At 43.4% G+C, this 110,378-nt stretch overlaps 1 protein-coding gene and 2 long non-coding RNA genes across 5 annotated transcripts; 1 reads left to right on the top strand and 2 right to left on the bottom strand.

Annotated features, from left to right (window-relative positions):
• Positions 1-3,710: 3,710 nt before the first annotated feature.
• Positions 3,711-32,053, bottom strand: LOC103280919 (uncharacterized). The gene is made up of 3 exons (XR_507522.3): positions 31,476-32,053; positions 5,754-5,848; positions 3,711-4,080 (listed from the first exon to the last, which is right to left on the bottom strand). It is a non-coding gene; the product is annotated as an uncharacterized LOC103280919 (long non-coding RNA).
• A 4,510-nt stretch (positions 32,054-36,563) lies between these two features.
• On the bottom strand, positions 36,564-106,615 carry tbc1d2 (TBC1 domain family member 2). 3 transcript variants are annotated; one of them, XM_062971722.1, is made up of 14 exons: positions 106,483-106,615; positions 100,524-100,964; positions 90,855-90,996; positions 88,168-88,309; positions 86,617-86,750; positions 85,317-85,483; positions 72,237-72,623; positions 70,220-70,330; positions 67,163-67,347; positions 65,571-66,047; positions 64,297-64,417; positions 59,568-59,753; positions 38,782-38,903; positions 36,564-37,269 (listed from the first exon to the last, which is right to left on the bottom strand). In XM_062971722.1, the coding sequence occupies exons 2-14, from the start codon at positions 100,926-100,928 to the stop codon at positions 37,062-37,064; spliced, it is 2,787 nt and encodes a 928-aa protein (XP_062827792.1). In that variant the 5' UTR covers positions 100,929-100,964; positions 106,483-106,615; the 3' UTR covers positions 36,564-37,061. The 3 variants fall into 3 exon arrangements, with proteins under 3 accessions (XP_062827792.1, XP_062827793.1, XP_062827795.1); XM_062971723.1 differs by lacking the exons at positions 90,855-90,996; positions 106,483-106,615 and having other exon boundaries at positions 100,524-100,648; XM_062971725.1 differs by lacking the exons at positions 85,317-85,483; positions 86,617-86,750; positions 88,168-88,309; ... (1 more) ...; positions 100,524-100,964; positions 106,483-106,615 and adding an exon at positions 83,177-83,229.
• Positions 99,061-100,181, top strand: LOC134296537 (uncharacterized). The gene is made up of 2 exons (XR_010003318.1): positions 99,061-99,592; positions 99,676-100,181. It is a non-coding gene; the product is annotated as an uncharacterized LOC134296537 (long non-coding RNA).
• Positions 106,616-110,378: the final 3,763 nt, after the last annotated feature.

Genomic DNA, 110,378 nt, shown 5'->3' with positions numbered 1-110,378 from the left:
TTCGAGGCTTGGCTGCAGCCTGCCAACTTGTGTATAAAAAGGGCTGTGAAACTGTATTCTGTATGCTATCTACTTTGTGAATGTATCACTAGCTAGCATCTTATCTGCAGATAATAAAATCTTCCTTGGCTGAAAATCACCTTTTCTCCTTGCTTGCTGGCTAATTTCAATTGGACCTAATCTGAATGCTTGCCATAGCAGGAACTCACTAAAATGGGCAGCTCAGGCGAATCATTTGCCTGGGTTTTTGCCAACAGGCATCTCCCCGGTCTCACTGCCAGAGGTTGCCTCCTAAAATGGGGTCAACATTTATATGTTATTAGCTTGGGTACCCGGCGGGCCCGGGTTGTTTGAAAAGGGCCTTGTTTGTTTTTGCATGTTAGGTAATATCAATTTGGTCATATGTTATGCTATGTCTTAGAAAATAACTCAGTCTTTCCTTTTGTTTTTTATGAATGTTCCCATTAGAAAATGCATAAGGATGTGGGTGAACTACCATTCCAAAAAATCTTAGGTCAATCCTCCCCAAACCCCTCCAGTATTCCCAGTTGGCCATGTTGGGTCTGTGTGCCAAGTTTGGTCAAGATCCGTCATCTTCTGGGTTCAGTGTTCTCTGAATATGGGTGAACTATAACTCTCTGATGCCAAGGTCAATCACCACAAAGTCCACCAGTATGCAAAGTTGGCAGCATTGGATCTGTGGGCCAAGTTTGGTCAAGATCCGTCATTGGTAGGGTTCAGAGTGCTCACGGAATACAGGTGAATTATAACTCCCAGAGATAAAGGTCAATCTCCCCCCAAGTCCACCAGTATTCCCAGTTGGCCATGTTGGGTCTGTGTGCCAAGTTTGGTCCAGATCCGTCATCAGATGGGTTCAGTTTTCTCTGAATATGGGTGAACTATAACTGCTAGATGTCAACGTCAATCACCCCCAAACCTTGCCAGTATACAAAGTTGGCCATGTTGAGTCTGTGTGCCAACTTAGTTCCAGGTCCATCATTGGTGGGGTTCAGAGTGCTCTTAGATTGCAGGTAAACTATACATCCCAGTCCCTACAACTCCTATAAATCATGGTGAATTCTCCCCAAACCTCTCTCGCGAGTATGTTCAGTTGCGGATCAATTCCTGTTTGCTGAGTGCCACAGGAAAAGGTAGGAAAGGGTTAAGGGAGAGGCAGTGGGCAGGGTCATGCAAATAGAGAGGGAAAGGAAGACTGGGATGTGCTCACTATAACCTGCAATGTCCTGGGAGAGAGTGACTTGGTGGCTCCTCAGCATTGCGGACTATAGCCTGTTTGTGGAGGCTGGGGACAGCCTGTGTGAGTGGACACCTGTGCCACGTACACACATACAGATTTTCACTTTTATTATGTGTATAGATATGTATAGATAGATAGGCAGACAAACTTGGGTACATGGTGTTATCCGGCTTATTTGAAAAAGTCAATTTTGAAATTGTACAAAATGCATAAGATTGTGGGTGAACTATGACTCACATCATGCCATCGGTACTTAAAGTGTATTGTGTTGGGTAAGTTTGCTCTAGATGCATCATGGGTGGGGTTCAGTTTGGACCAGGTCCATCATCGATGGAGGTCACCATTTTCCTGTTTGTGAGTGAACTACAACTCCCAGAAAGGAAGGTCAGTCGTCCCCCCAAACCCGTCCAGTAATCGTATTTCGGCATATCAGGTATTCATGCCAAGTTTGGTCCAGATCCATCGGTGTTTGGGTTCACAGTGCTTTCTGGATGTAGGTGTATGTTTTGCTGGTCATGGGGGTTCTGTGTGCCAAGTTTCCATCTTTGGTGGAGTTCAGAGTGTTCATTAATTGCAGGCGAACTATAAATTCCAGTACCTACAATTCCAAAATGTCCAGGCCAATTCCCTTGTAATTTTATTTATCTCACTTTTTGATCTTTTGAAGGAGTATCTTGTATTTGTCCCTGTTGAACTTCATTTTGTTGATTTGATATGTGATGTTTTATACACGTGAGGCATTGAATTTTTGCCCTTGATTATGTTGTGAACCTCTTTGAGTCCCCCCAGGGATGAGAAATGTAGTTTATAAGTGTAATAAATAAAATCCCTTGCAACCACACACTGCCCTGCAGGAACACACCATCAAAGCTAGGCAGATGCCCTCACTACTGACTATGCAATTTTCTCATTTACTCACATGCTAATGGATAGATCCCACTCAAACACTTGCAAATCAGGCTTGCTAATTGCACCCTTTACACTTAATGAGTATAAATTACTGTGGCGCAGGCTGGATAGCAGGGCCGTAGCCAGGAAAAAAATTCGGGAGGGGTTTTGAAAATTGGGGGGGGGGGGTTGAACCCCTAGCACACACCCCTCCCCGCTACAAACCTGTCAATATCTGCTTGAGATAGTGCCTGGAGGGACTCTTAATGTTTTGTGTCTCATAGACTTAGCATGGGGATTTGGTTAACCAGTTAAAATTCATGAGTAAACCAGATTTTTTTTATAACCTGAAAAATTGGGGGGGGGGGGTTGAACCCCTAAAACCACCCCCTCGCTACAGGCCTGCTGGATAGCAAGCCAGCTGCAACAAATCACTCTGACCAAGAGGTCATGAGTTCGAGGCCAGCCCGTGCCTGCGTCTTGTGTCGGTCTCTGTTCTATGTTATGGCATTGAATGTTTGCCTTTATGTGTGCAATGTGATCCGCCCTGAGTCCCCTTCGGGATGAGAGGGGCGGAATATAAATGCTGTAAATAAATAAATAAATACATAAATAAATAAATCTATATATATAAAAGGATAATGAAATTTCGGCCTAGGACAAAACAACAAAACTACACATCCCAGAAACACTAAACTTGGCAGCACAACCCCTCATCCATGCCTCTATGTTCATACAACAAAAAGAAAAGAAAAATAAAGTCCTAATTAGAGGGAGAGGAAGAATTGTTTTTATCTAATTGCTGCCAGTTAGAAGGCTAAGCTTGGTCTCTTAGCAACCCACTCAGCCCAGGGGACAGGCAGAGTTAGGCCTCAGTTAGGCCTCTTCCACACTGCCTATAAGATACAGATTATCTGATTTGAACTGGATTATATGGTAGTGTAGACTCAAGGCCCTTCCACACAGCTATATAACTAATTTATAATGGACTTAATGTCATGAGAAAACCTTTACCCTTTACCTTAACTACCACCAATTCCTCAATACTTTATTTCCCATACCACCAGACTTCGCCACAGCAATGCGTGGCCGGGCACAGCTAGTAAATAAATAAATTGGTTCTTTTTTCCCACCCTGGACATTCCACGGGTATATGTACACCACTTGCTTTACCACCATCAGTTTCTCTGAAGATTGAATGAGATCTTGAATGAGATTTTCCTGCTTCTTGCAGGGGGTTGGACTGGATGGCCCATGAGGTCTCTTCCAACTCTACAATTCTAGAAGCCAGCCACAGATGCAGGTGAAATGTCAGGAGAAAATGCTGCTAGAACACAGCCATACAGCCCGGAAACCACACAACACTCCAAAGCACTTCCTGCTTAAACACCTCCAGAGAAAAAGATTCCACCACCTTTAAAGGCAGTCCTTATTTCACTGCTGAACAGCTCTTACCTCCAGGAAATTCTTCCTAATGTCTAGGGTGGCATCACTTTTCCTGCAGTTTGGATCAGTTGCTCTATTGTATCCTAGTGTCTAGAGAAGCAGAGAAGCTCACATGGCATTCCTTGAGATATTTAATGTGGTCACCATATCATGTCTCAAATTTTATCTAAGCCAAACTTACCCAGCTTCCAATTATCATAGGAATTAGTTTCTGGCAGTGCTGGATCTGGGACAAACGAGGGCCTGTGCTAATTAAGTTATAAGGCCGCTTTCTTACTTAGGCAATCCCTCATAGCCGAGTATGATTGCCTTCCAGGTGTAGGGTATTGGCGGTGGGTCCATAGGTGACTGTAGAGACCTATTCTTGATCTGCATGTTCTTCCGCAGTGAGGACATCAGTTTGCAGATGGAAGGTGATCCCAGTCAGGGTTGGCTTGATGCGGCTTCCTCTTGAGCTAGCAGATATACTTTCATAACCACTTGCCATCCTTTTTGAGAAATATTGAAGAACAGGTGAGATGCCAGGGGAATGGAAACAAACAAACATTGTCCCTATTAAAATATTAAAATTATATATGGTAAAGGTTTTCCCCTGACATTAAATCTAGTTGAGTCCGACTCTGGGTGGTAGTGCTCATCTCCATTTCTAAGTACAAGAGCCGGCATTGTCCGTAGACGTCTCCAAGGTCATGTGGCTGGCATGACTGCATGGAGCGCCGTTACCTTCCCGTTGGAGCGGTACCTATTGATCTACCCACATGTACATGTTTTCAAACTGCTAGGTTGGCAGAAGCTGGGGCTAACAGCGGGAGCTCACCCTGCTCACCGGATTCAAACTGCTGACCTTTTGGTCAGCAAGTTCAGCAGCTCAGTGGTTTAATCCACTGTGCCACCAGAGACTCCATATATATATTTACACACACAAATACACACACACAGCCCGAACTAATGACCATAAAAAATGACAGAACAGGAGTCTGCCTGAGGTACCTTGATGACAATACAGTTATCAGTAGACATAAGAAAGAAGTACTAACAATACAAGTTCTCCTTCTGTTGTTGGAAATACATTAGAGTCTCACTTATCCAACAATCTGGATTATCCAACACATTTTTGTAGTCAATGTTTTCAATAAATTGTGATATTTTGGTGCTAAATTCGTAAATACAGTAATTACTACATAGCATTACTGCGTATTGAACTACTTTTTCTGTCAAATTTGTTGTATAACATGATGTTTTGGTGCTTAATTTGTAAAGCCATAACCTAATTTGATGTGTAATAGGCTTTTCCTTAATCCCTCCTTATTATCCAACATATTCGCTTATCCAACATTCTGCTGGCCCGTTTATGTTGGATAAGTGAAACTCTACTGTACCTTGAATCAGCAACGTGTGTGACCCCAGGTTTTGGCCGATTATGCAGCACTGTGTCTCGATCTCAGTCTGCATCGAGGTTCAACATTGACTGAGTTTTTTATGCCTTACTGAAGCCAAAGCTTATGTGCTGCTCAAAATAATGTCCTAATTTATCATGCCTACTTTGACAAATGTTTTGACATGTCAAATATCTCCCTATAATTTTATTACAGTAGAGTCTCACTTATCCAACATAAACAGGCCAGAAGAACGGTGGATAAGCAAAAATGTTGGATAATAAGGAGGGATTAAGGAAATATCTATTAAACATCAGATTTTACAAATTAAGCACCAAAACATCATGTTTTACACCAAATTCACAGAAAAAGCAGTTCAGTACACAATAACGTTATGTAGTAATTACTGTATTTACAAATTTAGCACCAAAACATTGCAATTTATTGAAAACATTGACTACAAAATACTGACTACTAAAAGGCAGACTATGTTGGATAATACAGAATCTTGAATAAGTGAAGGTTGGATAAGCGAGACTCTACTGTACTTCAAAAACATGCAAATGTGAGTAGGTCAATAGGTACCGCTCCAGCGGGAAGGTAACGGCATTCCATGCAGTAATGCCGGCCACATGACCTTGGAGGTGTCTACGGACAACGCTGGCTCTTCACCTTAGAAATGGAGATGAGCACCAACCCCCAGAGTCGGACACAACTAGACTTAATGTCAGGGGAAAACCTTTACCTAATTTTATAAAATAACAAAGGAAGTAAAGGTCACCCACCTGGACCAAGGCTTCCTCCTGCATGCCCGGTCAGTATTTAATCTTGGAAGAAAATCAACCTGCTCTCTTAAAGGAGAACTTCACTCCTTCATAACCTTTTTAGGGAGCATAGAAAGAAAAAGGAGCAATAAGTATAGAAAATGGAGGCAACTACATACACCATCTGGCTTGACAATATTCCTCCGCAATGTTACCCCCACATTTGGATTTTTGCAAAGCATTTGTCTCCCATAATACTTTGATTAGTAAAGGTAAAGGTTTTCCCCTCCTGACATTAAGTCCAGTTGTGTCCGACTCTGGAGGTTGGTGCTCATCTCCATTTCTAAGCCTAAGAGTCGGCGTTGTCCGTAGACACCTCCAAGGTCATGTGGCTGGCATGACTGTATGGAGCGCCGTTTTACTTTAATTAGCAAACTGACTATCCTGAATGCTCACATATATGTCTAGAAAATTTAGTTTAAAAAGTAAACCCTCAAAAATGGGTCAACTTATCCAGGAGTTAATGTTAATACTTTACCTTTAGTTCTATATAAAAAAGGAAACAATTCCCAACTTCGAGGCTGGTTCTACACAATCCTGCAAGGGATGCTTTAGCTGGGGATTCTGCACTGAGCAGGGGCTTAGAATAGATGGCCTTTTCAAACCAATGATTCTATGAACATCATAGGTTAACAATGGCTGCTAGCAGACCAACATACCTTTCCTCGAGGTTTAGCATTTGATTATATGTGTTTCATTTGCCGTCAGAGCATTCAGTTCCAGCAACCACGTTTAATTATAAGATAGACTTTTTAATGGTCAGGCCCACAAAATAACATGTTTAACTAATGCACCTCATTACTCTTTATGATGGATTTGGATTATTACTTTTACACAGCCTTGTCCAAGTTGGCATTGGTGATTTTATAATTTGAATGAAATAAACTGTGTGGGTGCATCTACAATTCTCAAAATTTGTTCCACATGCCAGATTCCCAACTGTTCCTCCTGAATCCTCAACCTTCTCTTGGAAGCTTGCTTTATACCTCACAGTCTGTCCTGCATCTCCTAACGTTGGCTTTCCACGACCAAGCTGATGCTATTATTTATTGAGCTAGGCAAAGGTTTTTAAAATTAAATGCATGGTTCAAGATGATTTTGTGAAAGGATGGGGAAAACTGTCCTCCTAGAATTTCATAGAATGCAGATTCCAACTAGAGCAAGGAGTTGGCTTTCCAGATTTGCTTATATACCATTAGGAATATCTGTTATCTTGTACTATTTTTGTATATATGCACTTAAAGCAAGCACAGTAGAGTCTCACTTACTGTGTGCTGCCACATAATCTGGTTCAAAGCAAATAACAGTTTGGGCCCTTCTGCACAGCTGTATAAAATCCAAATTATCTGAACTGAATTACAGTAGAGTCTCGCTTATCCAACGTAAACGGGCCGGCAGAATGTTGGATAAGCGAATATTTTGGATAATAAGGAGAGATTAAGGAAAAGCCTATTAAACATCAAATTAGGTTATGATTTTACAAATTAAGCACCAAAACATCATGTTATACAACAAATTTGACAGAAAAAGTAGTTCAATACGCAGTAATGCTATGTAGTAATTACTGTATTTACGAATTTAGCACCAAAATATCACGATGTATTGAAAACATTGACTACAAAAATGCGTTGGATAATCCGGAACGTTGGATAAGCGAGTGTTGGATAAGTGAGACTCTACTGTAATGCACCATGGTCAATCCTGGAGATTTCATTTCTGACACCTCTGTTTAAATGGACTGTACTTGGTACTGTACTAATATTTATTTGTAAAAGACAATGTTTTGCCAACCCTTTCAGCAGTCATTGTCCCATCGATTGCAATTTACCCATTCATTCATGCCAAATTGATTTATGGGACAATCCATAAAATCGATAAAGAATAATTTTTAGGAAAGTTATAGGCTGACAATGGAGGTGTTACCTTAACTCAGATATTTGGCATTGATTGTGAGTTTTTGTCTTTTTCAATTTGCAACACCAGTTTTAAACTACAGTAGAGTCTCACTTATCCAAGCCTTGCTTATCCAAGCCTCTGGATAATCCAAGCCATTTTTGTAGTCAATGTTTTCAATATATCGTGATATTTTGGTGCTAAATTCGTAAATACAGTAATTACAACATAACATTACTGCGTATTGAACTACTTTTTCTGTCAAATTTGTTGTATAACATGATGTTTTGGTGCTTAATTTGTAAAATCATAACCTAATTTGATGTTTAATAGGCTTTTCCTTAATCCCTCCTTATTATCCAAGATATTCGCTTATCCAAGCTTCTGCCGGCCCATTTAGCTTGGATAAGTGAGACTCTACTGTACCTTTACCAGTTAAATAGACATTTTTATGACCAAAAAATTGCTATAATCCAAATTTGGCCTTTCGGCTTCCAAGTGCATTCGAAGTACCTTAATATTAGAGATGTAAATTGAAGCCAGTGGGTTAAACTCTAAGCTGCTGAACTTGCTGATCGAAAGGTCGATGATTTGAATCCGGGGAGCGGAGTGAGTTCCCGCTATTAGCCCCAGCTTCTGCCAACCTAGCAGTTTGAAAACATGCAAATGTGGGTAGATCAATAGGTACCGCTCTGGTGGGAAGATAACGGCACTCCATGCAGTCATACCAGCCACATGACCTTGGAGGTGTCTACAGACAATACCGGCTCTTTGGCTTGGAAACAGAGATGAGCACCAACCCCCCAGAGTCTGACACAACTGGACTTAATGTCAGGGGAATACCTTTACCTTTACCTAATTGAAGCCAACCATAGGTTCATTGGGAGACATACAATCCACAGTAAACTCCAGGGTGAGAAATTAGCCCTTGGACACGCAGATTTTTGTCTATCTGTAGACACCAAAAATGCATACGTTGTTGTAAGGTTTCTGATGAAGAGCTCCAGAATTCACCCTGAAGATGGCAAAATTTCTGGAAAAGCCTCTTGTGAGATTCAAGAGTTGAGGTTTGTATTTCAGATTCACAACACCAGGCTTCCTACTAACATATTTATTGCTGTCTTAGCTTCCCAGAAACAAAGTCCAAGTATATCACATACCTATCAGTGATAAGACTTATATGGGACAATCAGTCAAGGCCATGGCAGCCTTCCACTTTTAGTGCCAGACACAACATAGCATGCTTTCATAAAGCTCTTCTGAACTGATAGAATAGCTGGCAGGTTCTATCCCTGTTTCTATTTAATGTTCAAGCAGATTTAGGGTTCTTGTAGAACTGGTATGGTATCATCCTTAGTCTGGTGCTGTTGAGATTAATTTGAGCTACACAGTTCCCAACATCCTCAGACACAAGGTTACCAGCTATGCTACTTGAGGTTGATGGGATTTGTAATCCAACAAATCCATGGGGTGCCAGGTTGGGAAAGGCTGACACAACACTATGTAATAAAATTTGAAATGAATTATTTTCCTGGTTTGAAAGTGTTATTTCCTGTTAAATTGTGTGGGACTTACTTTGAAAGTAGTTGTTATACTCCAGAAACATAATTTTTGTAGCTGCCACAAACTATGTTGAATTGGTTGAGCCTCTATGAGATATTAATTGAAAAACTATAGCAAAATGTACTGCAGGAAGTCCCGCAAAAACAAAGATTTTGCAGTTTAATAAACATTTTCTATTTTTTATGATAGAAACAATTAGGAAATGACATTTATAACCCAGGAACAAAAATTGTGTTACACAGTGTCATTGTTTAAAATGTGCGAAGGGAATCCACTACTCAGAACTAAAGGTAAGGCATTTTTCTTAGGAAAAGCAGATATAAATATGAAGTATAATTATTGAAGGCTTAAAATCCTCCCACAGATAAGAATTCAAAGGCTGCTGGACAAAAAAAGATGGTGGATCCCTTATTCATTTAATTCATCTGGGAGTACTCAAACTCAAATCCTTATGCCTTTTTGGTTTGAAACACCAGCTCATAATATAGGTAGAGTCTTTATTAACACTAGCGTTGACAACATGTTTTAAATTGACTTTTGATATGTCCATCTTAGTATAGAATTATTTCTGAAGGCCCTTCCTGACAGGACCTATATCCCAGGATCTGATCCCAGGTTTTCGGTTTATCCCAGATTATCTGGCAGTGCAGACTCATATAATCCAGTTTAAAGTAGAAAACCTGGGATCGGATCCTGGGATATAGGGCCTGTCTGGAAGGGCCCTCAGTCACAAAGTTCACCATAAAGGAGGGTGAATGATTAACTTTGCCCCCATTTTAGCAATTCGGGATGTTAAACATTGCAAACTGATAATGTCGGCCACTTCCCTGTAACTGCCTGGAAGTTATGATTGATTTCTCCCTACAAAAGTCTACCAACTACGAAAAGAAAACTGAGGAAAACCTAAGCCACGCTTTGCACAAACGGGAGCCCTACACCTCAGAAGACACCACCCAAAATCCTCATCATGGTGCAGTCTGCCTGTAGATAATGGGGGTTGTAATCCCACACATACTTCAAGTCGCTTCTGGTGTGCAAGAATTGGCCATCTACAGAGACATTGGCTAGGAGATGCCCGGATGTGTTACCATCCTGCTGGGAGGCTTCTCTCAGGTCCCTGCAAGTTAGGGCTGACAGGCGGGAACTCACTCCATCTCGCGGATTCGAACTGCCAACCTTCAGCTCAGCAACCCAACCTTCAGGTCAGCAGTCCAGCCAGCACAAGAGTTTGACCCATTGCGCCACCGCAGCTCACAGATCCTATTGGGGATTGTGGATGATAGATAGAAGCTCTTACGTGTGCCCATGAACCCAGAATCACCCTGCAAAATGATGCACCACCCAGCTTTGCAGAACAAATAACATAGGAACTTTTACCAAGTCCAAGAGATCAACAGAACAATGGTATTTACAATAGTCCCTCTGACTGCTTGCAGAAATCAGCAGTCATAAGCAATCCTTTCTTAGTCCATAAATATGCTTCAGTGAAGATCAGCAGCAAACTAGGCCTCAGAAATAGTCAGGCCTCTCTGAGTACAGAGCCATACTCTTTCCAGCCAGTAGACTCTCTCTCGCGCACACACACATAGAGAGAAACCTGTTCAAACTGGTTCTCCAGCAGCAGGACTGCAACAGTTGCAAACCGATTCCCAGGTCCTTGCAAACTCAGCCAATCGGCTTCATGCATTTTATTTTCCAGTTAACACATACAATAGAGTCTCACTTATCCAAGCCTCTGGATAATCCAAGCCATTTTTGTAGACAACGTTTTCAATATATCGTGATATTTTGGTGCTAAATTTGTAAATAGAGTAATTACTACATAGCATTACTGCGTATTGAACTACTTTTTATGTCAAATTTGTTGTATAACATGATGTTTTGGTGCTTAATTTGTAAAATCATAACCTAATTTGATGTTTAATAGGCTTTTCCTTAATTCCTCCTTATTATCCAAGATATTCGCTTATCCAAGCTTCTGCCGGCCCGTTTAGCTTGGATAAGTGAGATTCTACTGTATATAGTATCTTTGCAAACCATGACAGATCCCACACAGATCCCACACAGCTTGGCATCTAAAGGATGCCAAGCTGTTCCCATTTCTTGCATATTTATTGTTCTGTGGTGTTGATTTTTATTGCTAAGTCTGGGACATTTAATAAATTGCCTAAGAAATCATTTGAGAAAGTAATGTTTTATAATAATAATAATAATAATAATAATAATAATAATAATAATAATAATAATAATAATTTTATTCTTGTATCCCGCCCCATCTCCCTGTAGGGACTCGGGGCGGCTCACATGGGGCCTTGCCCAACATCACAATATAAAAACAAATCAAAACACATAAATTTACAACAATAAATCAACAATATCAGTAAAACCATCATAAAAACAATATTGCAGGAAAAAGCATTAAAAACAGATATAAAACACAAGTCTAGGCCAAAGGGTGAATGTGTCAAATCGGGGGGAGGTAGTTACGTAATTGACATAGTCATTAAAGTAAAAGAAATAACAATAATGACAATAAGAAGGCGAATCAGTGGGTCTATTATTATGTAGTCAGACAACTTGAACCAACAGAATTCACTCATCAAAGGCTTTCTGGAAAAGCCAGGTTTTCAGGTTCTTCCGGAAGGAGAGGAGGGTGGGGGCCAGCCTAATCTCCCTAGGGAGCAAGTTCCAAAGCTGGGGGGCCACGACAGAGAAGGCCCTCTCTCTCGTCCCCACCAACCGTGCCTGCGAGGGTGGTGGAAGCGAGAGAAGGGCCTCCCCCGACGAGCGAAGAGATCGTGCGGGTTCATAGGGGGAAATGCGGTCTCTAAGGTAGGCGGGTCCCAAACCGTTTAGGGCTTTGTAGGTAAGAACCTGCACCTTGAATTGGGCTCGGAAGGTAAATGGCAGCCAGTGGAGCTCCTTAAACAGAGGCATTGAATGTGCCCTGTAATTTGCTCCAGTTAGAAACCTGGCTGCCGAGCGTTGTACTAGTTGCAATTTCCGAGCCGTTTTCAAAGGCAGCCCCACGTAGAGCGCATTGCAATAGTCCAGTCTAGAGGTAACTAAGGCATGGACCACCATGGTCAGATCAGACTTCTCGAGGTATGGTCGCAGCTGGTGCACAAGTTTTAATTGTGCAAAGGCCCTCCCGGCCACGGCCGACACCTGAGCCTCAAGAGTCAGCCCCGAATCCAGGAGGACCCCCAAGCTACGGACCTGCGCCTTCAGGGGGAGTGCGACCTCATCAAGTACAGGTTGCCACCCAATACCCCGATCAGACTTGCGACTGACCTGGAGGACCTCTGTCTTATCAGGATTAAGTCTCAGCTTGTTCGCCCTCATCCAGGCCAACACAGCGGCCAGACACTGATCCAGTATCCGAGGGGCTTCCTTGGATTTTGGTGGAAAAGAGTAATAGAGTTGGGCGTCATCCACGTAGAGATGGCACCGAACTCCAAAACCCCGGATGACCTCACCCAGCGGTTTCATGTAGATATTGAAAAGCATGGGGGACAGAATAGAACCTTGCGGGACCCCACAGGACAATGGCCAGGGGTCCGAGCAGGTGTCCCCCAGCTTCACCATCTGGGAACGCCCCTCCAGGAAGGACTGAAGCCACTGCAAAACAGCACCCCCAAGGCCCATCCCAGAGAGACGTCCCAGAAGGATACCATGGTCGATGGTATCGAAAGCTGCTGAGATGTCCAAGAGAACCAGCAGGGTCACACTCCCCCTGTCCAGCTCCCTGCGGAGGTCATCCACCAAGGCGACCAAAGCCGTCTTGGTACTGAAACCAGGCCTGAAGCCAGACTGTGACTGGTCCAGAAAATCCGTATCATCCAAGAATCCCTGGAGCTGAGAGGCAACCACCCGCTCCAAGACCTTGCCCAAAAATGGAAGGTTGGAGATTGGTCTTGATGACCGTCACCCCGGCTTTTAAATTAATTTAAAAACCCAGCGGAGAGTTCCGCAGATCGCTCACCAAAGGAACGGAACGGGACCGCAGCAGACTATTATTAAGAGATCTTTTTTTATTTCACTTTCCCCTTCCCTGAACTATGTAACAAAATCCCCCAATAAAAGTAGCATTTATTTTAGCAATAACACTCTCTATCTGGTTATTTTGTATCTTTCTCTGACTCCTTCCTTTGCATGCAATCTCTCTCTCTCTCTCTCGTCCCTTTAACTCCGGCTGAGGTTTCTTCGCCATAGATTAATATGGCGGACGATACAAATCGGCTGGGCCAGGATTAATCTGATATTTCCTGTCCTGTCACTTCATTGTTTCAATAGCTCCCGCCTCCTCCTCTCTGATTGGCCCGAGTGGGGACAAAAAGCGCCTCCCCATTGGGCCAGCAGAGCAAGGCGGGAAACGAAAGCCCGCCTCGTTCAACCTCCCAGCCTATCCGCGATCAGATGGGCGGGGGAGCGGGGCGGGAAATTCAAAGGGCTGTCAGACCAAAATATTGTATAAATATGGCTTTATTTGAAACATATGTTACGCTAGTAGACTGAATGATCGGTACTAGTGTCCTTTTCAGCTGAATCGCTAAATAAAGACTCCTTGGCGGATTTTCCTTCATCTTTGGCGGACCTTCTTCATTTCGGCTTCAGGTGGTATCTCGGCTTATATTCTCCTTTTGGCTTCGCCAAGGTCCGTTCCCTCAGGACCGGGTCGGGTCTCTCCTTAAGGGCCCGATCCCCTAAAACGCGGTCGACAACATAATTTGGCTTTACCACGAAGGGACTTGCTTGGAAGTTCCAAAAATCAATTTTTTAGGCTAAAATTCCAAGCGGCGACCTTGGTCCAGATATTCTGGAACAGGTTGGGGAGAGAAACGGCTGCAAGGAGGGCCCTCCGACCAACAATTTGACCTCATTTCACATCCAAATTTCTCTGGCAGTCCCTTTCTCTCTCTAGATCTGATTCAGGGTACTGAACAAAGGAGCCAGATAGGAGGAAGCAGATTTTTAGCTCCTCGAAGGAAAGGCGCCAACGTGAAACAGGGGACGCCATGGAAAAAAATAAAAGGGAACCGGCCCCGTTGTTGAGACCCAGGTGGGCGGAGCTCTGGAGGTATTGCACTTCGGATCAGGGCTCGGTAACAAATTCCTGGTGAAACGCGGGAACATCTGGCACCCGGGGGGCGTGTGAGAACAGTCTGGCTTGTAAGATTACAGGTTCAAGGATCGCGGGGTAGGGGAACAGTTGTGTTCCCGGGGCACCTGCGGATTCCACGAACGCCAGCCATTCAGCCTTGGTGGAAGGAACTCTTGAAAGGACGAGCTGACCTGGCCGGTTGGGTGAGTCGTTACTCCATTAACTGTCGGGTCTGGGCAGGGGCTGAGCCAAGGATGGGTGTTTGTTCAGCACGTCTAGGGTGTCCCACCCCAGCAGACATCCCCAGGGATTCTCCATTGGGTAAGATCCTGGCCAATTGGGGTGGGCTTTGCATCGAAAAACATGGTGCAGGCCAGGTTGGGCTAACTCAGAGCACATAAGTGGCCCCTTGTGGCCCTTGAAGGGGGAACAGCTTGCCCCCCCCTTGCTCGAGTCGCCGAATTCGGAGTGTTGACCTAAGGTGACTCGCCAGGGGGAGGGCAAGTGGTCCCAACTTGCTTATGCTGCGGTGTTCATGGCCTTAAGCCAGAGGGAGAGTGGAAGGGGGGAGGGGGTCCAAGTCTTCCCATGCAGGGACGTGGGCTCCAAACCTACCCTCCTCAGAAGCTCCTCTCTAGACCTACTTCCCCTCCCGCCTCCACCAGAAGAGGAACTTCTGGAGACATTTGCTTGCCCCCCACCTTACCAACCCCGACCCCCATCCCTTGCCCCACCTCATCCCCCGTTTTCTCCCCCTGTTCTGAGTCCTGCACCGACCCAGAACCCCCAAATCGACCCTTCAAGGGAACCTCTGCTTCCCGGGATCCCACTCTCCCAGACTCACTCTCCCAACTCCCTGCCATTTCCCCCGCCCCCCTCCGTTTCCCAGCCCTCTGTTTTCTCTCAGCCCCATCTCCCCTCCGTTTCCCAACCTCCTATTCCCTCTCCACCCCCCCCCAACCGAATCCCTCTAAGCCTTTTTCCCTTCCACCCCAAGACTTCTTCCCCCTTGCGGCCCCCCCCCTCCCTTAATCTCTCCCTCTCTTCCTCTCGCTCGTCCTTTTTGGCCAGAGGAACAGGGGGAAAGGAGGGGCCCGGGGGGGGATGAGGACCATCAGGGGAAGGAGGAATTGACTGTTCAGAGACCATAAAACATCCATTGCCATCCTCTGTTTTATCTGAAGCCTGAATATTGGGTCAATAGTTCTCCAAAGAATTATTTTCCCCTCTCTCCCTCCTTTTCAAAGCAATCTGCTTCTGAATTTTTTTTTGAGTCACAGTTCAATCCCCCTTTTTCCCTCTTTTCTGCTTGCTTTCAAAACTTTACCCAAAAACTCCAGAAACTCCCCAAAGATCCCAGAGGAACATAAATTTTTAGACTGTCAATTTGCATTTTTGTTGGTTACAATTTGTAAGTGGGACCTTTGATCTGGCATTCTTTCCAAATCGTCAGGTCACACCTTGAAATTTGCTCAAACTAAAGGATCCTGTGTCCTCAAAGACTCCTTTCCCTTTTTCCTTTTTCTTCACCCAATCCCTTTGGGCAACCCTGCAAAACCCCTCCCCTTTTTGAATCTCCCTCTCAGCCTCCCCCCCTCTCTCTGGGGGATATTGTGTATCTTTGGAAAACCTTCCATCTTCAGAGACTGGCTGAGTCCTGCCTGGGGCTTCCCTGTTCTCTGAGTAGTATTCTTTGTTTGTTGCCTTGACTTCGGAGCTTTGTCTGTCCTTTAAATGTGGGGAACCAAGTTTTGTTCTTCTTTCTCATGGTTTTCTTCCTTGAGCTATCCTTTCTGTTCCTCTCTCTCTCTCTCTTGTTTGCTATTTCTTGAATGACTGTGCATACCATGGGTTAGGGGTTTTTACTAACGCTCTCTTAGTATAAAAGGGACCGTTGGAAAATGTAGAATGGGAACCCTAGCACCCCACATGGAAGGCACCCCACTCCGACCTGGACTACCAGGACCATCATCCGCTCCTGTGGCTATAAAGGGACTCTGAGAAACCCAGCTCAGATAAGGCAAGAGCAACCAGTGGGGTGCCCTCACGGTGATGAGGCCCCCACCCACAAGCTGGCTCCGATCGTAAGGCTGATCCTGAGCAGAAGAACATCCCCCTTCAACTGCAGGGAGGAGAGGGCGCCCCCACGAGACCAGGAGAAGGCTGGCAGGTAAGGGCGACCCCCCTCACCTGAGAAGAGGCGGCAGAGGCTAAGGGTGCGTCCCCATGGAGCCACGAACAGGACCCTCGCTGTTGGTCGCTGGGTCAGGCGCGAGTGGGGAGCCCTAACATGGCTGCGAGGGTGCCAGAGGAACCTTCAGTATTGAAGATGTCCCAGAAGGTATGAATGATTTATTTCCATTTTTTTTCTCCTTTTATTCCTCCTTATAAAACTAACCCTCCACACTTAGGGTCTTGGGGGAAGGGGAGGGGGGATGGGACACGTGATCTCTTTTCTTTGCTGTCTTGAGGCATTCTCTACCCCTTGGACCCCCTCCCGGGTGGGAGGGCTGGACCTGGCTGTGGACACTAGGAGGCGCCTGGTGAAGATGGCATCACAACCTCCTCGAAGCCCTCCTGACCTCCTACATCGCTTGCAAGGTGCTGGAATCCTTGCCAGGATCCATCAAGAGTGCTCCTGAACCAGAACCAGCCCCCACCAGCGGTGAGGAAGACAAAGACCTGTGGACTGCTGAGCCGGGAGACGACCTGAAGGTGTTGTTCCGGAAAACACCTCCTCAGGGCCTGCCGCCCGCAAACTGTCCTGACCTACACCCTCTCGAGGTCCGGAGAAAGACCAAACGCCAGAGACGGAAGCACAAGACCCCCTCCGAGGATCCCTCCAAATCCCATCCCCCTAGCACCACGGGAACACCCCTATTTGGACTTACAAACATTTGACAGCTCACTTTGACAGCTGTCAAATCGGCCCTCACTTCAACCCCCCCACTCGGAGGAGCCGACACCGCGGTTCCCCGCTGGGAGCTGTCCAGCGTGCTGAATCAGGAGCCGTGAGTTCTAATTTTCACTCTATTTTTCTCTCCCTGTTCTTTCCCTATCCTTCACCGCTGGGAGCTGTCCAGCGTGCTAACCCTAGAAAATGCTAACCCTAATTCTCATTTCTTCTCTAACCCTCCCTGTCAATTCTAGCCCGGTTTTGCAAAGGATTTCTCCTCTTTTCTAGTTGTAGTCCTTTTCCTTCTAATAATAGGCTGCTGCTGGTCGCATTTGCCCGCTCTGTTCCAAATTGGCAGAAAAAGAACCATTCGAACCCCTCTCAGCAGATGGCCATGCTGCCGCTGAGAGGTTATAATGCTTATGCGGTAGGGCAGGGGCGAAATGGGCTCCTCCCACTTCGCCCCGCCCTTACCGAGTGGGGAATATGATGACCGTCACCCCGGCTTTTAAATTAATTTAAAAACCCAGCGGAGAGTTCCGCAGATCGCTCACCAAAGGAACGGAACGGGACCGCAGCAGACTATTATTAAGAGATCTTTTTTTATTTCACTTTCCCCTTCCCTGAACTATGTAACAAAATCCCCCAATAAAAGTAGCATTTATTTTAGCAATAACACTCTCTATCTGGTTATTTTGTATCTTTCTCTGACTCCTTCCTTTGCATGCAATCTCTCTCTCTCTCGTCCCTTTAACTCCGGCTGAGGTTTCTTCGCCATAGATTAATATGGCGGACGATACAAATCGGCTGGGCCAGGATTAATCTGATATTTCCTGTCCTGTCACTTCATTGTTTCAATAGCTCCCGCCTCCTCCTCTCTGATTGGCCCGAGTGGGGACAAAAAGCGGCTCCCCATTGGGCCAGCAGAGCAAGGCGGGAAACGAAAGCCCGCCTCGTTCAACCTCCCAGCCTATCCGCGATCAGATGGGCGGGGGAGCGGGGCAGGAAATTCAAAGGGCTGTCAGACCAAAATATTGTATAAATATGGCTTTATTTGAAACATATGTTACGCTAGTAGACTGAATGATCGGTACTAGTGTCCTTTTCAGCTGAATCGCTAAATAAAGACTCCTTGGCGGATTTTCCTTCATCTTTGGCGGACCTTCTTCATTTCGGCTTCAGGTGGTATCTCGGCTTATATTCTCCTTTTGGCTTCGCCAAGGTCCGTTCCCTCAGGACCGGGTCGGGTCTCTCCTTAAGGGCCCGATCCCCTAAAACGCGGTCGACAACAGTCTGTAGTTATGCAAGTTGGTCGAATCTAGGGAGGCCTTCTTCAAGACAGGTCTCACCACCGCTTGTTTTAGGCAAGATGGAAATCTACCCTGCCCCAAAGAGGCATTAATTATTCTCAAAAACCAATCAACCAACCCACCACTGGCCTGTTTCAAAAGCCAAGATGGGCAAGGGTCAAGGGCACAGGTGGTCGCCCTCACCGCTCCAAGAATCTTGTCCACATCATCAGGCTGCACAAGCTGAAACGAATCCCACAAGTTCGAACAGATAGAAGCCTCGGTTACCTCACCTGGCATTGCAACAAGGCCAGCATCTAAGTCGGAACGAATCTGAGCAACTTTGTCTGCAAAATGGTGAGCAAACTCGCTACACCGAGTTGCCGGGATGTCAGGTGCCCCCCCAGCCTGAGGAGGGTGGAGGAGCTCCCCAACAACCCGAAACAACTCTGAGGATCTATTTGTTGGCGGCGCGATGCGGGCAGTCGAGAAAGCCTTCCTGGCTGCCCGCAACGCCGCGGAATATATTTCTTTTGGGAAGAAATATAAAACAACATGCAAACCACAAGGTCTCTCGCCTGCGAGTTCTCAGATCAGACACGGAGTTTATATCTTATCTGAGTTTAAACTGTGAGCCTATGCCTGGGTTCCCTTGCATTGCAGTTGCCGGGAGGAGCAAAACACCATCTCTGAAGCCAAGTGGATGCACAGCTGGGCAACTCTGCCCCAGTTTCCTCTAAATACAAAGGGCAGAATTAAACCCGCCTAAATCCTCTGATCTCATTATATGCCAGGACCCTTGAAAGTACATTTGAGTGCTCGGATTAGCCTGGGCAACTGGATAATAAAAACCAAGCACAGAAGAATGGGGGGAATCAAAATTGATTAAAAATTGAGTCAGAGAGTACTTGGCATTATTTCCAGAGGTTTGTAAGTGCGTATGCAGATAATTAGTGCTTGATCTTGTTAACGATGAGAGCCAACCTAACACCTCCTTGCCCTGTGAGTAAAATATGAGAGACTTCATAAATCATCACGGTGGTTTTGGAAATCTTTAAACCTTCAAAATACTTTCCATGGGATCATCATAAGGACATCACCCCCAATGTGCTTTAAAGTAGTTTGGAAGACCTCCTAAACTGAGCACATTTTGTACGAGTATAACCAAAATAATGCCTCAAGAAATCCAGATTTAACAACAGGATTGTGTGGATAGTATAATTGGGCCTCAGATCCAGTCAGTTAGATGTAAACAATTGTGGGGCTCCTTCTGTCAGAGGATTGCTGAGAGGTTAATTCATGAGATCCATCGGTCAGATGGTAATTGCATCTGGCTGAGTATTGTCTGCTCTCAGTTATGGTTGTTGCTTGCTTGCTACCCACTTGAAATCTTTCTGACAACAAAGGAAGCCGCCTATACATCTCAAGGCTGGAGCTACATCCCCAGATCATGTTCTGTATCGCATTGTTTAGTTTCTGTCACCATAAAAAATATAGGAACCCACTTTATACCATATCACATTATTGGTCCATCGGGCTCAGTGCTTCTCAAGCTATTTGATACGGGAAATTTGTTTTGTTTTTTCTTTAATGTGCCCTAGATTTGTACCATATTTGTGCCCATAGGCTATATCTATTTCTTTGGCTGGGTTACTGTGAGTTTTCTGGGCTGTATGTCCATGTTTTTTAAAAAGAAAGTTTTTAAAAAACAGACGAAGGTTCCTATTATGGACTACTAGTGATTTTTTAAAAAAGCGTTAAAAATAATTTAATTGTATGTTTTGCCGAAGGCTTTCATGGCCGGAATCACTGGGTTGCTGTGAGTTTTCCAGGCTGTATGGCCATGTTCCATAAGCATTCTCTCCTGATGTTTCTCCTACATCTATGGCAGGCATCCTCAGAGGTTGTGAGGTCTGGATTATATGGCAGTTCAAAGCAGATAATATGGATTGTCTGCTTTGACAATCTGGATTATATGGCAGTCTAGAAGAGGCCTCAGTTGGTCTTCAAGGTACTGCCAACTCTCCTTTTTTTCTCCGCCTCACTTTCTTCTTGCTATGCTGCAAAAGACAGACACAACTACTAATTCAAAAACAATTTCAATATTTCTTTAATTCTTAGATGCACTCTCCCCCATGTAAACATCTGTAAAAATAGGGTGCATCTTTGGGCCCTTCTACACAGCCAGAATATCAAGGCAGAAAATCCCACAATATCTGCTTTGAACTGTGTTATCTGAATCCACACTGCCATATATTCCAGCAAAAAGCAGTTAATCTGGGATTTTATTCAGCTGTGTGGAAGGGGCCTTAGAATCGCGGGTGCTTTTTATATAAATAACACTTTTTTCAGTTGATACAGCAGAGTCTCACTTATCCAACATTCTGGATTATCCAACGCATTTTTGTAGTCAGTTTTCAATGCATTGTGATATTTTGGTGCTAAATTCATAAATACAGTAACTACTACATAGCATTAACGTGTAATGAACTACTTTTTCTGTCAAATTTGTTGTATAACATAATGTTTTGGTGTTTAATTTGTAAAATCATAGCCTATTTTGATGTTTACTAGGCTTTTTCTTAACTCTCCTTATCATCCAACATATTTGCTTATCCAACGTTCTGCTGGCCCGTTTATGTTGGATAAGTGAGACTCTACTGTAGTTCTGAAATTCATGTGTGTCTTACAAGTGATAGCATCTTAGAATAGAAGAAATACGGCAATAATAGAATAAACAAATAAACAGGGAAAACATCATGGGTAAAAAGCCACATCATAATCTCTTCTCCAAACATCTGTCACCACCTTTCATCAAAAAGTTCCCAAAATATTAGATTTTTAATCGTATTTATATCTAGTCTAGTGAGGGAAGAGTAAATTTTCAGAAAAAAAAGTGACAGAATCCAGGAACCATTTATAAAATTATGTTACAGTGTTTAAAAACTGATATTTAACTTGTTTTGTTTCTCAGCTCTCTTGCTTTGGGAGGGATTATCACAGAACTGTAGATAATACTCAGCTGCCTGGGAATTAGTGGCTATTGCCTTTAACAACATTGTGTTGTCAAAGGCTTTCAAGGCCGGAATCACTGGGTTTCTGTGCGTTGATATCATTCTCTACTGCTTCTGAAGAAATTTTGTGTTAAAACGGCTGGGGGAGATCATCTGGAATTTTGAAGTTTGATGCCATCTGTATGCAGATGATGGCCAAGTCTATTACTCTTTTCCACCTGCTGCTAAAGAGGCTGTTCAGGTCCTGAACTGGTGCTTGGCAGCTGTGATGATCTGGATGAGGCGAAACAAATTGAAATTGAATGCAGAGAAGACAGAGGTACTCCTGGTCAGTGGAAAGGTCAAACAGGGTATAGACGGGGTTACACTCCCCCTGAAGACACAGATTTGCAGCTTGGGAGTGATCCTGGATTCATCGCTGAGCCCGGAACCCCAGGTCTCGATGGTGGCCAGGAGAGCTTTCACACAATTAAAACTTCTGCGCCAGTTGCACCCGTACCTTAAGAAGTCAGTCTTGGCCATGGTAGTCCACGACCTTGTTACATCTCAAATAGATTACTGCAATGCGCTCTATGTGGGGCTGCCTTTGAAGACTGTTTGGAAGCACCAAGTAGTCTAACGGGTGGTAGCCAGACTACTTACTGGAGCAATGTACAAGGAGGATACAACCCCCCTGCTACGTCAGCTCCACTGGCTGCCAGTCTGCTACTGAGCACAATACAAAGTACTGGCTTTAGCTTATAAAGCTCTAAACAGTTCTGGCCCAACTTACCTATCTGAATGTATTCCTCCCTATGAACTGGTGAGAGCATTAAGATCTGCCGGAGAGGCCCTGCTCTCAGTCCCAACCCCCTCAGAAGGGTGACTGGTGGGGGAGACAGGGCCTTTTCAGTGGTGGCTCCTCGGCTGTGAAACTCCCTCCTTAGTGACATCAGACTGGCCCCCTCCCTCCTGATCAGAAGAAGAGTAAAGACATGGCTGTGGGATCAAGCATTTGGATAGTGCAATAGGGAACCAGCATAACTGTAACAACTCAAACAACAACTCCTGGACTAAGTATTATATTGTTTTGTTTTTATGATTGCATTTTGGGCATTAAATTTTGCCAATTTTTGTAAGCCGCCCTGAGTCCCCTTGGGTGAGAAGGGCGGGGTATAAATGTTGTAAATAAATAAATAAATTAATAAATTATGGTTTTAATAGTTTTATGGTGTTTTTACATGTTTTATTGTTTATGTATATGGTTTATTGTATTTTTTGTGTTGTATATGAGCCTCCGGTGGCTCAGTGTGTTAAAGCGCTGAGCTGCTGAACTTACAGACTGAAAGGTCCCAGGTTCAAATCCAGGGAGCGGAGTGAGTGCCCGTTGTTAGCTCCAGCTTCTGCCAACCTTACAGTTCAAAACATGCCAATGTGAATAGATCAATAGGTACCGCTCTGGCGGGAAGGTAACGGTGCTCCATGCAGTCATGCCGGCCACATGACCTTGGAGGTGTCTACGGACAACGCCGGCTCTTCGGCTTAGAACTGGAGATGAGCACCAACCCCCAGAGACAGACATGACTGGACGTAACATCAGGGGAACCTTTACCTTTACCTTTTTATGCAGCATTGAATATTGCCATGTTGTAAGCCACTCCGAGTCCCCTTCGAGGTGAGAGGAGCAGGATATAAATCCCTCTCCCTTCCTCCTTACTATTCTTGAAATGCTTTACATTTTCAAAGAAAAAAAATGCACAACAAAGCTGCCATATGACACATATAAGCTACAGCAAGGTAGAAATTGGTCGTGGTAGTTACAGACTTGAAAAACAACTATGGGATAGAGAACCTGTTTTCAACTGTATGTGTCATTTCCCTTGGGCAATGTTTTTGGGGCTGCATGCTAATAAATTACTATTCTCTGAAGCACCCCTAAATTAGTGCATCCCACTCACCTCTTTCTCATACACCCTTATTCATTTATGGTTGGCCTAAATTAGTTGCCTCGGGCACCATGTGCTGGTAACTGAGACTGAGAGCAAGTTTTTGGAGACCCACGTGACAGCCTGGGTTGCTTTGAGTTTTCTGGGCTTTATGGCCATGTTCCAGAAGCATTCTCTCCTGACGTTTTCCCATATCTATGGCAGGCATCCTCAGAGGTGTGGAAAGACTTGTCTGCTTGAGGCAAGTGTGAATGTTGATATTGGCCACCTTGATTATCATTGAATGTCCTTGCAGCTTCAAAGGCTAGCTGCTTCCTGCTTGGGGGAATCCGTTGTTGGGAGGTGTTAGCTGGCCCTGATTGTTTTCTGTCTGGAATTCCCCTGTTTTCTGACTGTTGTTCTTTATTAACTAAATAGCTGCCAGGCTATTCAATGCTAATCAAGCTGGCCTATTGCAACATTCACACTTGCCTCAGACAGACAAGAGTTCTTTCTCACACCCTGGACAATCTACAGATATGCAAACCCGACTTGCCTAGTTTCCAACAGACCTCACAACCTCAGAGGATGCCTGCCATAGATGTGGGCAAAGCGTCAGGAGAGAATGTTTCTGGAACATGGCCATAAATCCCAGAAAACTCACAGCCATGAAAGCCTTCGATGACACAATGTAAAGCCTCACTCCACGTAGTCCGTTGCCTCCATACTCAGTGACTGAGATTAGCCCAACAGCAGTATTGAAACAGAACTAAACTGCTCATTCTGGTCACTTTCTGTACATGAAATGGGAGGAAGTACCATCTTAGGCCAAGCTTGCATTAATAAATCCACCCTCCATTTATTATTTATGTAAAGCTTTTATGCCCTGCTGTTTAGCCAAAAAGGCTCCAAGAGCAAAATGCAAGATAGGTAATATAGCACCTGCTCTCAGGCTCACAGCCTAACATTTAAAACACAAAGCAGAAGGATTAAAGGATAAAGAAGGATAAAGGAGAAAAATATATATGTTCAGTGTCTATATTTTGATTATAATAGAATATAATAATAATAAACTTTATTTATATTCTGCTCTATCTCCCAGGAGGGACTCAGAGTGGATTACAGAACACATATAAGGCAAACATTCACTGCCTTTTACACGACATACAGTACACAGAAGTAAAAGTCTTCCTCTTTTTCATCTCCGGCATCTGTAGGCGATGCTCAACTTCCGGCCATGGGGAGGTGCTCTTGTTCCATTTTTCCATGCATAGATCCTGTTATTCGTATATATCTCCTATCTGTTGCCAGTATGTTTTTGCACATCTGCACGGGGTGCCCTTTTACTTTACTGCCAAGGCAGTACCTATTGGTCTACTCGCATTTCATGCTTTCAGACTCTAAATTTGGCAGAAGCTAGGGCTGACAATTGGAAGCTCACCCCAACTTGCGGCTTTGAACTGCCAACCCTCCAATTGACAGATTTCTTGCAGCTAGCAGTTTAACCTGCTGAACTACTACAGCCCCAAAAATATGTAGTGCATAAACAATGTCAGGATAAGAATCAGAGAGCCTCCAGATATTGCTGGATTGAAACACCCAGCATTGCCTTTGCCATTTTGGGACTTTTAATTCAATATCAGCAGGGCATCATGATTTCCACCCAATAGGGATTGGTTGGTTGAGACCACGTTTTAAGTATCTCCTGCAAGAAGCAGAAGACAAGGATTTTTCTCTGCTCAAGTGTCAAGCAGACCCAACTTTCCTGAGCTAATCATATGAAATAGGATCTGCAGCCTTCAGGGCACAGATTGTTTCATGCCTTCCCATGTTGTTAGCCTAGTAATATCTAGTTTTTGTGCATTTTCCCATAATATAATTTATTTATATTCTGCTCTATCTCCCCAAGGGGACTCAGAGTGGATTACAGGGTACATATATGGCAAACAGTCAATGCCGTTATACAATTGACAACAAAGTACATAAGTACATAAACAGAGGCAAGGCTTTTCTCTTTTTTTCATCTCTGGCACCTGGAGGCTGTGATTGACTCAGCCATGGGGAGGTGCTGTTGTTTCATTTTTCCACACCGAGGAGCCTGTTGTCGCCTGAATGACTGATCACTATCTTCCAAAGCAGTTACTATACTCCCAATTCAAGAACGGGAAACTTAATGTTGCTGGACAGGAAAAGAGATTTAAAGATGGGCTCAAAGCCAACCTTAAAAACTGTGGCATAGACACTGAGAACTGGGAAGCCCTGGCCCTTGAGCGCTCTAATTGGAGGTCAGCTGTGACCAGCAGTGCTGCAGAATTCAAAAAGACACGAACAGAGGGCTTAAGGGAGAAATGTGCCAAGAGGAAGGTGTGTCAAGCCAACCCTGACTGGGACTGCCTTCTATCTGGAAACTGATATCTTCACTGCAGAAGAATAAGTCTCCACAGCTACCTATGCATCCACACCCAAGACACTACACTTGGAAGACCATCATCCTCAAGCTATGAGGGATTGCCTAAGTAAGTAAGTAAGTCCTGATTGAATTGCCAGCATGTTTTCAGGGGCGCCTTTTACCTCCCCGCCAAAGCGGTACCTATTTATCTACCCACATTGTTGTTTTTAAACTGCTAGGTAAGCAGAAGCTAGAGTTGACAGCTGCAGTTCACCCCCAATCCACGGTTTGAACTGCCAACCTTCCGGTCACCAAGATCTTCTGTAGCTGGCGGTTCAACCCAGTGTGTGTGTGTGTGTGTGTGTGTGTATATATAAAAGGGTAATGAAATTTCGGCCTAGGACAAAACAACAAAACTACACATCCCAGAAACACTAAACTTGGCAGCACAACCCCTCATCCATGCCTCTACGTTCATACAACAACAAAAAAAGAAAAATAAAGTCCTAATTAGAAGGAGAGGAATAATTGTTTTTATCCAATTGCTGCCAGTTCAAAGACTAAACTCCGCCCACTTGGTCTCCTAGCAACCCACTCAGCCCAGGGGACAGGCAGAGTTAGGCCTCAGTTAGGCCTCTTCCACACTGCCTATAAAATACAGATTATCTTATTTTAACTGGATTATATGGCAGTGTAGACTCAAGGCCCTTCCACACAGCTATATAACCCATTTATAATCTTATTATCTGCTTTGAACTGAATTATCTTGACTCCACACTGCCATATAATCCACTTCAGTATGCAGTTGGACACAACTGGACTTAATGTCAGGAGAAAACCTTTACCCTATACCTTAATTACCACCAGTTCCTCAATACTTTATTTCCCATACCACCATACTTCGCCACAGCAACGTGTGGCTGGGCACAGCTAGTGTATGTATGTATGTGCGTGCGTGTGTAATTGCTGTTACAATTAATAGTGGACAACACTGACTCTTTGCACTACCTGGACCCAGGTAAGATGAATGTGTGCCTAACTGCTGCTCTTCTGTAGAGCAGGTGGGCCTGGCCAAGATAGAGTCCTACCTGGCTGTGACTCTCTTCTTTCATAGCCACAATTCTGCCTACTCCACTTTCTCTCCAATGGAAGTCCCTTATATGCCAGTATGAGCTCCTATGAGTTAGCAGCCCTTCTCTGTGTTCTTGCTGTGCCAGTGAAAATTGACCCCTTGATGCAAAAAGGTTTTGATAAGAAACTGCCAATGGGTGCTTTTGTTTCTAAGACTGAGTGCTATTTCAGGAGCCAGTGAGAAGGTTGTGGGCTTGGAGCCCAAGATGCTGTGGGTTGGCTTTAGCTTGACTCTTTCAGAGGCTGGGAAAAATGAGAGCTGGAAATGCATTTTAAAAATATTTCTGTTAGCTGTCCTTATACATCTATCGAACAGACCAAACAAATTAATAGAGACAAGGTTCATTGGGTTGCTGCGTGTTTTCCAGGCTGTATTGCTATGTTCCGGAAGCATTCTCTCCTGACCTTTCACCCACATCTATGGCAGGCATCCTCAGAGGTTGTGAGGTCTGTTGGAAACTAGGAAAAGTAGGGTTTATAGATCTGTGGAAAGTTCAGGGTTGGAGGAAGAACTCTTGTCTGTTTCACGCAAGTGTGAATGTTGCAGTTGATCATCTTGATTAGCATTGTATGGCCTTGCAGCTTCAAAACCTGGTTGCTTCCTGCCTGGGGAAATCCTTTGTTGGAAGGTGTTAACTGGCCCTGATTGTTTATTGTCTGGAATTCCTGTTTTCAGAGTGTTGTTCTGTATTTACTGTCCAGATTTTAGAGTTTTTAAATACTGGTAGCCAGATTTTGTTCATTTTCACGGTTTCCTCCTTTCTGTTGAAATTGTCCACATGCTTGTGGATTTCAATGGCTTCTCCGTGTAGTCTGAACACAGTGGTTGTTAGGGTGGTGTTCTCAAATATGCTGGGTTCATCAAATGGTCTGCTATGGCTGACTTGTCTGGTTGAATTAGTCTGCAGTGCCTTTCACGTTTCAAAAGAAGCCAGGCTTTGAAGCTCTAAGGCTATTTAATGCTAATCAAGGTGGTCAATTGCAACATTCATACTTGCCTCAAACAGACAAGAGTTCTTTCTCCAATATTATATGTAAGGAAATTTTGGTATAAAATATTTAAAGAGATAGAGGATATAATGAACATCAAATTGGAAAGAAGCCCTGGTATTGCATTATTATCAATTTATAATAACAATAAGATGGATAAAAAAGAAAAAGAAGCAATAACAAATTTATTGACAATAGCAAGACTGCTTATAGCAAGGAATTGGAGAAAAGTAATAGATGTTCAGATTGAAGAATGGTATAAGGAAGTATGGAAATTGGCAATAAATGATAAGCTAACATGCAAATCAAAAGTTAAAAGAGGGATATGGAAAAAAATAATTTTGAGGATGTATGGGGGAAATTTATTGAGAAAGGACTCCAAAAAAGGGATGGAGGGCTACCGCCTCAGGAAGAAATGAGATTTTGGTTAGACAATACATAAGAAGTGGCTCGGGATGGGAGGGGGGGATACACAGTGGTGAAGAAATATAGATGGACAAATGTTAACGATGTAGTAGATATAAATCAACAGTAGATATAAAAGAATGATGCAAGTATTGTATGATACATTAAATATCTGCTATGTGATAAAAGTAATTATTGTATGAAAATTTTTAAATTCAATAAAAACGATTTAAAAAATTCTTTCTCCCACCCTGGACATTATTCCGCAGATATGTAAACCCCACTTGCCCAGTTTTCAACAGACCTCACAACCTTGGAGGATGCCTGCTATAGAAGTGGGTGAAATGTCAGGAGAGAATGCTTCTGTAACAAGGCCATACAGCCTAGAAAACTCATAGCGAACCAGTGATTCCGGCCATGAAAGCCTTTGACGACACAAGGTTCATCAATGAGTATTATTGATGCTAAATGGAGCCTCTGTATCCAGACACAGCAGAGTTGTAGGAGTGAATTGACAGTGATTGATGATCATATCATGCCTTGTTTGAGGTTTCTGACTGGCCGCTCCCAGAAATCGAAGTGATAAAGTACGTGGACCTTTGGTCTGATCTGGTCACACGTTTCCGAGAATGGACTGTATTTGCGGTGACAATCACTAGAGTGCAGTATTTCCCAAGCAGATGGTTGTGACATTTCTCTATTGTTTATTTTGCCAGGCCAGAGAGCTGTTGTGGATACAGATAGTGGAGACAATACTTGTGATGATTCACAACACTGAAGAATTTTGAAAAAAATAGTTATGCAACCTCACCCACCGCTGAGCAGCCAGCACCAGAAGGGGTTTTTAGAGGGTGCTGCATTGCTTTTATTGAACATTTTATTATTATTTTAGGGTGTATGTTTCAAATTGTTCAAAGAATATGTGAATATCTGAGTTTGGCTGTAGAACAAAGGATGTAGGGCAAAGGGTGGGAATCATGTGGACCTCCATCTATTGTTGGATTGTGCCACCCAAAAATTATAGACAGCAGAGAAGAATAAAAGCCAAACTATATATTTCACTGATGTGTGGGTGTGGGTTCGTGTTGGCGAGAGAGATGGGGGTACTTTTAGTTTGTAAATAGCCCTCATTGGAGTATGAAGTGGTTGGATCCTTATTTAGCAGAATTAAACTTTTTCCTTCTGTACCACAGTCCTGTTGAAAGATCTCCTCCATATGCTATTTCTCAGGATGTGAAAGAAATCAACATCTCTGTGAAATATCAAACTTGGCTTGCAGTGAGTTTACCGGGCTGTATTGCCATGTTCCGGAAGCATTCTCTCCTGACCTTTTGCCCACATCTATGGCAGGCATCTTCAGAGGTTGTGAGGTCTGTAGCAAACTAGGGAAAGTGGGGTTTATAGATCTGTGGAATGTTCAAGGTTGTCCGTTTGAGGCAAGTGTGAATGTTGCAATTGGCTACTTTCATTAGCAATTAATGGTCTTGTAGCTTCAAAGCCTGGCTGCTTCCTGCCTGGGGAAATCTTTCGTTGGGAAGTGTTAGCTAGCCTCGATTGTTTAATATCAGGAATTCCTGTTTTCTGAGTGTTTCCACCTTAATAACCTCCATGTCAGACTACACAGAGGAGCCACTGAAATCCACAAGCATGTGGACAATTTCAACAGAAAGGAGGAAAACATGAAAATGAACAAAATCTGGCTACCAGTATTTAAAAAAACTCTAAAACCAGGACAGTAAATAAAGAACACTTAGAAAAGAAGGGAATTCGAGACAGGAAACAATCAGGGCCAGCTAACATCTCCCAACAACTGATCACCTTGATTAGCCTTACAGCTTCAAAGCCTGCCTGTTCTCTTCCTGGGGGGAATCCTTTGTTGGGAGGTGTTAGCTGGTCTTGATTGTTTCATGTCTGGAATTCCCATCTTCTGAGTGTTGTTCTTTATTTACTGTCTGCATTCTGAAGTTTTTAAATACAGTAGAGTCTCACTTATCCAACACTCGCTTATCCAACGTTCTGGATTATCCAACGCGTTTTTGTAGTCAATGTTTTCAATATATCGTGATATTTTGGTGCTAAATTCATAAATACAGTAATTACTACATAGCATTACTGCGTATTGAACTACTTTTTCTGCCAAATTTGTTGCCTGACATGATGTTTTGGTGCTTCTTTTGTAAAATCATAACCTAATTTGATGTTTAATAGGCTTTTCCTTAATGCTTCCTTATTATCCAACATATTCGCTTATCCAACATTCTGCCGGCCCGTTTATGTTGGATAAGTGAGACTCTACTGTACTGGTAATCAGATTTTGTCCATTTCCATGGTTTCCTCCTTTCTGTTGAAATTGCCCACATGCTTGTGGATATCAATGGCTTCTCTGTGTAGTCAATCGGGGCCAGCTAACATCTCTCAACAAAGGATTCTCCCAGGTAGGAATCAGTCAGGCTTTGAAGCTGCGAGGACATTAAATGCTAATCAAGGTGATTAATTACAACATTCACACTTGCCTCAAACACACAAGAGTTCTTTCTCCCAGCCTGGGTCTTCCACAGATATATAAGCCTGCCTTGACTAATTTTCAGCAGACCTCACAAGCTCCTAGGATGCCTGCCATAAATGTGGGCGAAACGTCAGGAGAGAATGCTTCTGGAACATGGACATACAGCGCGGAAAACTCACAGCATCCCAGTGATTCCGACCATGAAAGCCTTCAACAATAGTTAACAGGATGTCTAAAGGAAAGAGAGTGAAAAAGGAAGACAGACATAGAGAAACAGATTAATTGAATGGCCAGTAAACACATGTTTTATATACAGTAGAGTCTCACTTATCCACATCAACTGAAAAAAGTGTTATTTATATTAAAATCACCCGTAATTCTAAGGCCCCTTCCACACAGCTGAATAAAATCCCAGATTATCTGCTTTGAGCTGGAATATATGGCAGTGTGTATTCTGTCAATCTATATATATAAAAGAGTGATGGAATCGTGGCACCGAGCACAGCAACTAAACTACGGGTCCCCCAACCTCGACATTAGACAACACAACCCATCATCCACGCCTTAAGGTTGAAACAACACAAAATCACTTCACGCACCTCCACATGGACAGAACCCACAACGCACCATCGGTAGCCATGCCGGGAGGGAAACAGAAAGTATAATGGCCGGCCGGCAAGAGGGAAGGCAGGCAATGGGAAAAAGCTGTCCCCTGGGTCCTAGCGCCCGCCCATCATCCGAATCATTTATCTCCACTCCAACCTTCTACAATATCCAACCCATTTTAATACTCTATATTTTAAATATATGCTATAAACCATGACAATCAACACAATCTCTCTCCTAATATTTTAACAGGCTTAAAATCACAACACCAAATAAAAAACAACACTCTTAAAACACGGGAATGCCAGACACTAAACAATCAAGGCCAGCGAACACCTCCCACCATCTGCCATGCAGGACACAATCCAAGCACTCCCAACAGATGGCCACTCAGCCTCTCAATAATAATAATAATAATAATAATAATAACAACAACAACAACAACATCATCATACAATCCTAAGGTTTTCAGAGGCTGACTATTTCTGTGGCCCTGACATGTCACATCTCTTTTTATGTTTGGAACCTTTAGAGTGTTTGCTTACCTTTTTCACATAGAAAGAAGATAGCTGTATACTCAGAGAGGCCTGACTATTTCTGTGGCCCTGACATGTCACATATCTTTTTATGTTTGGAACCTTTGCTTATCTTTTTCACATAGAAAGAAGATACAGTAGAGTCTCACTTATCCAACACTCGCTTATCCAACGTTCTGGATTATCCAACGCATTTTTGTAGTCAATGTTTTCAATACATCATGATATTTTGGTGCTAAATTCGTAAATACAGTAATTACTACATAGCATTACTGTTTATTGAACTACTTTTTCGGTCCAATTTGTTGTATAACATGATGTTTTGGTGCTTAATTTGTAAAATCATAACCTAATTTGATGTTTAATAGGCTTTTCCTTAATGCCTCCTTATTATCCAACATATTCGCTTATCCAACATTCTGCCAGCCTGTTTATGTTGGATAAGTGAGACTCTACTGTAGCTGTATACTCAGAGAGGCCTGACTATTTCTGTGGCCCTGACATGTCACATATCTTTTTATGTTTGGAACCTTTAGAGTGTTTGCTTATCTTTTTCACATAGAAAGAAGATAGCTGTATACTCAGAGAGGCCTGACTCTATTGTACATACTAAACATAAAGATAACCATACAACAGACATTCAATACCACCACTAACTCAAATTTCTCACCAACACCACCAGACAACGCCACAGCAACGTGTGGCTGGGCACAGCTAGTTTGTTGTAAAACATGATGTTTTGGTGCTTAATTTGTAAAATCATAACCTAATTTGATGTTTAATAGGCTTTTCCTTAATTCCTCCTTATTATCCAAGATATTCGCTTATCCAAGGTTCTGCCAGCCCGTTTAGCTTGGATAAGTGAGACTCTACTGTATATAAAAATTATACGTTCAGCGTCCTAAGCATAATTAAGATGATTATGGGAAGCAATGCTGGGCAGGACCTTTTCCTGAGAGCTTGGACAGATGTTGCCAACCTAAGCAGGCAGCATTGGGTATGATGGATCAGTGATCTGCTTCACCACAAAGCATCCTCTTAAGCCGCAGAGGCCTAAAATGTTAATCTGACAACAATAAAAGCAAACCTGACCTTCCAGCAAGCAGCAATCTGAATATTCGCATTTTTATTCAGCCAATTTCCCAGTCTTCTTCAACTGGGAAGGCAAAAAACGATATACATAAAAGACATTCATGAATTCAGAAGCTTTCAGGAAGTTTAAACCCACAAACGCACAGAAAATTGTTATAAAATTCCACCTGAACCAAGATAATACATAAATTGAAAAACCAAAGAATCTTGTAGCATAATAAATAAAATCAGTGCATTGAGAATAAGATAAAGGAAATTTGCAATGTGCATACACCACTGGTTGAGGCTCTGGTAGACAAAGGATTTAATGGGTCAGAATGTAGCAAAGCATGACTGATAGGTGACAGTTTCACAAAAGCTGCCAAGGTTGAGGGGAGTTGGCCACAAAACACAAAGGGCTACAGAATGTGCTGGACAGATCTGGGGGTGAAGTGTGCAGATAGGGAGGCATAAACAAGAAAGGCAAAACAGCACCATGTTGCAGGGAAACTTTCCAATCATCTCTGAATAGTTCAGAGATAAAATGGCATGGGCTTTACTAGGTTTCAGGTCTAGATGCCTTCTACCGGTCCCACCAAGGACATGTCTTTGCTCTAGAGCAGTGGTTCCCAACCTTTTTTTGACCCAGGACCACTCTGACCAGGGACCACTCTCCCAACATTAGTACCAAAAGGGTTACGAATCAGTTTTTGGTCAACTTTTGATTCGATTTGGGGTGCCGATTCAGAAAATTGCATTGGAGAAACCACATCAGCTCTAGTTTCTGATACAGAACATATGCCGTCCAGTAGTTGCCATCTGCTCATCCACAGAAAACTATATCTAGACCAGATTTTCCCTGCATGTCTCACGGACCTTATTTTAGGTCTCACGGCCCACTGGTGGGCTGTGGCCCACAGGTTGGAAACCACTGCTCTAGGGAAAGAAAATACAAAGTGCTTCAGTGTTTTGTTAACTTAGTGTTTATGTCCTTAGACAAAACGTGATATGGGGAGGTGTGTGTAAGAGAGATCTGAAAGCCAGTGCTCCAGTCTGCTATCGGGATTCACAACATCCCTTGAAACTCCAAAACAACAACAGGAAACTTCTTGCTGGTCTTAAGTGCAGTAAGTACTACTTTGTGGACTAGTCAGTGGCAGAAAGTCAGTCCCTAGTATAACTTCACAAGGCCCAAAGGCACCAAGACTATCTGATCTTGGAAGCTAAAGAGGGATGGAAGACTAAATATCAGGTGCTATTGCATATATTTCAGAGGAAGAAACTGGCACAGGATTGCCATAAGTTAAGAGGCTACTTGATGGTTATGTGAACACACACATTCATCCTGAATCTTCACACTGCCAACTGACAGCAGCCAATTTTACATTTCCATGCTATTCCTGAGAAGATGCAAACTTCTTTAACTGCCCTGAGTCCCTCTGGGGGGAGAGGGCAGGTTATAAATATATTATTATTATTATTATTATTATTATTATTATTATTATTATTATTATTGTCATTAAATTTGGTCCCAAAGAAAAAGTAGCTCCATGTTTGAGTCCCTAGCACATGATTTCAAAAACATTAGGCAGGGGAAAAAGAGAGATGGCATCTGCTTAAGTAGATTCTTGTCTCAGCTATCATAAAAGATGGAATCTTGCATACATTTCAGTAAGAGACGTTGTGCTGTGTCTCTGATCAGTGCCACAGTCAAAGGTGTGCCTTTTTGTAGAATGATTAACTTACTTTTTAAAGATCTATATACTGTACACTGAACTCTCCATGTTCCTGCAACACAGGGCAAAGAATTCCACTTCTGGGCAGCTTTTTGTTGCCATGGCTCACCTAAACCTATTTATTGTAAATTATCTCTTTGCTTTCAAGCACATATGGGGGTGGGAGAGCGAAGAGGCACCACACATTTGTAAACTCACAGATAAAGTGCTAAACATACATGAACCATCCCCTCCAAACTGGATTCAAGCCTGTCAATCAAGTCCCCCGCACTTGCCCCTTCATACTGTTCCTCATTAGGAAACCAGATGGTGGAAGGTGCCAGTGTTTCACTATCCTGTAATACAAGCTTTAAATAAAGAACTTATCACACAGAAGTGGAGCCCCCGGTGACGCAGTGGGTTAAACCCTTGTGCCGGCAGGACTGATGACTTGAAGATTGGATTGCTGACCTGAAGGTTGCCGGTTCAAATCCAACCAGGGGAGAGTGCAGATTAGTTCCCTCTGTCGGCTCCAGCTCCCCATGCGGGGACATGAGAGAAGCCTCCCACAAGGATGGTAAAAACATGAAAACATCTGGGCGTCCCTGGGCAACGTCTTTGCAGACGGCCAATTCTCTCACACCAAAAGCTACTTGCAGTTTCTCAAGTTGTTCCTTATGCGAAAAAAGAAACAATCAAACAAAAAAACAAAAACAATATAGAAGTGTCTCATTACTGCTATCCTGCAGCATTCCTACAAGATGGCAGCTATTTCCCATCGTGATGATGGGAGATATTACACAGATACAGGTATAATTCTACCTTCCTGTTGTGCTGCTTTCCCACCTGTGTTTCTTCATTTTATAGGCACTATAAGAGCCACAGTGGTGCAATGGGTAAACCCTTGTGCTGCCGAACTGCTGACTTAAAGGTTGGCGGTTCAAATCCGCAAATGGGGTGAGTTCCCATCTGTCAACCCTACCTTCTCTTTCAAGATGGTCGATAATCTCACATCAGAAGCGACTTGCCTCAATTCGCTTCTGACACGATAAAAAAGAAAGGGCACTTTGCATGTACAGCAAAGGACAGTGCGGAGGATGCCACCAAAAAAGCACGAAGACTCATGCTTGAGGTACAGTAGAGTCTCACTTATCCAACATTCGCTTATCCAACATTCTGGATTATCCAGCATATTTTTGTAGTCAATGTTTTCAAAACATCGTGATATTTTGGTGCTAAATTTGTAAATACAGTAATTACTACGGAGCATTACTGCATATTGAACTACTTTTTTTGTCAAATTTGTTGTATAACATGATGCTTTGGTGCTTAATTTGTAAAATCATAACCTAATTTGATGTGTAATAGGCTTCTCCTTAATCTCTCCTTATTATCCAACATATTCGTTTATCCAACGTTCTGCTGGCCTGTTTATGTTGGATAAGTGAGACTCTACTGTATATACACACACATATGCAGTAGTATATATGCACACCCATCCATACACACACACACACACACACACACACACACACACACACACATATTTACAGGCTTTGGACATCAATAGCCCTTGACATCTTTATCACGGGGAGGTGGCGAACTGGCAATGTGTACTGCATTAAGTCTACTGTGCCAGTTTGGAACCTCCATACAACGAAGTCCTAAGGCCAATAACTGTTCTTTCTTTGCCATCTGCCATAAGAAGGAAGGAGTAAAGGGATAGATTTGTGCACAATACAAGAGGCAAACCAGAAAATAAATCAAAAGTAAAGATTTTACAGTACATTAGGACCAGCTTTGGGCAGGCCATCTTTAGACTGAAAAGTGCCACTAAGGTAGGAAATAGTGAGAAAAGACTGGAGTTGTCTTGCCCTCCTTGCTCATTGTCTGTGGTGCAATGGAAACTGTTGTCCTGACATCCATACTGTAGTAAGATTGAGCGGCAAGGCTTCTTGGCTTCTGCATATGAAATGGGAGAGTATACCCATTGGCCCTTTGCTTCAGGTAGCAAGATGGCTTGGGCTGGCCCTGACTTTGCTATCTAGAAAATGTTTCCTCTAATCCCAAGCTCTACAAAGGACCTGAGAACAAAGCTTCCACAGTATGTGAGCATTTCTGATGCAACTGACAGAATCCAGTACATCTCCCTGTGTTGCTCAAGGATGCTTTGCCTCCCACTGTACAAACAATGGCTGCCTTTTGTTTCAAAGGAAGTGAAATGATCGAAGATGCACAGAGAAGAGGAAAACAGGCATTATATGTCGTCATCATCATCGTCTTCGCTCACAGCTCCATCCAGGTGGCTGGAAGGGTGCTCCGCTTGTGCCATCAAGTACTGGGTTTTTATCTTCTCCAGTTCTCTCATCTCAGCCTCCAGTTTTAGCCTGTACTCCTCACGCCGATTTCGGAGAAGCTTCATGCGAAAGGGGTTCATGTCACTGAAGGCGATGTTCGTCAGCTTCCTGCAAGAAGGAAAGTACATGAGACAGACTGAAACAAACCAACAAAGAGAGTCTGTAACACATGCTTCCATTTTCAAACTGTTTCAAACCTGGGTTGCTGTGAGTTTCAAATAATATGCTCAAATAATATCCTGGACACAGCATATTCTTCGAGAACACAGAAATGCTGGACCACTCTAACAACCACCATGTCAGATTACACAGAGAAGCCATTGAAATCCACAAGTATGTGGACAATTTCAACAGAAAGGAGGAAACCATGAAAATAAACAAAATCTGGCTACCAGTATTAAAAAAAACTTTAAAATCAGGACAGTAAATAAGGAACACCACTCTGAAAACAGCCGAATTCCAGACATGAAACAATCAGGGCCAGCTAACACCTCCTAACAAAGGATTCCCCCAGGCAGGAAGCAGCCAGGCTTTGAAGCTGCAACACCATTCAATGTAATCAAGGTGGCCAATTGCAACATTCACACCTGAGTTCTTTCTCCCAACGTGGAACTTCCACAGATATATAAATCCCAATTGTCTAGCTTCCAATATACCTCACAATCTCTGAGGATGCCTGCCACAGATGTGGGCAAAATGTCAGGAGATAATGCTTCTGGAACATGGCAATACAGCCCAGAAAACTCACACCAACCATATTATTATTATTATTATTATTATTATTATTATTATTATTATTATTATTATTTATGACACAGCAAACAAGATAGATATGCTGGATTTCGTATCACAAAATCACAAGTCGAACACTTCCCAAGTGTCTAGGACTGTGTGATGTATTTTCGGAAGATGCGTGCAGATCCCAGTAGGGTAGCCTTTTGCAGTTGGCATTATTATTATTATTATTATTATTATTATTATTATTATTATTATTATTATTATTATTAGGCTGTTTTAGAATCAATTATGATGAAAGGTAACGTATAAATATCTTAATTAATGAATACTGATTGGACTATACCACTATGGAGCCATTCTGTGTTTGCCCTTTTCATGTTTTCTGAATGGCAGATTTGCCTTTCCCTAGGCAAAGAGTTCTTCCACAATGGCAATTTGTACTGATTTGTCTTTTTTATGCTGCGTTTCCCTTCTCATTGTTTTTCCTGTCCAAATTTCCCTTTTTTTTCTTTTGACAATTAGAGGGGCAGTAGCAACAAAGGAAAGGGTTGATGAAAGAGAAATAAATGGATCTTTTCTATTTCTACTGTGTACGTTGAGTGTATTTCTTCCAGGGTGGGAGAAAGAACCCTTGTCTGTTTCAGGAAATATGAATGTTGTTAATTAGTAAGCTTGAATTACTTTAGGATGGTGCAAAAAAAAAAAAAGTAAGATGATTACCTAAGCATTCTATGCTGCGCAAAGCATCATTTAGATCCTTAAAAGCATAAGGATATCAATCCAAATGCTACCTTCTGGCATATCTGCTAAGTCTGGAAGATCTCAAAGTGTCTCAGTACTATAGCATCATCCCAAGCCTTGGAATTCTGACAGTATGTTTACCTGCCATCACAGATAGTTTTAGTGAAGAACCGAAGATACTGGTATATTTCCAAGCTGTCCTGGATCCTCAGTATTGCCTCTTCATTGTATTTAAAAATGGCTAGAGCATAACGAAATATTACCTAAGACAAAGAGATAGTTGGCTTGAGTTCATATAGTAAAACACAAGAGGAATGTACTCACACTTTTTTAACACGGAGAGAGAAAGATATACCGTAATTTGAGTAGTCATAAAATCATAGAAGTGGAATATGTCTCAAGGGACATTTAGTCCAACCTCATGTCATAAACACTATCGAGGGATGGTCATCCAACTACTGTAACAACCCCCAAACAACCTACCACTTTCTGAGGCAGGGCTAGCACAGCGGGTTAAACCACCTGTTATAGAAGATTCTGGGTCATGGTGAGCTCCCACCGTCAGCCCACCTTCTGCTCACCTAGCAGTTCGAAAACAACAATTTGAGCAGATAAATAAGTACCACTTTGGCAGGGAGGGAAAAGCCGTCCCGAAAAACATGCTGGCAAAAATCCAACCAGGAAAGGCGTCCATGGACAACAGGCTCCTCGGCATGGAAAATGAAAAACAGCACCTCCCCATGGCTGAGCTGAGCACAGTCAGATGCCGGGGATGAAAAGAGGGAAGCCTTGCCTGTTTATTTTTATTCTGATCCCTTTCTCACCCAGAGTTTTTAATTTTTAATCTAGTTTTCAAATGTAGTGTTCATGCGGCCCGCCCTTGTTATATTGCTGTTTTGATCTTATGTTGTACTGTTTATTTTATGTATTGTATTATTTAATTGCATTATGATATGGTTATATTGTATTGTCCTGGGCATGGCCCCATGTAAGCCGCCCCAAGTCCCCATTGGGGAGATGGTGGCGGGGTATAAATAAAGCTTTATTATTATTATTATTATTATTATTATTATTATTATTATTATTTATGTTCTGTCTGTCTTTGTCAATTGTATAATAGCATTGAATGTTTGCCATATATGTACCTGCAATCTGCTCTGAATCCTCTCAGGGAGACAGAGAAGAATGTAAATAAAGTAGATTATTATTATTATTATTATTATTATTATTATTATTATTATTATTATTAATCCACTTCCAACGTGCTCTTACAACCAGCACATCGTTTAGATGGAATTTCTTCTAGTTTAAATGCATTAATTACTGTCCAAGTTTCTGCAGCAGGAGAAAAAAGGCTTGCTCTGTCTTTTACATAACACCCCCCCTTCAGATATTTAAAGACAGCTATTGCCACCCAGACTTCTCTTCATCAAGTGAAATACACCTAGCTTACTAAGCAGCTCCTCATAGAACTTGGTCTCCAGATCTTTTACCATTTTGGTTGCTCTTCTCACATTCCAGCCTGTCAATATTTTTCTTGAATTATGATGTCCAGAGTGGGACATGGTATTCCAAGAGAAGTGGGGGTATTTCTGCTTTCCTCAATCTGGACACTGTACTTGTTGTTAATGCAGCCTAGAACTTCACTAAGTGTTTTTGATCAATGCATCACATTGTTGTTGTTGTTGTTTATTCTTTCAGTTGCTTCCGACTCTTCATGAACTCATGGACCAGCCCAAGCCAGAGCTCCCTGTTGGCCATGGCCACCCCCAGCTCCTTCAAGGTCAAGTCAGTCACTTCAAGGATACCATCCATCCATCTTGCCCTTGGTCGGCCCCTCTTCTTTTTTCCTTCCATTTTCCCCAGCATCATTATCTTCTCTAAGCTTTCCTGTCTTCTCATGATGTGGCCAAAGTACTTCATCTTTGCCTCTAATACCCTTTCCTCCATTTCCTTTATTTTCTGTAGTATGGACTGGTTTGATCTTCTTGCAGCCCAAGGCACTCTCAAAATTTTCCTCCAACACCTTGTGTTATTCAAACTATTTCATGCAGTTAGGTCTAAAGCCAACGCTTAGTCCTAATTAACATGGACTCTGTTGGAAATAGCAACCTTCTACAAGCCTCCTATACTAGTTATTTGTTATGTATATGATTGAGATTGTTTACTATATTGTATGTATTAGGCTTGATCGATCCATGAAAAATTTGATTCTAAACTCGTTTCAAAACTAGAGGGGGCAGTTTTTCGTTTTTGTTGGTAATAACGAATTTGGCCCCCAAAATTTTTCGAAATTAACGAAAATTCGTTATTTTCTAAATTAATTCGTTAATGGCGGACGCGCATGCGCGGTGGCCCAAAAACAGCCCGAAGGGGGGGGGGACTTAGGGGGCTCTCCCGCCCTCATTTTTTGAGTGATCTTCTTCAAACTTGGTACAGTGGTAGAACACATTTAACACTGATAGCTCACCAAAATGTGGAACGTTTCCCTTATCCTCTGATTTTTGGCAAATTTTCATAGCTTTTATAATGAACCATTTTTTAATAATTGCAGAAATCTGTTCCTGGTTTGAAAGTCTTATTTCCTGTTAAATTGGGTTGTCTTTACTGTGAAAGTCATTGCTCTACTTTAGAAACTTTGTTTTTGTGGCTGAAACTTTGTTAAATTGGTGTAGTCCCTGCATATGTGTGTGTGTAAAGGTATCCCTTGACGTTAAGTTCAGTCATGTCTGACTCTGGGGGTTGTGCTCACCTCCATTTCTAAGCCCAAGAGCCAGTGTTGTCCATAGACACCTCCAAGGTCATGTGGTCGGCATGACTACATGGAGTGCCATTACCTTCCCGCCACAGCGGTACCTATTCATCTACTCACATTGGCATGTTTTCAAGCTGCTAGGTTGGCAGAAGCTGGAGCTAACAGCGGGCGCTCACTCTGCTCCCGGGATTTGAACCTGGGACCTTTCAGTCTGCAAGTTCAGCAGCTCAATGGTCTTTGCCTTGGCTGCCTTCCAGATCAGGCTTATAACCAGCCTATTATGGGCCACAAATTAAAGAAAATTCAATCCCATTTAAGCACAACATGAACAGTTTTGATGCCAAAACCATAAACTCTGTTTATTAAACTCTACGATCCAAACTTTAGAACAACTTGCAAACAATTGAAGGTTAGACCACAGTAATAATAACCAATTCTATTCCTTTCCAAAATTTAAACATAAAATAGTATCTTTCTTTCCAATAGCATATAAACTTTTCCTTTGTTTACAAAACAAAATTCTAGACAGTAGCCATTTAGAAGATATTTCTATATTTTCCCTGCAAAGGATAGGGCTGCATCCCTCTGGAGACACACATGATAACCCGGACATGATATAAGGCACTTATATACGTTAAATAAACATGATGTCATTGCATATATAAAAGAAGCATGATATTAGGCAATTATAGTTGCAAATAATATAATTAAACATGTAAAAATTATACATCCATACATAAAAGAAACATGTAAAGTAACTGCATATATAAAACACAATATAAAATATGATATAAGGCAATTACAGATGTCAAAGGAACGTGATATTACATATGTAAAAAACATGATTATATGTATAAAAAAGCATGATACAAGGTGTCAGGATCTAGGCTGCTGGGCACCAATAACCATACACTGAGGCCAGATTCTATCTAATATCTTTATTAAAGGAATATATAAAGTCAATAAAAACAAGTGTAGAATAAAGTTCAGAAGCAGACCTTTCAAATGAGGCCAAATATAGTCCAGCAGATTATTGTCCAATATGAAATATTAGAGTCCAAAGATTATAATCCAATAACCGCAACACACGGTTTGCCAAGCAAAGCGTTGGGAAAACAGAAAAAGTCTTGAATCCAATGAAGCTTGACACAAGGCTGAAAGTTACTTGGAACGTGGCTGGAGCTGTGGCTAAAGGCAAAGCAACTTGAAGCATGGAACAAGATCTGTGGTAAATCCGTGAGACGAGGACAAGGCTTGGAACTAGATTCAGGAGGCAAGGAACAGGATTCGAAGTCCACACACACATGACCTCTCTCCAGGAGCTGACGAATTGACTCCGCAAGGAATCCTTCGCGCAATTTCCCTATATTGGGTCTCGTTTCCCCAAACAACAATCACTTTCCCTAGAGAACAGGGAGCGAAGGAAACCAGCTTGCAGGTGCAAGACTCCCCGTATTTTCTCAGGGGAAATACTTCTAATCAGTGGCATATTTGGCAGCAAGGCGAGCACTACTTCTAAATTTTTCTCTCGATCCTCTATCAGTCGTGTAAGCCTGTTTTCTCCCATAAGGGGGAGAGTTCCCACCAAGGTCAGGTTTAATTGGTTCTTGGACTAGAACTTCAGGCAGCTGCCAAGGCTCTGACTCCGACCGGAAATCTGGGGAAAACTCCATATTTTCCTCCTCATCTGCCACAATACTGTCAGGAATAGGACTGCAGGGCCCATGAGTCATCACACTAGGCAACTGACACATCTAAAAGAAACACAATATAATTAACCTAGGTACAACAAATGTGAAAGAAGGCAACAATATACATAAAAAAACATTTCTGGACTCACAAATGTAGTCTAAGAGAATTGGGCTTCCATTCTCCAAACCTGAAACAAAGTGGGAGGAAATGTAAAGAGTGTTAATGATGCTCGAAATCAAATGTTGTTCTTTTACAAAGTCAAACTAAAACTAAGAATAAATGCTTCGGTCTTCTCCTGATCTTCTTATCTCCTCACCTTGCGTCCAGCCGAGTTACGTCCGCACTTGCGATACAGCGACCTCTTCCCTTGGCTCAGTGGGCAGTATTTTAAAGTATGGGCCTTTTCGCCCGTGGCACCGCAGAGCGGACAGGTGTATTTGCGCAAGATGGGGCACTCCACGGTGCCGTCCATCCCCTTCAGCCGGTGGGACGAATAGACCTGCTTGGATTCCCCGTTGTGTTTGCAGAAATTGCAAATCTCCTTGTTTTGGGAAGCCTGGCCATTGGCACTACCTTTGGAGCTCTTGCTGCTGGAACTGCTTCCATTAACCCATTGTGATGCTGTTTCAAAGTTGTCCTCGTTGAGGACTAGCTGCATGTCGTACTCCATTGTGTCCCAACTCTGAGATGGAAATGGGACCTTCTTGCGTTCCGCGATGATCTCCGTAACCACTTTCGCAAGGCTCAGATAGCCCTTCCATCTGTCAAACTCCCTGAACATGGAAGGGGCATAATGTGGCACGTGCATGGCTGATCTGGAGAGCATGGTGCCAATTCTACCCTGGTGTGGACACACACTGAATGCCACATATTGGAGGCGGAGTCTTTGTTTTATATATAAGGGGAGGGGTTCCAAACCTTTCACATTGGACCCTCCCATCTATTTTTACCCTCCTTTGCCCTAGATTTAACCCCCACATGTCTAGACAATCACAGCTTTTCAAGGAAGAGTTTGGTTTTTCCAATTTTTTAACTTCGGAGGTAATGCCACAGTTTCTCCCTTGAGGCAGTGGTTCTCGACTTGTGGGTCCCCAGATGTTTTGGCCTTCAACTCCCAGAAATCCTAACAGCTGGTAAAATGGCTGGGATTTCTGGGACTTGTAGGTAAAAACACCTGGAGATCCACAGGTTGAGAAACACTGCCTTAAGGGAACGTTAGCAGTTGTGGTTCTGTTTGTCCATCCAAGAATGAGTTGAATTTCTGCCTTGGATGAAATAGCAACATTGCACATCCAACGTTTCCAAAAGTCCTGAAGGACGGATCCAGTAATGATGAAGCCTGCAAGAGTGTTATATTGCTTTTGCATGGCAGAATAGCATTGGACTGGATGGTCTCTTCTACCTTTATGATTCTATGATGTTTGGCGCCATGACTCTATGATTCTATCATTTTAGGATTCTAGGACTTTTGGGATGATTCTGTTACTTGGTTCTTTGAGTCTATGACTTTAGGGACCATGTTTCTATTATTCCATGACTTCTGTGACCATATTTCTATGACTTTTGTGACCATTCATGGGCCATCTGGCTAGTATTCCGGGACGGTAAATGATATATCGGTTACAGCACCAGATATTTCTGGATACAGTAGAGTCTCGCTTATCCAACATTAACGGGCCAGCAGAACGTTGGATAAGCAAATATGTTGGATGATAAGGAGACATTAAGGAAAAGCCTTTTGAACAGCAAATTAGGTTATTTTTCAAATTAAGCCCCAAAAAATCTTGTTTAACAGCAAATTAGACAGAAAAGGTAGTTCAATACGCAGTAATATTACGTAGTAATTACGAATTTAGCAACAAAATATCACAATATATTGAAAACATTGACTACAAAAATAAGTTGGATAATCCAGAACATTGGATAAGCGAGTGTTGGATGAGTGAGACTCTACTGTATATTGTTTTTGCATGGCAGAATGGCGTTGGACTGGATGGTCTCTTCTAGCTTTATGATTATATGATGTTTGGTGCCATGTTTCTATGATTCTATCATTATGTTGTCGAGCAATTTAGAACAGTATAGGATACCGCTAACTGTTTCTTTGAGTGGTGTTCTGTGGAAACACAACCCGCCCATCCTCCCCCGCTGATTTCATGAAAATAAAAGAAAAGAAATAATAAGCCACATCCGGCAAGGCCCACACACTGAAATACTAGGCCGGCCATCGTTGGCCGGCAAGCTTCCCTGAGTGGAAGAAATAGAGGCCGCCGCCCCAAAGAAGGGTTCTGTGCAAGATTGCACCAAGGGGGAAAGAACGACAGCCGCGAGAGAAGACAGAGGCGGTGCATCGTGGGAAACACGTCGACCACGTAGGCCGACAAGGCCCACACGTTGAAATACTAGGCGTGCCACCGTTGGCCGGCACGCTTCCCTGTGAGGAAGAAAGAGGGGCCGCCGCCCCAAAGGAGGCTTCTGTGCAAAATCGCATAAAGGGGTAAAGAACGACAGCCGGCGAGAGAAGAGAGAGGCGGTGCATCGTGGGAAACCCGACCACGTAGGCCGAGAGGCAGCAAAAAGAAAAGAAAAGAAAAGAAAAGAAAGAAAAAAGCCACAGGCGACAAGGCCCATACATTAAGCCGGGCCGGCCACTGTTTGCCGGCACGCATCCCTGAGAGAGAGAGAGAGAGAAAAAAAAAACCAGAGGACACCGCCCCAAAGGAGGCTTCTGTGCAAAATAGCATAAAGGGCTAAAGAACGACAGCCGGCGAGAGAAGAGAGAGGCGGTACATCGGGGAAACTCGGCCACGTAGGCCGAGAGGCAGCAAAGACCAAAGAAAAGACAGAAAAAGCCACCGCCAAAAAGGCCCACACTTTAAAATACTAGGCCGGCCACCGTTGGCCGGCACCCTTCCCAGAGAAAGAGAGAGAAGACCAAAAAAAAGGAAATGTGGGCCCAAGCCCCTCAGACCCGGGGGGCCGGCCACCGTTGGCCGGCCCCACGCCCACACGCCGCAACCCACGGGGAAGGGCAGGCTTTCTTCACGTCTGCTTGCAAAATGTGGGCCCAAGCCCCTCAGACCCGGGGGGCCGGCCACCGTTGGCCGGCCCCACGCCCACACGCCGCAACCCACTGGGAAGGGCAGGCTTTCTTCACGTCTGATTGCAAAATGTGGGCCCAAGCCCCTCAGACCCGGGGGGCCGGCCACCGTTGGCCGGCCCCACGCCCACACGCCGCAACCCACTGGGAAGGGCAGGCTTTCTTCACGTCTGATTGCAAAATGGGGGCCCAAGCCCCTCAGACCCGGGGGGCCGGCCACCGTTGGCCGGCCCCACGCCCACACCGCTGGACTCACAGGGGGAAGGGCATGCTTTCTTCACGTCTGCTTGCAAAATGTGGGCCCAAGCCCCTCAGACCCGGGGGGCCGGCCACCGTTGGCCGGCCCCACGCCCACACCGCTGGACCCACAGGGGGAAGGGCATGCTTTCTTCACGTCTGCTTGCAAAATGTGGGCCCAAGCCCCTCAGACCCGGGGGGCCGGCCACCGTTGGCCGGCCCCACGCCCACACCGCTGGACCCACAGGGGGAAGGGCATGCTTTCTTCACGTCTGCTTGCAAAATGTGGGCCCAAGCCCCTCAGACCCGGGGGGCCGGCCACCGTTGGCCGGCCCCACGCCCACACCGCTGAACCCAGAGGGGGAAGGGCATGCTTTCTTCACGTCTGCTTTCAAAATGTGGGCCCAAGCCCATCAGACCCGGGGGGCCGGCCACCGTTGGCCGGCCCCACGCCCACACACCACAACCCATGACACAAAGATACACTCCATAACAGCAAACCGTCTATCCTCTGGAAAAATCTAGCCATTTCTGTAGTCAATGATTCCATTATATTGTGATATTTTGAAGCTAAATTCATAAAGTAAGCAATAGCAACATATCATTTCAGCATATAGAACGACTTCTTATGTCTCCTTGGTTGTATAACATGCATTTATGGTGCTTTATTTGGATAATAATAACCTGATATGATGTGTTATATGCTTTTCTTCAACAAGTCCAATCCAAGAAATCTGCTTATTTCAGCAGTGGTAGGCCCGTTTGGCTTTGATCAGTGAGACTCTTCTGTGTTCATGTTGGGTCAATAAGACATAAGATATAACTGAAGTCACAGTCAGCATACAGCATTACCAGCTTAAAAAACAGTGGTGTAAAAACACGGCTCGAGTCCGAGGACTGAAGAGGAGGTAGTTTGACAGTTAAAAAACTATACAGTGCGAAATACTATTGGCCTGTCAAGCTATTCTTAAATAGGCTACAAACGACCACACAGACCTATAATGCTTTTTGGAGGGGGAAGGTTTTAAGGCTCTGATGTTAGGCACATGTTTCCATGCAGTTCCACTGCAGGTAAGACTAGTGTGTTCTTCAGGGGTTATTAAAGTTCTCCTGCAGATGACCTGGATAGAGGGAAATGACTTCAGTTGGTTGGTATACATACAGTTTAAGTAAACTTGAGGAAGTACAATTATGAAAGATATAGTGTGTAATGTAGTAGAAAGTAATTCAAAGTAGAAACAAAGCAGAAATGTGGATTCCAAAGGAAACATGAAGGCATTATTAAGTAATTGTTTTTAATAGCATAAGAGATTCTGAGTGGATTGATTCTCTACTTCTTACTCTGCGTAAGATTATCATCACATGCTCTCGACTACACCCGCACAAGGCAATGGTACAGTAAAAGAAGACAATTTTGAGAAGTGGTAAAGGCCAAGGTGTCCCACTTCTTTCAGTGATTCCGCGTGCGCGGCCAGAGGGCGAGGGGAACAGCAAGAAACAGTTTCCACGAGACGGAACTTGCGCCCACTCCTTGAAAGCAGCCGCAAAGGCACACGCCCTGACGGGCAATCGGCAACGTCCGTGTGCGCGGACAGTGGGCAAGGGGAACCAAAGGCGGCCGTTCTGCCGCCACATCGTTGAGTACACTTCCTTTTAAGGTGAATGGGACACTGTCCCACAGTCTGTGATCACTCCACCCTCGTTATTACCAACAGACCAGCAAGAAACAGTTTCCACGAGACGGAACTTGCGCCCACTCCTTGAAAGCAGCCGCAAAGGCACACGCCCTGACGGGCAATCGGCAACGTCCGTGTGCGCGGACAGTGGGCAAGGGGAACCAAAGGCGGCCTTTCCGCAGCAACAGCGTCAATCACAACCTCTCAGGGTGATGGGAGACTGTAACACTGTCTTTGATCATTCCACCCTCTTCTATTGTTTTACCCACAGGCCAGCAAAAAACATTTACCACTCGGCGAAACGTTCTGCCAACACCTTGAAAGCAGCCGCAAAGGCACACGCCCTGACGGGCAATCGGCAACGTCCGTGTGCGCGGACAGTGGGCAAGGGGAACCAAAGGCGGCCGTTCCGCAGCAATAGCGTCAATCACAGCCTCTCAGGGTGATGGGAGACTGTAACACTGTCTTTGATCATTCCACCCTCTTCTATCGTTTTACCCAAAGGCCAGCAAAAGGCAGTTCCCACTCTGGGTAACCTGCGCCCACACATTGCAAGCAGCCGCAAAGGAACACGCCCTGAAGGGGGAATTGGATATACCTCTAGAGTCTGGCGTCACGTAGTCCGAGAGGCAGCAAAAAGAAAAGAAAAGTAAGGGAAAAAAACAAAGGGCAGCAAAGACCCCACCCTGTGCCAGCCGGCCACAGTTGGCCGGCATGCATCCCGGAGAATTCGGCACGGCCCTCCCACAAAGTTTTTTTTTTTCCGACTTAAGCCTCTACCCACAGCAACACTCCACCACCCCAGGGGAAGGCCGTGTACCTCTTCTATCGTCCTGCCAACAAGCCAGCAAAAGGCAGTTCCCACTCTGGGTAACCTGCGCCCACACATTGCAAGCAGCCGCAAAGGAACACGCCCTGAAGGGGGAAGGGCATATACCTCTAGAGTCTGGCGTCACGTAGTCCGAGAGGCAGCAAAAAGAAAAGAAAAGTAAGGGAAAAAAACAAAGGGCAGCAAAGACCCCACCCTGAGCCAGCCGGCCACAGTTGACCGGCATGCATCCCGGAGAATTCGGCACGGCCCTCCCACAAAGTTTTTTGTTTTTGTGACTTAAACCTCTACCCACAGCAACACTCCACCACCCCAGGGGAAGGCCGTGTACCTCTTCTATCGTCCTGCCAACAAGCCAGCAAAAGGCTGTTCCCACTCTGGGTAACCTGCGCCCACACATTGCAAGCAGCCGCAAAGGAACACGCCCTGAAGGGGGAAGGGCATATACCTCTAGAGTCTGGCGTCACGTAGTCCGAGAGGCAGCAAAAAGAAAAGAAAAGTAAGGGGAAAAAACAAAGGGCAGCAAAGACCCCACCCTGAGCCAGCCGGCCACAGTTGGCCGGCATGCATCCCGGAGAATTCGGCACGGCCCTCCCACAAAGTTTTTTGTTTTTGCGATTTAAGCCTCTACCCACAGCAACACTCCACCACCCCAGGGGAAGGCCGTGTACCTCTTCTATCGTCCTGCCAACAAGCCAGCAAAAGGCTGTTCCCACTCTGGGTAACCTGCGCCCACACATTGCAAGCAGCCGCAAAGGAACACGCCCTGAAGGGGGAAGGGCATATACCTCTAGAGTCTGGCGTCACGTAGTCCGAGAGGCAGCAAAAAGAAAAGAAAAGTAAGGGGAAAAAACAAAGGGCAGCAAAGACCCCACCCTGAGCCAGCCGGCCACAGTTGGCCGGCATGCATCCCGGAGAATTCGGCACGGCCCTCCCACAAAGTTTTTTGTTTTTGCGATTTAAGCCTCTACCCACAGCAACACCCCACCACCCAAGGGGAAGGCCGTGTACCTCTTCTATCGTTTTCCCAACAAGCCAGCAAAAGGCAATTTCCACTCGGCGTAACCTGCGCCCAAACTTCTAAAGCAGCCGCAAGGCACACGTCCTGAAGGGGGAACGGCACCCTCTGCGTGCCAGGTCAAAGGGGGAGGGGACCCAAAAGCGGCCGTTTAACGACCACAGCGTAGACCACGGCATATAAAGGAGAAGGGACACTAGACAACCATTTGGAGAAATGCTGGCAAAGGCGGAGGAGTACCACTGTCTTTGATGATTCCCCCCTCCGAGTTATAAAGGCACCCTCCGCGTAAGCGGGCAGAGGGCTAGGGGACCCAAAGGCGGCCGTCCCATGACCACTGCGGCAACCACACCCGCTCTAGACAATGGGACACTGAAAGATGACAATTTAGAGAAGTTCTGTCCCAAGTCGAGGTGTATTAATTCCAGTGGATAAAGACATCCTCAAAGGTTCAGATGGACAGATAGTATACCTCTGTAAAGTGAGAGTCTGGCGTATTCCTACACCTGAAATGATTATCTGAAGTATCCACATCAAATATAACAGTGCTCTTTCTGTACAGGAGCTGCGAGGATCTGTAGAAGACCAAACAGTCATGGCTCGTGATGGTAATATTTCCCCCCCCCCCAAATAAAAAGGGAATTGAATGAAATCCGAACAGAACACAAAGAGGAAGCATTATCTACCTTGGCTTTTATGGTCTAATTTTCCACAGAATATCCTTCAACCTCTACAGAGCCAGTATTACATGAGAGAAAACGTTTTGTAACTTCCGAATACAGAGATGGGCCAAAAGTATATTAAGTTCAACAGGGACAAATGAAAGATAGTACTTCTCTCCGCGATGGTTGTTCGGGAGTGGAACTGTCTCCCCCGGACTGTGTTGTAGGCCCCTTCTTTTGAAGCTTTTAAGCATAGGCTCGATGGCCATCTGTCGGGGATGCTTTGAATGATACTTCCTGCGTCTTTCTTGGGGGAGAACTCGATGGCCCATGAGTTCTATTCCAACTCTACTTTTCTATGATTCCATGATTACATGATTCGTGAAACGGCCCCTTGAGATGGATGAACCCAAAAACGTCAGTGGGGCAACGTCGAGTGATGAAAAAGAGGAGAAAGGAAGGGAAAAGAGAGAGGAAAGCATTGTAGGATAGAGGAGAGAGTTGTTGGACAGAGTCCAAAGGGGCCACCCCCCCGCCCGGACGCCCAAAAAAATTGGCCAAAGTTACTCTGAAGCAGAGTTGGTTAAAGGACGAGAACTGTTGCTCTAGGAGCAGTCGGTCTCAAAATCCAAATCTGGGAAATTCAACACAGGAAGGTTGGCCTTCAGGAAAACAAGTTTCTCAACTGTTTGAGGGTCCAGCAAGCTGCGGTGGGGCGTGACTACATCTCCCGCTATGCTGAAGACCCTTTCGCTCTGGACGCTGGTGGGAGGACAGCTGAGGAACTGGCGGGCTACGTGCGACAGATCCGGCCACATGTGTTCGCGTGAAGCCCAATAGGACAATGGATCACAAAAAATTATCTCCGGAGGCTCCTCAAAGTACCTGTTGACCGAGCATTCGGCCGAGTCTACCTTTTGAGCAGAAGCCAGCAAAGAGGATTCTTCAGAGCAGGCAAGTATGGCCACCGTCTCTGCAAAGAAAACGTTTCCTGTTCGCGGCTGGAGATCCGTATCCCTACGGCAACCCCCTACCGGCTCCGCGGGACTTTCCGTCTCGCCACTAGCGCTAGTGCTTGGGGTGACAGGCAGTTCTGGAAGAGGGGCCGCTGTGCCCGTTTCCTCCACCCTGGCAGCAAAGACCTCCCTCACAAGGTCAACAAGTTGGGCCTTCCACATGGTAAAGTCTTTTGGGCAGACGTTGTACTTTAGCCGTGGATCACACAAGGCCGCCAGCATATGGACCTTGCTGGAAAGAAGTGGCTCTAGCCGTTTCCGTACAGCAAAGGACAACCTCCTCACCACCTCCAGGACCGGCGGTGTCAGCGGTCCAGCCAGGGAGTCAATTGTTCGACCGGCACCAAGCCTTTCTAGGTGCCTCCTTAGCCTCAAGACCATGGGCACTGCCTGGCTCAGAAGAGCTTTTGATTCCGAAAGTGTCTCAGTGGCATGTTTGAATGGCTTTAGTACGTCTACTAGCTGGGAGATGGTGTCCCACTCTTGCTTAGTTGGAACAAGCTTGCTAACAGGCGCAACCAAAGTGAGGGAGATGCCGTGTACCGCCTTCTGCTGCTCGACCATGCGTTCGAGCATTTTTAAGGTTGAATTCCACCGAGTCGAGACGTCCTGGAGTAGCTTGTGCTGCGGGAGGCCTTCAAGGCTCTGCCTGTCTCTCAGCTGCCGGGCTGCCTTGATGCTCCGGTGGAAGTAGCCCGCGATCTTTCTACAGCGCTCGATCAGCAGGGAGATGTTTGTGTTGCTGCCCGACTGCTCTTCCTGGCTCTTTAAACCTTCCTTGACGGTATTGTGAAGCAAGTGGGCCATGCAGGACACATTCTGAAACCCGGCACTTTCAACCGCTTTGATCATATTTTTCCCTGCGTCCGTCACCATAAAGCCCCTCCTCATTTCTTCCGGCCTACACTGCATCCATTCCCCCATCATGTTTTCCAGATAGTTGCAGATGGTCTCTGCCTTGTGATCACGATCAACTACCTCCAATGCGAGGAGTGCCCAACGATGGGATGTATCCATAGTGCCTTCCTTCTCCCACCAATGTGCCGTGAGAGAGAGGTAGGAGTGGCCTCCTCCCAAGCTTGACCAAATATCAGAGGTAAAATGGATGTGTCCTCCCATGGCGCTACGCAACATGTGGATAATGCGTTCCTTACAGCCCTCGTACAAGCCGGGAATTACTTTTCTGGAAAAGGTGTGACGGGAGGGGATTTTGTAGCGGGGGCACAGTCGTTTCATAAGGCGTACAAAGCCTTCTTGTTCTACCAGGCGGAAGGGATGGTGATCTAGGGCAATCATCTCTCCCACAGTTTGGGTTATCTGCTGGGGTGTGAGCAATGTTTCCCCCGTTTTCTTTCTGGGTAATGGAATGGCCCAATCCTCCATGGTGGACTGTGTCCGCCTTCCACTATCTTCACCTGGTGAACTTTGCGTGCTAAGGCTGCCACTGGAAGGGCTTGCAGTTCCCCCTCTCAGCGAAATGGAGGGATGGTGTCGCTTCATGTGAGAGCTCAACCCCGAGGTCGCAAGATGTCTCGTGTCTCTGCCTCTGCTGATATTTGCCCCACAGTGTCTACAAACTGCCAAAGTAGAACTCTGAGAGTGGACATGGAAATGGTCCCAAATAAATGACCTTGGCCTCCCCACAGCCACTGTGGCGACGCCCTCAGAGATGGGAGTCGTGGGCACCCTTTCAGCAGCATGAGGAAGTCTACGTTTTGATGGTAGTACCTCCTCTACCTCCTCCTCACTGTCAGTAGCGGGTGGAGGGGTGGGGTTATCTATATCCTCACTATCCACCACCTGTAGTTCCAGGACGGCAACACCTGTATGTTCCAATGATCGTCCAGTTGTCTCAGCTCCATGCGACAGCCGGCTCCGGGTGGATGCCTGTGAACTGTCTGCATTAGAACAGCCTGGTTCTTCATCAAGTCCACCCACTCCCATAGTTCGTCGTTCCAGACGTATGGGACCCACCTTAACTTTTTTGGCCCCCCACAGTGTCCTGGCCGTGGCTTGACCACTACTAGGACTTGCTCCCCCAGACCCGCGTACAGCTGAGCGCTTCATGTCAAGGGGAGTGTTTTAAGGTAACAGAAGGGATGATGGTTAGGTGTTGTGTTACTGGTGGGAAATATTTGTTGAATCTTGATTGGCAACGTGTTATATTCTGGCCAATGTACTGTTGCAAAAGCGTAGTCTATAACATTTAGTTAGTTTTATTTATTTACAAGGGGATACCTGTACTTTCCAGTTCTACAGGAAAGTATGGGATATGCAACTCTTTCCCAAAGTTGTCTTGGGAAAATCAGGAAGCGTCCCTGGCAGACACACACACAAGGCAAGGCAGAAAGGCAGGCTTTCCTTTCCCCAAAAGGAGTTGTATTTTGAAGTGGATGGGATATGCAACTCTTTTTCAAAGCGTCCCTGCAGACACACACACAAGGCAAGGCAGAAAGGCAGGCTTTCCTTTCCCCAAAGGGAGTTGTATTTTGAAGTGGATGGGATATGCAACTCTTTTTCAAAGCGTCCCTGCAGACACACACACAAGGCAAGGCAGAAAGGCAGGCTTTCCTTTCCCCAAAGGGAGTTGTATTTTGAACTGGATGGGATATGCAACTCTTTTTCAAAGCGTCCCTGCAGACACACACACAAGGCAAGGCAGAAAGGCAGGCTTTCCTTTCCCCAAAAGGAGTTGTATTTTGAACTGGATGGGATATGCAACTCTTTTTCAAAGCGTCCCTGCAGACACACACACAAGGCAAGGCAGAAAGGCAGGCTTTCCTTTCCCCAAAAGGAGTTGTATTTTGAACTGGATGGGATATGCAACTCTTTTTCAAAGCGTCCCTGCAGACACACACACAAGGCAAGGCAGAAAGGCAGGCTTTCCTTTCCCCAAAAGGAGTTGTATTTTGAAGTGGATGGGATATGCAACTCTTTTTCAAAGCGTCCCTGCAGACACACACACAAGGCAAGGCAGAAAGGCAGGCTTTCCTTTCCCCAAAGGGAGTTGTATTTTGAAGTGGATGGGATATGCAACTCTTTTTCAAAGCGTCCCTGCAGACACACACACAAGGCAAGGCAGAAAGGCAGGCTTTCCTTTCCCCAAAAGGAGTTGTATTTTGAAGTGGATGGGATATGCAACTCTTTTTCAAAGCGTCCCTGCAGACACACACACAAGGCAAGGCAGAAAGGCAGGCTTTCCTTTCCCCAAAAGGAGTTGTATTTTGAACTGGATGGGATATGCAACTCTTTTTCAAAGCGTCCCTGCAGACACACACACAAGGCAAGGCAGAAAGGCAGGCTTTCCTTTCCCCAAAAGGAGTTGTATTTTGAACTGGATGGGATATGCAACTCTTTTTCAAAGCGTCCCTGCAGACACACACACAAGGCAAGGCAGAAAGGCAGGCTTTCCTTTCCCCAAAAGGAGTTGTATTTTGAAGTGGATGGGATATGCAACTCTTTTTCAAAGCGTCCCTGCAGACACACACACAAGGCAAGGCAGAAAGGCAGGCTTTCCTTTCCCCAAAGGGAGTTGTATTTTGAAGTGGATGGGATATGCAACTCTTTTTCAAAGCGTCCCTGCAGACACACACACAAGGCAAGGCAGAAAGGCAGGCTTTCCTTTCCCCAAAAGGAGTTGTATTTTGAAGTGGATGGGATATGCAACTCTTTTTCAAAGCGTCCCTGCAGACACACACACAAGGCAAGGCAGAAAGGCAGGCTTTCCTTTCCCCAAAGGGAGTTGTATTTTGAAGTGGATGGGATATGCAACTCTTTTTCAAAGCGTCCCTGCAGACACACACACAAGGCAAGGCAGAAAGGCAGGCTTTCCTTTCCCCAAAGGGAGTTGTATTTTGAAGTGGATGGGATATGCAACTCTTTTTCAAAGCGTCCCTGCAGACACACACACAAGGCAAGGCAGAAAGGCAGGCTTTCCTTTCCCCAAAAGGAGTTGTATTTTGAACTGGATGGGATATGCAACTCTTTTTCAAAGCGTCCCTGCAGACACACACACAAGGCAAGGCAGAAAGGCAGGCTTTCCTTTCCCCAAAAGGAGTTGTATTTTGAACTGGATGGGATATGTAACTCTTTTTCAAAGCGTCCCTGCAGACACACACACAAGGCAAGGCAGAAAGGCAGGCTTTCCTTTCCCCAAAAGGAGTTGTATTTTGAACTGGATGGGATATGCAACTCTTTTTCAAAGCGTCCCTGCAGACACACACACAAGGCAAGGCAGAAAGGCAGGCTTTCCTTTCCCCAAAGGGAGTTGTATTTTGAACTGGATGGGATATGCAACTCTTTTTCAAAGCGTCCCTGCAGACACACACACAAGGCAAGCCACAAAGGCAGGCTTTCCTTTCCCCAAAAGGAGTTGTATTTTGAACTGGATGGGATATGCAACTCTTTTTCAAAGCGTCCCTGCAGACACACACACAAGGCAAGGCAGAAAGGCAGGCTTTCCTTTCCCCAAAGGGAGTTGTATTTTGAAGTGGATGGGATATGCAACTCTTTTTCAAAGCGTCCCTGCAGACACACACACAAGGCAAGGCAGAAAGGCAGGCTTTCCTTTCCCCAAAAGGAGTTGTATTTTGAACTGGATGGGATATGCAACTCTTTTTCAAAGCGTCCCTGCAGACACACACACAAGGCAAGGCAGAAAGGCAGGCTTTCCTTTCCCCAAAGGGAGTTGTATTTTGAAGTGGATGGGATATGCAACTCTTTTTCAAAGCGTCCCTGCAGACACACACACAAGGCAAGGCAGAAAGGCAGGCTTTCCTTTCCCCAAAAGGAGTTGTATTTTGAACTGGATGGGATATGCAACTCTTTTTCAAAGCGTCCCTGCAGACACACACACAAGGCAAGGCAGAAAGGCAGGCTTTCCTTTCCCCAAAGGGAGTTGTATTTTGAAGTGGATGGGATATGCAACTCTTTTTCAAAGCGTCCCTGCAGACACACACACAAGGCAAGGCAGAAAGGCAGGCTTTCCTTTCCCCAAAGGGAGTTGTATTTTGAAGTGGATGGGATATGCAACTCTTTTTCAAAGCGTCCCTGCAGACACACACACAAGGCAAGGCAGAAAGGCAGGCTTTCCTTTCCCCAAAAGGAGTTGTATTTTGAACTGGATGGGATATGCAACTCTTTTTCAAAGCGTCCCTGCAGACACACACACAAGGCAAGGCAGAAAGGCAGGCTTTCCTTTCCCCAAAAGGAGTTGTATTTTGAAGTGGATGGGATATGCAACTCTTTTTCAAAGCGTCCCTGCAGACACACACACAAGGCAAGCCACAAAGGCAGGCTTTCCTTTCCCCAAAAGGAGTTGTATTTTGAACTGGATGGGATATGCAACTCTTTTTCAAAGCGTCCCTGCAGACACACACACAAGGCAAGCCACAAAGGCAGGCTTTCCTTTCCCCAAAAGGAGTTGTATTTTGAAGTGGATGGGATATGCAACTCTTTTTCAAAGCGTCCCTGCAGACACACACACAAGGCAAGGCAGAAAGGCAGGCTTTCCTTTCCCCAAAGGGAGTTGTATTTTGAAGTGGATGGGATATGCAACTCTTTTTCAAAGCGTCCCTGCAGACACACACACAAGGCAAGGCAGAAAGGCAGGCTTTCCTTTCCCCAAAAGGAGTTGTATTTTGAACTGGATGGGATATGCAACTCTTTTTCAAAGCGTCCCTGCAGACACACACACAAGGCAAGGCAGAAAGGCAGGCTTTCCTTTCCCCAAAGGGAGTTGTATTTTGAAGTGGATGGGATATGCAACTCTTTTTCAAAGCGTCCCTGCAGACACACACACAAGGCAAGGCAGAAAGGCAGGCTTTCCTTTCCCCAAAGGGAGTTGTATTTTGAAGTGGATGGGATATGCAACTCTTTTTCAAAGCGTCCCTGCAGACACACACACAAGGCAAGGCAGAAAGGCAGGCTTTCCTTTCCCCAAAAGGAGTTGTATTTTGAACTGGATGGGATATGCAACTCTTTTTCAAAGCGTCCCTGGCAGACACACACACAAAGAAGGCAAGGCACAAAGGCAAGCTTTTCTTTCCCCAAAAGGAGTTGTATTTTGAACAGGAAAAACACCCACAGGACAGCCCTTTGCAAGTTTGCAACAACAAAAGAAATAGAAAGACCTAAGACCCACACCACCAAACTCAGCCACAGACCACCCCACCTTTTCTCCTGTCCTGGTCTTCACACAGCCATGCTGTGACGCAGCAATGTTTCCTGCCTGCCTACACCAATGAATCTCTACCCTTCCACCCTCTCCAAAAGTCCCAGTGCGACTGAGCCACGAGGCGTGTGCACGCTGTTTTCATTAAGCACGTCCTACCAGCCCCTCCCCCTGGTTAAACGTGCTCTCTGATTGGCTACAAGGGGCAAACAACACACTAGATTGCCCCAGTGGACTTAAAAAAGTTTGGATGATTTGACAAAGCATTTTTTAAAAACGAAAAAAAAGGCGCCATTACGGAAAACGGCCAATCGCGGTTCGAAACCGCGATATCCAGGCGTGTGGACAGCCAAGATTCAATATTGATTCAAAAAATCCGAAAAAAACGAATCAATAACGGTAAACGGGGAAAACGAATTATTTGAGCAAGCCTAGTATGTATATATTGGTGTGTATTTTCCTTTAACTCTATGTTGTTAGAGGTTGTGGGAGGGACTACAGACCATGTGACCCTGATCTTAGAATGTTCAGTGTGAGAACCAGAAGTTAGTTGGAGTCAGCCAAGTCAGTTGAGGTTTGAGTCAGTTTGAGTTAGAAGTGAGTGAAGTCGGTAGATGTCAGCTAGAGCAGGAGTATAGTCAGTATGCTGCAGTGAAATGTTAGTTAATATATGAGTCTGTTTGCTGCAGATGTATAGTAAACTATAGTACAGTTTTAAGTATAATTCAGTTAATACAGCATTTCCCAACCTGGGGGTCGGGATCACTGGGGAGGAGTCACAAGGGGGGTTCAGAGGGGTCACCAAAGACCAGTATTTTCTGTTGGTCATGAAGGTTCTGTATGGGAAGTTTGGCCCAATTCGATCATTGGTGGAGTTCAAGGGGCTCTTTGATTGTAGGTGAACTAGAAATCCCAGTAACTATAACTCCCAAATGACAAAATCAGGTCCCCCCCAACCCCTCCTGTATTCAAATTTGTGTGTATTGGGCATTTGTGCCAAATTTGGTCCAGTGAATGAAAATGCATCCTACATATCAGGTATTTACATTATGATTCATAACAGTAGCAAAATTATAGTTATGAAGTAGCAACGAAAATAAATGTATGGTTGTGGGTTACCACAACATGAGGAACTGTATTAAAGGGCCACGGCATTAGGAAAGTTGAGAACCACTGAGTCAACATAAAACCAATAAGCAATGTATCTGTAGTTAAATACATGAAGTTTGTAAGTAAATCAACTATGTTAACTTTTAATGAATACTACTCGTGTTTGAATCTCTTGAGAGCATGATTTAAAAGCAATATATTTTATGTGAGAGCAGATGTTATTTTGGGTAACTGAAATAATATTTCTGAAGATCTATATATTTTGTGCATTGACATATCTTTGTTCCTAACAATTCAAAAAGATAATCAGGGATATCAGTCTAACAGCCGAGAAGCCTAAATTGCCTTGCATGAATATTTGCCACTAAGGAGATCGACTCAACCGAATTTTTAACTCTTCTCAGGAAGATCATACTTTACAAAAGGTTACGATCTCTAACAAGGTCATGCTTTTCCAAAAGCTTATGATTATTTCAAATAGTGTCTATGCCAATTAATCTCCAAAAGGGTCACACTTCCAAAAGTCTGGTTTTCTCAATAGACTCACTGAATTAAAAAAAAACTTATTAAGTCAATCTTTATGTAAATTCCCTTAATTCAACACAAGATTAAAATTGGATTATTAAGGAAATATTAAGGAAGATAGATGGATTCTCCTACCTTTGTGCCTTCATAAAGAAACGCATCCCAGACTCTGAAGAGAATATCACTGACAAGACTATCAACAAATACAACCAGAAACCAGTTGAAGGTCACAAGGGCCAGATCAATTCGATGATGTTCTAAGTGAGCTGTCAGTTTGGGAAGCTTTGCTGACAAGAAATCTTTGAAGACCCTTTGATCTACCTGGATGGAGCAAAACATTAGGAAGGAGGAGGAGAAAGAGAAATCATGTCAGAAAGGTTCTATGTCAACAACTTCTGTGCTCTCCAAATGACAGGTACAAATGTATGAATATCTCCCAATCTGATCTAATAGAATCAGCCTATGGGCATAAGGTGCTTAGTGAGCTTTCCAAAAGGTGTTTTGGTCATAATCTTTTGTTTACTTATATGTCAAAACAATATTAAATATGTATAATGAATCAAATGATGTGCGGCCAAAAAGTATAGCAGAGTCTAAGTTAAAATATTTTGATACCCACTCAGCCACATTTAAAAATTTGAACATTTAAATAGATTTCAACACCGCATCTATATGATGAATGAACATTCCTAAACTTGGACATCTATAGGACCAGTTCAAAGCTGCAAGTTGAGGTGAATTTCCAATTCGATCAGGAGGACGTCTAAGGTTGACAAAGCTCCTTGTCATGGAAGATGGAATGACAGCCCCCACCCCCGGTGGCCAAGTTAAGCACAATGTCCAGATTTTATTTATTTCGTGTCAAAAGCATTGTACAACAAATACATTTCAAATAATGGAAATAAAAAAAGGAAATCACAAGCAACTAAATAGTTTTGGACCAAAAGCGGGCAACAGCAACCGCATTATCTGTAGCTTTAAACAACTCCTCCTCCGTACATGAGGCAGGGCATTGTGGGCAAGCATACATATGCTGAGTTGTTTGTTCAGCTCCACAGTCACACAAGGTGGAGGATTCCTCCAGGTAGTGCCACCTTGCCAAGTTGTCTTTTGATCTGCCCACTCCACTTCTGAGTCTGTTCAGGGACTTCCAAGTTGCCCATTCTTGGTTTGCCCCTGGAGGAAGACCCTCTTGGGGGGCCATCCAGTTAGAATTGCCAGGTTTAGCTGACCAGAGGGACACCCTTGCTGTTGCTGGAGGAACATCAAGAGGAGTGGTGGTTCTCATGAAGCCCTTCCTTGATTTGAGTCTGGTGGGAGGAGGGTGATAGCCATGCAGTGGGTGGCTTTCACAATGTTCGACCTTTTCTCTCTCACCGTTAGCAGCAACTTCCCGTCGCACGTCAGGAGGGGCAATGCCAGCTAACTTGTAGAGTTTATCAACAGGTGTAGGTTTAAGGCATCCCGTGATGATTCTGCATGTTTCATTCAGTGCTATGTCCACCTGCTTTGCATGGGCAGACTTGTGCCAAACAGGACAGGCATACTCTGCAGTTGAGAAAGACAAGGCCAGGGCTGATGTTCTTATTACTTGTGGGTCTGCTCCCCATGCGCTGCCAGTCAGTTTCCGCAGGATGTTATTGTGTGCAGCTACTTTGTGCTTGGTGTTCATGCAGTGTTTCCTATATGTTAGTGTTCGGTCTAAGGTGACACCAAGGTATTTAGGATGGAAACAATGTTCGAGCTCTTGGCCTTCCCAAGTAACTTTCAGTTTCCTGTTGGCTTCGCGGTTACGTAGGTGGAAAGCACACACTTGTGTCTTGGCAGGGTTAGGCTTCAGATGGTTCTCTTTGTAGTAGCTGGAGAGATCTTTCAAGGCATTGGTGAGTTGCTTTTCAACTGTTTCAAAATCTTTCGCTTGTGTTGTAAGGCCAAGGTCATCAGCATATATAAAGCTCTTTGTGAGTGGTGGTTGTGGCTGATCGTTCGTGAAGATATTAAATAAGGTTGGTGCAAGAACGCTGCCTTGGGGTAAACCATTCTTTTGCCTCCTCCAACTGCTTTTCTGGCCCTGAAACTCCACATAGAAGCTGCGGTTTTCTAAGAGGGTCTGGACAGTTTTTGTAAAGTCAAAGTCCCGGGTGATATGGTAGACTTTATGCAGCATTTTTCTATGTTGCACCGTGTCATAGGCTGCCGTAAGGTCCACAAAAACTGTTCCCGTAATGCAGCCTTTCTCATAGCCTTCCTCGATATGTTCAGTCAGATGAAGAATTTGACCTGTACAGTTTTTCCCTGGTCTGAAATCTGCTTGTTGTGCAATAAGCTTGGGTTCGATAACAGGTCCTAGTCGATTTAATAGCATCCTCTCATAGACTTTATATAGATGACATAAGAGGGAGATTGGTCGATAGTTCCTGGCATTGGAGGCATCTTTACCAGGTTTTAAGATGGCAATTATCTTAGTTTTCCTCCATGCTCTGGGAATCTGTTTGTGTGCCAGGCATTGATTGTAGAATTTCAAAAGCCACTTTTCAGCTTTGGCCCCCAAGTGTTTGATTGCTCCATCATCAGGTCATCTAGGCCAGGTGCTTTACCAGTCTTACATCACTTTATGGCTTCTCTGAGTTCTTTCAGGTTTAGAGGAGAAGACAACTGGTGGGTTTCAAGTTCTGGCACCCTGTTGATTTTCATCTTTATTCTGCTGCGGTTGGTTTTCCCATTTTGAATTAGCTGGTGAGCTATCTGATCTGGTGTCACGTTCGCGTGTCCAGGGTTGACCGGAGGGTCACTATCCAGGTGTCTCAGCAATTGCCAGGCTTTTCGACTACTCTTGGACATGTCCAGGTTCTCAAGCAGCTCTATCCAACGGTCTTTCTTAGCATTAGCTAAGGCTGTAGATAGTTTTTGGCCTGCTGCTATAGTGCTATCACTGTATGGGTTCTCTTGAAATAATGAGATATTCTTGTAGCTGATTTAGTGATTCTTCGTTTAGGCCTGGTAGGTAGCTTGTGCGACAGCCTCTAGGGATTGAGAGCCTTGAGGATCTTTTCACAGCTTCTACGAACAGGTCATAATTCTCTATAGAAGGTTCTATATCAGAAATAGCAGCTTCCAAGGTCTCTGTAAACTTTGTCCAGTTAGCTTTATTGAAGTTGTATCTTCTGCGGAATGGGACACTTTTCGGTCTTACAGCTGCATATGCTACGCAGCATATTGGTCTGTGTTGTGTGTTAGGTATTGGGTTTAATACCCTTTTGGTGCATTGGTGGCTTATGCTTTCCTTTACAAAAATCAGATCAGGGTTATAACCACGCTTCCATCGGCCGCTATTAAATGATGGTGGTAATTTACTGTCATGAAGGAGGCTCATTCTACTATTGTCGGCCCACGTTAGAACTGCTTCGCCATTTCTATCATCTTCGTCATAGCCCCAGACACAGCTGTGGCTATTGAAATCTCCTGTCCAGATGCTAAAAATGGAAAATATGGAAAAAGCCTTTACTTCTGTTTATGTATTGTCTGTCCTTGTTAACTGTATCACAGCATTAAATGTTTCCCGTATATGTGTTTTGTAATCCGCCCTGAATCCCCTTGGGGAGATAGACCGGAATATAAATAAAGTATAACATTATTATTATTATTTTATTATGACACAGCAAACAAGATAGATATGCTGGATTTCATATCACAAAATCACAAGTCGAACACTTCCCAAGTGTCTAGGACTGTGTGATGTATTTTCGGATGATGCGCGCAGATCCCAGTAGGGTGGCCTTTTGTAGCTGGCAGATCGTAATTTTGTCAATGTCTATTGTTTCCAAATGCCGGCTGAGATCGTTTGGCACGGCACCCAATGTGCCCATCACCACCGGGACCACATGTACTGGTTTCTGCCAGAGTCTTTGAAGTTCAATCTTGAGGTCCTGATAGCGGCTGAGTTTTTCCTGTTGTTTTTCGTCAATGCGACTGTCACCTGGGATGGCGACATCAATGATCCAATCCTTTTTCTTTTCCACAACTGTGATGTCTGGTGTGTTGTGTTCCAAAACTTTGTCAGTCTGGATTCGGAAGTCCCACAGTATCTTTGCGTGCTCATTTTCCAATACTTTTGCAGGTTTGTGATCCCACCAGTTCTTTGCTACTGGGAGGTGGTACTTGAGGCATAAGTTGTTGTTGTTATTATTATTATTATTATTATTATTATTATTACATTTGGAAGAGGCGGGTAATAAATTATTATTAATGGGGGTTCTGTGTGTCAAGTTAGTTCCAGGTCCATTGTTGGTGGAGTTCAGAGTGCTCTTAGATTACAGATGAACTATACATCCCAGTACCTACAATTCTTATAAATCATGGTGAATTCTCCCCAAATCTCTCTCTTTAATATGTTCAGTTGCTGATCAAATCCTCTGTTTGCTGTGTGTCATAGAAAAGAATAGGAAAGGGTTGTGGGAGAGACAGTGGGCGGGGTCATGCAAATTCCACACCAATGGTGAGTGTAAGAAACACTGGGATGTTTGAGTTGAGGAAAAACACAAAATCTAGGATGAAAATGTCCCCAAATAAAAGTCTTCACTTGGGTATGGGCAATATGGTGTTTGTGGAGGACATTGGCAGGGCTCTTGGACATGTTCACTGCGCTCTCTATAACCTGCAATGTCATTGGAGGGAGGGTGTCTCCTGAGTAGTGAGAGCTATAGCTATTTGTGGGAGCTTGTCTGTGTAACTGGACATCCCAGCCACACACATACATACATACCTATTTCCACTTTTATTATGTGTATAGATATGGTAATTCTTCAATATTTTTCTCCCTGACAATTGCCCTATGACTTGTCACAATGGTGAATCCCAGACTTACTTGTGAGCCTATTAGCATGTTGCTGTAGTAATCTGGAGGCATTAGATTCTCAGTGATATGTACCAGACACCAGAAAGCATTTTCTTCCTCTTCTAAGACCAACAGTGCAATGGCCGCTAGTCTACGATGAATGAGACACAATAGTTAAGTAAAGCAGACAATCATACAACTAGTTCTTACAACAGTGGCCTTTCAGTTGGTGCTAAAAGCAACCATGAAAACAATACTTCTGAAAAATACATGGGGCTTTTCTGCAACTGCCAATACGCCCCTCTTTTGAGTTTAGTATTTAAAATGTAACACTGTTTCCCTTTTCAATAGCATAAGCACATATGGCGAGAACTTTATGGCGATCCTTAGTGATATGCGCAGCTTCCTTTCATGTGCATTTAAGACTTTGATGGATTGCAAAATGTCACATTTCCTTACATTACATTGGAGCCATTTTTATGGTCAAATACAAGGGAAAACTTATTGAGTCGAGTATAAGTCGAGGGTGGGAAATGCAGCACCCACTGATAAATTTCAAAAATAAAAATAGATACCAATAAAATTACATTTAATTGAGACATCAGTAGGTTAAATTATTTTAAATATTTACATAAAACTGTAATTTAAGATAAGATTGTCCAACTCTGATTAAATCATTATTCTAACCTTCTTCAATGTAAATGTGCTTACGTATCCTTCCAATCATAATACGGTAAACAGTAAAATAATAAGAGTAAAATAATAAATGTACTAATAAAAATAGAGAAAAATAATAATAATAACAATAGAGTAAAACAGTAAATGTAATAATAATAATACAGCAAAATAATAAATGTAATAATAATAGAGAAAAACAAGAAATGTAATAAAATAATATCAGAGTAAAATAATAAATGCAATAATAAGAGAAAAATAATAAATGTAGTAATACTAGGGTAAAATAATAAATGTAATAATAATAATAAATAGAGTAAAATAATAAATTTAATAATAACAATAACAATAAAAATTAATAACTGTACCTTATATACTCGAATATAAGCTGACCCAAGTATAAGCTGACCAGGACCCTCACTTGAGTATAAGCCGAGGGGGGCTTTTTCAGCCCTCAAAAAGGGCCTATAAACTCGGCTTATGCTTGAGTATATACAGTACCTCTTATTGTTAAAATTGTTTGTACTGTATCATGCCTCACCTGAAGTCTACTGGATTTCAATACGGGTTCAGCAAAGTGTTGGTTGCTAACAAAAAGGAGTTAAGAAATGCAAACCATGAACCCTCACCTGTTCAATCCCTGACAGTAGCCAATAGTAGGGTTTTGCCAGGAGAATGCAAGTAAAACCCTTCGGAGTTTGGGAAGAAGTTGGGAGGTAGGTGACAGGAAATGTTTATTGTTCGTCAGGGTGCGGGGAAGGTCCAACTCGATCTGTCGGGAAGCCGGGTGCTCAGCAGCTTCGCACTTCTTGAGCAAGTTTTGGTAATGTCCCGGAGAACGGATATGCTGCACCCGGTGGCTCACAATCCATCTCCAAACCCTTTGACGGTGCTCTGGGGGAACACCGCAGCGCAGCAAAGCTTTGAGCTCTGAGGAGGGACTCAGTTCTCCAAGGTTATTCCACTTCTCAGAAAGGGGTTTCTCCAGGACCTCCTGGTTCAAGAGGTTGCTGGATTTGATCTCCAAGGCCTGGATTTTGGCCAGCAGTTTCCAGTCTGAAGCTTCATATTCGGGAATTGTCATAAACCCATAGTCATCATATTCCCTGCAGAGTAAAACGTCCATGATAGATCGTTAGGGCTGTCAGCTGATAAAAAGACTTAATATCACTATGTAACACGATTTTTATTAATGGGTTATAAATGTCATTTCCTACCTGGTTCTATCACAGAAACATGAAAAAGGTTTATTAAACTACAAAAACTTGTTTTTGCGGGACATCCCGCAGCACATTTTGCTATAGTTTTTCAATGAATAGTCTCAACCAGGACAACATAGTTTGTGGCGACCACAAAAACAAAGTTTCTGGAGTATAACAACTACTTTCAAGGTAAGTACCTCCCAATTAAACAGGAAATAACACTTTCAAACCAGGAAAAAAAATGGTTCAATTTTTGTTACATAGTGTAAATCAGTCAAGTAATATTTTTAAAGTGCGTCTTCTCAAACATTCAGTAGGAAATATGAGATAATGTACGTTTTCAAAATGCAAGCTGATAGTTAGAAAGTAATCTAATATTTTCTTTTTCCTGTTCTTGCACTATAGGTAAAGGTAAAAGTTTTCCCCTAACATTAAGTCTAGATTCTGGGGATTGGTGCTCATCTCAATTTCTAAACCAAAGAGCCGGCGCTGTCTGTAAAAACCCTTAAGGTCATGTGGCCGGGATGATTGCATGAAGCGCCGTTACCTTCCTGCCAGAGCGGTACCTATTGATCTACTCACATTTGCATGTTTTAGAACTGCTAGGTTAGCAGAAGCTGGGGCTAACAGCGGGAACTCACCCCATTCCCCGGATTTGAACTGCTGACTTTTCGGTCAGCAAGTTCAGCAGCTCAGCTGTTTAACACCGGGGGCACTATATTATATGAGGGTTATCCAAAAAGTAGATTACGTTTTGGAATTAAAAATGAACAAAGTATAGGAGAAAACATTTACCATATGCAGTAGAAAGCCACGCCCAAATACCACTTCTCAACATAGTCGCCATTCAAATCTAGGCACTTACAGTATCATAGTGACGAATGAGCTTGGCAACTCCTTCCCCACAAAACTCTTGCATCCTCAACCAGCTGGTCACCCCTTCCCACAGCTGTGCATCGTCACCAAAAAAGCTGCGTTGAGGATGCACATACACACACTTATTAGTAAACACTATTTACTTGATTGGGTTCTGCCGAATAGGTATCTCAGCCTCTTCCTTCACATCCCACTGCAGTGCTTCCTGAATTAGTCCTTTCACCATTTCCTTGTGTTCACTGGTTAAATCTGGGAGCCCCTGCAGCTTTCGCAGAAGCATCAGGTACTTGCTCTCAATTTGGCAGTTGTGGGCTTGTAGACGGGCACACTGAAATAGAAAAACAAAGTGAGCTTGGCTCCACATTATGTGCAATCTACTAAATACAGCCATAACTGAACTGAGCTTTTCAGCATATACAAATATATCAGGCAAACTAGACAAGAAGCACACAAGGAAAGGAAACACACAGGGAAGCAGGAATTGTTGGCTGCCTTTCTGTACCCACCACTTATCTCTTCTTCACTTTTCTCAGTTTCGTTGCATCTTTGACAACAATGTTTCAGCAGCAGTAAGTGAATAACATAAAGCAGCATGGTGCATTTCTGTGTGTAGGTAAAGGCAAAGGTTTTCCCCTGACATTAAGTCTAATCATGTCCGACTCTGTGGGTTGGTGCTCATCTCTATTTCTAAGCTGAAGAGCCAAGCCAATATTGTCCGTAGACACCTTCAATGTCATGTGGCGGGCATGACTACATGGAGCACTGTTACCTTCCCACCGGAGCGGTACCTATTGATCTACTCACATCTGCTTGTTTTCGAACTGCTAGGTTGGCAGAAGCTGGGGCTAACAGCAGGAGCTCACCCTACTATCCAGATTTGAACCGCTGACCTTTAGGTCAGCAAGTTCAGCAGCTCAGCGGTTTAATCCACTGTGCCACCGGGGGCTCCTCTCTGTGTGTACTCTACCGTATCAAAAAAAGACAGTCAATGGAAGCTTTCTAGATGTGTGCAGAAGGAAGGGTCTGTGTATTGCAAGTATCCGTTATTATGCAGAACACAGAGAACACATTGTGTCCTGACCAGGACTCCCGGTGGTATTATAGTTTAACCTAGGCATGGGCAAACTTTGGCCCTCCAGGTGTTTTGGATTTCAACTCCCATAATTCCTAACAGCATACCAGTATTTTAAAAACTCTAAAATCAGGACAGCAAATAAAGAACAATAATCAGAAAACAGGGGAATTCCAGACAGGAAATAATCAGGGCCAGCTAACACATCTAACAAAGGATTTCCTCAGGCAGAAAGCAACTAGGCCTTGAAGCTGCAAGGCATTTCAATGCTATACAAGGTGGCCAAGTGCAACATTCACACTTGCCTCAAGCAGACAAGAGTTCTTTCCCCCTCCCTGAACATTCCACAGATCTATAAACCCCACTTGCCTGGTTTCCAACAGACCTCACAACCTCTGAAGATGCCTGCCACAGATGTGGTTGAAACATCAGGAGAGAATTCTTCTGGACCATGGCCATACAGCCCAGAAAACACACAGCAACCCAGTCTGAGTTTTTCCATTGTAGCACTCAGGCAATCTCTTTTCAAAGGTTACATTATATATTATTTAATATATGTTTGTTGTTGTTTTGTTGGATGCGGGGTGCACTGACAAAATGCTTATCCAGTTCAGTAATTAGGGGTAACATGTTTTCCTACATCACACACACATGTTCATATTTTATTCCCAAGAATTTGGCAGTTAACTATTTGTTTGAGGACATTACTGGGTTGGGATTAGGGCCTATCACTTAACCCAGCTGTTAATAAGCAAGACCACTACTATCTGCAAAGCCTTATTCTAGATTTCATTTTTATCTACTACTTATTCATTGTGTGTAGACCTCTATGTGATCAGAAGGCCACATTACTAACCTTGCCACTAATGGTGCTAGCCTTAACTAGCCCAAGTCCCACATTTCAGTCACAAAGGACACAGATTTGGAAAGGAAATGCTATAGATGAGTAGCTGCTCACATATAAGTATTCCATAGAATCAAGACACCTGAAAATGTAAGTGACAAAGTTGCATGGAGAATCAACACATGAGCGGGTACTCATATGAGTAGGGTTTCTATTTTTTAGATATCTGCTCACAAGGGCCGGGCTAGCACAGCGGGTTGGTATAGAAGATCAAGCTGATCGGAAGGTTGGCAGTTCAAGCTTGGGTCGGGGTGAGCTTCCGCTGTCAGCCCAGCTTCTGTTCCCCTAGCAGTTCGAAAATAACAATGTAAGTAGATAAATAGGTACCGCTTTGGTACAACAGGTTCCTCGGCATGGAAAATGAAACAATAGCACCTCCCCTTGGCCGAGTCAAGCACAGCCGGATGCTGGAGATGAAAAGAGGGAACCCTTGCCTCTGTTTATGTACTGTCTGTCTCTGTCAATTGTGTAACAGCACTGAATGTTTGCCATATATGTACCTGTAATCCGCTCTGAGTCCCCTCGGGGAGATAGAGTGGAATATAAATAAAGTATATTATATTATATTTTTCACAATAGTTAAAGGTCAGGAGCAAGATTAGCTCTTCAGCACAATATCAGGGTTGGGCCAATGGTGTGGATCTTCTCCTGTTGGAATGTGAACATCTTACATGGAAATTTAATAATTTAATTCATTCATTAGTTTACATCCTGACTCGCTGCCAGCTCAGTATCTAGGGTGACTTACAGGACAGGTGTACCTAAAAAGCAGAAGAATGGGGCTAAAGCCATGACAGAGCTCTAGGAGAAGTTGAACTGACTGATTATAAGGAAGAGAAGACATTTCCTTATATAGTAGAGTCTCACTTATCCAATGTAAATGGGCCAGCAGAACGTTGGATAAGCGAATACATTGGATAATAAGGAGAGATTAAGGAAAAGCCTATTAAACATCAAATTAGGTTATGATTTTACAAATTAAGCACCAAAACATCAGGTTAGACAACAAATTTGACAGAAAAAGTAGTTCAATACACAGTAATGCTATGTAGTACTTACTGTATTTATGAATTTAGCACCAAAATATCATGATATATTGAATACATTGACTACAAAAATGCGTTGGATAATCCAGAACGTTGGATAAGTGAGACTCTACTGTATATCTGAAAACTAGAGTAAAATAGAAACAGCACTTTGATGAACAAAATTTTTGCTTTTCACCTTCATCAGGAGAGTCTTCTCTCTCTGCGCCACTTTGCTCCAGATTTTAGTAACCTGGTGGATTTCAGAGTTGAGAAATTGGTTCTGGGTCTTGTAGGCTTCTAAGTCATCCTGGTTTAAAACAAAGAATAGCTATTAAAAGAGCGGAGGGGCTTGTTGCTCTTGGCACATCCTGCTAGCCCAGAAAAACTGTGGATGAAATTCAGTAAGGAAGAAAATAAGCTTCTTTTTGTTCATTCATTTGTCTTCTTCCACAAAGACATTGTTAGCTAAAATGAAACAAAAGACATACTTTTCCTTGTCAATGTGTAGACTGATACAAATGCTCAAGTCACAAAGATAAACTGAACAATGGCTTACAGTGGGATGCTAATGTAGATCAACCTCTGGAAACTAAGGGGAGGATTCAACAGAAAAGATGAATACATGTTAGAGTTACTATTGGCTTACTCAAGAAACGCAAGAAAGATGGGAGCAGAGTATGTTCTGAGCTAGCATAAGAACTGGCTCATACGTGTACATATGTACTCATGAGAGGATGTTGTTGGACTGCAAATCTAGTGAGAAGTGTTGGGAGCTGCAGTCTAACAAAATCTGAGACCTGTAGCATTTTCATACCCAAACTAGTTGGATTTCCAGTAGTATAACCATAACTTATTTCTGTACAAGGTGAAATGTGACCTCTATGAAGTGGCAAACATGTCTCAAGCTACAGCTGGGCTTCAGATATGATTCTTCACTGGGGGCTAGAGAATATCTGTGGTAGGGAACACACAAAATAGAATTCTTCCTCCTGACATAAGTACCATATATACTCGAGTATAAGCCAACCCCAATATAAGCCTAGGCACCTAATTTTACCACAAAAAACTGGGAAAACTTATTAACTCAAGTATATAAGACGAGGGTGGGAAATGCAGCAGCTACTGATAATTTTAAAAAAAAATAGATTCCAATAAAATTACAATCATTGAGGTATCAGTAGATTAAATGTTTTTGAATACAGTAGAGTCTTGCTTATCCAACATAAATGGGCCGGCAGAATGTTGTATAGCGAAAATGTTGGATAATAAGGATTAAGGAAAAGCCTATTAAACATCAAATTACGTTATGATTTTACAAATTAAGCACCGAAACATCATGTTTTACAACAAATTGACAGAAAAAACAATTCAATAAACGATAACGTCATGTAGTAATTACTGTATTTACGAATTTAGCACAATGTATTGAAAATATTGACTACAAAAATACTGACTACTAAAAGGCAGATTGCATTGGATAATACAGAACGTTGGATAAGTGAAGGTTGGATAAGTGAGACTCCACTACATAAAACTGAAATTTAAGATTTATTTTTTCGTGTCAGGAGCAACCGGAGTTGCTTCTGGAGTGAGAGAATTGGCCGTCTGCAAGGATGTTGCTCAGGGGACGCCTGGATGTTTTGATGTTTTACCATCCTTGTGGGAGGCTTCTCTCATGTCCCCGCATAGAGCTGGAGCTGATAGAGGGAGCTCATCCGTGCTCTCCCCAGGTGGGATTCGAACCTGGCAGCCTTCAGGTAAGCAACCCAACCTTCAAGTCACAAGGCTTTTATCCCCTAGGCCACCGGAGGCTCCTATTTAAGATAATAATAAGACTTTAATAACATAAGACTGTCCAACTCTGATTACCTACATACTCAAGTATATCTAAATACTGTATAAGCTGGCCAGGACCCTCACTCAAATATAAGTCGAGTGGGGCTTTTTCAGCCCTAAAAAGGGGCTGAAAAACTCGGCTGATACTCAAGTATATACGGTAGATCTTTTTTTTAACATGGAAGCACACTAAATGAGGTAAGCTTCCACGATCTGTTTAGTTTTGTGGTTAGGTTATGTCATTCAATTCTAGGCAAAAGAGAATGATCAAGAGAAAAGCATACTGCCATGATGCAATTGTGGCTGGAGCACACTTCCACAGCACTACCTGGGCCTAGTTTAACTTGAACATGTGAGTCTCACTGAGTGCCTGATACCTTCAAATGTTCGATCTCTTCCTGCTGCTTGTACATGGTCTCTGTGGCAAGGAGGTCAGCTTCTGTAATGGAATCAGGCATGTGGTTGGTGAGCTGCTCTGTCAGCTTCAGGATGACCTGTTGCTTGGCCTGGTTCTTGTCCATCAGAAGCTGCACATGCGCCGCCAGCTCCTGGATGTGCTCTTCCTTTAGAGCCAGGTTCTGCTTCAGCTCCTTCCCCTCCATCGCCAGGACATCCACCTGCTTGTTCAACTCGGCAATCTGCCTGACTTTGTGCCGCACTAACTCCAGCCGGTCTTTCTCCTTTGCTGTAGTCAGATACCGGCAGGACTCTCGTTTCTCTTGCTGGGCTGCCTCCAGAGCTTTGTGGAGAAGTTTAACTAGTTCCTGCAGAAGAAAAAAAGACAGCACTCTTAGAAATTGACTGGTTTCATACTGACAGTTGTACAGCACGCATCTCTCCCTGATGTAAAGTAAAAACTGGACTACTGTGGATGATTGACCAATATACAGTAGAGTCTCACTTATCCAAGCCTCGCTTATCCAAGTTTCTGGATTATCCAAGCCATTTTTATAGTCAATGTTTTCAATATATCATGATATTTTGGTGCTAAATTCATAAATACAGTAATTGCAACGTAACATTACTGCATATTGAACTGCTTTTTCTGTCAAATCTGTTGTAAAACATGATGTTTTGGTGCCTAATTTGTAAAATCATAACCTAATTTGATGTTTAATAGGCTTTTCCTTAATCTCTCCTTATTATCCAAGATATTCGCTTATCCAAGCTTCTGCCGCCCATTTAGCTTGGATAAGTGAGACTGTACTATATATGTAACAAAATGTAAAATATTTTCTACTCTTGGTTTGAAAAGGTTATTTCCTGTTTGATTGTGCTGTACTTACTTCGAAAGTAGTTGTTATACCCCAGAAAGTGTTGTCAAAGCCTTTCACGGCCGGGATCACAGGGTTGTTGTATGTCTTTCGGGCTGTAATGTGGCCACACAGTTTGAAAGACATACAACAACCCTGTGATACCCCAGAAACTTCGTTTTTGTGACTACAGTTCAAGTATGGTTCAAGAATGCTTCAAGTATTTTATATTCTATTGTTTTAAATGTATTTATTGTATTTTGTTAAATTATCCAATTGTTTTAATTGCTTATGTTTTATCTTTTTGTATTGTATATTGGCATTGAATTTTTGCCAGACTGTGAGCCGCCCTGAGTCCGTTCGGGTAAGAAGGGTGGGATAGAAATGAAGGGAATAAATAAATAAATAAATATAGCAAAATGTGCTGTAGGATGTCCCACAAAAACAAAGTTTTCTAAGTTTAATAAACTTTTTCCATGTTTATATGATAGAATCAATTAGGAAATGACATTTATAACCCAGAAACATTGACATCTCCAGTCCAGCCTCTGTTTGGATATCGGCCAGCAAGCCAACGCCTTAAATCAAGAAATAGCTTCTTAAGATCTACAGAGACACTCACAGGAACACCTCAGTAAGCAAGAGTCCAAAAGTGGCAGGTCAAAACCGGGAACCTCAATCCATGACTGTTACTGGATGAGAAACTCCCTCCTGGGCACACAGAAGACTGGGCGACTTGGAAGACACTGAACAGACTGTGCTCTGGCACCACGAGATGCAGAGCTAACCTTCAGAAATGGGGCTACAAAGTGGAGAAGAGCAAACCACAGACTAATACAGCCTGAGCCCTGCTACACGCACAATGGAGGACCTTCTCACAGCGATACTAGAAGTACTCCAAGTGGCCAGCTTCTGGTCAAAGGAAATCTAGTACAATGTCAAGTTTTTAACTTTGTTTTTTAAAATACATTATAACTGTATTTATATCAATTCGCTTCTGACACGACAAATAAATAAATACCCAGAAACAAAAATCGTATTATACAGTAGAGTCTCACTTATCCAACACTCGCTTATCCAACGTTCTGGATTATCCAACGCATTTTTGTAGTCAATGTTTTCAATACATTGTGATATTTTGGTGCTAAATTCATACATACAGTAATTACTACACAGCATTACTGCGTATTGAATTACTTTTTCTGTCAAATTTGTTGTAATAACATGATGTTTTGGTGCTTAATTTGTAAAATCATAATGTAATTTGATGTTTAATAGGCTTTTCCTTAATTCCTCCCTATTTTCCAACATGTTTGCTTATCCAACATTCTACCGGCCCGTTTATGTTGGATAAGTGAGACTCTACTGTATAGTATAATTAGATAACTTAGAAAACAATTTTCCTCAGAGTTTGATCTTCATGGTTCAAGATGTATGCACCTGCCACTCTAATATACTCAAATGACCAGAAACAGATTTTATACTAACTCCACTTTCTCCTCCTAGAAACTGCTTTCTATACAGGTACAGAGACAGGTTAAAATGGCTCAGATTTAAGCAGTGGTTTGCTAAAGAGATGGCAAGGAGAGAAGAAATGGGTATGGTATACATTTACACTTCTGCCATTTTACAACTCTCCCTGATTGGCAGGATATCAGAATTAGCTGTTATGGGCGCTAAATATGATATAGTTGCTTACCTGTAACTGTGTTTCTTCGAGTGGTGTTCTGTGGAATTCGCACATATGGGATTTTCCCTGCGCCTGCGCAGTGTTCCGGAACCTTCTAGAATCTCTAAATGAAACATTTTGGCGGCAAGCCCCGCCCACTCTCCCCAATAGAGTATATATAGCCCGGTGGGCGGGGCTGGCCCCAGTTCCCAGCCGCGAAGAAGCAGCTGAGCACTGTGGCATGAGTACCGCGGGGAGGATGGGCGGGTTGTGCGAATTCCACAGAACACCACTCGAAGAAACACAGTTACAGGTAAGCAACTATATCTTCTTCTTCGTGGTGCTTCTGTGGAAATCGCACATATGGGAGATTGACAAGCTACTCACCAATGGCGGTGGGTCATGCCACGCATGAGAAGAGGACGGCCCTTCCGAACGCTGCGTCTCTCTTCGCCAGGATGTCCAGCTTGTAGTGCGTGGCGAAAGTGGATGAAGAAGACCATGTTGCTGCCTTGCAAATATCCTCCAACGGAACTCCTTTAAGAAAAGCCTGAGACGTAGCCAACGCCCTCGTGGAATGGGCGACTATCCGCTGTGGAGGATCTTGGCCTGCTAGTTTATACGCTAATCGGATCAGCGACACTATCCAGGATGCCAAGCGCTGAGAGGAGACTGGGGTCCCCAGAGCATCCGCTCGGTATTTTAAAAATAACCTGGTTGACTTCCTGTAGCCCGAAGTTCTTTGGGTATAAAATGCTAAGGTCCTCCTCACGTCCAAGGAATGCAACGCCACCTCCAGGGGCGATGAGGGGTTCTGGAAGAATGCTGGCAGAGTTAGATCCTGGCTCATGTGGAATCTAGAAACGACTTTGGGTAAGAAAGTGACGTCAGTTCTCAGGACCACTTTATCCTTATGAAATCTCAAGTAAGGCGGGTCCGCCCTGAGGGCGCAAAGTTCAGACACCCTTCTTGCTGATGTGACCGCCACTAAGAACGCCGTTTTCCAGGAGAGGTGCGAAATATCACACGAGGCCATGGGTTCAAATGGGGGTTTGGACAACTGAGATAGTACCAACTCCAGGCTCCACGCCGGTGCGGGTGGGGTCACCGGGGGGTGCAAGTTTTTGAAACCTTTAAAGAAGAGCTTCACTAAGGGATCCTGAAAGCACGACTGACCGTCGAATCCCCTCCGATACCAGGAGATGGCCGCCAGGTAGCATTTCAAGGAGGCAAGCGAGAGGCCCAAGGTGGATAGGTGTAATAAGAAGTCTAGGAGTTCCGACGTTGGGGCCGAGACGGGGTCTAGGCCTCTTGCCTCTGCAAACTTACAAAACCTAGACCACTTGTATCTGTACGATTGCTTCGTGGAAGACTTTTGGGCTGCCCGAAGAATGGCCTTCACCGGGGAGGAGAGTCCTTGTTGGGTTCGATCCTCCAAGCTGTAAGTCGTAGAGTTGCCAATTCTGGGTGGCGGACTCTGCCCTGATGAAGCGTGAGCAGGTCTGGAGAGTTGTCGAACCTGATGAAGCTGCCCTTGGCTGCCCTCCATAGTGGCGCAAACCACGGTTGGCGAGGCCACCACGGAGTCACTAGGATGCAGTTGGAGTCGTCGCGTAGAATCTTCGTGACCACCCTGCCGATCAGAGGAAGGGGTGGGAATGCGTATAGCAGATCTCCTGTCCAAACAAAACGAAACGCATCTCCTAGGCACCCTGGGGTCGCGTTCGGGCGAAGACGGGCACAGAAGTTGGGGCAGTGAGTGTTTTCCGGCGATGCAAACAGGTCTATTGCCGGCCACCCCCAACGGCGCGCCAGGAGTCGAAACTCCTTGTTGTTTAGCTGCCATTCGTGGTTGGAGGTGGTCGTTCGGCTTAGGGCATCCGCTAAGGCGTTGTCTTTGCCTGGAAGGTGGACGGCTTGGAGGTTTATCCGTCGATCCACACACCAGTCCCAGATTCTCATGGAAGTTTGTAGCAGGAGCCTGGAATGTGTCCCGCCCTGCTTGTTCAGATAGAACTTCACTGTAGTGTTGTCTGTTACCAATCTGACAGTGCTGCCCCGGAGCAGGCGATCGAATGCATGCAGAGCTCTCTCCACTGCCAGTAGTTCCAACAGGTTGATGTGCAAGGTGCGGTGTTGAGCTGACCAACGGCCATTTATTGTCATGCCGTTGAGATGGGCCCCCCATCCGTCTTGAGAGGCGTCTGTCGTCAATTCGAGTGATGGTGTCGGGGGGTGGAATGGCAGGCCCTTTAGTAGGTTGTGATGCTTCAGCCACCACTCCAGGGATTCCAGGACGCTGGCTGGTGGTCTCAGAAGTGTCCGTTGGCTGTCGAACAACGGGTTGAAAACTTTTAGAAACCAGAATTGGAGTGGTCTCATCCTCAGTCTGGCCAGGTCTACTAGAGATGTTGTTGAGGCCATATGGCCTAAGATAGACTGGACGTGCCACGCCGACGCCTGTCCAGACATACGGAGCTGTGAAATAGAAGCACGGATGGAACGGAACCGTTCCTCTGGTAAGTAAGCCCTTTCGGCGATAGAGTCCATAAGAGCTCCTATGAACTGGATCGTTTGTGACGGATGTAAATGGGACTTTTCCTCGTTGATGATCAAGCCAAGTCCCTGCAAGAAAGACAAGGTGAAGGACACATCAAATTCAAGTTGGGGTCTTGAGTCAGAGACTAGCAACCAGTCGTCGATGTACGGGAAGATCGTGATGCCCCTCTGCCTCAGGGCAGCTGCGACGACTGACATGCATTTGGTAAAAACCCGTGGCGCTGTGGCTAAACCAAATGGGAGAACGTTAAAGGAGTAAATCACATCCCCAATAAGGAAACTCAAGAACCTGCGATGGGAGCGCCTCACCGATATATGGAAGTAGGCGTCACGAAGGTCTACCGTTGCAAACCATGCTCCCTTGCGGAGGAAGGGGAGAATGGTGGCGAGGGTGACCATTCTAAACCTCCGAGCTTTGATGTGTCTGTTGACTGCTCTCAGGTCTAAGATGGGGCGTAGGCCTCCACCTTTCTTCTTTATAAGAAAATATCTTGAGAAAAAACACTTGTGAGCCCTCTCAAGCGAAAACTTGGAAATTGCTCCTTTCTCAAACAGCGTAGTTACCTCATCTCGGAGGCACTGTGAGGGTCTGGTAGGACGGAGGGTACCAGTGCGGGGTAGGGACTCAAATTCAATCGCATAACCTCTCTCAATAATATTGAGGACCCATGCATCCGACGTTATCTGTCTCCACGCACCTATAAACGGGCCCAGTCTATTTAGGAATGTGGGGTGCCCTTTCTGCTTTCCAACATGTCGAGGCAATAACATTTGCCCGTAACTAGAAACAGAACCACATAAACTTGGAGAACTTAAACTTGAACTGGATGGCAACCGGGAGTGGGTTCTAGGCTGTGAGCTAGAACCGGCGCCTCTGCTTCTCACCCTGCTTTCCTGCACTTCGGTGCTGAGACTTGAAGGGAAAAGAAGGACGTCTGGATCCCGATGGACGAAAGGAAGGCCTCTGCCGCCCTCTAAACGCTGGAGATGAGGATCTTCTACTTCGATAATACTGTCCCCATCGACGTCTTTGATAGTAGTAGGTCTGCTGAACACCGTACTTGTGAGCTGCCTGTGTCACCTCGTGTGTGTCTTTAATTTGGGCATCTGTGTCTGGGTTAAAAATACCTGCCTCATCTAGAGGAAGGTCCTCGATGACAGACTTAGCCGATGGGGATAGGTTTGCGGCCCGGAGCCAGGCATGCCGTCGTAGGGATATGGCCCCAGCTAGGAGTTTGCCTGAGGCATCAGCCACATTCTTAGCTAGCTCCTTCTGTATTTCCGACAAAAGACACGCCTCTTGCTGGAACGCCTTTGCCAGCGCCTGGTCCTGCATTGGGAGTAGATCAATGTATGGAGCCATCTTCTCCCACAGGTAGGATTGATAAGCACCTGTATAGGCTGTGAAGTGTGCCATCCGAGCAAATAGGCATGCTGATGAATAAAACTTTTTGCCCATACTTTCTAGCTTTTTTCCTTCTTTATCGGTTGGAGTTGGTTGAGACCTCTGCACTGCCTTAGGTTGGGTAGCGTCTACTACCTTAGAATTCAGTCTGGGTTGCTTTGCCAGCCACTGGGCCCCTGAAAGCTCAATCTTGTATAAAAACTCCGCCCTCCTGGGGGTTGCAGGAAGGGAGGCTGGGGAGACTCCTTCATTCTTTACCAGTTCTATGAGATATGGCAGTGACGGCAGGGATGTAGTTAGAGGCCCATGCTGCTTGGAAGAGGGGTAAACTGGATCCTCAACAACTTTAACAGGCTTTGGAGCCGGCAGATTGAGGGCCCGCGAGAGTCTAACTAGAAGCGCTGAGAAAGTCTTAAAATCTTCCCCAGACCCAGGGTCAGTAACATCATGGGGGTCTAAAACTACTGCCTGGGCTTCCAGTGACTTATCTTCAACTCCACTAGGGGCTTCTTCCTGCTGCGGAGGGACAGGCGTCCTAGGAAGGGAAGCTCCGGAGGTGGATGCCATTTCAGCCTGCGTTTCAGTCCCTGGGCGCATGCGCACCATAGGCATCGCTGGGGCGTGGCGTTGGCTGGCCACCTCCAATGGCGCTGGCTTTGTGGGGGCGTGGCCATGGCGGCTGTCTTCCAATGGCGTTGTCGGGCCCGACGCCATGGAGGCGTGGCTTCGCGCCGGTGCCGAGGCAATGGCAAACTGCCTATAGGGCTCCCAAGGGTCGAATCCAGGAGGAAAAATTGGGTATGGAGGCAGCCCCTGTCCATAAAAAGGGTATGGAAGACAAGGGGCTGAGGAGCTGGCCCTGCCATACCGGTAAGTAGAGCCCTCACGAGGTGGGGATGAGGAGTCAGCAGAGCTGGCTGAGGCAGCTCCTCGCCGGCGGCGGGTTGATCGACCCCGTCTGGGGCGCTTAGGAGAGGGAGGGGGGCTGCTCGAGCTGGAGCTGGAGCTAGACCTTCTGCCCCTTCTTTCTCGGTTCCGCGCCTCCTGCAGTACGCTCGGTGGTAACGGCACCGGCTGGGCAGGGATAATTCCTGATAAGGAAAGCGCTTGCGAGGCCTGAGGTTCGATCGGAGTCAAGGGAGGGGGGTTGTCCGATCTTGGAGAGAGGCTTGCCCTCGGTTGGCACTGAGGCAGCGGCTTGGCCCGTGGGGCCTTATTGAGATGTTTTGTTTTCTTGGTTTTCTTTTTGCCTTCCTTCAGGCCCTTAGATGGCTGTGCCACAGTGGTGGGTACTGGCTCTTCTAATCCGGGCGCCTCTTGGGTGATACTCTGCAAGGCCTCTCGAGGTGGTGGACACGAGGGCTCAACGGCCTCATCACCTCCAGCGGCCGATGGGCTTGGCCGGGACTCCTGGGCCCCTGGGGCATTTGGGGCTAGCGCCTGTTCATATAGCAAGGCTTTAAAGCCTCGATTCTCTATTTTTCCTCGCTTGGGGGGTAAAACCTCTGCAGACTTGGCAGGATTGAGGGTTATGGCTCTCCCCCAGGCAGAGGAGGCATTTGGCGTGGCCATCCGCCTCAGGGAGTGTGCCCCCACACGCATCACATTTTTTAAAGAAGGACGCCATTAATACTGGCCTTAATTAAGAGTAGTCAAGTCCTTTCCTAGGTCTGTAGGGCGGAGAGAGGCAAATCAGATCTTTTCCGAGGTACTTTCCGAGGTCAAATAGGCAGGAGAGAGGCAACGGGTGTCCAAAAAACAGTCCAGGTCAAACCAGTAGGCCAAAAATAAAGTTTGAGATACTCAAGGTTCCTAACTGCTGCTGAGCGGCGGAGAAAAAGAACTGGGGCCAGCCCCGCCCACCGGGCTATATATACTCTATTGGGGAGAGTGGGCGGGGCTTGCCGCCAAAATGTTTCATTTAGAGATTCTAGAAGGTTCCGGAACACTGCGCAGGCGCAGGGAAAATCCCATATGTGCGATTTCCACAGAAGCACCACGAAGAAGAAAGAACGTTTCTTGCATGTCTAGAGGTGAGCCCCTTTGCATCACAAAATATAACAAGCACACATTGAATATGGAAGAAATAAAACCACAACTTTATTGATTACATCTACAGGAAGCATGCATTGTTTCCACCGTGTACCATAAAAATGCCACCCATTATGTCTGGCAGCATTCATGTTGACACACATCAATTCTAACGCAATCAATCTGCTTCTCACACTCATCACATATCATCAACTCATCACACATGCATGTGTGCACTACATCACAGACATGCCTCTATTTACTTTTGCCCCCCTTTTTTGAAATCTTTTTTTAAAAAAAACTGCAGGGAGTGAGACCTTCCAAGGTCCTATAGTAAGCCAATATAGTTCCTTCTACATCAAGCAAACTTCAGCCCTCCACGTGTTTTGGACTTCAACTCCCAGAAATCCCAACCAGCTTACCAGCTGTTAGGAATTGTGGGAGTTGGTGTCCAAAACAACTGGACGGCCAAAATTTGCCCATGCCTGCTCTATATGGTTTCAGATGAGCAAAATTGTCAACTGCAATCAACTTTGAGGAATACTTCTACAATTGATAATTTCATTAAAAGGGGACACAAGATGTACTGCAACAGTATCTGTTATTGTTCTCCATTTTTGGGGCAATATTTTAAGTCAGCAATCAATAGACGGAGATGAATACTACTAACCCAATTACATCTAATTCTTGGTTTAGAAAAATGTTACTCATTAGTCATGTAAAAACATGGTGATTTCATTCATTTAGATACAATTCTCCCTACAGCTGGATGCAAGGCTGCATATTTATGAACAAGTGTTTACTAAGGAGGGAAACAACTCCAAAAATCCATGTACAGTAGAGTCTCACTTATCCAACATAAACGAGCCAGCAGAACGTTGGCTAAGCGAATATATTGGATAATAGGGAGGAATTAAGGAAAAGCCTATTAAACATCAAATTACATTATGATTTTACAAATTAAGCACCAAAACATCATGTTATACAACAAATTTGACAGAAAAAGTAGTTCAATACGCAGTAATGCTATGTAGTAATTACTGTATTTACAAATTTAGCACCAAAATATCACAATGTATTGAAAACATCGGACTACAAAAATGCATTGGATAATCCAGAACGTTGGATAAGTGAGACTCTACTGTAGTTATAGTAAAACGACATGTCAAAAGTGGAACCTGAATTACATCATAATTCATGACAACGACTTCAGGCTTGTGGCAACGTATGTGGTTTGCATGAGATATGCTACATTGACCTTCCCTCAGACTTCTAAAGTTGGCTAAGCTCAAAGCACGAGCTCTTCTGTAAAATAGGCTGAGCATCTCTTATCCAGTATTCCGAAATCTGAAATACTCCAAAATCCCAAATTGTCCACATGGGTGGCTAAGATAGTGACACCTCTGCTTTTTGATGATTCAATAGATACAACCTTTGTTTCATGCACAAAATTATTTTTAAAATTGCATAAACTTTGTGTATACAAAACATAAATGAATTTTGTGTTTAGACTTGGGTCTCATCTGCAAGATATCTCATTATGTAAGGTAAAGATTTTCCCCTGATATTTAGTCCAGTCATGTCAGACTCTGGGGGTTGGTGCTCATCTCCATTTCTAAGTCAAAGTGCCAGCATTGTCCATAGACGCCTCCAAGGTCATGAGGCTGGCATGATTGCATGGAGCACTGTTACCTTCCCGTCAGAGCAGTACCTATTGATCTACTCACATTTGCATGTTTTCAAACTGCTAGGTTGGCAGAAGCTGGGGCTAACAGTGGGAGGTCATCCTGCTCCCCAGATTCGAACGGCTGACCTTTCAGTCAACAAGTTCAGCAGCTCGGTGGTTTAACCCACTGCGCCATGGGGGTATCTCATTATGTACATCTATGCAAATGCGCAGATTCCAAAATCGAAAACATATCTAGTTCCAACATTTCAACCTGTACTTGAAAGGAAACACTGATAGCATGGTATTGGCATGCAATAATAATAATAATAATTTTGTTCTTATACCCCGCCCCGTCTCCCCGAAGGGACTCGGGCGGCTTACATGGGGCCAAGCCCGGATGCAACAATATAAAAACAAAGCAATAAAGCAGATCAATCAACAATAAAAACAAGTCATAAAAATCACATAGAAAAATATAATGATAAAATCTTGGATTGGATCCAAAGGAGCTGGGCCAAAAGTGCAAGATATGTTCATGCAGGCTTACTTCTCAGCAGGCAATTAGATACACACATGAGGGATGCCATTATAGTGCTTGACTCTGTGGAGCTATTCAAGCAGGCAAGTGTTTGCATTTCAGGGAGTAGTTCATGCTTTCATTTCAAGAAGTACCTAGTTCATGCATGGGTCCTTGGATCTCCTTACTTGGAGTCCCCAAGATGCACACCTACCTCTGAATAACCCAGGCTCTTTTCCTGACGTCAGCAGTCAGTTTTTCTTCATTCAGCACCAACTCTACAAATTTGAATTATTGTTGTTTGAAGCAGTTTCTCTTACCCGCTCCCCTATTTGTGTTATACCACAAATTATTACTTTCCTCATTACTGTGTTATATTGAGCATCATTTTGTGTATCTCTTAGATTGATTTCAAGTTGCTCATCAGTAAAGACAATTATCAACTGAACAATGGGACGGATCAGACTGATAGCAGTATGTTTCAATTTTGTAAGTGTTCAAGCACATGTTCATTATGTGTGTGTGTGTGTGTGAGAGAGAGAGAGAGAGGGAGAGATCAACACAGTTTTGCCAACACTTATCTTTTTCAAGGAAGAGGCACACCTTCTTTTCCATCGTGAACAAAAATGGCTCATTGGCTGATGATAGCACAATGAGGACAACAGAGAAAAAATTGTAAGAATATTATCAGCCCAGGAGAGAGGCAGAAGAGGGCAAGCTAGCATGAGCTGAGCTCCTTCTGAGCAGACAATTGCTGTTGTGTGGCTTTTGTTTCTGACTCATAGCAATACTAAGGTGAACCAATATGTGGATTTTCTTGGGAATGTGTGACTCACCCAAGACCACTCAGTGTATTCCTATGGTTGAGCAGGGAATTGAACCCTGGTTTCTAACACTTACACCACCACACAGTTTCATATTTGAATGAAACTGAAAAAAACTATTGCTATAATTAATAGTGGCATATCATGGAGCCAATGAGGGATATACCAACAAAGAAGATCCTATAGTTATGAAATGTGAAATGGCGTAAAATAGTACGGACAGCAAATATGTATCAGATGATACATTTCACACAAATGATTAATTTATTGTTAAGATCTGCGTGTGTGTCTAGAGAGATGTAGTGACTGGTGTTTTTTCCCCTCTCTTTGAAACCCTAGAAGAGATGGATGTTAGAGTAGCTAGGACCCAGTTTTTTACTATTAAGAAATTATTATTTTTGTAAATAAACCTTTGTGATTTTTAATTATTGAACTCTTGAGCTTTGCTTCCTAAGCTCTAAATTTTTTTACAGCCACATGGCACTTCAGGCTCTGCTTGCTGTGAGCTGAATGCTCAACCATAAGTATCCAGTTTTTATTTTGGGTGCTCTGCAGTATTTTAGGGAGTTTTCCCTAACATAACAGAAAATCCTAACAGAAAGGGTGATGGGCCCAGTCTATGTGCTCAGATAGTGTGTGCTGAAAGAAAAAGCTTGAAACAAAAATTAGAAGACTGAAAAAAACCGGAGAGGATTTTAAAAAAAGATTTTTGAATTTTTAAAGATGCCTCTCTGCTCTTTTAAGCCTTCCTATTTTTGTTTCAAGCTCTTTCTTTCAGCACACACAATCTGGACACATAGACTGGGCCCATAACCCTTTTTGTTAGGATTTTCTGTTATGTATGGGAAAACTCCCTAAAATATAGACAATCCTAACACCTTGAACTTTGGCTTATGGATTCTGTACTCTGGACTCTTTGGTATTTTGCCTACAACTCTGGAATAGACATTTGGCTTCTGCTAATGTTTGCACCTCTGTTAGACTATCGGCTTGACCTTGGACTATTAATGTATGCTCTGCTAGTGTTTGAGGTTGAGGCTTATGACAATATTAATTTAAAATATTTTGTTGCTTGAGTGTTTCTACTTTTTTCTCTGGCTTAAAAACTATACTAACAGATATTTTCATTCCTCTAGCACTAGAATGGATTTAGACACAAATATCAAAAAGATAAATAAAATGAACTACTACTCAAAACTAAACATATTGTTTAAAAAAACAACAACGAAACTCTCAATTTGCAACTGGACTGATTAAAAATTCCTTTCATCTTTATCAGTTAAAAGACACAGCTCTACATGTTAGCCAGGATTTGGCAATCCAGACTGAATAACCTATATCTTTCTTCCAATCTGTCATATATACTTTCAGTTTCCTGACCTTGGACCGTGTCTTCCTCTTGCCAATAACGTTCATTACCAAACCATCAAGTTGGCTAAAGGAATGCAAATTTAAACAGCCTAAGTTCTCAGACATTTCCCCCAATTTAAAAACTGTGGATTAGTCTGGACATCCAAAGGAAATGCTTACCTTCTGAGATTTCACTTCTTCTTCAAGGATTAAAACTTGGTGCTGAAGAGAAGCAATTTTCTCCTGTCCTGCCCCTTCAGCAAAACAAGAGAAACTGCTGTTCACCTTCTTCATTTTTCTAACCATATGTGGTTTTAGCTTCATCCTTGTGTCCTTTTGCATTTCAGCTGTGACCAAAGAGGAAAAAGATATATAAAGTATCCTCTCATTTTCAAAGAGGAAGGAAACTGGTTGCTTGAATCAGTTCTGAGATACTGCCAGGTGCATGATGACAGTATCCCAAAAATTATCCTCCACTATCTGTGGTAGTTTCAGCTATTATGGGACTCAAAATACACATGGAATTTAGCTGTTTTTGCAAGATTAAGTCCTTTGAAAATAAGTTCAGTGACATTTATTTCTAGTTAAATGTAGATAGGTCTGTAGCCTCAGGCTCCATCTATTCTGCCGGATAAAATCCAGATTATCTGCCTTGAACTGGATTATATGACAGTGTAGACTCAGAAAATCCAGGGCCTTTCCACACAGCCATATAACCCAGGATATCGAGGCAGAAAATCCCACAATATCTGCTTTGAATTGGGTTATGTGAGTCCACACTGCTATATATATATATATATCTCACTCCGGGTTTTATCTTTGTGTTCAAGCGGCCTGCCCTTGATTTATTGTTTTGTTTTTTTTTGTTTTTTGATTTCTTGATGTTCTGTTTATTATTATTTATTGTATTTTAAATGGTGTTATGATATGTTGTTCTTATATTTTATTATGTTGTATTGCTCTGGGCATGGCCCCATGTTAGCCGCCCCGAGTCCCCATTGGGGAGATGGTGGCGGGGTATAAATAAAGTTTTATTATTATTATTATTATTATATCCCAGTTCAAAGCAGAAAAGTGAGATTTTATTCATCTGTGTGGAAGGGGCTCTGTGTGGAAGAGGACAATCTGGATTATATGGCAGTGTAGAAGGGGCCTCAGTTATATTAGAATTGATTCCCAGTGATTTCAATGAGACTTGTGTTGATATATTTCTTCAAATAAGTCACACAATTTTCTGTGGATCTTATAGAATCATAGAGTTGGAAGAGACCTCACGGGCAATCCAGTCCAACCCCCTGCTACAGTAAGAGCTTATATTTATGTAGGCGTCCTCATGATCAGAGAATGACATTTGCTAGTCTGTGCTCATTTCTCCAGGCTTCCTTTCACTGGCCCTGATCTGCATCATTATAGCACACCTATAAATACTGAATAGAACATATTCTTATATCATATCATATCACAACACAGAAACTAGTACCTGCACTCTCAGTTTCCGCTTCTCGATGGTCTTCGTCAGCTCCATCTTCAGGATTATCAGGACTCTCCACGAAAACAAAGGTATCACTGTCTGCTCGGTTTTGCCAATTGCCACGAAGATTATGCACCGTGTTTCTTAAAATGCAGAATCAAGTGGCAAAGATTAGAAAGAAGCCATAATATTGTTACAGTTTGAGTGTTAATCCTAGATCTTTCTAAGATTGGTAAAACAGTGTTCAGACTGTAACAATTTAAAATGCGAATGAAGTTTGTGTGTTCAAAAGCCTCTCTATAAAAATAATTCTGGCACCTATTAAAACATACTAGAAAATAATCCCCTAACATACAAACAATTAGTATCTTAGGGAGATGGCTTCTAGTTTTGACGTCTGACTGCTAGTTTTTATATGAGAGAAAAAGAAAGAAACAGCAGAGCAACATGATCTAACTAAAAAAGCTCAGGAATTGGTTGGGTTGGGACATAATTCTTCATTAACTTAAAGGAAGCAGTGAGCAATCTCAGCGATTATCTTCCCATTACAAAATAGTCTTCAAAAACAATGTGTATTTTGATGACTACCCTGTTTCCCCTAAAATAAGACATCCCCAGAAAATAAGACCTAGTAGAGGTTTTGGTGAATTGCTAAATATAAGGCCTCACCCAAAAGTAAGACCTAGCAAAGTTTTTGTTTGGAAGCATGCCCGCTGAACTCAACACCAGAGCATGCAGGATCGGTAAATGTATGTATCATAGATGGTTGTACATGGAAATAATGGTAGTAACAAGAAATTCTTGATAGGATTCACAGTTTGTCTGGTTATGCTGGTTTGTGATGACAACTACTGTACAGTATATAATAAATGTTCATTTTTTTGTTCAACAATAAATGTGAATTCTTCTTCATGGAAAAATAAGACATCCCCTGAAAATAAGACCTAGAGCATCTTTGGGAGCAAAAATTAATATAAGACATTGTCTTATTTTCAGGGAAACACGTTATTTGCTTGCAGGCCTTATTCTGCACAAAATTTTTATGTGGCATGAATTTTGAGAGACTACTGTATACAGTATATTGTTGCCCTGCTTGATCTTTTGAATTGAAGTAAAGATACTGTTACACAAGTCTGAGTGATACTTTATTATATTGCAGGTATAACTTGGTTCAGAAACTGTGGTAAAGCTTCTATTTATTTATATCTACAACCTATAACAAAAATCCCAAATTATCTGAAACAATACATTTTACTAAGATCCATATTATCTGAGTTGAACTAGATTATATGGCAGTCTGGACTCAGATAACACAGTTCAAAGCAGATATTGTGGGATTTTCTGCCTTGATATTCTGGGTTATATGACTGTGTGGAAGGGCCCTAAGTTACCCAAAAAGCACCAAGATGGGCAAAGTGAAATTTTGCACATTTGATAAAGCTGATCTGCACCATTGCAGACTCATGGCACAGAAGGGAATCGGATAATTACTGAGATAACTCTGCTGTGATAGTTGCAAAATAGTTATTTCTCTAGAATTTCATAATAGGAAACCATTACTGTATTTCAGTCCAAGGATGCTTGAGGGAGATGTTCTGTAGAGCAATAGAAGGCTGCGGTGGTGGTAGCAAAGCTGCCATTATTCCTACTGTGTTATCAGTGGGAGTTTTCACAGGGGGGAAAAAGTCATGTTCTGCATCAGCTGGAAAGAAAGAGACACAGCATAACTGTTAAGAGAATGCAGGCACAGTGAAGCTAAAGCTACAGCAGGGAAATCAAAATGAAAGAGGGGGAAGCGACAAAACAGGACAGATCTGTTTTAAACCTATTCTCTCTTAGGAGGATATCCTACTGAATTTGGGTGAACCTGCTACTGAGAAGACACGAACAGAACTGCACTACTTTCCATTAAGACAGTGGTTTACCACCTGGGGTACAGAGATATTTTTGGCCTTCAACTCCCAGAAATTCTAACAGCTGGTAAACTGGATGGGATTTCTGGGACTTATGGGCCAAAAATATCTGGGGGTCCCAGGTTGAAAACCACTGCATTAAGACTTCCCTCAAAACTGCAAAAACTGGATATGTCCAGCAACCCATTTTTTTTCCTTTTCATCAAACCAAGATTGAAGAACTCAAAAGCTTTCTTGTTACTTTGACAGCTTTTAATACATTGAACAAAGGCTTTGTTACTGGCTTTCTCTCTCTTTGCACAACAAAACCACTGCTTGTAATGCTGTTCCTCTGCGAGAGAGCTGGCCTGGTCTATCCTATCTATACCCCACAATAACCAACACACCACACCCTTCAAACTCCTTGTGCAATCTATGCACAGCCTTGTGTGGTGAGGAAGCACCCACCCCGATTACATTTGTTTCTCTGCTGAAAGAGGGGCTTTATATAAGGCATGTAATCAGAAATTGCTTTAGTTTCTAATTTGGAAATAAAGATCAAAAAGTCAATATATTTTGAACCAATTGAGGCTGTCAGGTGGTGAATTTTAGTCCAAACTTTAAAGGAGGTATCCAAAGTGCTGATCCTGTTTTAGAGATAGAATTTCATGCCAATAATAATAATAATAATAATAATAATAATAATAATAATAATAATAATACTTTATTTATATTCCGCCCTTCTCCCCAAAAGGACTCAGATGGGATTACCGTATATATAAAGCAGACAAAGGCAAACATTCAATGCCTTATTTACAATCACATATAATGAGACACACAACACAGACAAAGGCAAAGACTTCTCCTTTCATTTCCGGCTTTGGAGGCGGTGCTCATTACCTCCTGGTTGTGTGGCCGGCATGATTGCTTGGAGCGTCTTTTTTGCCTTTTCCCGCCAAAGCGGTACCTATTTATCTACTTGCATTTACATGTTTTCTAACTGCTAGGTTGGCAGGAGCTGGAGCTAACAGCAGGAGCTCACCCCATCCCACGGATTCGAAATGCCAATCTTCAGGTCAGCAGTTCAGCAGCACAATAACAATCCTGGGACTTCTCTCTTCTGAATTCAGGAACAGCTTCTTTTGCCTAATTATTTAACCCATTGCATCACTGCGCCACCGTGGCCCATATAATAACAGCTAGAAAGATTAGGTTAAAATTTGGAGTAGATTCACTAAGTTTATGGATATGGAAGCAATAGCCACCTTTGTGCCGACTGCCCAAAGCCAGCAAGAATCTTGCGTAGAGGGTGTGGTGGAGATGCAAGACCCCAGTTCACCACATTCAATAACATGGGCACAGACTGCATCATGTAAACATTGCCAGCTAATTCTCCATGCAGACATCTTAAATTGAGACATACAGGTTGCATTTGGAAGAATAAGAGATACATTATAAAAGAGCCCAATTCACACATAAGAAATGACACAGGAGTACATCAACCCTCTACATTTGCTGGGGTTAGGACCTCAGAATCCATGTGAAAGTGAAAATCCATGCTATTTTTTATCTGATGACCCTTCCATACAGCCATATAACCCAGAATATCAAGGCAGAAAAGCCCACAATATCTGCTTTGAACTGCGTTATCTGAGTCCACACTGCCATATATTCCAGTTCAAAGCACAAAATGTAGGATTTTTTTCAGCTGTGTGGAAGGGCCCTGAGAGAACACTCCAACATGGATGTATGGTCAACTTCCAGAGGAGACTGCATGGGATAACCTAGAGATTCTCAAGACATTTCAAATCAATTTCATGAATAACCAAATCCACAAAAGTCAAATCTACAAATGTGGAGGGACCATAGTTGTGACTCTCCAGGAACATTCCAGTTCTAAACAAATCTCAGCCATTCCAGAATTCTGCACCAATACCTGTGCAATCAAAACTCATCTAAACAGCGTGATTTGAGGAGCCGCAGTGCTGCAATGGGTTAAACCCTTGTACCGGCTGAACTGCTGACCTGAAGATCTGAAGGTCGGTGGTTCGAATCCGCGAGATGGGTGAACTTCCGTCTGTCTACCCCAGCTTCCCATGCAGGGACATGAGACAAGCCTCCCACAGGATGGTAACATATCCAGGCGTCGACTGGATATGTTACCATCCTGTGGGAGGTTTGTCTCATATCCAGGCGTCCACGTCACTGTAGACAGCCACTTATCTCACATCAGAAGCGACTTGCAGTATATTCTCAATTCGCTTCTGACACGGTTTTTTAAAAATCCTGATTTGAATGACAGGAGACTAATGTGCATTCACTTTCCAATGGAGTAAAAAACCTACAATTACTTACTTTCATTAAGCTGAGTCTTGTTGTCAGAAGGGGTAAAAATAGCCTCATCCTCCACAAAATTCTGAGCCTGGTTGGTACAGAACTCCCAGCGTTTCAGTTGTAGCTGTTGCAACCAGTACATCATGGCCTGCTTGTTTACAGCCTGTCGTTTTTTTAAAAAGGTTAAAAATTATTAAAAAGAAGGTCAATACATTTATAACTCGAGCAATGCTTGAGAAATAGGTTGGAATTGTATAGCTCTCCAGATGCTGTTTGATTACAGATTCAAGCATCGCCTTTTCCACCGGCTGAGCTGTCTATGCAACAACATATGGTGGGCCGCCTGATTCCCACTCTCCACCTAAAGCAGTGGTTCTCAACTTTCCTAATGCCGTGACCCATTAATACAATTCCTCATGTTGTGGTGACCTCCAACCATAGAACTGTTTTTGTTGCTACTTCACAACTGTAATTTTGCTACCGTTATGAATTGTAATGTAAATATCTGATGTGCAAGATGTATTTTCATTCACTGGACCACATTTGACACAAATACCCGATATGCCCAAATTTGAATACTGGGGGGGTTGGGACAGGGTTGATTTTGACATTTGGGAGTTGTAGTTGCTGGGATTTATAGTTCACTTTCAATCAAAGAGCATTCTGAACTCCACCAACGATGGAATTAAACCAGTCTTGGCACACAGAACTCCCATGACAAACAGAAAATACTGGAAGGGTGTGGTGAGCATTGACCTTGAGTTTTGGAGTTCATCTACATCCAGAGAGCACTGAGGACTCCAAACAATGATGGATCTGGACCAAACTTGGCAAGAATACTCAATATGCCCAGATGTGAACACTGGTGGAGTTTGGGAAAAATAGATCTTGACATTTGGGAGTTGCAGTTGCTGGAAATTATAGTTCACCTACAATCAAAGAGTCCCTTGAACTCCATGAACGACAGAATTGGGCCAAATTGCCCACACAGAACCCCCATGACCAAAAGAGAATACTGGAGGGATTTGGGTTCCTAAGACCATCAGAAATATGTGTTTTCCGATGGTCTTTGGTGACCCCTCTGAAACCTACCTTGTGACCCCCCGGGGGTCCTGTCCCCAGGTTGAGAAACGCTGGCCCAAAGCCTTTTTACTTTTTACACCCTACAGTCCCCCTTTAATTGCTTTCACTGCAGCCTATATAATCCTGGGATTTATAGATACATGGTGGCACAGTGTGTTAAAGCGCTGAGCTGCTGAACTTGCGGACCAAAAGGTCCCAGGTTCAAATCCCGGGAGCGGAATGAGCACCAGCTGTTAGCCCCAGCTCCTGCCAACCTAGCAGTTCGAAAACATGCAAATGTGAGTAGATCAATAGGTACCGCTCCAGCGGGAAGGTAACGGCACTCCATGTAGTCATGCTGGCCACATGACCTTGGAGGTGTCTATGGACAACGCCGGCTCTTCGGCTTAGAAATGGGGATGAGCAGCAAACCCCCAGAGTCGGTCACGACTGGACCTAAGGTCAGGGGAAACCGTTACCTTTAGTTATAGTTATATAGGCACTAGATCTCTGACTGAGAGATCTAAATGGTTCTCCCTAAACTGCAAACCCTCAGAAGCCACAGAATGGAATCTGGAGTGTTAAGGAGAAATCACAATGCTATAATCGTGTAGCGTGAAGGAGCCTCTACAAATACCATTCATGCAAAAACTCATCCCCAAGAGAGAAGCCACCAGAATCTACACTAATTCTAAACGTTTTTCTTGCCGTTTGGATTGAATATACCTACTCAGCTAAATATTTCATCACAGAAATATGAATAGGGCCAATATGGTTTGGAATTCAGAATCCCACTTTTAAATTCTCCTCTTCTTGTTTTGAATAACACTTGTTTTAATTCTGTCTAGCATGTACATACATGCAATTGAACTGCCTTGGGGCCCTTGGTGTTATACAAGAATTTTATGAAAGAAACACAAAAATTTGCTCTATCAGGCAAATAACAGTGATGTTGTGGCTGCTGCTGTTAATTTCATATTGTTCATGCTAATGATGACAAAACGAAAGAAGTTCAAGTCATTGTCACACAGCATGAAAACAAGCTTTGGCTTGAAGGAATAATTTATTTCAACAAACATCCTATTAATATGGCAATTTCCTGAAGACAAAGGCTTCCTCATTTTTATCACTATGAATCAGGATATTTTGAAAGGGGAAAGAAATTTGTGAACTAACACAGCAAATACTTAGGCTTCCCCCAAACATCCCTGATCTGTTTCAGCAACAAGAGAGACAAAGAGAAACACACTCCTTTAGGAGTAGTGGTGTCTCTCTCTTTCTCTATTAATGTCATATACAGTAGATTTATTTTTATTATCCAAGATTCAAATTGCAGTTCCATCTTGCCTCCTAAGCCATCAGTTGGAGGCCCCTCCCCACAGTAACATGTTATGCTTATACAGTAGAGTCTCACTAATCCAAGCCTCGCTTATCCAAGCCTCTGGATAATCCAAGCCATTTTTGTAGTCAATGTTTCCAATATATCGTGATATTTTGGTGCTAAATTTGTACATACAGTAATTACAACATAACATTACTGCGTATTGAACTACTTTTTCTGTCAAATTTGTTGTATAACATGAAGTTTTGGTGCTTAATTTGTAAAATCATAACCTAATTTGATGTTTAATAGGCTTTTCCTTGATCAGTCCTTATAATCCAAGATATTCGCTTATCCAAGCTTCTGCCGGCCCGTTTAGCTTGGATTAGTGAGACTCTACTGTGTGTGTGTGTGTGTGTGTGTGTGTGTGTGTATATATATATATATATATATATAATTCAATATTATCTAATAATATAATATATTGCCCCTGGTGGCACAGTGCGTTAAAGCGCTGAGCTGCTGGGCTTGCGGAACAAAAGGTCCCAGGTTCAAATCCTGGGAACAGAATGAGCACCCGCTATTAGCCCCAGCTCCTGCCAACCTAGCAGTTCGAAAACATGCAAATGTGAGTAGATCAATAGGTGGGAAGGTAACGGCGCTCCATGCAGTCATGCCGGCCACATGACCTTGGAGTTGTCTATGGACAATGCCAGCTCTTCGGCTTAGAAATGGAGATGAGCACCAACCCCCAGAGTCGGTCACGACTGAACGTCAGGGGAAAACCTTTACCTTTACTATAATATTGATACTAATATAATGTAATACAATATAATACTAATAATGCAATACAATATTAATTTTGTATTTTATATTACATATAATATTACAAATAATATTACAGTATAGTGGTATAGTTCAATATACCCTGTTTCCCCTAAAATAAGACATCCCCAGAAAATAAGACCTAGTAGAGGTTTTGCTGAATTGCTAAATATAAGGCCTCCCCCGAAAGTAAGACCTAGCAAAGTTTTTGTTTGGAAGCATGCCCGCCAAACAGAACACTAGAGCATGCAGGATCGGTAAATGTACGTACCATAAAGTGTTGTACATGGAAATATTGTTAGTAACAAGAAATTCTTGGTAGGATTCAGAGTTTGTCTGGTTATGCTGGTTTATGATGACAACTACTGTACAGTATATAATAAATGTTCATTTTTTTGTTAAACAATAAATGTGAATTATTCTTCATGGAAAAATAAGACATTCCCTGAAAATAAGACTTAGAGAATCTTTGGGAGCAAAAATCAATATAAGACACATTCTTATTTTCGGGGAAACATGGTAGTAATATATAATGCTAATATTGTGCTATGCTCATAATATAATATACCGTATGTAAATATAATTTGTAAGCCGCTCTGAGTCCCCTTCGGGGTGAGAAGGGCGATATATAAATGCAGTAAATAAATAAATAGGGATCATAGGCCAAAACTTCTAAAAGACACTAGGCTGCTCACTCTAGAATGATCTGAAGAGAAACACTGAAATTCCCGTGGATTGGATACTGACTTATAAGGGCAAATAAAATGCAGAATCCTAGATGTAGCACTTGTTGGTGCTACATCTGGCAGAAAAATTGGTAGAACTAAAAGTATGAGGTATGTCTCATGTATTTGTTATGATGTGGCTTCAAATGAGTAACTCTCTCCTAGGGTTTCCTTGGAAAGTACTACTCAGAGGAAGTTTGCCACCACCTTCCTTTTGAGAATGACTTGTCCAAAGTCACCCAGGGAGTTTCCCTGACTGAGCGGAGATGCAAACTCAGTCTCAGCCTGGCAGTGCAACCCTCAAACCACAAGACCATGCTGACGCAGACATCTCTTCCATAAATCCTCTCAGTCATGTGGGCACAACCCACAAAGCCTGTCTTCCCATATTTCATGAATACACATAGGTCAGGAAATTCCTAAACTTTAAAAAAAGTACACCCTTTGTTGCAAAAGAACTAAAAAAGCTACCCATGCTTAACAACTGCAGTTTAACATACATGTATGACATTAATTCAAGGACATAAATTTAACCAACCAGAAGATACTGGCAGCCAGTCACAGTGAAGTGCCCAATTTCTCAAACATATGATCAAGCCAGATTTTGGGTCTTGGGAATATTACCTGAGTATTATAGGATTTCATCTATAAGAAAGCTTCCTGGGCTGTTGAGTCTCATTATACAAATATGAAAACCCTTATATAAACAGAAAGAACAAAGACCTATTTATGATGATTTTACATCCTCTGGCACTCAAATTTACAGAGCTTGAAAAAGTTGGGTTGCTGTGAGTTTCCCGGGCTGTATGGCCATGTTCCAGAAGCATTCTCTCCTGATGTTTCACCCACATCTATAGCAAACATCCTCAGAAGTTATGAGGTCTGTTGGAAACTAGGCAAGTGCGGTTTATATATCTGTGGAAAGTCCAGGATGGGAAAAAGAGCTCTTGTCTGTTGGAGGCAGGTGTGAATGTTGCAATTAATCACCTTGATTAGCACTGAAAAGCCTTGCAGTTTCAAAGCCTGGCTGATTCCTCCCTGGGGGAATCCTTTGTTAAGAGGTGTTAGCTGGCTCTGATTGTTTCCTGTCTGGAATTCCCCTGTTTTCTGAGTGTTGTTCTTTATTTACTGTACTAATTTTAGAGTTTTTTTTAATACTGGTAGCCAGATTTTGTTCATTTTCATGGTTTCCACCTTTCTGTTGAAATTATTTACGTGCTTGTGGATTTCAATAGTTTCTCTGTGTAGTCTGACACAGTGGCTGTTAGAGTGGCCCAACAATAAAGGAATATGAAAGGCACTGTAAATCAACTCAACCAGAGAAGTAAGCCACAGCAGAGCACTTGATGAACCAACCTGGACTCAGCATATTATTTGAGAACACAGAAATGCTGGACCACTCCAACAACCACTATGTCAGACTACACAGAAAAGTTTTCAATAGATCTCACAATCTCTGAGAATGCCTGCCATAGATGTGAGCGAAACGTCAGGAAAGAATGCTTCTGGAACATGGCCACGCAGCCCAAAAAACTCACAGAAACCCAGTGATTCCAGCCATGAAAGCCTTCGACAACACTTGAAAAACTATAGCTACCAGCCTTAATCGAAGCAATAGTTGTCTGAAATGGATGCTGACCTTCTGTTGAATAGCTGGGGAAAATATTCTTTTTGTCTATATCATCATTGCTGGCGCTGCCTCAAAAATGAGTGACGACTTAAGAGAAAAATTTCTTACAGCAGCAGAATCCACAGCAGTAAAGGATGAAACTCCCTCCCTGCTCTCTTGCGAAGTTAAGACATTTTTTACTTTGATTTCCAAAAGATCTAGTCGGAATTATGGGTAGGGGATTATGGAGCTATAGTATCAATGGTTTCTATGCAATGGTTTAGAATCTAATCAAAATTTAGAGTCTTAGGCCCCTTGTACACTGCCATATACAATCCAGATTATCTGCTTTGATAATCTGGATTATATGGCAGTGTAGGAGGGTCCTAGATTTATTGTGGACTGCTTCTCCTGTTCAGGTAGTGATACTGGAGGAGCAGAAAAAGTAGGGATATTTGTAATTTTTGTAGAGTAGCAGTAGTGGTCTAGATTGGGGTAATGGTTTGAGCATTGGACGAGAACTCTGAATCTCTCCTCACCACAGAAACCCTTTGGGGACCTTGTCTAAACCATACTCTACCAGCTAAAGTGGAAACCAATAGAGCCCCCAGTGGCACAGTGGATTAAACCCTTGTGCCGGCAGGACTGCTGACCAACAAGTTAGACGTTTGAATCCTGGGAGAGCAGGTGAGCTCCCTCTGTCAGCTCCAGCTCCCCATGTGGGGACATGAGAGAAGCCTCCCGCAAGGATGGTAAAAAAAAAAAATCAAAACATCCTGTGTCCCCTGGACAATGTCCTTGCAGACAGCCAATTCTCTCACACTAGAAGAAACTTGCAGTTTCTCAAATCGCTCCTGACACCAGGGAAAAAAGTGGAAACCAATGGCAATCCTGTCCTCTTAATGAGATTTGTGGCAACCCTGTTCTCGGATTTCCTTGGCAAATTTAATATTTGCCAAGGAAATCCGAGAACAGGGTTGCCACAAATCTCTTAAAAGCACATAAATAACAACCAGTAACAAAGGAAAGATAATAAGAATAAGTAGCAGGATGACCACTTTGTATTGCTCAATTTTGAACAAGGTTATGTATGAGGCCCTCCATAATAAGGGAGTGTTTGCTGATGTGTAAAATAATGGAAAAATCTCAGAGCTTAGGGCCCTTCCACACAGCCATATAACCTAGACCAGGGGTCCCCAAACTTTTTAAACAGGGGGGCAGTTCACAATCCTTCGGACCATTGGAGGGCTATAGTTGACCACCGAGCAATAATAATAATAATAATAATAATAATAATAATAATAATAATAATAATAATAGCAATAATAATAAAAAAAGGGTTGGAAGAGACCCTTTGGGCCATTGAGTCCAATCCCTTTCTGCCTTTGTGCACCGAAAGCACAAGCAAAGCACCCCTGACAGATGGCCACTCAGCCTCAATGTTAATAAATAATAATAATAATAATAATAATAATAATAATAATAATAAAAAAGAGGGTTGGAAGAGACCCCTTGGGCCATTTTGTCCAACCCCCTTCTGCCTCTGCGGACCAAAAGCACAAGCAAAGCACCCCTGACAAATGGCCACCCAGCCTTAATGTTAATAATAATAATAATAATAATAATAATAATAATAATAATAATAATAATAATGGTTGTAAGAGAAGAAGAGAACCCTTGGGTCATTTAGTCAAACCCCCTTCTGCCCTTGTGCCATGGGGGCCGGATAAATGGCTTCGGTGGGCCGCATCCGGCCCCCGGGCCTTAGTTTGGGGACCCCTGACCTAGACTATCAAGGCAGAAAATCCCACAAAGTCTGTGTTGAACTGAGTTATCTGAGTTCACACTGCCAGATATCCCAGTTCAAAGCGAATATTGTGGGATTTTATTTAGCTGTGTGGAAGGGGCCCTAGAAATCTTCCTGTCCACCTCTGGCCCTTCCAGACATGTCCTATATACCAGGATCTGATCTCAAGTATTCTGTTTATTCCAAATTATCTGGCAGCACAGACTCATATAATCTGGTTTAAAGCAGAAAACCTGGGATCAGGTCCTGGGATATAGTGCCTGTTTGGAAGGGCCCAGAGTTGGAGGGACGTGTGCTGTTGTCACTGAAGTTCCTAATATGATAAAGTTAAATTTCTCCTGGCACAGAAAGTGCCATATGGATATTTGGGTCAAGCCCTTTGAGGCAGAGATTCATCAACACTTGCGTAACTGATTTCCCTCCTTTGGACAGCACTCAGGTCTTTTCTACACTGCCATATAACCTAGATTATCAAAGCAGATTTTTTTTTCCGTGTCAGGAGCAACTTGAGAAACTGCAAGTCGCTTCTGATGTGAGAGAATTGGCCGTTTGCAAAGATGTTGCCCAGGGGAAGCCCTGATGTTTTGATGTTTTACCATCCTTGTGGGGGGCTTCTCTCATGTCCCTGTATGTAGAGCTAGAGCTGACAGATGGAGCTCACCTGCTCTCACCGGACTCAAACCACTGACCTTTTGGTTAGCAGTCCTGTCGGCAGAAAGGTTTAACCCATTGCGCCAAAAGGGGCTCCTGTCAAAGCAGATAATCCACATTATCTGTTTTGAATTGGATTATATGAGTCTACACTGCCATATAATCCAATTCAAAGCAGATAATCTGGATTTTATATGGCAGTGTAGAAGGGGCAGTGTAGATGTTATGGTTGAGCCTTATGGCTCCGATACTGGGAGACGTGGTCGTAAGACTCCTCGGGAGTCAGATACTCTCGAGGAGCGAGAAAGGAAGCGGCTGCGGGATATCTTTGCAGAACCATCTGACGAGGATTCCTTTGAGGGTTTTACTGAGAGAATGGAGGAAGAGATGGTTGGCTCAGAGGAGGATGACATGGAATGGACTCGTGTGAGGGAGGATTTGGGTGCCACTGGCAATGATAGTATGGAAGGCGATTGGGGACCTTCAGGATTAGACCCGTGGACAAGCTGGAGGGATGGGACGGGATCCACAGCTGGGGATGCTGTGGGGCGTAGTCAAAGGTGTTTCAGTTCTGATGAGGAAAGTGATGAGGAAACGCCTGGAATTAGGGTAACAGCTGATAGTGATGAGGAGCTGTAAACTGGCATAAAATGGGGTTTGGAAGCAATGGCTAATTGCGTTGGGCAAGGTAATCTGGACGAACGCTTGGGCTCTGTGTGGGAAATTCCTGAAGACGGGTGTGATTCGTTTGCTGACTACGTAAGTTACCAAGGACACTGGGCATAGACGGCGGGAGGAACTGTGTGGGCTTTTGTTGTGCAACCTGTGCTTAATCTTAATAGCTTGGACCTCCGTCGTCTTCTTGACGGACGCCATCTGTTTATTCTGGACTGACTGACTGACTGACTACGGCCTCGGACTCCCCTTCCTGTGATTATCGTTGGACCTGGTGAACTACAAACGTCTGTACCTGCCTTACGACCTTCGGACCGGATTGGAACTTCGCTGACCGCTTCTGCCCTTGAATGCTGCGTTTGTATCTGGAAATTGCTTGCTGTGTGGAGGAGTAACCTCTTAGTTACTCAAACATAGCTTTTGGCAGCAGAGAAGCATCTGCTGCCAGTTTTTTGTATTCCTTTGAACCTTTTGTTCACCAGCTTTTGTTTGTTTTAGTCCCAGGCTGAAGTAAGCTTTTTTGGTTTAACCCGGATTAAACTCCGGTTTAATCCGGTTTATCTTTTGAACGTTTTCCTTGTGTCTTTTTACTTTTAAGGCCAATGTTTGCCTAGCCCTTGTCTTTTACGGGCATTTTTGGTTCTGTAACTCCAATAAACTTTGTTATATCTTATCTTGTGGCGTTCTGTCCTTGACAGTAGATGAGATCTTCTAAATCATCACATCAACATATTTTGTGGAGCACAAGTCCTGAAGAAGCTGGTGTGATTTTAATATTAAATGTAATGTCTTAAATGTTCAATATGTATTGATTTTAAATTTAATTGATTTTATGTCTCTGTTCATATGTATTTTAAGGCATCTAATGGTTGCCATATGTAAGCCGCCTTGAGTCCCCTTTGGGGTAGAGAAAGGCAGGGTAGAAATAAGGTAAATAAATATATAAAATAAATCACCCGCCACAATATCAGGGGCTACTTTGCCACCTAATGATCAGACAGGTCTTTCTCCATACCTTGAGGATGAAATCTTTGCTGGGGGTCCTGATTTCAAAAACATCTTCGTCCGATCCCACTTTAAGATCAAAGTTAGCGCTGGATATGTCTATGCTCCCCAAAGGGTTAACATCTTGCGCAGTCCTGAAGTAAAGCAAGAGGCCTTTGTCGTCATCATAAAAGAACCAGCGGGATTTCCAGGTCTTGATGGGTGCGTTGGCGGAAAACTTATTTAAGTAGCCACAGAGTTTTTTCTTTGGCGTTTCTTTTCCAGGTTTCAAGCGTGTGTTTTCCCAGTCTTCAAGAGAAGGAGGCACATCTCCTTCTATGCCATAGCCACTTCCACCATCTACCACTTTTCCTTCTTCTGACTTATTTGACATTTCGGGCACGAGGCAATCTCTGCTCCCAGAATCCGCTTGCATGTTCTCTTCAAGGACAGGACTTCTGCAGCCAGAATGCTAAAGGGAAGGAAAAGAACTTCAGAAAAATGAAGTACGTATACATGCGCTTATGCAATGCAGACAGAATTTTGTTTAATTCCTAAAATTCAACTTCACTAAATAGCTTGGTTTATTTAACTGCGAGAAAAGTGAAGCAACATACAGACCATGTTTCTGCACTGACTCAATTTAAATTTGAGAACACAGAAATGCTGGACCACTCTAACAACCACCATGTCAGGCTACACACAGAAGCCACTGAAATCCACAAGCATATGGACAATTTTAACAGAAAGGAGAAAACCATAAAAATGAACAAAATCGGGCTATCAGTATTTTAAAATAAAATCAGGACAGTAAATAAAGAACAACACTCAAAAAGCAGGGGGATTCCAGACAGGAAATAATCAGGGCCAGGGAAAATTTCCCAACAAAAGATTAGGTAGGAAGCAGCCAGGCTTTGAAGCTGCAAGGCTATTTACTACTAATCAAGCTGGCCAATTACAACATTCACACTTGCCTCCAACAGACAAGAGTTCTTTCTCTCACCCTGGACATTCCACAGATATACAAATCATACTTTGCCTAGTTTCCAACAGACCTCACAACCTTTGAGGATGCCTGCCATAGATGTGGGCGAAACATCAGGAGAGAATGCTTCTGGAACATGGCTATGCAGCCCGAAAAGCTCACAGCAACCCAGTTCTTCTGGCCATGAAAGCCTTCGACAACACATCCATTTCAATATTTTGTCTTACAACTCCCAATAGTCTTATAGTACAGGGAAGGTGGAATTTGTAGTCCAGAACATCTGGAGAGCCAAAAATTCCCTTCTTGTTGTTGCTGTTGAGTGCCTTTAAGTCATTTCTCACTTATGTCAGCCCTAAGGTGAACTTAGCACAAGGTTTTATTAGTCCTTAATTAAATGCCGCTCTGCTCTTTCCTGTCTGAAAAGGACAAGCAGCAACTGAAAAGTCTTTCTTGTACATTCCCACTAAATATGCCTGTCAGGATTTTGGTGTCAGGAAATGTGATAATAGTGATTCTGTCAAGTGGAGCAATCGAATTAGCAAAGCAGCAGTTGAACAATGATTAAATCCTCCTCCCACCCAGAAAGGAAGAAACATGTTTAGGTTTCTTTGTACAAACATATAAAACGACTCTCCTTATAAACTGTTCAACATCAAACACAGGGGAGTTAAATAAAAAGGTAGGAGGAAGAAAAAAGTGGTTGCAAATTAAGAGTGATTACGAGAGAGAGCGGGTGTGGAAAAGCAAACTTGCTATTGACAATTAGTGTAAGTGTGCAAAGGTTGTTAACTATTAACACATAGGCCCAAGAGAAGGATACAACTAGGGCCCCTTCATGTCATTCCACACATATAACCCAGAATACAAAGGCAGAAAATCCCAAAATATTTGCTTTGAACTGAGTTATCCGAGTCCACACTGCTATATACAGTAGAGTCTCACTTATCCAACATAAACAGGCCAGCAGAACATTGGATGAGTGAATATGTTGGATAATAAGGAGGGATTAAGGAAAAGCCTATTAATTATCAAATTAGGTTATGATTTTACAAATTAAGCATAAAAACATCATGTTATACAACAAATTTGACAGAAAAAGTAATTCAATACGCAGTAATGCTATGTAATGCTATACTGTATTTACTAATTTAGCACCAAATATCATGATGTATTGAGAACATTGACTAAAATAATGCGTTGGATAATCCAGAATGTTGGATAAGCGAGTGTTGGATAAGTGAGACTCTACTGTATTACAGTTCAAAGCAGAAAATGTGGATTTTATTCAGCTGTGTGGAAGGGGCCTTCTACATTACCACATAAAATACAGATTATCCACTTTGACCTGGATTATATGGCAGCGAAGACTCATATAAATATAATCTGGATTATTTTATTTGATAATCTGGATTACAGTAGAGTCTCACTTATCCAACGTTCTGGATTATCCAACGCATTTTTGGAGTCAATGTTTTCAATATATCGTGATATTTTGGTGCTAAATTCATAAATACAGTAATTACTACATAACATTACTGCATATAGAACTACTTTTTCTGCCAAATTTGTTGTCTAACATGATATTTTGGTGCTTCATTTGTAAAATCATAACCTAATTTGATGTTTAATAGGCTTTTCCTTAATGCCTCCTTATTATCCAACATATTCGCTTATCCAACAGTCTGCCGGCCCGTTTATGTTGGATAAGCGAGACTCTACTGTACATGGCAGTGTAGATCTAGTCTAGGATACAGACCACCATAGTCAGATCATACATCTCAGGTATGATAATAGGCCCAATTGATACATTCATTTTAAATGTGCAAACACAATCCTGATGACTACAGAAGTCTTGTCATCCAGTTTGAAGGCTAACTCCCGGAGTAACTCTGAATTCTGTCCAGCAGAGAATCCTTATAACCTGATCCTCTTTCAACTGACAAGAAGCATCTCTGTCTTGTCTAAACTAAACTTCAATTTGTTTGTTCTCAGGGCCCTTCCAGACAGCCCTATATCCCAAAATATCAAGGCAGAAAATCCCACAATATCTGCTTTGAACTATGTGATCTGAGTCCACACTCAGATAATGTGGGATTTTCTGCCTTGATATTCTGGGATATAGGGCTGTCCGGAAGGGCCCTCATTCAGTCCACTGCTGATGTCAGACACTGCTTTAGAAACAAAACAGCTTCTCTGGAATTCAGTGGAAATAAGAAGTTGAGTTGAATAACAGCACAATAGTGACGCTAACTCCAAACTTCTGGACAACCTCTGGCTACTGCTTCATGTAAATGTTAAATAATATGGGAGAAAAAAATTGAACAATGAGATATTCATACAGGTCAGGAGTCAAGCAAGAACCTCCCCTGAACCACAATTTGTCTTATCCATCCCACCATGACTCAGGCCCCTTCTACACTTTCATATAATCCAGATTATCAAAGCAGATAATCCACATTATCTGATTTGACTGGATTATATGAGTCTACGCCTCCATATAATCCAGTTCAAAGCAATAATCTGGATTTTATATGACACTGTAGAGAGGGCCTCCGTCTAGAGAGGTGGCCCAGAAAGGCACTATTATTATTATTATTATTATTATTATTATTATTATTATTATTATTATGTTTATTTATATTCCGCTTTGTCTCTACATAAGGGGACTCAAACTGGCTCACAACTGGTTAATTCCGTGTTTCCCCGAAAATAAGACAGTATCTTATATTAATTTTTGGTCCCAAAGATGCACTAGGTCTTATTTTCAGGGGATGTATTATTTTTCCATGAAGAAGAATTCACATTTATTGTTGATCAAAAAAATGAACATTTATTATATACTGTACAGTAGTTGTCATCACAAACCAGCATAACCAGACAAACTGAATCCTATCAAGAATTTCTTGTTACTACTAATATTTCCATGTACAACACTCTATGGTACATACATTTACTGATCCTGCATGCTCTGGTGTTCTGCTTCCAAACAAAACTTTTGCTAGGTCTTACTTTCAGGGGAGGCCTTATATTTAGCAATTCAGCAAAACCTCTAGTAGGTCTTATTTTCTGGGGATGTCTTATTTTAGGGGAAACAGGGTAGTATTGAAAGCCACCGAGGCCCCTTCTACACTGCCATATAAAATCCAGATTATCTGCTTTGAACAGGATTATATAGCAGTGTAGACTCATATAACCCAGTTCAAGACAAATAATGTGGATTATCTGATTTAATAATTTGGATTATATGGTAGGGTAGTAAAGGTCTAATACTAGTTGAGGATAATGCTTGAGATCATAGCCATCTGGGATTTTGTTTCCATTTTGGAATATATATAGATCATGAGATACCTTGGAGGTAAGACCCAAGTCCAAACACAATATTTATCAAGAGAACCACTGATTGCATAGGGAAGGTGATGAGGAAACACAACCTACAACCTATCTACAGACCCACTAAGAAAATCCAGCAAATGCTACCTTTAGCAAAGGACAAGAGGGATCCTCTCACCTCTATAGGAGTCTACCGTATACCATGCGGCTGTGGACAAGTCTGAAAAAGGGACCACCAAACACAGCATTGCCCAAACATGAATCAAGGAACACGAAAGGCACTGCACATTCAACCAGAGAAGTTAGCCATAGCAGAGCACTTGATGAACCAACCTGGACACAGCATATGATTTGAGAACACAGAAATGCTGGACCACTCCAACAACCACTATGTCAGACTATACAGAGAAGCCACTGAAATCCACAAGAAGCATGTGGACAATTTCAACAGAAAGGAGGAAACCATGAACATGAACAAAATCTGGTTACCAGTATTAAAAAAACTCTAAAATCAGGACAGTAAATATAGAACATTTATTTATTTCCAATATTTATATCCTGCCCTTCTCACCCGGAGGACTCAGGGCGGCGTACACAATTGGCAACAATTCTATGCCGACACATAATTAAACATAACAATAGCTAAAATCCATTACAGACAATTAACACTGTTTTTTTTGTGTCAGGAGCGACTTGAGAAACTGCAAGTCGCTTCTGGAGTGAGAGAATTGGCCGTCTGCAAGGACGTTGCCCAGGGGACGCCCGGATGTTTTGATGTTTTTTACCATCCTTGTGGGAGGCTTCTCTCATGTCCCCGCATGGAGCTGGAGATGATAGAGGGAGCTCAACCACACTCTCCCCAGGATTCGAACTGGGCAGCTTGCAGATCAGCAGCCCAACCTTCAAGTCACAAGGCTTTAACCCACTACTCCACCGGGGGCTCCAATTAATACAGTATAAAAATATAAAATAAGTTCATCCAGAAAACGGGGAATTCCAGGCATGAAACAATCAGGACCAGTTAAACCTCCCAACAAAGGATTCCCCCAGGCAGGAAACATCCAGGCTTTGAAGCTGCAAAGCCATTCAATGCTAATCAAGGTGGCCAAGTGCAACATTCACACTTGCCTCAAACAAACAAGAGTTCTTTCTCCCACCCTGGACCTTCCACAGATATATAAACCCCACTTGCCTAGTTTCCAAGAGACCTCACAACCTCTGAGGATGCCTGACATAGATGTGGGCGAAACGTCAGGAGAGAATGCTTCTGGGACATGGCCATACAGTCCGGAAAAATTACAGCAATCCAGTGATTCCGGCCATGACAGCCTTCGACAATGCATTATAGGAGTCTATAGACTGCATTATATGGCAGTGCAGATGGGTTTAAGTGACCTGCCCAATGAACCCAATGCATTTCATATGGTTTTCTTAGGGAAGGAACATTCAAGAGGTGTGTTGTCGAAAGCTTTCATGGCCGGGATCACAGGGTTGTTGTATGTCTTTCGGGCTGTGTGGCCATGTTCCAGAAGTATTCTCTCCTGACGTTTCGCCCACATCTATGGCAGGCATCCTCAGAGGTGTGAGGCATGGATGGCGTTGGTGCTTCCTCCTGAAACGCAGACTGTTGCAGTTCCTGGGCTGCTGCCTGTGTTCGCTTCCCCAATCGGCTTACCTTTGCCCGATCCCGCTCGGGATCCCAGGCACATGTTCCCGCTCCCACTTCCCCGCTGGCGGCACTCGGAGGCTGCCTCGCCTGCGGCTTCCGGGTGGGGAGGGGCCTCGCCAAACCGGCCGTGTAGAAAGAACACAAGCCGCGCTCCAAAACTCTGGGATTGGTCGGCGAGGTCCGACCACGCCCCCTTTCAAGCCCCGCCCCCTCTCTATTCGCCCTCGAGAGGCATTCCTTGGCCCCGAAGGGTGGTCAATCTTAGGGCCATTCCACCCAGAATATCAAGGCCGGAAATCCCACATTATCTGCTTTGAACTGGCATATATGTCAGTGTGCACTCAGATATCCCAGTTCAAAGCAGATATTGTGGGATATTGGGCTATGTATAAGGGCCCATAGTCCCTCTCAGGTTGCACTGATATAATCCAGTTTCTGAATCCAGATTATCTACTCAGAACTGGATTATATAAATCTATGCTGCCACATAATTTGGTTCAAAGCAGATAATAGTTTGGCCACTTCTACACAGCTGTATAAAATCCAGATTATCTGAACTGGATTATATGGCAGTGTGGATTTGGGGCCCTTCCACACAGCCATAACCCAGAAAATCAAGGCATTTGGGTTCAAATTACAGGAAAGGAGATTCCGCCAGAATATTAAGAAGACCTTCCTGACTGTACAAGCTTTTCAACATTGGAACTCTCTGTCTCAGAGTGTGGTGGAGGCTCCTTCTTTGGAGGCTTCTAAACAGAGGATGGATGGCTATCTGTCAAGGGTACTTTGAAAGACAAACCTTAGTACTCCGAGGCAGAGAGTTCCAATGTTGAACAGCTTGTACAGTCAGGAAGGTCTTAATATTCAGGCGGAATCTCCTTTCCTGTAATTTGAACCCAAGTTCCAGTCTCCAGGGTTGCAGAAAACAAGCCTGCTTCTTCCTCCTTATGATCTCAGAACTCAGACAATATGTCCAAAACAACGTGAAGGCACGAAAGAACAAGAAAAACAACAATGTAGAATCCTCAGGCAGAGAAGTCAGCGGCTCTGATCAAATCGCAAATTCTAGGAATCCATGGGATGCAGTCATAGCAGTTAAAGCAAATGGTTGCTGTGAGATTTCTGAGCTGTATGGCCATGTTCCAGAAGAATTCTCTCCTTAGGAAATCTCACAGCAACCCAGTGATTCCAGCCATGAAAGCCTTTGACAACACAGTTAAAGCAGAGTTATAATGCTATAGGTAGTATGAAAGCATTACTTCCCCTTTCTGGGTGGTCTGAATAATTTTATGCTTGTTATTTGTTTGTTTATTTTGCATTATGTGACTTGGAAATCAAATTTGTAACAATTCGAAATTAAAAAACCGTATATGTGTATGTGGCGAACTGAAAACTCATAGTATAGTATAAATAAACTCACCCCGGATGCATCAGCACTGTATAATTGTTGTTTGATACTAATTTAGCTACAATGGTTCCATAACCATGGAATCACGGGAGTTGTGGTTTTATCAGGGCAATAGCCTTTTTTTAAACCAAATAGTCCAAACTATAACTCCCAAGATTTCAAAGCATTGACCCATGGCAGTTCAAAGTGGCTCTAATTCTCCAGTGTAGATGCACCCTACTACTATATTAGATTTTAGGATGCCACATACACTACCACATAATCCAGTTCACTGCCACATAATCCAGTTCAATGCAGATAAACTACACCCTGAAACTAGATTATATGGCAGCAGGGCCATAACCAGAAAAAAAAATGGGGGGGGGGGGTGTTGAAACTTTTTTTTAGCTAATCATGAAGCATAGTTCCATAATGCAAAATAATTTAGAAATCAGGTTCCATCGATAAACATCAGTGGATATTCATGGGGATTTAGTTAACCAGTTAAAATTCATGGGTAAAATAGGTTTTTTTAAAACCTGAAAAACTTTGAGGGGGGGTTGAGCTCCTAACATCCCTCACCCCTTTGTTACAGCCCTGTATGGCATTGTAGATGGGGCTGTTGTCGACCGCGCTTTAGGGGATCGGGCCCTTAAGGAGAGACCCGACCTGGTCCTGAGAGAACAGACCTTGGCGGAGCCAATAGGAAAATATGAGCCGCAATACAACCTGAAGCCGAAATGAAGAAGGTCCGCCAAAGTTGAAGGAAAATTCCGCCAAGGAGTCTTTATTGAGCGATTCAGCTGAAAAGGACTCTAGTAGTGATCATTCAGTCTACTAGGGTACCATATAACCAAAATAAAGCCATATTTATACAATGTTTCAGTCTGACAGCCCCTTGAATTTCCCGCCCCGCTCCCCCGCCCATCTGATCGCGGATAGGCTAGAGGGTTGAACGAGGCGGGCTTTCGTTTCCCGCCTTGCTCTGCTGGCCCAATAGGGAGCTGCTTTTTGTCCCCACTCGAGCCAATCAGGAAGGAGAAGGCGGGAGTTATTGGAACAATGAAGTGACAGGGCAGGAAAGATCGGATTAATTCCTGCCTGGCCGATTTCTAAAGGGATTAATGACAGCAATCAAGGGTTCCTGTCACGTATACAGATTTTAGATATGCCTTGGGGTGTCAGGGGGGAAGTGGTGATGGGTGGTGATGAGCCATAATTGACAGGCTCCACAGGGCGCCTTCCTGAGGTGTCCTGGAATTTCCTTAGGATGAGATATGACAATGTTTGCCTTAGAGGCGAATCACCTTTAGGACAACACTCCGAATTTGGTGACTCAAGCCTTATATTGTCCATGCAATCTGAATTTGATTGGGTTAGGCGGCAGCGTATTAACCTTTTGTTTTTGGGAAGGTAAGCCTGGGTCATAGAAAATGGGGCAGGTTCTGGGGTTCAAGTTGAGTTCGAAATATTTCCTATTTGATTTCATGACTTGGCAATTATATGAAATAAAATGAAAAATAAAATAAAGTTGGAATATAAACCCTGCTGGGAAAAATACATATTTTCCGGGGATCCCAAAGAGTACAAATACATATAGGCAGACAGATAGATTTCATGGAAATAAGGGAGAATCCATAAAAGTGAGTTACATTGCATAAGGGGGAATCATGAATGATATAAACAATTGAAAAACATTTGATAAATACGAAGTTCATAACATCTGGGGAACCCAATATGGAAATTCATAAAAGTGGAGTTTTAGCAGCATGATTTTACAATTCATGAAGTTGTTATCTCTTGCCTCAGAGTGCAGGGATAATCCACAGTAAACTCCAGTAAAAAGTCTCAATCACCTTCTACTATAAATATATGGAATATAGAACATAAGGTCTTGACTTTTGAACTATCTTTTACAAAGTCCTGGGGGGGGGGGAGGGTGGTCATCTCGATCACAGGGCCTTAAAGGTAAAAGTAAAGGTTTCCCCTGACGTTAAGTCCAGTCATGTCTGACTCTGGGGGTTGGTGCTCATCTCCATTTCTAAGCCGAAGAGCCGGCGTTGTCCGTAGACACCTCCAAGGTCATGTGGCCGGCATGACTGCATGGAGCGCCGTTACCTTCCCGCTGGAGCGGTACCTATTGATCTACTCACATTTCCATGTTTTCGAACTGCTAGATTCGCAGGAGCTGGGGCTAACAGCGGGCGCTCATTCAGCTCCCGGGATTTGAACCTGGCACCTTTCAGTCTGCAAGTTCAGCAGCTCAGCACTTTAACACACTGTGCCACCACCAGGGGCCCCAACTTTTTAGGCTTTTGTAAATTGGATTAGTAAGTTGTTTCAAAGTCTTTTGCTTGTGTTGTTAGGCCAAGGTCATCAGTGTATATAAAGCTGTTTGTGAGTGGTAGTTGTGGCTGATTGTTGCTAAATATTTGCTGTTGTTTTGTCATGTGCCTTCAAATCATTTCTGACTCCTAGAGAAGCAAAGGTGATTCCATCACTGGGTTTTCATGGC

The sequence above is a fragment of the Anolis carolinensis genome, chromosome 2 (genome assembly GCF_035594765.1).
Source record: "Anolis carolinensis isolate JA03-04 chromosome 2, rAnoCar3.1.pri, whole genome shotgun sequence".
Classification (NCBI taxonomy): domain Eukaryota; kingdom Metazoa; phylum Chordata; class Lepidosauria; order Squamata; family Dactyloidae; genus Anolis; species Anolis carolinensis.
Note: the sequence above shows the minus strand (reverse complement) of the source record. Positions and strands in the feature narration are given on the sequence as shown.

Excerpts from the sequence above, each read along its gene's own strand:
- tbc1d2 (XM_062971722.1), bottom strand. The coding sequence starts at position 100,928 with ATGCAAGCGGATTCTGGGAGCAGAGATTGCCTCGTGCCCGAAATGTCA. Across the intron at positions 72,624-85,316 it reads AAGAAGTGAAATCTCAGAAG|GAACTAGTTAAACTTCTCCA; the intron begins GTAAGCATTTCC and ends TTTCTTCTGCAG. Across the intron at positions 59,754-64,296 it reads ACATGCTAATAGGCTCACAA|GTAGATCAAAGGGTCTTCAA; the intron begins GTAAGTCTGGGA and ends TGCTCCATCCAG.